We start from the raw sequence: 128,718 nt of genomic DNA, 5'->3' as shown, positions 1-128,718 counted from the left end.
TCTTTGCTGCTCCACCTCCGCTGGCTTTGTTTGTGTGTGTTATTGTCTGTGTGTCTCTTTAATGGATCTGTATGTTTTTAATGAGCGTGTGCTTATACAGCTTTATCCCCTCAGCACAGCTACCTTCACCAGAGATCCACTGCTGTAGCTGCAGACATGTCTGCTTCTAGCAGCCACTGTGGATGTGAAAGTATGCAAAAAGCACCGTTTGTGTCTTTGATGGCTGATTTATAATAGTGAGTCAACCTGCTATTCATCCTTCACATCCCCTAAAGAGATTACAGGCTGACCCACTGACCCACTGGCTGAGAGTGGAAAAACACAGGGGAGGCAGGGGAGGATGTAGATTTGATTAGAGCAAAGGGAGCTGATAGTAAAGGTGGTCAGATGAAAGGTGGAGACTGAACATTCACGCAGGACAGATAGAAGAGGAGGAGGTGGGGGTAGCTCAGCAGAGTGGCTTTGTGCAGTTTCATCAATGATGAGCTCTTCTCAGATCAAAGGCAGACCACCCCTTCCTCCTCCTCCTCCTCCTGCTCCCTAAAGGCTCCTCACCCTCACCCCTCTAAGCTCTGTTCAACCCCACCCCCTCAAATTAAGGCCTAACCAGGGCCCCAGCACTGGCAGTGTAATGAAGGTTTTTGACATTTCTTGCCCTGACAGTGCCACACACACACACACACACACACACACACACACACACACACACACACACACACACACACATACCATCCCAGCTTCTAGCAGCTGCTGTTTCCATAGTAACAATACTGGGGTGCACAGCAGGATGCAGATGTGGGTGGAGACAGCGGCCATTTCGCACACAGCCTCTCCTCCTTCTCTCAACCGCCTCCCCATCCCTCCCCCTGAGAGAGAGCGAGAGCGAGCGACAGGGCCAACCAACCAGCTCCGCCTGCAGCCCGACGCTTTACCCACAAACCGCTGCATCCATTCCTGGGATCTGGGTCATATTCTGAGTGACTCACTTTTTCAGCAGAATCATTCAGCAGCTGGAGGGGAGGACTGTGGGAGAGAAAGAGGTGCGGAGGATGAGGGAGAGGCCATGGTTAAAGCAGGCAGGAGGGAGGCGGGGGGGACATGGTGGAGCAGAGGGTGGGGGGATTAGATGGGGTGGTGTATGTTTGTTTTGCCATGTTGGGTGTTCCTGTGGGATCTGCAAACCTGACCAGGGGGGTGGGGGGAGGATGGATTAGAGGGCTGCTCTGGAGGCTCTATCATTACATTACCATCCAAAATGTGTGTGCGCGCAGTTGTCCTTTTTCTGCACTAGAATGAATGTTTCAACACAACGGCTCTATTCAGGAGACAGGAAAAAGTGTGTGCGCACAAGTGGGAGACACATGGAGCTGCTGTGGTCAGAAACTGGCAGGAGACTAAAAATGAAGCTATGATTACATGAGAAATGAGCAGGGGAAGAAAAGACTACGGTTTCCAGAATGATCCAGGTTGAACTTGGAATATGGGACAAAGAACAATATGGCCTGAGAACCTCTTGGGCTTCAAAATAGGCTTTAAATGTCAAGTAAAATGTTCACAGAATATCACTTTTCAAATGTCAGTTTGTTTTTAACCCTAAGAAGCAACCTGCATGTCTCTGAAGCAATGTCCTCTCAGTTTGAAGCATCAGACTGACTCTGGTAGGAAGTACAGCTCCCAGATCCTGATTCTATCAGCAGTCACATCATCAGTAAACACTAGTTTGTTTGCCAGCGTTGCCTCCGCCGCTTTGGATCATGACTGCTTCTCCAGACTTCCCCCTTCCCATCATTCTTGAAGTTCATCTTGGATTAAAGTGGCCAAGGAACAGCTTTCCTGAACTGCTCCAACTTCTTAGTTGTCCTACCCTTTTGTTACCACTGGTTTGCATCAAGGTGAACCTTCTGTACTGAAGGTGATGACTCTTGATTGTACAGTTTGACAAAGATGTACATCTTCAGTGTTTTCGACTTGGTTAGATGTTGTGAAATTGTTTTTCTCAACTTTTCATGCAACTTAGTAGTCCTCTGTGATCTTTCAGGCCCTTTGGTGTTGCTGAAATAGTCTTCCTTTTTAAAAATGTAGCAAATTGTCTATCTGGCTGCTCCTAAAAGAATTTGAATTTCCAACTCTTTAATAGACTTATTTTGGTCTGTCCCCCTGTTGAAAATGTCTAATTCCCCAGCATTAGTGCAATATTGACATTAAACCCTTCAGATTAAAGTTTAAAGTCTGCATTTGATCATAGTCAGACTGCTTCTTTTAACAAAAACTGTCCAAATATTTATTCACCCTTCACAGATCTTCCTTTTAAAAACAGTCAGCTGGAAACAGCAGGTGATTCAGGTCAGTGAGGACACCGGGCTCGTGTGGAACTCGGCAGGAAATGAAGAAAAGAAAAACATTTAGCCACGTAGAGTTCCAAATCCCAGTTTTATTGGACTTTGGATTTTAGGTGAACCAATGGCACGAGAGAGAAAGAGAGAGATTAATCCACAATATCAAAAAAATACAAAATAATACAAAAGGAAGTTCCAGTTATACAAAGCAAAGATGTGGACTTTAATTCTTTTTTTTTTTTCCTCTAATTTTCCTACTGCCCAAAAACTCAGGAGTAAGGCACAGTCATTACCACATGTTTACCCTTCCACATCCATTTGTCTAAGCCTGCGTCTTGGTTACCATGGAGAAGCTGGTTTCTCCTAGGACAACCGCTTCTTTTATTCACTCGAGATTCTCAACCCTTCATGCAAAAAAAAAAAAAAAAAAAAAAACATCAGAAAGTTGGTGTGATGATTTTCATGGAACTACAGTGATTGGTTTTCCATACTGATCTCCACATCACAGGAATGCTGGATGATGATGGGTGGAGGAGCCCAATAACTTGGGGGCCACGTGCCAAGATCATCTTTGCTGGATTGTAAAAAGCAGCAGATAGAAACTTTTGGCTTGTGCTAAAGAGAAAGCAGGGCTGCTGAAAGGTGGAGAATCAAAGAGGGGGAGGACCCATGGGTGCAATGTGCTACATGACTGCATTACAGAACATTTCCATTAAAAACACAATATCAAATTCTACTTCTTTCCTTCTTTTTTTTTTTTATTATTTTTTAAACATGTCTCTTCCAAACTTTCACAAGTCAGACATGGAGAAAGAAAAAAAAATCCAAGAAAATCAAAACGGGCACATCACTGTAAATGCCATCATGTCATAACATTGCTCAGACTGAAAAGAAGAAGCAGATTCAGGTTATGGAGGGGGGGTGGGGTGGACACGCAGCAGGAAAACTGTCCCTGGATGGTGTGCGAGATGCTCGACGGGACGCTTGTTAGTAGCACCAGGTTCCAGTTTTTGTCGGTTCCAGTATCAAAGGTTTGGTCTGCGTAAAGGCTGAGGTGTGCGTTTGGTCGAGGGAGTCGAAAAGCAGCTTTCAAAGCATTCATAAATCATTTCATTCCAGTTTTTAGGGATACCTACTGTACACTTACCCATGATAATGTCTGTGCCTTGGACATGATAAAAGAAATGAATCCAACTATGTTTCACTGAGGGGTTTTTTTTTTCCCCTCCCTCAGTTAAACATAAGTGCAGTAAACATACAGTATGTGGCCGCACCACTTTTAATCTTTCACTTTTTATCTTTACACTGTTCTTGTGGCAATAGCGTTAGCAATTAACTTCCTACTTCCTGTTTGGCTCAGGAAATCTGACTTCTTGCCAACCAATAACATCACAGCTAGAGAACTACACGGGAAACGGGGTTTGAATATTCTACACTTGAGATGAAAATGGGCGAGACTGAACCCATCAATCAGAACATCTTCAACATCAGCAGATCCACTCCAGTTGTATCACAGTCATCACAGGCAACAAGGCCCGCTCATGAAAAATAAATAAACAGCCAGTCTGCCGGCTGCTTAGAGGCAGAAAACCGGTTTCTACAAGATCCAACCGCACAAAAACAGATCCCGCTTCCTTGATACCTTACAGCCATCTAACAGGAAGCAGCTGGCAAGGTTTGGGTCTGTTTTTAGAGATTAGATCAAGCAGAAAAGAGGCTCTACCAGGTCAGCTCAGACACCATAAATACTGCCACCGTGTGCCGCTCACACAGACAATAGAGACAAGTGGAAAGACGAGGGGGTTAACTCAGAGAGGAGGGGGCTCTTTAAATGTGGCTCTGCTCTGCTCTGGAAGAGAGGCGGCCCAATCGTAGGGCGAGGACGGAGTGAGAGACTGAGGTCGAGCAGCGAACCAGATTGGAGCAGAAAAAAAGTGCGCAGCCCCGTGGTAGCTATGGCAACAGATAAAGGTCGGCACTGCAGAGCAGAGCTGGAAAAGAGAGGAAGGATAAAAGGAAAGGAGTGTCTCCTTCCTTCTTCTAGCCTTCCTGTTCTCTCTGTGCAGTTCATCAACATATAAAGTTATAAGTACAGGATATAATGAGGAACGGGATGGGAGTGGGGGCGATGGGGGGTGGGGTGGGGGTGGTGGACAGGTAGATGTATTGACGGGTAGTGCTACCGTGCCATGCCGCCGCACTCTCCCAGCATCACAGCGGCAGGCGGCTGCATCCCCGTTGGTTTCTCTCCGCTTCCCTCAGTACTCCCACAGCGTGGCGGTCTCCAGGTCATCTGCGTTGGCCTTCAGCACGCCGGCGTGGTCGCCGCGCAGGTACTTCCCGTCGGTGGCATGGCGGATTGCCAGCTTGTTGTAATCGCAGAACTCGAAGAGGAAGTCGACGGGGGTGTCGCTGCTGCTCACCACTGACTGCTCGTTCCCCACCATCCAGTATTTACCTGTGGAGTCTGTGAGAAGGAAAGAAAGGAGACAGGGGGGAGGAAAAAAGATGGAATAAAATGTGTCACAAAGGTCGGAGGGGGGAACAAAAGATACAGCTTAAAACTGCTTTGTTTGAATTAAATAATGTGAGGCAGTGAAATTATCTGATTCAAATCCTTCTTTATGGCACAGACGTCTTGTGAGTAAGTCCATAATGAAAATCTAAACCTCTCAGAGAATAAATGGGTGTCTGCGGGAGGTCCCTCCACGTGCTGCCATTATACCAAATTCAACTTTACAATAAACCACTTCAGAAAGACCCTGTTGTGCCTAAACCAACCTTGCAGGCTGTATGCTCCATCTCTGAACTCCAGAGTAAAGTAGTCATAAGAGGAGCGGTTGGAGTCCAGCGTCCCCGTCACCTTCCTGCAGCCGATGAAGCCGTGCTCCCCGCGCAGCACGATGATCGGGCGGTTGATCAGCTTCATGATGAACTCCTCAGACTCGCCTGGAAAGACAAGAGATGCGTGAGTGTCAGAGCAGTGTGTGCGCTTAAACGGATTTGTGTGTCCGCTCTTTCAGCACTTCTTGTGCAGAGTTCCACCAAAATGCTCATGATTAAGAATGCTGACTCTTCAGTCTCATTAAAAAATAATGCATGTGATGCAGCTCGTGTCAGAAATGTGAAGTGAGAGTGAGAGGCCTTAAAAACAAAAACAAAACAAAACAAAACTCAGCAGATGAACATTATCTGAAAGTAATTTCCTTAAGAAACGGGGGGAAATAAACCCAGCAAAGACCTGACACAGGAGCTGAGAGATGCATCTGGCTCTTCAGTTGATCTGGAAATCAGTGGCAACAAGTCTGATAGAGCAATGAATCCAAATTTGAAATTTTTGGTTCAAGTCAGTATGTTCAGAGGAGGTCAGGAGAGCAGTACAACAGTGAGTATCTACAGGCATCTGTAAAACACGGTGGAGGCTCTGTCATGGTTTGGAGCTGCATTTCAGCCAATGGTGTGGGAGATTGTGCAGTAAAGTACCATCAGATTTTGAGCCAATCAGTCTACCAGTATTTGACTGGAAATGGTTTGATTTTTCAGCATAATGATCTCAAATACACTGCCAATGCAGTAAAAACACAATGGATAGCATTCCATTGTGTGTTTTTTCTATCAGTCATGGATTGGCCTCTCCAGAGCCTGGACTGCAACATTATTGAAGCAGTGTGGGATCATACTGAGAACAGAACAAAAAGCCTTGAATGTCCTTCAGGAAGCCTGGAGAACTGTTCCTGTATACGGTCATCTGCATTTTTGTTTTATTTTTAGCTCATTTGTAAACTGAAGACAAAGTGTATGAATATGGTGAGCTACTTTCTTGAGTGTCACTGTTGTCTAGCAACTTCAAGACAAAGAAATAGTCCAAAAAAATAGATTTTGTGAAAAGTCAGTATAATGTGTTGGGCAAAGTTTCAGTTTCCATGTTGTGCCTGATAATGAACGCATTCATGGCCACAGCAGATATAAAGAGGTTTTTGTTTTAGGTCAGCAGGATGTTTTTCACTTATTGCACAACACTGGTAACAAAAAAAAACAAAAAAAAAAAAACAACTCTTATTTTTAGTGTCTCAGATACTGCATGCTCAGGAGTTTTCTCATGATGTTTCCAATCAGCATGATTAACTAAAGGCATTGAGTAAGAACTTGGAAAAAACACAAACAGCAAAAAAAAAAAAAAACAGCTAAGTTCAGCTCTTACAAAGCAGAACCACTCAACTCTGAAGCCCAGAAACAACTGGAGCCACAATTGAATTACTTCCACTGTACTGAAATTCCACCCGTCACTGTGGAAGTGCTTCTGTCTGCACGGCCGCGTCAACGCATTGCACTGACCTGCAGTGTCGATGGTGGCTGCTAACTGGCCGTTTTTCTTGGCGGCGACATATTTCCCATTAGCGGCCTGAAGCGTCAGCCTCTTCCCACGCCACTCAATGTCAAAGTAGCAATTAGCTGACCTGCAGAGAGAGAGAGTAAAGTAAAGGTGTGAGAGTTAGAGGAGGATAATAAAAGTCACATAGCAGTCATGTATCCAGTAGTGCACTCGCAGGAGTGTCGGGTATAAATTACAGGTTCACAGACAGACACCCAGCTGCTTTATCACAGTTTAAGTAACTGCTGGGTAATTGGATAGGTTGGATCCGGGTAGAGGGATAAGCTTGTAGTCTTTGGTTAAGTGGCATCAAGTAGCTTACTGAATCCTTTCACTTGGCAGAGTATTCTTTAAGTTGGGTTTGATCCTCTGAAGCTCTGAAATATTCTTTGAAATGTATTCAGCAGACCAGTTGGTTTAAAAAAAAAAAAAAAAGTGTGTGTGTGTGTGTGTGTGGGGGGGGGGGGGGGGGGGTCTAATCTGAGAAGTAAACAGAGGGTAATCTCAAGAATGTGACTGAGTAATGTGGTTCCTGAAGACCCCCCCAGCATTGAGGATCTGCTTGGTCACATCTTAAAAAGCAGATCTGTTTCTGAGCTCCCTCAGAGTGCATGCTTCTGACCATCCTGACACTGGATCAGATTACTGCTGCGCTCTGCATCATTCCTGTATACATACATACGTGCTAACACTGGACATCTGCAGCTTCTATCAATCAACCCCTTTCTTGCGGAAGAGATTTTACTCAAGCATGACATGCAGCATCCAGGCTCCCACTTCTTAATCTGTCTGGAGCCTCACAGGGAAATGACTCAAGAGCACAGGGTCAAAGGTCAGGGGTTAATAGCCAGCTCTCTGGTCGGATTGAACCTCTGCACATAAAAGGATATCACTCTACAGGTTGGAGTTGCACACAAATGCACTTAGTCTCCCACAGCATGCTGCAGCCATGATCACACCATCAATCCTTCACCCCTGCCCCCACACACACATGATTCACACCACAGGTCAAATTACAAGAGAGGACTAAACACCAAAAGCTATGACTAACCAGTTTTGAGTTTTCCACAGTCTCCCCCCCATACACACACACAAAGAATGGACAGAGTGGAGCAGGTGTAGCTGTGACCATGTGTGATTCTTACTTAGTGGAGGCTGTGCACTGCAGGCCGCCGTTAGCAGTGAGGGTCCAGTATTTCCCAGCAGCAGTCCGGAACGCACACTTCCTGTTTTCACGGCAAATCTCCATCTGGAATACTTCCTGATCACTTTCTTCATCCTGATTGGCTGATAGGTCCATACCTGTGTGGGGTCAGAATGTTGGGGAGACTGATTGGCTGAGGGATGTGAGAGGGCTGTGAATAACCACAGAATATCACCATTAAAATCCAACACGCCTGCCAATGACCCACACGTACACATCCGCTGGTCAGGATCAGAAGCACTAAATGAACAACATCAGTCAGCTTAGATTAGTCAAGCATTTCACACAGCTGCAGACAAACCTACACCCGCCCACTCACATCTGTCCTGGTCTAGACAGACCCCACTACACTTCAAAGGATTAGCTGTCATGGTGGACGATCACAGCACACAGAGAAGGCCACAAGAGCTGAAACATTTGAAGCAGTTTGTTGGCCACCACTGACCACAGATTCTTTGCAGGAATCTGAGAAGCTACAGGGGCACTAAAGCTAAATACTTGGATCTATACCCCAAGATAAAGTGAAAATGTTAACATGCTTCCTTGTTTAGCATGAAAACATCTGCCATTATCACTCAGTGCTAATGGCATAAGTGTACGTGGCTGGTTGGCTCTGTATGATGTCAGAGAGCAGATACCCCCAATATGGTCATCTCCACCCACCTGCTGTTCAACCTTTCTGTTTGTGAGGGGGCAGCCAATCAGAAGAAGACTTGCTTAAAAAGGGAGAAGAGCTAAAAGCTTGTTCCAGACAGAGGATGGACCGAGTGGCTACGCCCAGGCCCAGTATAAGAAAGTATTATTTTGAACTGTGAAATATACAAAGCTACTTTATAATTATAATTAAAAAAATAATTGAATGATGGCATGATAAGGTCCCTTTAAGGTGCGCCAGAGGAAATGGGCCTAGTCTTTATATCTTCACATAAAATGTTTATTGAATAGGAGCTCAGATTCAGCCTCAGCCAGCAACAACTGTTATTCGAGCCACACTGTTAACAAGTTTTCTATATACAAATAGTTGCTGTTTTGCATTTGTGTAAACATGTGTATCCAAAAAAAAAAAAATTGGAAACTTAGTTGAAGGTTTATGAATATATAATATACATATATACACACACACACACACACACACACACACACACACACACACACAATAGGTTTGACTGATGACTCAGTTTTCAGAGTCAAAAGTGCTACATGGACTAACAATGATGGTTATGGTTGTTATTTGCAGGTCATGCTTCACCTGCTGCACATCTGTAGCAGGTGAAGCCTCGAATCAATGAGTGTGTGTGTGTATGTGTGTGTGTGAACAGAACAGCAGACCTCATTAAAACTCACATCAACCTTAGTCAGGCACTTAAGAGCAACAAAGAGGTAAACACATGACTCAACTATAGAGAAAACCCAGACACACAAATACACTAAGCAGCACAAAGCCTGCTATTGTATATGATGAAATCATACCGTGGTCTGACCTATAGCCAGAGGGCCCAGAGAGAGAAAGAGAAATGAACTGTCTGCTGTGTAAATGTGTGCAGAGCGAGAGGGGGAACCACAAAAAAAAAAAAAAATAGATGTGTTTGAGAAAACAGACCTACCCATCTCATGAATTCCCATCCATGTCCTTTTTCACTGCGACAGTCTCTTCATTTTTCCACATTTCTCATTTTCTACATCCTCACGACTGGCACAACTCATGTTGGTAAATACATTAAAAGGGGAACCTTTACCCTATTAGTGTGACTATTCTGGCAGGGGCTGCAGTCAGAGCCAGTATTACACAAAGGTGTTTAACAGTAACTGCTCAGTCTGCGTCTAGTGCTTACTAAAGTCAACTTGGGATTAAGTTTCTGCAGAAATATGCAGTGATGCACATGCGCGCGCACACACACACACACACGCACACACACACACACACACACACACACACACACACACACACACACACACACAGAGTACTGAGAAGGAAAATATAACCATAATGGGAACCACATGGTAGAGAGGAGGGGGTACAGAGGAGATAAAATGCTAATTTAGAAGGGTTTGAAGGAGGACAAGAGGAGGAAAAATGGTAAGAAGAGAGACCCGTGGCCTGTTCTCCTCCAGGATCATCAGACATGTCACTAAACTCTCCTCTAATCCTCGCTGCTTCCTGCTCAGCCAACGCACCCTACAGTAGCAAAGGAGAGCCTATTTATTACTGAGGCTGTGGCTATGCTTAGAGATGACTTTACAACGCAAATGAACTTTAAAATAGTAAAAAAAAAAAAAAAAAAAAAAAAAAAAAGCCTGATAACCATCATGCAAACCCTCATATTCATATTAAAGTCTTTGACAACTTTGACTTGTAAATGATAGACCGTACAAAGAATTTCTTTTAAGAGTGAGGCATGTCATCTGTGCAGAAAAGGTGCACCAAAACTGGACAATAGAAGATTGGAAAAAGGTTGCCTGGTCTGATGAATGCAACGTTCAGATGGTGGGGTCAGAATCTGGCATAAGCAACATGAAAACCCATCCTGCCTTGTACCAGAGTTTTGGGCTGCTGCTGCAGGTGGTATAATGGTGTAGGGGATATTTTCTGTTTTTAATGTGACCAATGAAATTAGATTAGGGCTTTAAAATAGATGGTACCAAGATGAATGATAAGTGGGAAAAAAAAAAAAACCCCAAAAAAAACTGCATCTAGAAAGAGTTTAGCTGCATCATTCTTATCTGACTGTCATCAAGATGATAAGCAACTTCACCGAAATAGGGAACTATTCAAAAACAAGTCGAGCTGCTCTTTTGGGACTCTGTCCAAACAACTACCTCAATCTAAAATAATGTCACCGCTGACACCAAGACTTAAATAGTTTCAGTGACCGATGCTTTCTCAGAAGTTTCTCGAGTTAGACATTTTTAAACGGAGTCTAAAAATACAGGAGGGCAGTAGCGTTTACTTCTGTTTTTCATTTCTTTTTCTTAGTTTGTGTTTTTCCATTTACTGCTCGACAGTTCATAACTTACTGTAAAAATCAAAAATGTGCTTTTTACAAAAACACTGAAAAATTGTACTGGTGTCAGCCTGGAACAGATCCTGTAGCTTCAGTTGGAAAAACAAACGTAAATTTCGCTATATGAAAATAAACTTTTTGCATGCTGAGCTGATTTGAGTAAAATCCGAATATCTGATTTAAATAAACTTCAGTCAGGCTTACAGATGCTGTCAAAGACAGTTCCACTCATTCAGCTGGTGTGTCTCGAGTTAGCACAAGGACAGAAAAACATTGATATGAAAATACACGACTGACAGACAAAATAGCCACCCTGTGCCCTGTGGAGCCTCAGCCGTGACCCGGAGAGAGGCCGAGGCTGCGTCTCAGTCTGCTGCACAAGTTTGTGAAGCTCACAGGCTTATGGAGGAGGACAGAGAGGGTCTGCAATCATGTACACACACCAGCAAACCACACCAAGAGAAGTGACCACACATGCAGAATCCTCCCAAACCACACACGCACATCTACTTAAAACAACCCCTCTATCTTTCTGTCCACTCCACCCACTGCAGTCAGCCTAATGGCGGCAGGCACAGATTGTTGGCCTCAGTGAGCCAGCACCAGAGGTCTGCTGTGAACACATGCGATTGTATCAAGTGCACTTGTGTGTGTGTGTGTGCCCGCATGCGTTTGTGTGGCTCCTATTGTTCACTGGGCCTGACTGAGGAGGCGAGCAGCTGGGACACAAACAGGGAGCCAGATCATCAGCTTTTGTTCTGATCCAAACACACACACACACACACACACACACACACACACACACACAGTGTAACCAGGTATGAGCATGTACAGCACTCAATACTTAGTTGGGGCTCCTTTTGCCTGGATTACTGCAGCACTGCGGCGTGGCATGGAGTCGATCAGTCTGTGGCACTGCTCAGGTGTTATGAGAGCCCAGGTTGCTCTGATAGTGGCCTTCAGCTCTTCTGAATTTTTGGGTCTGGCGTATCACATCTTCCTCTTCACAATTTTCTATGGGGTTAAGGTCAGGTGAGTTTGCTGGCCAATTAAGAACAGGGATACATGGTCCTTAAACCAGGTACTGGTAGCTTTGGCACTGTGTGCAGGTGCCAGGTCCTGTTGGAAAATGAAATCTGCATCTCCATAAAGTTGGTCAGCAGCAGGAAGCATGAAGTGCTCTAAAACTTCCTGGTAGACGGCTGTGTTGACCTTGGACCTCAGAAAACACAGTGGACCAACACTAGCAGATGACATGGCACCCCAAACCATCACTGATTGTGGAAACTTTACACTGGACCTCAAGCAACGTGGATTCTGTGCCTCTCCTCTCTTCCTCCAGACTCTGGGACCTTGATTTCCAAAGGAAATGCAAAATTGACTTTCAGAGAACATAACTTTGGAGGACTCAGCAGCAGTCCAGTCCTTTTTGTCTTTAGCCCAGGCGAGACGCTTCTGATGCTGCCTCTCTTTCTGTGCGTGGTGGTTCTTGAAGCACTGACTCCAGCTGCAGTCCACTCTTTGTGAATCTCCCCCACATTTCTGAATGGGTTTTGTTTCACAACCCTCTCCGAAATGCAGTCATCACTATTGCTTGTGCACTTTTTTCTACCACATCTCTTCCTTCCCTTCGCCTCTCTATTAATGTGCTTGGACACAGAGCTCTGTGAACAGCCAGCCTCTTTAGCAATGACCTTTTGTGTCTTGCCCTCCTTGTGTCAATGGTCATCTTTTGGAAAACTGTCAAGTCAGCAGTCTTCCCCATGATTGTGTAGCCTACAAAACTAGACTGAGACCATTTAAAGGCCTTTGCAAGTGTTTGGAGTTAATTAGCTGATTGGAGTGTGGCACCAGGTGTCTTCAATATTGAACCTTTTCACAATATTCAAATTTTGAGATACTGAATTTGGGGTTTTCATTAGTTGTCAGTTATAATCATTGAAATTAAAAGAAAAACATTTGAAAAATATCAGTCTGTGTGTAATGAACGAATATACAAGTTTCACTTTTTGAATGGAATTACTTAAATAAATCAACTTTTTCATGAGATTCTAATTTTATGACCAGGGTGGGTGTGTGTGTGTAATATATATATATATATATATATATATATATACACATATATACACACACACACACACACACACACACACACACACACACACACACACACACACATACATACAGAAAAATGAGGTCAGGCACATGAGAGAATATTGTGCCCAAAGTGACTCAAACTCCATTGTGTGTACAGTTGGACTAAACTAGAGGACAGTGATGCAGAGACACACCCAGTGCATGGCAGGATGACACACTGGAGAACAGCTGAACCCTAACCTATAATAAAGCACTGACATTAAGGAGGAGAGGATCCATGTGGGTATGCAGCTGACATGAGGCTGCTCCTCTGGCACACTCCCAGCACACAAGTACGCAGAGGCTCTACAAACACATTAACACACCAGCGTGCCCACTCAGTCACAGCCAGTAAGCATTACTAAGGATCATAACCGCCAAGTCTCCCGTTTTGGCTGGGAAACTCCCTTTATCAACCTTTGAGACAGGTGACAGCGAGTTTTCTTACACAAGTTGGCAACAGTGGCCCAGATAAAGGAGGAGGGTTTAATGTACCTATCTACATTCGCACCCCACATGAATGTTTTCGTTAAATTTGATATTCTAACATTAAACAATTCGGGACAAAAATTATTTATGTAATGTGGGTCTAGGCAAAGCATTAAAGTAATGCAGTTATTTCATAAAGTTCATTTATAGTTCTAAACGTATTTAGGGTGTTTTTTCTTCACTTTTTGTCTCTCTAAAGCTGTTATTCCGCTCTCCTACAGCCTTGATTGCAAATACTGCAATTGACCAATTATGCAAATTAGGTGATGACCCATAAAGAAACTGCTATTTTCGGTGCCAGAAAATTTCCCTTAACACTTAAAAACCCGCCCAGCGCTGCCCTCTTACTGCCCTCTGGTATTCTTTCTGCTTCTGTGGGAACAAAATGTGTGAAAACGCTTCCGTATTTTCTACAATTTTGTCCAGCATCGACAGCAAACCACTTGCCATGTGGGATAAAAAGGTAAGCAAGGAACCATATTATTGGCTTAGCTAGCGGGGTATAACTGGCTAGCATCATGTGCACTCGTGCCGCCTGTAAGATGTTGAATTTAGCCCTGTTGTATTGTTGTGAAGGTATTCTAGATCTATTTTAAATGTAGGATACGTAGTTCTTGTTGATTATTTGTAAATGTAACATGATTACACGGTGACCATGGAGGCTGCTAAGCTGCTAACCTGAGTCACACAGCATCTGAAGTATGCGGCCAGTCTAATTAAAAAAAAATGATTTGAGTCATTGGTACCATTTACATGTGAGTAATGCCATTAAATTCTCTTTTATAGACTACTATGTGCGCTAAACAGGAGCTTTCCGGATAGCCATTTATGTAGTGGTGACAAATTATCTGGCAGGCTTTTAACCAGATTTCTTTTTTTTTAGCCCGGGCTGAAAAAATGCTAATGCTAATTAGCAAGCTAATGCTAACTGCTAAATGCTGCTCGTTAATTGAGTGACGGGACCCTGCTTATGTAACCAGAAAGCACCTCTGAAGCCTAGGCAGTCATCAGTCGTCGTGGATGTGTAGTGTAGTTACATTTCTCGAGGTGCATGGCGGTTATGCATGTAGGACCGATGCAGAACTCTAAATCAGGTCTTATTAGATTGATAGTGTGATCATTTTTGCATATAATCCAGAAGTTACACTTCTATATCGTGCGTTTAACCTCTTAACTGGTTACGTCCCGTCCACCGGACATTTGTAGTTCGTTTTATGTGGCAGACCAGACCCTCCCACCTCATTCGGTCAATCATGTAACAGGCCGCACCAAATCACGAAGGGCAGAGTTCCTGACAGTGCCATCCCTGGTTCATGAATCTGGCTTTAGATTTGAGATACACTTTCTTCTTTCACTTCATTCTTGAGTTTTGTCTATGCATCACACATCATGCAGCAGACTCAAAGGGCTTTACAGTCTATGTATGATACAGCTCTGTAAAACCCGTCAGAAATTGAGATTTATCCATTTTAAAATAAGAAAACTAATCTATTTCTGCATTTGCACAGGTGAAGATTGGTCATATGAAAAGAATCAGATGACATGCATTCAGTTGTGCTGGAGATTTGGGGGGGGGGGGGGGGGGGGGGTAAACATCAGGTGAGTTGTCTGTTTTATATATTAATCAAACTGTCAGTTCTGCAATATGTACAGGATTGAAATGTAATTAACCACTGACCCACTGTGTGCAACTAGAATGAATCAAAAATAAGAAAATGGAGTCCTATAAGAATATGAGATACAGGAAATAAATGTGAGGCATCAAACTATAAATATGAATTACACAAGATATATTAAACAATTACAATAAAATTATTGCTGTCTGTGTATATGAGGGTACAAGGATTCTTAAAGTTATATACATTATTGCAGTCATTTGTGTAAAAATATTAAGTATAAATAGATTATTAATCTGTGATGTGGCCCACTAAATTCAAATGGAAAACACAGATTGAGACAGATTTCTCAGTACTGTAGAAAACTGAAGATACTGCTTGGTTATTGTTCATACATTAACTACTTTGTAGAAATGTTAAGAAATGCATATAAAACCTACATAATCAGCAAAAGCACCACTGAAATTACTTGTAAACCAGATTATAAAGAAATAACTTGCACTATATTGCCAAAAGTATTCCCTCACCTTCCAAATCATTGGTGTTCCCATCACTTCCATGGCCACAGGTGTATAAACCAAGTACTGAGGCATTCAGACTGCTTCTACAAAGATTTGTGAAAGAATGGGTCGCTCTCAGGAGCTCAGTGAATTCCAGCGTGGTACCATGATAGGATGCCACCTGTGCAACAAGTCCAGTTGTGAAATTTCCTTGCTACTATGTATTCCACAGTCAACAGCTAGTGGTGTTATTATTCCACCACTAGTTTTTGGCCCTTTAGTTCCAGTGAAAGGAACTCATAATGTGTTCTTGGGGTGAACATATTAAGGATTTCTGCTCTTTGACATTGTACAGAGGAAAGAGTTGGAAAAAAAACAGCCTGAGCTTTTGGCTCACAAGGTTACCTGTGCATACTCTGGCCTCACAGTTTGAAACTTTATCCATGTTTAATGTGAGCATCCACCATTTTTTAAAAGTAGATAAATGACATATTTAACAGTGTTCAGTGACCATTAAGAGCCGTGAAAAGTATTTCACGTTTGAAGTCCAGGTACAGACACATCAACCCACCATGAGTAGTGGACAGAGTAAGGACCGGGATTGTGTAATAGACCCATTCTCTACATGTCTCCATATCTCCCTCTCAGGTGCTGGACGATCAAAACATTCACCGGCGGTTTCGAGTGAGTAACTATCAGAGCACAACCAAAGTGAACCCCTTTGTCTGCACCATGCCCATGAGGCTCGACGATGGCTGGAACCAGATTCAGTTCAACCTGTCAGAGCTCACCAGGAGGTCCTATGGAACAAATTACACAGAGATGCTGCATGTACATGTTAGTGCACAGATGAGGAACTTGCTGTCTCTGGGTGCTGCTTGGACTGGTGTGACTCTAAGATCTCTATAGTAAGAATTTTAAAATATTCCTTTTTCTCTTTTTACCGTCTGCCCCCCCCAGAGTCATGCTAACTGTCGGATATGGCGGTTGTAGTTCTCAGACAGGTTCTACTCTGAGGATAGATAGATAGATTCAACTTCATTGTCATTGCACATCTCTCAAGTACAGGCAATGAAATGCAGTTTGCATCCATCCGGAAGTGCTTTAGCAAAACTAAGTATAGCTATAATGCGTACACGGTATACAACACTGTTGTGAATGCGCCATGACTACAAGCTGAGCTCCCAGCAGAGTTTAAACTGCCTGTCCAGAACCAGAAGCCCAAGGTGACTATGCCCCTCTACATGCATGAACACTCAAACAGCATTACAGTCACAAGGTTATCGTGGAAGCTTTCAATCTCTAAAAATGTTGTGTAGAAGAATAACACTAACACTTGTCCATTTATTTCTTGCAGCAGTAGAGCTTCAACAGTGGTATAATAAGTATAATCGTTATCCTTGTGGGTTTTTTTTTTTTTTTTAAACAAGATCAAACTTATCTGATTTTGGTTCTGTAATTTTGCATATATTAATAGTTTTATAGTTGATTAAAAACTCATTTAGTTCTTTACTTAAGAAATATACAATAAGTTTCTTTGGTTTTCAGTTTTCTTTAGGTGTATTTATTACCTGTGTTATTTGTTACCTGTTGTAATAAAGTCTTTTGGGAAAAAATATACATGTCACGCTTTCTATTACCATGGCAACTGGGATGTTTATTAATCGGTTTCATTCCCTGACAACACCATAATAATGAGAACTTATTAAGTAAAGTTTTTTTTTTTTCCTTTCATATTTCTATTCAAATTAAACATCTTTACTTCTGGGAGTGGGACGTGTTCCACTCCACCCAGAACTATTATTGGGAATGGAAAATCTGTAAAACAAATGACGTGACACAGCAGCCAGTGATAAGTGTAGCAACCATTTGAGTGGTCACAAACTCATGCGCAGCGTCTGTGGAAGGATGCATAAATTGAATGCTTCCCTTCTTTTTATCCTATTGGCTGTGTTGCAGTCAGAGAAAGCAAATCACCCTTCACCCTGCGGGGATCATTGCACACCAGCCAAGGTCAGAGCTGCACGTCTCATGTCTCATTTCCTGCTAACAGGGGGTGGGAGCGGGGGGTGAAGGCTACAGAATGGGTGTCAAGGTTGTGTCTTGACTCATGGCCAGACACAACATGAAGCCACAGTTTGTCTTCAGCCTTTTACCACACATTACATGGTTGGATTGCAGTCTGATTAACACTCAAATTTAAAATCATGAATTAGGATATGATGGATCTGCAAAATTAATGTAAAGCAACTAAAGATAAATCTGTGCTCCTTGTAGATGATATAGGGAGAAGCAGCCATTACATAAGAGTGAGCTTTGTGACACTACAGAGATGGTTAATCTAGTTACATTTATAGCCCAGTTTGTTTAATCTGCAACAAAGGTTTTAAGCTATCCCTCTTTTCTTTATATTTTGCTTCCAAGGACCAACAGTTCTCCAAGCTTTCTGAAGCCCTTTCAAAGTTTCTCTTTGGACATTGGCTGCTTTTTCATTCACATTCAGTCCAGTCATTGTACCTAAACAGTGGTGATGGAGATCTTGTCAAAATGGATGGAATTATGAACGCAGGAAAGTACCATCAGATTTTGATCCACCATGCAATCCACCAGTATCTGATTGGAAATGGTTTTATTTTTCAGCCTGACAGTGACCCCAGACACACTGCCAATGCAGTAAGAGCATATCTGGATCAATATTTCCATGTATGTTTGCATATGTTTCAATAAATTGTTGCACCCATTTTCCTAGTAAAATATAAAGAAATAAAGGGTGACTCAAGCTTACAGCACTGTGCAAAAGTAACAGTTTTGCAATAAGGGGAGAGGGGAAAAAACCCTCATTTCCCAAAATGATGATTCTCATGTGTTTTCAAAGTTTCTTGGAATTTTGTTTCTTATCATGTGGCTTTAGTTGGGCTTTATGGAAACTACAGAAGCTTTGCTGTCTCGTAAATCAAATTTTCACTAAACAGAGGAGGTCGGCTCAGCTGAATAAGGATTTCACACAAAAATGGCTCAGATCCCAGTTGCCAAAAACCAACGAAACTCCTCCTCAGTCACCTCGCTTTTGCCCCTTAGCAGGAGATGGATCTGTCAGTTACAGAGAGCAGACAGCACTCGGTGGTCACACCAGTCACCAACAGGATGCAGTGGATTCATTTAGCTGACAAACCAGCACTCACTTCACCCACCCTTGCCCTACAGTTTAGAGGAAGAACAGGCCGCTTAAAAGGCCACTGAGCTCCAGGCTAACTGACTGATAATTGCACCTCAGTCCATATGAGGGTCGTTAAACAGCCTCTCAGAGAATTTGTGCCTAGGCCTGAGAAGAGAGGATGTTATGAGCTGGAAACAAGCAGCAGCAGCGGTCAGTTTAACAGCAATTTCAAATGCTGTGAGTTCACATTGGTGGACAGCTGAAACAATGGCACTGATGTGACATGCAGCTAAAATTTGTCAGCTATAAATTTGACTTCTATTGTTGCTACATAAGATTGACTTCAATGATTTTGAACAGGATGATGTCAGGGTTTTGTTTAAAGTGATGACAAACATCAAACTTTATGTGAACTGATGACTGTAATAAAAAGACTACTGTAATAAAATAAAAATCACATAAGGGAGTCAAGAGTCTGCATGTAAAAATGAGTTATTTACAACACTTTACATCCACAATAATCTCATGATGAACTGCATTAAGCTTTGAGTAACAAAGAGCACAGAAAATGTTTAACTCCATTTGTAGGTCAGTTCCTCTTTGGTACGTCTGTTTGGATAAGGTAAATTAATGCCATCGTGTTGCAGCTACGTTCATAATATATTAACCAGCCCCACTGTTGAGGTGGGCAGATGCAGATTCCCACAACATAACCACAACAAATCAGATGTTTTAAAACTTCAAAGAAGCAGTGACCTCCACTGTAACATGTCTGTGCAAACTAACCTGCAGTAGCCAAAACTAAAACACAGAACACAAACTATAATTTTATCTTAAGCAAGGGTTGCATGTTAAAAAAAAAAAAAATTAAAAGGGAAATTTCTCAGCGCAACAATCATGGCTCCAACTAATGAAAGGATGTCTAAACTAGATTTACTGCATTTCAGCGTGTGAACTTGACAAACAGCAATTAAGTGCAAGTCACCAAATCAACAGTTTTGACTGGACAAAAGCAGCTTTCAGACTGACCCGCTTGAGCTGGCTCGAGTCAGAAAACCTAATGAAAGCCAGCAGACTTTAACCATCAACACGGCTTTGGGCCCATCAGGCGAATAGCCGCTTTAGAGAGGGGACTAAAGCATCTGTTTGTCTTAAAAAAAAAAAAAAACATCTGGAGACAGTTTAATTCCACTCAGCATTTAATCTGCATCACAATGATCCCGTTGTTGGCAGGTCAAACGTGGTTTTTCCCCTCTAAAGATTCAGGTCTCCTGCTCATTATGAGCTGTGGCAGTCAGCAGGGAGGAGTTGGGGTTAATCACCCATGAGCAAGGCATCATGGGTACACTTCTGACATGCTTTCCAATATTTAAGCCCAAGGTATCTAAGGACATGAGAACCAGTCTGATGGCAACAGACCCCCACCACCCCTAATTTTACCCCTTAAACTGGACTGTATCATGGTATACTGGGGGTGGCTGTAGCGCAGTAGGTAGAGCAGATCACCTACTGATCGGAAGGTCAGGGGTTTGATTCCTGGCTACTCCAGGCTACATGCCAATGTATCCTTGGGCAAGGTACTTAACTCCAAGTTGCACTCCGAAGCAACCGTCGGAGTATGAATGTGTGTGAATGTTAGATAATTAAAGCACTTAGCTTAGTTAATATGGAAGTGCTTGTATGAATGGGTGTGCATGGGTAAATGTAAAACGTGTTGTATAAGCGCTTTGAGTGCTCTGAGTAGAAAAGCGCTATATAAGAGCTAGTCCATTTACCATATACTAAATAAGATTTGAAACTAGTGACTGAGACCATACACTTATTACTAAAGTGCTCAGTGAGGTACTAAATCATGTCAGAAGTAAGGTCATTTTCCACAGACTTCTATACAATCAGACTTCCTTTTATGCAACCAAAGGAGGGGAGAGTGCAAGCTAGCAAAACATGGGTAAAGACACAATTAAAAAAAAAAAAAAATCTGAATTATATTTTTAGGTGGAAGGAAATTGACTTATAAGCTTATTCTTATTGGGAAAAACCAAATATGAGTAACTCACAGCATCTTCAATCCAGATCCATCAGACTGCGTCTGATACCTGATGAATCACACGAATTGTGAAGACAGCTCAACAAACGAGCTTCCCTGTAAAACTGTGTAGGGATGCAAGTGGCAAAACTGCAGTCTCCTTGATTAAATGCCACTTAGTGTAAAAGCTGCAGGACCACATGCTGAATTGTGTAACCAGGATACGGCACCCTCTATAACCAAGTCTGATTTGGGCAGCCAGTCTTTCAGATCACCTTGCAATTGTTTTCGTTGTGGATTATTAAAGTGCAGTTCATACAGAGGCCATCATCCTATTCCCAGAAACTTTTTTTTTTTTTTTTTTTTTTTTTTTAAATCCAACCTCCACCTTCAAAATGGCCCACCATTTTGTGGCTGGCATGTGAGCTCCACTTGAGTGAAAAAGTAGCAACTGCTGACAGAGTGAAATGAGCATAAATATCCCTATGACAAGTAAACAAAGCAGGGAGACAGAACAAACATGCCCAGTGTGTGACAGAGATGGAGGAGTAGGAAAATAAAGGGATAGGCAGATCGCACTTTGTGAAAAAAGAAGAAGCAGTAAAACCACTAAACCGCACAGCATTTTCAGCAGACACCAAATATAGATTCAGAGAGCATCAGTTATACGCATGTCATTCATTACTGTCAGAGCCACGGACTCAAATGCAAATAGTGATAGAGATTACTGTGTTGGCTCAAAGTGATATTTAGAGAATGATTCACACACTCTGGCTCCAAACTCAAATTTCAGCTGATTTCAACACGTCCCATGGTACAGTTTTTCAGGATTAAAGTTGGGGAAAAGGGAATATTTAGGCACCCATCAATGCTGACAACTGTTCAGCACGAGGCATGCCATTGATGACGACTGCAGACACACACCAGCCAAGCCTGAAGGTTTGGTAGGAGTGGGGGAGGGGTGACAAGGCAGGAGGAGGAGAACTAAAGAACAGAGGTGTAAAAAAGAAAAGGTTAGACAACAATAAAGGAAGACAGATGGGGGGGGAAAAGGAAAGGAAGGGTGAGGGAAAAGGAAGGAAAAAGGCAGAGGGACAAGCTTGTCTCTGCCCAGTTGTAAGGCTGAAAACCAGACACACATGAAGAGCATGAGCTCTCACTCAATCACTAATGGGGGGGGTGGAAGAAAGAAAAATTGAAGTCAGGACTGAGGCCACTTTATCAAAGCTAATAATCACATCAGCAGTGCGGGCTGCTGTGCATCTGTGTGCAAATCTCAGAATTAGACACAAAGGCTCCGATTTCAGCTTTCCCATCCATGTTCTCTGCACAGCTGAGGCTGTGGAGCTTTCTCTGCCAGACAGATGGTGAGGCCTCTAGTGTTGCGTTTTAAAATGGTCATATTTGTCAGAACATGATCTGACCTAAATGAAGTGAAAGGTTTTGTCATAATGACCAGCAAATATGCAACCATGTGAGATATGGCACAAAAACTAGCTGTTACCTGCTAATGTGTGGAGCTATTGTGCTTGGTGCCGGGCCAGCCTTCCAGTTTAAGACTGTTTTACATTTGAATGAAGGCACGCGTGCACATGGTGCTGTATGTGTAGCAGGCTAAGAACTTTGTGCACTTTTTGTTACACAATGTGCTTGTTGGTGGATTGTGAAGTTTAGTGATCATAGACAATAGGCTTTATCACCTTTAACCTGGGGGGGGGGGGTCTGCTGTATTCACACTGATGGTGTGAATTTCATGCAAGTATTTTTCCATGTAAGGAGGGTGATTTGGCCAAAAATAATGTTTTGTGTGTAAACACGCACAGGCCGCTGGTGTGTGACTATAAGTCTAGTTCTGTGTCCATCATTCAGAGTGTGTGTGTGTGTGTGTGTGTGTGTGTGTGGGGGGGGGGGGGGGGGGGAGAGATGCAGTCTCACATTCCATCACGTTAACCCTTCCTCTACCATGCCAGGATCAGACACTCACACAAGCACTCAGAGGGTCTGGACTGGACCACCACCACCACCACACCCACCTTGCCGGGTGGAGACGTTCCTCTCGTTGGCTGCGGTGAGCACAACCTGCGGGTGGCTCTGCTCCAGCACGAACATCTCGTCCTTGCCCACACGCGCGCTCTTGCCGGACTTCATGGTACCGGAGGGCCCGGAGGGCGCGAGGTACCTGCCGCTACAGTCCCTGAAGGCCACCTTGCCGGAGCGGAACTCCAGCGTGTAGCCAGTGCTCTTGTCCGTGGTGGCGACCAGCGCGCCGTCGTTCCTCAGGAAGCGGTTGTCGGACGTCTGAAGGTGGTACCGCTGATCTCGGAATACCAGCGTGATCATGGAGTCCACCCCCCACGGGACATCCCGGTCGATGGCGATCTCATCCACCTTGTCGCTCAGGTGCGCGTACCGCTTGCGCGTCACGCTGAAGATGTTCACCTGCGGGTGCATGGCGATATGCACGCTCCATTTCTCCGCCACAGAAGCGGTTTGGGCGAAGCAGATGATCCGGTCCTCGGTGCCGCCCAGGTAGCGCCCGTGTTGCTCGGACTGCAGGGACCAGCGGCCGTCATCATGAGCCGTGATGATGAACCGGCACTCCGGAGCCGGGGTCTCGCTGTCTCCTGTGACGTTCCCGTCCTTGTCGGCGGCGATGTACCGGCCCAGATGTGATTTGAGGAAGAACACATTCCCGCTGGAGTCGTCACCGCTCTGCTCCAGGGTCCAGATCTGCTTCTTCTTCATGGTCGTGGCGGACGCGTTGATTTTGAAGCCGAAGGTCTCCGCCGTTAAGTATTTGTTCCCGCAGTTGATGAGACCGAACTGGATCTGCAGCATGTCGCTGGTTCCGTTAGTTGCGCCGTTAGTTGTCATTGTCACGCCTGTGCGCTTGAGCTTTCGGACCGGACCGGTTCTGCCTTAAGAGGGATGAGAGAAGAAAAGGGGGGATGCGGTTCTGCAAGTGAGCTCGCGGCTGAAAGGGTGGGATGCTGTGCTGCCTCGCGTGCTTCTCTTTGTTTGGGGAGTCTGTGAGCGCGCGCCGCCGGGTCCTCGGTGCTCTGCCTGTCTCAGCAGCTCGAGACCGCCGTCACAGCTGCAGCCTATATAACCATCAGTGACGTTGCACATCCAGTCACGCCCTCTGCTATACCCAACAATGTGGGAGAAGAGCTTATTTCTCTCCTGGGCTTATCCCATGTTGCTTTTATTCGTTTAGATTCATTCAGACTCGTGCCCTCCGTCAGTATTCCCTAAAAGTCTTGTCTAATTAGTAAAAGTGTGCATGTGGCTACAAGATCCAAACTCAAGATCCCCCCCCAAAAAAACACAACCTATATTTTATGTACCCAGACTCAAATCTAGTTTTCAACCCAAGCATTAAAATAATATCACTTTCTCCCTCTTTCAGATGCACATGAGATCCACTCAGCATTCAAATCATGAGGACTGGGTGCGTGTGTCCACTCACAAAGCTCTATTCATGGAGCGAGCACCATCACCATCAGAGGGCTGGAAACTCTATAAACAAAGGGGCCAAACAGATCACAGTGGCATCTTCTCAGTGTGTGTGTATGAGCAAGCGCACACACACACACACACACACACACACACAAAACTGCACAAAGTGCGAGGGTCATATCAGTAGTAACAGCTGCACACTCTTTTTACCAAAACATGCACATGGAGAAAGGTCAAAGCAGAAGTTGTTCATGGCCCAGTGAAACTACATCAGCTTTTTTTATTGTTTTAAACATAATTGACGTTCAGACGCCCGTGTCTCAGTGGTGCAGTGAGACATGAGAGCCATGGTGGTTTCCAATCTGCGTACATGAAAAACTAAACATTGTTCCTATCTGTATATCTATGCAAAGCAAGATCAGCCACAAGTTGACCAGACTTCCACTTTGCTATATTTTGAACTGACATCGACTATTATTAGAAATCTCTGATCAAGTTGAGCAATATTGAGATGAGATTCTGCAACCAGTGGCAATCCCACATTTCCACAGTCTGGGACCAAACAACGCTCACCCCCACAGAGCGGGTTTATCAGAGACTACCTCCAGAATTTGGGAGTGGAACGGATGAAGTCTGATAGTCTGATACTATACAGTTTAACCAGTTCCATCTACCAACTTTAACAGAAACACACAGATTTTGATTTTTCATTTAAAAATAGCCATAAAAGTGATAACTGTCACATCCGGTGAGCTGTTAATGAGGCTCCAGTCTTTGTTACTCCCCTCTCTCTGGGCTGCTGGGTTTGCAAACGTAAAGTAATCTGACCCCTAACCAGTAATCTAATCACTAGTAATCTCTCCCCGTCTCTCCTGCAGTCTGGATAAATCCAATCTTCAGACAGAACATCTTCAAAGAAATCAAATCTCTGTGTAATTTCAGCTCCTGAATCCCACTCTAATAAAATAAACCAGGCTTGTTTTTATTTCTAACAGCCTTGCTTTTGCAAAGCTTAATATTAAAAGGCGTACGTAAAGATCTGTGAACTATCCATGTCTTTGCAGTGAAGAGTTTAATCTGGAAACCTTCGCGCTTTGGGTGCCGGACCTCCAGATCTGCACTGAAACATCAAACTTTGAGTCACTGCAGTTCACACAGAAATCATTTGCATCTGTGTTTTGCTATGGCAACTGTGGTGAACTGTCGAGTGCTTCCATGGAAGGATCAATCCAGTGGTCATCAGGGGCACCAACTATTTGCATGGTTGGTGAGCTTCTGTGTCATACATGCACATCATAAAGTACTATAGGCACCAAACAAGACTCATTTTTCCCCCACAGCCACTGGATCAAGCAGATTATTTTCAAGCTTCGAATGGAATCTGTCATTAATGAGGGACACCTGAAGGCAGCACGAGCAACAGGAAAGTTTTTACTTCCATATAAAATATTGGACTTCACTGTTTAACCTCTTCTGAGAAGCAAACTTTTTTATATCAAGATGCTTCAGTTTTTACATATAGAATCAAAGAGAGGAAAAACCCTTTACAGATAGCTTTAAAAAAAAAAATGCCATTCTCAAGCTCCTGTAAAACCTCAACATTTGTTTTTACACGCTGTACAAGAGTTAAACTGTTAATTTGTGAATTTCATGGGCCTTTCTGTCACTCTGTGTCATACAGAGTTACCTGCATCCAGGCTTTAAGCTGAGCTAACTGTTCCTGCTTCAAGCATTCATCTTACTGATAGTCCTATCTGTAGAATAACCTCTGTTCCTAAAGCAGAAAGCATCAGCTATTTGGGGGATTGTCTGGCTGCAGCATCATCAAAAAGCTTTTTCTCCAAAGTGCAGAATCCCTCTCATTATCCTTTGCCACCTGCAGTTCAAATTAGCTAAGATAAATAATTGATTTGGGTTTGTTGTGGGATTAACAGACGTGTCAGCGCTCACACATGCTCCTCTCTGAGGTTGTTTAATGGTCAGAGAATTTCATTCCCAGTACCAAAATCAGGATTGGAGCTTTAGTTTGTGGCCATGCCCATTTAGGAAAATCATCTTTTAACTACTCTGTGACATTTGTCATCATGTTGAAAAGATCTATTTGGTGGCAAACGTAAGTGAAGCAGATTAAAACATGGACGTAACTTTGGGGTCTAAAAAGTGAGGCCAGTAATGAAGTGCCTTAAACCTGCATTGTATCTGAAGACCTCCAGATGGTGATAGCTGTGGTTGCAAAAAGACTTCTGGACTTATAGAAGTCTATGAGAAAACGTCTTTCTAACTTGACCTCTGCGAACACTTTCCTGCTGAGTTTATGGGCTCAGTCACTCATTTTGGGTCACGCTGAATAAAAAAATTAAACATATTTTGTAAATCTTGGCCATACTATGCTTCAGAAAGGAGGACTCATTGACCAATAGGTGTACCACTTCACAGTCAGACCCACGCCTCTTTGTCACATCTGATTTTTTTTTTAAACCAAGATGGCGATGGTGAAAAATGATGTCACCGTAGATAGAGTCACCTTTAATACTGTCTCCATAGGCTGCCATGTTAAAATGTCCAACTTTACAGCAGAAATCAACATGTTTACAGCCAGGTACAAAAAATGCTTTTGGTCTCTACAGCTTTCTCAATTCATAACAGCTGCACTGGGAGTAAATCTTCATATTGCTCATCCATTTCAATTATTTTAAGGCTAAATGTCTTTTTTTAAAACTTTCTTTATTGGCATTTTTACCATTGAAGTTCAATGATACAAGGAATCAAAAGACTTTTTGAAATGTGAGATAAAGGAAACAATTTTTGTGGTCTGTGCTGTATATCAGACATTACACAACCATTAATGTCCAGGCTAGGCTGCTCGCTGTCTGCTAGGCTTCACCTCAGGTACACTGAAAAAAACGCACAATAACAAGAAATATTTGTCACTGAATTACACTAAAGAATTTAATTCAGATACATTGCTCTTTTTTTTTTTTTTTTTACTCAAGTCAAACAGCTTTTTACAGTTTTCTTTGTTGAGTTTATGTTAATAATCTATTCAATCTGAAATGTTTGATTCAATGCAAACTATTTAGTGGGTTGGGGAAAATTGATTATTTTCTGTTGTCTCAACAAACAAACAACACTTTTATTAATGTTATTATTAATGAACCACATATATCTGTGCAACATGTCAAATTTGTATAGCTGTGCGCTCCAGCTGAACACAGGTACAGCTTTTGCGGTCTTCAAGACAGTTCCTGTTGTTGTTGTGTGAAACAGAAAGAAGACACGTTTCATTTGAATGAGTCAGGGACTAATATTAGAGTCTATAAACAACATTGAAAATGTGGAAACTTGTTAAAAACAAGTTTCCACAACAACACAAAACAACAGCAAGGCTTCAAAACATGACTTCATAAACTGGTGACATCACCACAGCTATGTCCACCTCTTATATAGAGCTTATAGGAATGACACTGCAGTGCCATAAAGTGTGTGTGTGTCTCTGATTATGTATCTCTTACAGATTCTGTGGCCCCGGTGAGAATGGTAACATTTGTAATGATTTGTTATACTGCCCCTCAAACAAGCACCCATCAGCACTAGCCTCTGTGGAGACCTCACACAGAGGGGGAGAGAGGCAGGGAGAGCGAGGGGGACACCATCTTTGTTCTCAAAGCAGCTTTGAGGATGGTTGCTATAGTGACCAGCCTCAAATCCGTTAGTTGATGAAGGGTAGACGCTCTTCACACACACACACACACACTGACATACTGACACACTTGCTGCATTCAGTACCTGCGGACAACGCAGCAGTACAGCACTGCATCAGAGGACGCAGAGCTGACCAATAAGTTTCTTCCACTGACACACACCTCTGGACTGGAGCCAACCACACCTCCTTTTTTACAGCTGCATTATGACATCAACCAATCAGGAAACATCTTTTGACAGAAGAGCCAATCAAAGGCATGCTTGGGAGACTTTTTTTTTTTTTTTTTACTTAAAATAGAGATTTTTATTTATTTAAAAAGAGGCTCAAGTCCAGTTCAAGTAATGGCAACAATTTCCTCCATCTTTGTTTGTTGGCTGCAGCTGTGGTGAAGCTGTTGCATCTTTTAGTCATGACTCACAAACCTAACTGAAATAGAACAAAGAAAATAATGTGAGGAGCAGAAAAAGGAAGTATATGAACAGGGTGAGTAAGAGAGAGATGGGGAAGGCAGGGGGGGTCTCTCTCCTATGACCTATATTTACACACCCCAAACAGCACAAGCCTCTGTGGTGACCTCAGACTTGCAGAAACCACTGTTTGACGGTGTTTGCGAGCATGCATGTGCAAACAAAAGTGTCAGAAATGTCCTCGTTCTGCAGATTTCATGTTAGGTCAGCCAGGATTGCATCTGATCTAAGCATGCACAAGTGAGCGCATGGCAGCTTTAGCTCTCCGAGGACAGCAGAGCAATGATGAGAAACACGCCGGATAAAAATCTGTGTCACCTCTCCTCCATTAACCTATATTTTACTGTGAACATTGACCAACCAGAGGAATGCAGCCTGATCTGCACCAGGTGATTGAAATGGGTGTTTCTGTGAATGTGGCTGCTGCAGTAAATCATATGACGCTGTGACAGAAGGCTACAGCAAAGGTCCCAGCATTTCAAGCCAAAACATCAAAGGATTTCTTAGTGTCCCTTTATTATTAGGTCCCTAATGTGCTGTAGTCTGGTGAGGAAGACCTAATGACCTGTATTTGTTCTACAACAGGGTCCCTCCATTGATTTTATCGATCACTTTCCTGGTCTTTACTGTCTCATGTCACAAAACCAACAAATGTCTGTTTATCTTTTTGTTTTCCTGCTCTCAAGTGTTTTCCTCATGAAGAACAGCTTACACTGCTACTTATGCTCAGTTTTAAAGGAGATCTATCCTGCTTGTTTCTAGCTCCATAGTTTTGCTCTTGGACTCCGCTGGAGTAGATTTTTCATGATTCACAGTTAAAAATAATCCTCATTTATCTTTTACAAAGCTGTGGTGCAATTGTGTCTGAAACAAGCTCCTCTCCCTTTAAGCCAGTCAACTCCAGGCCTCGAGAGCCCCTGTGCTGCAGGTTTTAGATGTGTCTCTGCTTCAACACACCTGAGTCAAATATAGAAGTCATTAGCAGGACTCTGGAGAACTTGACTGCATACTGAGGAGGTAATTCAGCCATTTGATTCAGGTATGTTGGATCAGGGACACATCTAAAACCTGCAGGACACCGGCCCTTGAGGCCTGGAGTTGAAGAGCCCTGCTTTAAGCCAACTCATGAGCATACAAACTGTCTATTTGAAGTTTCAGGTGGACACGTCTTTGTTTCCACCTGTGCCTTTATTGGGTCTCAGAGGTGCCCCCTGACCATTTGCATTCAGATTTCATTACTGTCTACATCACTTCCACTAGAACGTCTAAGTGCCAGTCTGTCAATACCCATTAAAGCACCAGATCTGTTACACAAAAACCGCAGCAAAGACGAAAACCGTTAAGAGTCGCCTGGCAAGGTCAGCTCTGACATGTAAAAGTTGTAGGATAAGATGCAGAAGTAACACCACGTCCTGCGTTGATGGCACACTTTCCTGTCATTGCTTTGCAGGGACACAACATAATGCAGCATTTACATTTTGTACTTTTTTGTTCGTGTGCTTTATGTTGGCTTTTATTTCAAGCAGCCGGTGGCCAACTAAAAATGTATCCAGATTTTATGCTTCTGGTTTGTTAAATGTTCAGTCATAATTAAAGCCTTTAAAATGTTCTATAAGTTATGCTACATGCGTGTGCATGTGTGTGTGTGTTTGTGTGCGTGCCTGCTGGTGTCTCTTGCAATCGGTAAGGAATGTGTGTGTGTATTTGCTTGTGAGTGTGTGCACACAGCTGCTGCCCTACCGACCTCCTCTCCACCAACAAAGAGCTGGAAGCTGGAGCCACTGGGGAGCAGCACACACTCCCCCATCTTGCCTTCACCTCCATTCTCCACACAGAGGTCAGGTCAAAGTTCAGCATGTGTGTGTGTGTGTGTGTGTGTGTGTGTGTGTGTGTGTGTGTGTGTGTGTGTGTGTGTGTGTGCATGCGTGCATGCGCTCTGGGGGTGCCCTCCAGCCCCTGCACCCTCACATTGTCATGGCTACAGAAAAGCAGTTGAACGGAGATCAGCAGAGCTACTTCACAGGCTCTCCCTGAGTTTAACACATTATGAAGTGTGTGCGTGACTCTGTGAGTGTGACGTGATGCCTGAAGCCAACAGAAAGCTGCAGGGTATGCGTTTGTGTTGTTGGTGTCATGTATATCTGTGTTTATGCTGGCAAGACGTCAGTTATGTGTGCAACTGTTGTCTCATTTTCAGCCATCCCCCCCATGCACAGCAGACACACTGGTCTCCCCAGCAGTCAGGAGAAGCCAGCGCTCTGCCTTTTGTGTGTGTGTTTGAATTGACTGTGGGTTGATTGGTGCCTTCTGCACTGACTACAAGCGAAACCCGATAGGGACCACTAAAAATACCTCTTCCTGCCTCTCAGTGAGAGCCTGTGACATCACGTCCTGTCCTCATGAATGAACACTGTAGCCCCAATAGTTTTCTTTCCTGACTAATTTCCTTCCTTTTATTCCAAATGGATTCTTTCATCTCGGATGCAGTAAACAGCTGCACAATGCTACTTAGACTTCTCTCCATCTTAACACAAGAAATTAAGTTCTTTTCCCCCCTTTAGAAGGTATCATGTCATTATTCTTACAAAGTGTGCCCTGCTAAGGTTTAGTCAACTTATTTAGAGATAATCATTTACTGAAAGACTGACTGTAAACACAACATTAGCCTATTATCAGCTTAAGTAAGCAGTTACCTGATAACAAAGTCTAACTGTGTTTCTGTCTCTGTCCTTATCTAACTTGGAGCTGGTATATTCTGTGTTTCACCACATGATTGCTAGTTGTGTCCTTCAGCGGTTTGGAGTTGGACAGGAGAGTGGCGACAAGGAACCAAAGCAGTAAAGTAGAGGTATGTAAAACCAAAACAATGAGCTGAAAGACATTAAAACACTGAGGATAGCACTGGTGGGAACTGCACAGGTTGGTGAAAAATCTGTTTTTTAACTACTATCTATCTATCTATCTATCTATCTATCTATCTATCTATCTATCTATCTATCTATCTATCTATCTATCTATCTATCTATCTATCTATCTATCTATCTATCTATCTATCTATCCTCTCCTCTGTATACCAGCTGACGGCTAAAGCTTGGCCCAAACTAAGTCATGCAACAGGACAATGATCTCAAACACAGCAGGAAATCTATCTAAAATGAAGGAAACTCGGGTTTCCAGTTTCAGAAAGAGAGCTAACTCTGACTCTGAGTCAGTTACCGGGGTAACAGACTCTGTGAACCTATCCTGCTCACTGGCAGGTTTTACCCAATAAACTCTGAGTGACTCCTCCCCTCCTGCTGCACCTGAACCACCTGTCTGACACTCTCATTAATTTCCTCATTCATAAAGTCGCAGACATTTATGTTTCTACAAGCACTGAAATCCCAGTTAGACGTTATTTTGTTTTTTGTACGTAACATGAAGCTTTTACAGTCGTTCACTCGTCAACAGGCTGTAAGGACGGAGACAGCGATGATGTCACAGATTTATAATGAGCGCAGCTGCAGCTGTCAGACTGTCAGTCAGTTCCTCTGAAACATTTAATGTAGTTACTGTAGCATAAATCAGAATGTCTGAAATTCAGAGAATAAATCTCAACATATTTTCCACTTAAAAATCAATTGGTGATCATAGGCTCTATAACGGATCAGCAAACCGTGTCCGAGTCCACCTGCACAGCAGGAGGATCCAAACAGATCAGGATCACGGGTTCAGACCAGATAAGGCCCAGATCCAGTTCAGGCTCCAGTCATTTCCCAGCTCATCCATCTGTTCATAATGGCTTAATTTTCCCAACACGATCTGCATTCTTTAATTTAAATGTCTCCTCCTCCCAAACCTGCACTGAAAAATTTAAAACTCCTAAAGCTGAAACATCATTATGACATGTTTAACATGTTTGTAAAGTTTTACTGGTAAAACTTTACATTCATCACAGACTTGGAAAGCTGCTCTGAATGTTTTCAGCTAAATATGACTGACCTCTGACCTTTAACAGCAACTCAGTGAAACATCTCTGCTGTGGCTGTCAGAGCACCGTCATCTATCAGTGAAGCTGATCTTAGATCAGATTAGAAATGCTTACACTGGAAATATTAAAGTAGATTTTCTGTAAATCTCATTACTCATTTTTATCCAGTAATGGCAGAAATATTGAAATTCTCCATTAAAAATAAATAAAGTTAGGTTGCTATTCCATCAATAGATTCCATTTTTTACTGAATAATTATTTAAACAAATAAATGCCCATAAACTGAACTGTCATAAACTACAGCAAAAACAGTTTTCATTAAGTAAAAACTGACCTGAGGTCAGCTCCGCCCCTGGGGTCTGCTGCTTTATTCATTAACACAGGTCGGTCAGTAAACTCAGTCTGAGCTGTTTCTCCACATTTTTATCTTCACTTTCTGTCTCCTGCATTTCCGTCAGGCTGCAGCTGAATTAGATTTTATATATTAAATGTAAAATTGGGATTCAGCTTCATCTGATGACAATTCAAGTTGTGTAAATAATGACAGCAGACACTATAAAAGAAATGATATATTTTATAACAAACTTTTATTCTGTCTGTGATGATGACAGAGTGGGTCAGGCTGATTAAAGTGACTCGTCACACTGACACGTGCGATCCTCCATCCATCGGATTGAAATGGAGGCTCCGCTCTTTATTTACCTGTTGCCATGGTGAATCCTGGTATCAGAGCTCCATTGATGATGGCTTTCTTTCCTTAATCACGCATGCGCTAACTCAGGGTGAACATACTCAGAGTTGATCGAACTAACTCCGATCAGTTGTTCTGGAACGGGAAACTTGCCGATCTCAGAGTGTTTAGACTCAGAGTTGAATGTGGCTGCAAAACAAGCCTGAATCATCGCCCCTCCACCACCGTGCTGACTGTTGATATGAGGCGTTTGTGCTGATATGCTGTGTTTGGTTTCCAGCGAACGTGGCGCTGTGCATTATGGCCAACCATCAATGACCATTCATTTTGGTCTCATCTGTTTAAAGGACATTGTTCCAGAAGCCTTGTGGTTTATTTAGATGTGACTCTGTAAAACCTAGCCCTCTGTGGCATGAATTTTATTTATTTGTTTTCAAGAAAAACAGTTTCACCCTACTTTTTGAGAGCTTAGGGATCCCGGTTGATAAATTCATCAGTAAATTTGCCCCCTCCCCAATTCCCCCTCACCAGAAATTGGTTTGTTGCCACAGGCCAATAATGTGCAATAAAGGTACCAAAATTAACGTAACAAATATGAGTTCATTTTCATACAAGCATTTAATCCAACAACCAAATAACTGTGTGTTTGTGTGTGTGTGTGCTCATGCATGCATGCATAAAGTCCTCTTGAAGCTCCCAACACATACACACACACCGACACACACCACTTGTAAACATGTGTACGCACATAATTATTTACACACACACACTTGCTTACCCACACACAAATCACTTATGTATGACCCTTTTAACTGATCCTGACCTCCTGATTGTTCCTCAAACCTGATTCTGGGGTCCAGTCTCAATCACTGTCACTCTCATCGACATCACTGAAGGAATGACCCCAACTGTCCAATCACATTCTTTCCTCCCATAAAAGATGCATTTCCTGTAAGTTGGTACAAGTTCATCTTAGTACCAACTTGCTCCCAGTACGTGAGTCCCTGCTCCAATGCTCCTGATTCAAATGATCAACTGGGTATTAAAAGCTGGCTGATAACAAGTTAATCATTGCAATCAAGTATTTTGGAGCACCTTAAAACCTAACCGTGATGTGAAATACATTTTAAGGGAAGGTGTAATAACCAGAAATGTGGTTTGTTGCTAAGCTGTGCTGTCATGCAATCCAAACTTGTTCATTCTTTTTCTAATTGGCTGTCATGAACTTTGCTAACTGAGGCCTGTAGAGCCTGAGACGTAGCTCGTGGGGTTTTGGCAGTTTCTCTGAGCATCGCACGGTCTCTTCTTGGGGTGAATTTGCTGGGCAGACTGTGGCATTGTGTTAACACACTCCTGAATGCTCCAGACCAGCAAACTGCCAAAACCTCTGCTTTTATAGAGTTTCTCACATTTGCTGATGATCCGTTAATCAAATGTATCAGATTAGCAGCACCTGGCTGCTACTGACCCTCTTAATTCCTATGGAAGCAGTAAGGGTGGACTTTCACGGGACTGTATGCTACATCGACTGCATACATATAAAATGACAATGTATGTTTAAATATAACATATATGTATACAGTATTTATTAATGACTGAATTCACACTCACATGTAGCTATAATTGTATTTTGTTTGCATCAGTTATATTTAGGATCATTTCATTTTGGTGTGTTGTGTTTGGTTCCTGGCCTGTGGTGAGATGTGCTAGATACTGAAGTCCGGTTTTATTTTAGTCTTGATACTGAATCACCTAAAGGTCTGGTGCCTGCATATGCAGCACACGTCTCCCTCTGTCTCATCACTCTAAAGGAGCTCTGTTGCTCCACCAACTGGCCGCAGTAGCATACTACACAAGTTAGATCATCCACACCCACAGCGCCACACAGAAAGCAACATGTGTATCCTCAGAGGACGGCAGGACACACACACACACACACACACACACACACACACACACGTACACATAGACAGTCTATTTGTCTGAAGTGGCAGGTGTTGCTGGTTATTGCTACCACTTTCCTGCTGTATCCCCCCCCCCCCCCCCCAAGGGTTGCCTCCTTCCTCTACATCCCTTTACCCTCCTTCTTTCTTTCTGTCTCTCTCTCTCTCCTTCTCTGTCTCTGACCTGCTCCCTTCGTCTCGCCTCAGCTTTTCATCTCTTTTTTTCTTCACGGGCAATGAGGAGTTTTAAATGCTAATGATATGCCCTCTCTTAACAAAGGGTTGGAGGCCCCCTCACTGAGCCTCTTTGGACACACACACCGAACACACACACTCCAAACACCAGCTGTTCTCTGCTGGCCTCTTATTACACAGACCCCCTGAAAGATTTAGCTGTTCTTGCCTTGGACACACAGCTATGAATACACTAACACACATGAATAAAAGGCCACTTTAAAGCGTCCAAGCTCGTAATATTTTTGCAATTCTATCAAATTTTGGGTGAAATGCAATCAAGCTGACAGATTTTACAGGAAACCTGTTTTTTCTCCACTGTTTTCAGTCTCCTGCTGTGAATAATTGATGAGTGGGAACTGATAAACGAAGACAGTGTGTGTGTGTGTGTGTGGACACACACCATCTGCTGACACACACGTGCACTAGCACACCACACTAGCACACGGTCACTGTACACACAGAGGAAGGGTTCATTAACATCTGGCACAGATGGCCATCTTACAAACACACACTGAGCTGCCACCCTTGAGGACCAGACCTCAGGGTACACTGGTTTCAGCCCACTATGGGGTGGAATATAGTAGGTACGCATCATGACAGACTGTAATACAATGATTTATTCATCCATAGTTTGCTTTCTAAGAATCTTTGAAGCTACAAGGAAATCATTCACATCTCTAAACTAAACTTCATATTTTTGTTATTCAGAAAATGACAGGAAGTTACATGCATGTGACAGATTCCCTGGAATCCCGCTTTTAGAAACACAAAACCCTTGTTTTTATATAATATCTTGCAGCTTTCAGTTCCTGGTACAGCTCAAAAGAAACCAAACCTACATGCAAAGCTGACAAAACAAAACAAGTGCAGCTTCGTTTAAATTGGGGTTATATAATACACAGCCCCGTGCTTCCTACTGGTCCACTCTAACTGTTTCAGTGCTCTCTAAGTTTCCAGCTAGGATCAGTCAAATATCCTCTTGTCTTGATGTAATCCACTACATTAAGAAACTATTGTCATCTGCAAAGAGTTTCTGACATCAATAGGCTTTATTTACTTTTAGGTAAATATGGTGTCAGCTCTGTGTTTTTGATTCTTTTAGGCAGACACAAAAAACCTGATGACTTGTTACAGGATTTATTCGAAGGAAAAACATAAATTTTCAAAATCAAACAAGCAGAATGGGCGAGCTTTGCTGTGGCCGGATGCAGTCACTTCCTGGACTCTCCTCTGGTTGCTCAGACAGAGGCACAGGTACATATTAATCAAACAGAGCATAGACTCACCGACGACCTTTTTAGGCACACCTGTTCAACTGCTTGCTAACGCAAATATCTAATTAGCCAATCACATGGCAGCAACTTGATACTTTCAGGTATGTAGACACGATCAAGATGACCTGCTGAAGTTCAAACTGAGCATCAGAATGAGGAAGAAAGCTGATTTAAGAGACTGAATGTGGCATGGTTGTTGCCGCTAGATGGGCTGGTATGAGTATTTTAGAAAGTGCTGATCTACTGGGATTTTTTTCACATTATCATCTCTACAGGGTTTACAGAGAATGAAGAGAAAACATCTAGTGAGCAGCAGTTCTCTGGTCAAAAATACCTTGTTGATGCAAGAGATGAGAGGAGAATGGCCGGACTGCTTTTAGTTGATAGCAAAGCAACAGAAACTCAAATAACCACTTGTTTAAAACAAGGTATGCAGAAGAGCGTCTCTGAACATGAAACAACATGTCGAACCTTGAAGCAGATGCTACAGCAGCAGAAGACCACAATGGGGGGGTCACTCCTGTCAGCTAAGTACAGGAAACTGAGGGTGGTGGTGCTGTAATGGTGTGTGGGGGGGGGGGTATTTTCTTGGCACACTTTTGACCCCTTAGTACCAACTGAGTATTGTGTAAACTCCACAATCTTGTTGCTGACCATGTCCATTCCTTTCTGACTGCAGGTGTACCCATTTTCTGATGGCTGCTTCAGTAGGATAACACACCGTCACAAAGCTCAGATCATATCAAACTGGCTTCTTAAACATGAGGCACAGTCACCAGATCTCAATCCAGTAGAGCATCTTTGGAATGCTCTCAAACAGGAGATTCCCATCATGGATGTGCAGCTGGTAAATCTCCAGCAGCTGTGTGATGCTGTCATGTGAATATGAACCAAAATCTCTGAGGAATGTTTCCAGCACCTTGTTGAATCTATGATATGTTTGAGGCAGCTCTGAAGGCAAAAGGAGGTCGAACCCTGTAGTAGTAAGGTGTATCTAATAAAGTGTCTGATGAGTGTATATTCCGCAGTTTTATGGATCATCCGACTAAGCATTGTCATATTACAGTATGTCCTATAATGTCAGACCCAAACATATCACACTGTGAAGTGTGGCACTGAATTCATGGCTCTCTTTGATTGTTAAGGGCAACAGAAGCTCCAGCCACAATGACAATTTGCATATTATCTCACTCATACAGAGAGTAGTGCTTTCAAGGGGATGACACTGTGGAGGGAATTTCTATACAAGTTTTGCTTTTAATAATTTATGCAGCCAACAGCACGATTCCCCAATAAACTGCCCCTGTTTGACTTCTGAAATGATACACGTGTGTCTCCCAGGGCTTTCCACTGAATAACTCGGATGGACATTCAGTGGTCTTTAACGTTTGTCAGCTACAACAATTCAACAGTTGGCACATGATCACACAGTGATATATGTTGAAATTAGGTCAGAATAAGGAAGATGAATCAGAGCCAGACCCCCCCCCCCCCCCCCCCCCCCCCCCCCCCCCCCCCCCCCAAACACACACGTACTCAACATGTTCCATTTCCTCTCAGCTATAATGTAGTCTAATGCGCACACAGACAATTGGATCACCCATACAAATTCTTTTACAAGAACAAAATGACAGTGTGACTAACCCAGTTATCTGTGCCTTGAGAAAGAAAATGGGGAGGGGGGGGTTTAAGACAGAAGTGAGACTGCTGCTTACTGTGTCTCACACACTCTCTCTCTCAGGGTGTCTCCTATCCCTTATGTAACAGCTTGGTAGTATCAGGTTATCAGCTTACAATCAGATGAGCCAAGAAAGGCGTAACTACCTCTCTCAACCTCTCTTCTCATCCTCTGTCTTTGTCCACTTTCCCCTACAAGCCTTTTTTAGCATGGAGTGTTCAACCGGGAGAACGATAGGAAAGCTGACAACTGAGTCCCAAAGACTTTGGAGAGGTAAAAGCAAAACAGGTAAAAGGACTGACAGCTGGAGAAAAAGGAATGATCATGTGTGTGTGTGACAGAGGGATAAAGAGTGAGAGCAAGAGAGATTTACAGCAGGTCGGTCACCAGTTTCCTTAAAAGGCAATCCAGTCCAGGCGATTACCTGCAGTCCTCAGCCAATGGCTGTGCAGAGAGTCATCCACCTGCAAGAGCCCAGTCTCCCTATTCTGCTGTCCACTGTTGCCATATCTGGACACAGGGCACACCCGTACACACACACACACACACACACACACACACACATTGGAAATTTTCATATCAGCAGTATATGTGCAGAACAATTACACCAGAGGACATAGCTGTAAGTAAAAGCCTCACAAAGTGTTTTTACAGTTGCTTACACTAGATTTCTGCCCTGCACATCAGCACAGTCACAGCTAATGCTGTGTGTGTGTGTGTGTGTGTTTTTTCATGGTTATGCAACAGTGCTAGGAAAATGCTGCGCCTCTTGACCTACATTTTGGGGGTTTGGTAAAATGCAGTTCCCCACTGCTTAGGGAATCCCATGTGTTTAGCTGTGGCACGCACACAGATGCATTTACATGCATGTAACAGTACACACACTTGTATGGGCACACAAAGGTCTTTTCCTCGTTCCTCCTTAGCTTATCTCCTAACTTCTTCCCCCTTTGTTAGTGCGTCCAACGAAAGACACGCTGAAGAAGTAGAGTGTTTTCCACTTTGACCGCTTGACAGGAAGTGAGTATGTGCCCACACTGAAAAGGGAAACGGGAGTGCAACTAGGCCACAGGTTTGTGCAAATTTCTTGCTTAATGTAACAATGCAGAGGGGGAAGAGAAGGCCTGGAGGATGGGAGGGAGGGAGAGCAGAGAAGGAAAGGAGGGGTGTTTTATTTGGACAGACTGTCAAACAGACACATAGAGAAATAAAGAGAGATGGTGCAGTTAACTGGCATGCCAGAGAAACATGCCAAAGTCTTGGAGATCCCATCTGAGGTCCTGTTTCCCTCTGGCATTTGTGTGTCAGGAAGGAGGGGTGAGGTGGTATCTTAGCTGTGTGGTCAGGGCAGTAAGAGCTCTGGGACGGGAAAAGAAGAGGAGAAGGAGGAGCAGGGGGAGGTGGTGATGGTGATGGGAAAGAAGGATAAGGATCAATAATGTATCCAAGTTTTCTCATGCTGTAAAAGCCTGGGGCTGGCAGTGAGGTAGTGGACACGGGACTGGGCACGGGCTGAGTCAGCTCAGAGTTCATGCGCAGAGAAACAAAGTGGCAGCGAATGGCAGAAGCCTGAATTAGAATCTGTTTATGAATTTCCTGTAGCATAACGCTGCACGGCACATTCCTCAGATGATAAGAGTTACACTGAGTTGATTCATTACGTGCCTACTTCATCTCACCCAGAATTATTCTGAATGCATCACACACACACACACACACACACACACTACACACTCAGGACTTCAGAGGAACAAATATAACTCCTCACTCTCTAGTCCAGTTTACATGTTAGGTTGTGATGAGGTGTCAGCATGTTGGTATATAAATATTTACTTTTACACTCGCAATATTAACGACATTCCCGTATGCTTTCAGCTATGTTTAGTGGTTATGGTAGCATGGCAACACATTAAACTATGAGAGCCAGCACATCAGCTCAAAACGTTACTGTGCCTATGTGCAGCCTCACAGAGAAAAGTCAGCCAAATGGTAAAGTCAACCACAGCTGACAGCAACACATTAGCTGAAAAGAAAGTTTCGTTTGCTGGGAAAAAAAATTCTTTTGCAAGAACAGGTAAATGGTGTCAGGCAGGGCTGACCAGTTATGCAGCCCTGAAATGAAAATTCTCAACTCAGGAATATTTAAATGACTCTAAAACAGGAACTCTCTAATGTTGTTAGTCCAGTTTTGGAAAAAAACACAAACGGGTATGCTGAGGACAGCTAAGCCAGGCACTGGGCTGTTGCCTCAAATTTCCTGTCTTCCCCCCACCACAGATGACTAACATGCACGCCTGCAGAAATGCAGTGATAAAAGATGGTTTATACAGCTTGCTTTTTGCCCAGATATGACTAACCCATTGCCATAACTGCTCGCGGTTGGACTTGAAGTGTGAAGTAGTGATGTCTACCTGCCAAATGTTGACCTTATATGGTGCCCGATAGTGAAAAAAGAGGAAGTCCCTGTCTTTGTGTAGCAAGAAAAAAGTGACAACCTTCTGGTTTCAGTAGATGCTCAGTAGCTGTAGGAGGCACTACAGAGCAGCTTCCGCAGCAACAGCCCACACAGCCAACTTTAGGAAGTGGTGTTAGTGCTGATTTTCATTTCAACATGACCACAAATGTACACAAATATATGTTACAGGTCCACTCTTCATATGCATAGGACTACAAGGTGGTACATCAGGATATAAAAGCTTTTATTATGTTTTCCAGCAACTCAAAGACACATCTCAGTGCTGATCCTGGTGTAAAATCAATAGGTTTGAACCCACCCATCTTTGTACTTAACTGACAAGCTCACAGGCCGCAGATGAAATACACAATCCATCACACACACAAACACACACGCTTGTTCTCTTGACAGAGAAGGAAATTGGAACGGCCTCCTCTGCAGTTTCCAGTTACTGAAACACAACTGAACGAGAAGTGAAATCTCTTGAGCTGTGAATTCCCCTGTAATGACAAGCACGCACACACACATGCACACGCAAACACACGCAAAGAAAGGAGAAAATTACTAAAAGACAAGAGTAACACTGTTGATCAATGACACACTGATACATGATGTGTGCACAAAGAGCAAACACCTAATGAGACAAATGGTGACACCCGAACATACACAAAGACACACTGACACACACACACACACTCGTACACACACGCACACAGTCCTCAGGGGGTAGAGCTGATTTCCTTGAGATGGCATCCCATGTGACTTGCATTCCTCGGATTGTTGTCATGTGACAAACTTAAAGATCTCCTTTTATGGACGTCAGTGTTAACAAGAGGGTGGGGCCTCACTAATGCACACCCAGGTCAACGAATATGCATCCTCACACTGAAACTAATGAAGAATGTGCACAAATGCACTGTAAAAATACCTCACACACTCCCGTCAACTCAAACACAAACAAACCCTGCAGAGACAGACAAAAGCGGAGCAGGAGTTGTGAAATCAGACTGGTAGGATTGTCATCCTCTCTGTCACAGTCACTTTGCAGGTATTACCAGACTCCAACCGCCTGAGGGTTGCAGGCCAACTGCAGCGTTGCGTGACACTTGGATCACAATACTGTACCCATTGTAATTGAAAACAGTTGGACTTTATGTAACAAATGGAAACAGAAATGATGCCCATTTTATTCATATGACATCACTAAGAAGCTTATTGACTAATAGATGAAGTGGTTCTGTGTGTGTGTGTGTGTGTGTGTGTGTGTGTGTGTGTGTGTGTGTGTGTGTGTGTGTGTGTGTGTGTGTGTGTGTGTGTGTGTGTGTGTGTGTGTGTGTGTTTTACAACCTTACTGATCCTTAATTCCTCTAAGTATCAGACAGTAAAAAGAAACTATATGAAATTATGTCTGTGTAGATTCTCAGTTATCCAGGTCATAGTAGTCTCTGGAGCTTGAAAAAGGCGACTGGACTTCTTTTTGTTTCTTGAAGACGTTTCACCTCTCATCCGAAAGGCTTCTTCAGTTCTCAACCAAATGGTGGAGAGACCCAGGTATTTAAACCCCTGTGGGCGTAGTCCCCTGGAGGTGGTTATGACCCTCTATTGATCATGTGCTTGAACACATGTGCCCAGGTGTGAAGAGGGCGTGGGTCATATTTAATCAGTGGTTTCAGTTGAAACCAATTTAGGACTCCGCTCCATTGTTTCCTGTGGCCTATTGAGGTCACTGGAACAAAGGTGTGAATGGGGGTTGAGACGTCTGGGAAGGGAGCTCAGGACAGCACTGTAAGCGGGGGAAAGTTGGTGACGTAATCCACCTCCTCTGTTCAATGATGGTTGTTCACAGTGGACATAGATGGCTTCTTTCACTCCTCTTTCAAACCATCTGTTTTCCCTGTCCAAAATGTGGACATTGGCATCCTCAAAAGAGTGCCCTTTTTCCTTCAGATGCAGATGTACTGCTGAATCTTGTCCTGTCGAGGTGGCTCTTCTATGTTGTGCCATTCGTTTGTGAAGAGGCTGTTTGGTTTCACCAATGTAGAGGTCCGAGCATTCTTCACTGCACTGAACAGCATACACTACATCGCTGATCTTGTGTTTGGCGGGTTTGTCCTTGGGATGAACCAGTTTTTGTCTTAGGGTGTGACTTGGTTTGAAGTATACTGAGATGTCATGCTTGGAGAAAATTCTTCTGAGTTTCTCTGACAAGCCTGACACATATGGGATGACAATGTTGTTCCTCTTGTCCTTCCCATTCTCTGTAGTTTGTGTTTGGCCTTCATTCCTGTGCATCTTAGCTGATTTGATGAAGGCCCAGTTGGGGTAACCGCATGTTTTGAGGGCTTTCTTAATGTGTGTGTGTTCCTTATGCTTCCCTTCTGCCTTAGAGGGAACACTTTCCGCACGGTGTTGTAGGGTCCTGATCACCCCAAGTTTGTGTTCCAGAGGGTGGTGGGAGTCAAAGAGGAGATACTGGTCTGTGTGTGTGGGCTTCCGGTAAACTTCAATGTTGAGGCTTCCATCTTCCTCGATAAGCACCGCACAGTCCAGGAATGGTAACTTGTTATCTCTGGTGTCCTCCCTGGTAAAACGTATGTATTTATCCACTGAGTTAATGTGACGAGTGAAGGCTTCTACTTCTTGGGTTTTGATTTTGACCCAGGTGTCATCTACATATCTGTACCAGTGGCTAGGTGCCTTCCCTTTGAAAGAACCAAGAGCTTTACTTTCCACTTCCTCCATGTAAAGGTTGGCTACAATGGGAGACACTGGGGAGCCCATGGCACATCCATGCTTCTGTCTGTAGAATCCATCATTGTATTTAAAATATGTTGTGGTAAGGCAGAGATCTAAAAGTGCACAAATCTGATCTGGGGTGAAGCTGGTTCTGTTCTGTAAGGAATCGTCTTCCTGTAGTCGTCTTCTGACGGTCTCCACTGCCTCAGTTGTAGGTATGCAAGTGAAAAGTGAAACCACATCAAAGGACACCATGGTTTCATCTGGATCCAGTACAAGATTCTGGACCTTGTTAGTAAAATCTGTAGAGTTTTCAATGTGGTGGGGTGTGATGCCAACAAGCGGTGATAAGATGGTGGCGAGGTGTTTGGAAATGTTGTAGGTGACCGAGTTTATACTGCTGATAATGGGTCGAAGTGGGACTCCTTCTTTGTGGATCTTTGGGAGTCCATAAATGCATGGAGTGGCTTCTCCAGGGTGATCAGGACCCTACAACACCGTGCGGAAAGTGTTCCCTCTAAGGCAGAAGGGAAGCATAAGGAACACACACACATTAATAAGGAACACACACACATTAAGAAAGCCCTCAAAACATGCGGTTACCCCAACTGGGCCTTCATCAAATCAGCTAAGATGCACAGGAATGAAGGCCAAACACAAACTACAGAGAATGGGAAGGACAAGAGGAACAACATTGTCATCCCATATGTGTCAGGCTTGTCAGAGAAACTCAGAAGAATTTTCTCCAAGCATGACATCTCAGTATACTTCAAACCAAGTCACACCCTAAGACAAAAACTGGTTCATCCCAAGGACAAACCCGCCAAACACAAGATCAGCGATGTAGTGTATGCTGTTCAGTGCAGTGAAGAATGCTCGGACCTCTACATTGGTGAAACCAAACAGCCTCTTCACAAACGAATGGCACAACATAGAAGAGCCACCTCGACAGGACAAGATTCAGCAGTACATCTGCATCTGAAGGAAAAAGGGCACTCTTTTGAGGATGCCAATGTCCACATTTTGGACAGGGAAAACAGATGGTTTGAAAGAGGAGTGAAAGAAGCCATCTATGTCCACTGTGAACAACCATCATTGAACAGAGGAGGTGGATTACGTCACCAACTTTCCCCCGCTTACAGTGCTGTCCTGAGCTCCCTTCCCAGACGTCTCAACCCCCATTCACACCTTTGTTCCAGTGACCTCAATAGGCCACAGGAAACAATGGAGCGGAGTCCTAAATTGGTTTCAACTGAAACCACTGATTAAATATGACCCACGCCCTCTTCACACCTGGGCACATGTGTTCAAGCACATGATCAATAGAGGGTCATAACCACCTCCAGGGGACTACGCCCACAGGGGTTTAAATACCTGGGTCTCTCCACCATTTGGTTGAGAACTGAAGAAGCCTTTCGGATGAGAGGTGAAACGTCTTCAAGAAACAAAAAGAAGTCCAGTCGCCTTTTTCAAGCTCCAGAGACTATATGAAATTATGTTCTTTTCCAGCTCATTAATTTAATTATTGGACTCTATTAGAGTAGCTATGCATGAGTCACTATTCAAAATAATCCTCATTTATCCTCACTGGGCCTTGGAGCGGGCCCTCGGTTTATCACCTGTCTGAAGTAAGCCCTTTTACCTCCCTTACCATAACCTTTAAATCCAGCTTTCTTCTGATTGGCTGCCCCTTGTAATACAGAAGGTTTGAGCAGCAGGTGGGTGGGGCTGCTGTGCTCACATCCAGAGCTGTGTGTTATTATACGCTCTCTATAACATCACACAGAGCCGAGTGTAGAAATAACTATAAAACTGAGCATTTAGAGCAGTCTGAAGCTCGAGCATGTTGGCTCACATATGCTGACCTAGGAGGTCATTTTTAAAGAGTCTCATGAAATTTAACTAAAGCTACTTACTAGAGCTCAAGCTTTAAACTTCGTGAAGGCTGCCAAAGCTTGTGTATCTTTACAAATACAGACTGGATTACCACAGCAATGGCAGGAGACTGTACATAACTGTGGCCTCCATCTTACATCCCTCAGCCTGTGTGGAAACCTCTGCGTCCTCCTCCGCTCCCTCTGTATCTCTGTTGGATGTTTCAGTGTGGACAGAAGACACAGTGAGCTCTCCTTTTGTGTCTCACACTGGCACACTGCGTCATGCTTTACTCATATAACAGTTTGTTGCCATGTGTTACTGCTGCCCAGTTCCTTGTGGATTCTGCTCTGCCCTTGTAAAGTGCAGGTAGTACGCTGCACTAAGCTGAACGATCTCTGCCATGAGTGATTAAGAGGATTCCAGTAACACATTTCAAGCACAGACACAGCAGGTGGTAACAATGGAGGACTGGCTCCACACATGTGCCTTGATGTGCTTATCAGGAAGGGATGCTAAGACAGGAGGGAGAGAAGTGGAGGAAAAGAGTAGCAGAAAAGAGGGATGATTAATGGGAATCATTAAGTCGGGAGGAGAGCAGATAATCGCATCATAAATTAAGGGATTAGAAACTGAAAAAGAAAATCTGGAGAAAGGATTGAACAAAAGGTGTGGCAAATTTCTTATGAATCCACCATAAGCTGCACGTTCCTTTGCCGGTCTCCGAGAGCCGGCTCTCCACTTCCTCCTTACCCCACTTCCTGCCTCTGCTGCAGGCCTATGCCCTTATATGGCAGCCACTGGCAGCCAATCGGCGCAGAGCAGGCAGCTCATTCAAACTGCTAGTGTGAAGAGAAGGGTGGGAACTGCAAACAGAAATGAACAGCATTGCCCTGTACAAAACAATAAACCCCACTAGCACATACACACAAACCTCCCCACTGGCTTAGAACAAAACAGAGGTGTCACAATACCACAAAGGAAAGCAGCACACGCACAACTTTACTCAGCAGCAATCCAGGGACACTAGGTGCATGCTGCAGCACTGCACTGAAGTTGTTTTTTTGGTGGCAAATAGAGGGTGGGTTTGGTTACTATGCAGAGGAGAGGAGATAGATTTCCAGAGCTGAAAGGAGGGTGTGGACAGAGATATGACTTGGCACAATGCCACAATTCCTCTGGACATGTTTATGTTAAGGCATTGGTCAGCAGCTGGCTTCTAATGTATGCTTGTTAAATGAAGATGAAGGCACAGAGGGGAAGTATATGACAGAGAAGGAAACAGAGAAAACAAGACTTGGGAAATATAGAAATAAGAGGACAGTGAGGCATGACAGGCTGTATTGTTACGTAAAGAGTGTGCAAACAGAGCTGATTGCCGAGAACTGCAGACCAAAGAGCATGCATGGGCGTGAGTAGGTGGCTGACCTCTCTCACCGTGCTTTCGTGGGGGCAGTAATGAAATAAGGTAGATCAGGAAGCAAGAGCATGGCCGCAGCCCAGTCAGAAGCTCAAAATTACCAATCACCAATGACAAGGCTGGTAGATGGTGAAACGAGCCAATGTGAGAGGAGGAGCCCTCCTAGTAGACAGAGACAGATGGTAAGCCTCCCTGGGCCCACCACCATGCAGGGGGTGACTAAGGAGTGTGTGTGCGTGTGCATGCGTGTGTGTGCATGTGTGTGACTAGAAGAAGAATTAAATACAGAGCCTTTTGAGCTTGTGCAGCAGAGAGATGTGTTATACACACACAAGCACGCATATATATATATATATATATATATATATATATATATATATATATATATATATATATATATATATATATATTTACTGCAAATGAGCTTTTATGTCTAACAGTGTGTGATCCTACATGCATTTGTGCACTTGTGTTTAAAAGAAAATTGCAGCTCTAACACAGTAAATGCTTCAGAATGTCTCTATGTGCTGCATTGGGTTGATTTCTCACATTTCTCCATTCATGGTTGCTGGAGGTTGTCATCAGTCTACCTGAATAAAACCTCACACCCTTAAAAGGCACCTCAGCCTCTAATTTGGACCAATAAGGGCCAAGAACTACAAGAGGAAGTGAGGTGGGTGCACAGGAAGCGGAAGAGAAGAAAAAGAGAGGCCCTGCTGTGTGGAGGAACAGAAGAAAACACTGCATGCTCCTATTACATCAGCTATTACAGAGAGGCTCCATTTGTATACCAAAAAAAAAACTCTGATAAGTGGGTTACATGCTTCAAACTCTTGATCATAATCACATGATTTTCAAAGACCAGCGAGATACTCCAATGCAGCTTCAGATTATTAGCTAAAGACATTTTGCATTAGCCTGCAACTGATCCTAATGAATCACATTGTGCGGGAAGCTTTACCAAGACCAGCATACAGGAAGTGCCAAACCAGTAAATCAACTGAAACGCATTCAAATTCTCACAGCAGTGAACTACCTGCTGTACCACTGTGGATGAACTCGTCTGGGGACTAAAACACCCACACAAGAAAGTACCAGGAATTACAAAAGAGAATTAAGAGTTTCATGCATTATTTATACAAGTCTTTTAGGATAAATGACATAAGATACTGGTCAGGGTGCCAGTGTGGGGCGTGGTCAATACACTGCTTATGTGTCTGAGTGAGTGCCTTTAAGAAGTGGGGGTGGAGTTTAGAATCCATTTGGGCCATAAATGGGAAGCTAATCCAATTGAAGCACGAGCTGGCCAGCTGGTAGGCACAACACACACACAAACACACACACACACACACACACACTCACATACAGCTGGTAAATGGTCTGTGCCTTGGAGTCAGACTGTCACCACGGTAACCCGTGGATCAATGATGCTGCAGAAGACCAATCTATTGGCTGTATCGCAGGGGAGTCGGAGGAGAGGGAGTGAGGCAGGGAAGAACAGTGAACAGGGCTTCCCTCTGAAACTATGACCAGGCACAGATGGCAAACAATCGGTCAGCCAGTCACTTTTCATCAGGCTGCAAAGACAAGGGGGAAACAAAGGGTGTGTGTGTGTGTGTGTGTGTGTGTGTGTGTGTGAGAGGGCGGGGGTGGGGGCAAGGGTGTGGGGACAGAATTGCCCGCTTAGCAAAATGGGCGGATGGATGAAAGAAAGAAAAAGGAAAACAAACACCAGAAGTTTACTTGCGTACACAACACAGCACAACACAACACAACATCCTCCATTAAGTATCAGCAGCCAGTTAGCATAGCTTTAGCATAAAAAACTGAAAACTGGAAAACAGCCAGCTTGTCTTTGTATAAAGACATCACCTTTGGGCCGAGCAGCTGGGAGTTGAGGAAGTATCCTGTATGTGGCCAGGACACAGTGTAGTTTTTTTTTATCAAATACTGAAACTAAAGAGAGCTGTAGAGGTGCTGTTTGTGTTACTTTTCTTTTGGACAGATTGTTGTTTCCCTTAATTCTCATATTCATGCTCACTTGTTGCTGGCTGTAGAGTTCAGACTGGCATCAATCTTCAGACACTGAAAGTGTACAGTGTATTTGGTTAAACTACTTTGCCATTAAGCTAATGGAGAAAATCCCTGGAGAAATCCCTGGATTGCTACATTCACCTTAAATGGGAAGCTAATCTAGCCTCCTCTTTTCCTGCGGACTGTTACACAAACACGGTGCATTTCCAAGATGACATTAGACATTTCTCATCATCTTCTACTTCTCTTTTGCTTCAGCCGAGGTTCCATTTGATCGTTTTATCTCTTGCTCCCATCTCACCATCATTGCTTCCCATCCCTCGTCTGACATCAACATTTGCCTTCGGCCTCTCTCAAAGCTAATTGCAGCTAATGTTGTTTGTATTGAGCTGCAGTCTCAAGGCAGCTGATGTGTAATTGTGTACGTTTGTGCATGATAATAGATTCTTGTCCACCCTCTATGGCCAGCTTTGGCCATCAGCAACAGGGCCTTTCATGGTTCCTCTAATCTTCCTACACAAACAGACCAACTGGAAAAAAAAAAAAAAAAAGAAGCCCTTGATTTCAGCCTCGGGGCCATTTCCACAAAAATGATGTGGATGTGTTGTTTGGTCTGATGATGAAGGTGACAGAAAGAGGAAGAAGAGACACATATGTGTAGACAGAGAGGCGAAGCAGGGTTTAGTGTGAGTGACTTGGCCAATAATGGCCTTATCAGGTTAAAAGCAAAGGGAAACTTGTGGCATCTTTACTCATAAGAGGAACAGGAAGCCACGGTGGGACGGGTGTAGCAACTCAGGGAGCGGCATCGCTCGGTGTTGTGGCTCCTGGCTGACTGGTTGGCTACCTTATTTGAAGAGCTGAACCTGAGCTGGTGGCGTCATGTGAGGGTGGCACAGCAGTTTCAAATGACTGGCCAACAGTGAGAGGTACACAGACACATGTGACCGGTACGCACATATGAGTATGAGATTCCGTGTTTTCATGCAAATAAAATGGGAGCAAAGAGTGCCGTTTGTTTCTCACGACTCACACAGACACACTCAGCCAGATCCCTCTGACGTTCTAAATTACTCAGACACATGAAAGCAATGTCAGCAAAGATAGCAAGAGGTCATGGTTAGCTGTTGTCATCTAAAGAATATATAAACACACGTGCTAATGTGGTCACTGGGTTACTGATTGACTCGTCACATGGCCGTGGTAATACTTGACTTCAGCAGGGCCAAAGTCAAAAAACAGCGAGGAAGATCACCTGTTAGTGTTCTTACATAACAGATGCAGATCTGCCATAACATGAAAACCACCTGCCTGATATCGTGCAAGTCCTTTTTGTGTCATCAAAACAGCTCGGACTTTGGCGTGAAGGTGGACTTGTACTGGGCTGTTGGGAGCAGATTAACTGGGTGCTGTGGGGGATCAGGGGATCAGTGGATCAGGGGGTGGGGGGTTCCACTCTTCCGGCACATCTTCAGTCCATTTTGTAGGAACACGCTGTAAAGAAAAGATGTTTTCACCACAACGTTTTCCAGTAGCCGAACCCTCCCTGAATCTTTGCTTGCTTTTCTCATTAAAATGTCACTTAGCTTGACAAGTGGTCTATTTAGACAACCAGTGATCACAGTAATAGTTATTATACACAACACCTTAAGTGACTGTGTATATAAACTCCTGTCTGGGTGAAAAATCCTCAGAAAAATTCATCAGGTAGCTTTATAGCAGTAAGGATCTTGGCAGCGGGGCCCAGGTTCAGAGCCTGTATTTAGCTGGCATTCTGGGTGTAAGCACAAGCACACACTAACACAACACATACTGTTATGATACACGAGAGGAGGAGGGTTTCCAGGACAGTATTCCAAGCACTTGGCAAGTAGACATTCCCACTGAAGAGTGTTGACAACATACCACTTAACCAGAGACCTCTCACTTACAACCAGTAAGCTGTACACAAACATACATAAATACATGCTCGCCCAAGCTGACTGACAACACAGCATTACAGAAATAACCTGAGCTCCGCTTTGATTCTTTATTCAGGAGTGAATGAAGAAGCAAAGCCGATGCCACGGCCGCTTGTCCTTATTTTCTGTCACTGCAATGCTACTGTTCATATTAATTGTAGCCACAGTTTCAAATATTGAGGAAAATGCTCCAGTTTCACACTGTTTTTTTTAACCCTCTTGGCCCTGCATGATGTCACAGAAAGGAGATATCCCTAATATGGTCATCTGAGGTACACAGCTCTGTCAGTAAGCCCCACCTACCTACTGCCCAAACCTTCTGTTTAGGATGGCAACCAATCAGAAGAAAAAGTTGGCTTAAAAACCTGGGAATGAACTGAGGGGCTGCACCAAGGTCCGGCATAAGATCAGTAAGGATTATGCTGAACTGTAAATGATGTAAAGCTTCTTTGGCAGAGTCCAAAAATTAAAAATTAAAAAAAATATGGAGCTGCAAATGAGCACAATAGATCGCCTTTAAATGCTTTCCCCCCTGAATCAATGTAGGAGCTGGAGCTGTGGGTTGGAACAATGACTCACCTATGCACGTACACGCATTGCATAGACACACACTGTGAATTCAAAATCCCACAGGCACTCCCTGAGGCCGGATTAAACGTTTCCCAGCCAATCCCTGTTTACGCCATTACAGCACCGACGTGGAGAAACAATCCTCTCAGACGGTTTCTGTTCAAAGCTCCATTAAAAGTGTCACCTGGTCCAAGCTTCTTCTTTCTTTTTTCCATTTTATCATTGCAGAAATGCAACTTTAACACAGATAAAACAAACATGAGTGAAAATGTATGCTTTTAAACCAACATAGCTCGACCTGGGATAAACTGCAGCGGGGACGTGACCCTTAATGGTGGGACTTAAGGCCTGCAAAATCAGCAAGCGTAGCCAGCAGACCTTTGATCACTGCAAACGCTCTTCCCTTCGTGAGTAAGCCCTCTACCTGCATCTGTACAAGTCTCTGCACAAACGACCAGCCAGGTCCGGCTCTGATTGTTCGCTTTTAACAACTGTTTTAACCGCTAAATATTAAGTTGAGCCTGGAAGAAGGGCTTGAATTAAAAGGTGCTGATTGACGGATCAGAATCTGCAGGCCTTAATCTGTGCTGTTTCACACTGCAGGAAGCTGTAGCTCATTTAAAGAGGCTCATATGGGTGCATTTAAATGGCCATTTAAAGTCAACATGACAAAGAAAAGAGGGCAGGAACAAAATGAGATACACAAGAGTTGATGCAGCGGAGACAGAGGAAAGGGAAGTGGTTCAAGAGGAAGAGAAGGCTCTGCAGTGTGTCTCGGTGGCCACAGCTACAGCTTTAAATGGCACTACCTAGCCGTTTTTCTAACCTGTACACTCATGTAATGAATGAATGAATGAATGAATGGACAGGTGTGCAGGCTGTCCAATGGAATGAGAAATAGATGAGAGAGGAACAAGAACAGTTTTAAACAATCACACTGTGGTATGACTGAGTGTTAAACCTTAACATGGCGGTGAATCAGGGATGGAAAGTTGACTGCCTGCAGGCCCACGGTCAACCTCACAGCATAAGTCTGTGATGGTGTCAGATCGGGCTCATCATTCAGGGTGTGAGTAAGGCTCAAAATCCCACATCCTTTAAAGTTTACCCTCATGGTAACAGAGGATCAGGAAGTGGAAACAGGAGCAGTGTGTGGCTCTGTATTTTTTTTGAAATGGTGAATAAAATCTGATTTTTTTTTTAAAGGTCAATCATAGGGGATCTACTGACTGATTAGGCTAGAGTTCTGGAAGTGCTGATGGTCAGTTTACACTTCCTGCTTCATAGTGATCAGAATCACACCCAGAAAAGCAACAACATAGATGATGTGAAATCAGCAAGCAGCATAATAATCTCCCCTGAAACCTTTGTCATGCTGCTGAATCTCAAATAGAAAGGAAGAGGTAGCAAGCACACAGTGAGAGGACACCTGACCTGAAAATTAATTTTATAAGCTGGCATCATGGAGAAGGGGTGGCCTACACACAGTGAAGTGGTCATTCATCAGCCTGTAGCCTGTGGCTGGGCAGCTCCACTGCTCTGTGTGCAGCATGTGTTTGACCTGGTGATGCAGCTGCTGACTCCCACTGAGCTTACATCTGCCTTTCAAAGTAGATGGCAACATCAGCATCACTTCCACCCCTCTGTAATGCCCGAAATATCAAATAATGCCAGGTTATTACACAATGAATAACCAGGAAGGGGGACAGCCTTTTGATAAAAAAGCCTGAGGCCTTTGCAGTCTTCAGGGAGGAGTCCTGGGGTGCTTGGCTCTCTAACTGTCACACATGTACATCCCAAAGTGCTCTGAGCAGGTGCAGAGGACACATATTTCACACTCAATACACATTATACATGATTTAACCCGTACATACAGCAGTATATCTGCAGATTAAGCCTCACTAGGCCTCAACAGAATCCCTTCCCTTTTATTTTCTCCAATCCTTTGCTATTAGCGCCTCCCTCACTCCCCCTCTCCCCCTCTCTCGCTCTCTCATCGCGAGCGCTCAGTGCACCACAGCGTGCACGCGACGTGCCCGGTGCATGACGCCGGACCAATCAGAGGGCGTAATTCCGAAAGTTTACCTTTTATGGCTAGAGCCGGGCAGCTGATGGAGTATAAAAAAGAAGCGCCCACAGCTAACGGATTCACTCTGAGCGCCGTCACACGCAGCTTGTGCGGGATATCATTTGCCTGAAACCGGTTCCCTTAAAGCGAAAAGCCCCCCACCCAAAGGTAAGGATACAGAAAAATCCTTATTTATAGATTCTTATTTTAGCCTCCCTGTAAAGTAAACAAGAAGTTAATTTGTTTTTCTATGTAAATATTAGAATTTACGCACTTTAATGCAAACTTACCGCGGGACCACGCGGTTCTTTGTCTTGCCATACATCAGCTGTTATTGATAACTTGATTATTAATTAGCAGTATTGATATTTGGTTTTAATAATAAGTAACGGTTATGGATGGAGATAAGTTCAGTGGCGCTGGTGCGGTTCACAGGTGCCTTTGGATGGAGCCGGCTTAAAAGTAAATGGCGTCCTGCGAGTTAATGACTGCACCTAAACCGGGTTTGTCGCTGCGTAGTTGTTCAACTCTTGCAGGATTTCAGCGTCTCTGCGCCTTTCCTCTCGAGCGAGGTAGTTTGAGGAGGGTTTCGGAGTTGAGGCGGTGTGGATCCCGGCTGCTCCCTTTGTGCGCCCGCTGCGGCGGGGTGTGACCTACTTTAGCATATTAGCCTAGCCACATCATGCTAACACGCCCTTCAAGATTTGCAGCAGTTGCAGGTTTAACTCGCTCTCGTTTAACCCTGGATCCCCCCGCACACAGTGAAATCTTTAAATGCTTTGACACGAAGAAATGAGGAAGCTGACAGACTTGCTGTCGTCCACTCCGAGAAAAGGCGTGGCTTTCAGGAAATGGATCACCGGGCGAGGACTTGACTATCCATGAGTCGGCATGAGTTCATTATGCAACTTCTCTTATAAAGCGTTTCTGTGCTTAGTATTCAGAGCTCGTTCTGTTTTTAGCCTGCAGACACTTTGTTGAAGGTGTACATGCTCTTGTGGTATGGCCTGGGTGCAATGAATGAGTCGGCTGCTGGCGTGACGCAGTGATATTCACGCAAAGCCTTCAAAGGCTCATAAAGGAGCGTGATTAAGCAGCAGCGGTGGGAGGGCGCATCTGTAGTTGTAACAGTAGTAAAAATGAAGGGAGTGGTCTCCCGGTGCCGGCTCTCATCTATATAAAATGGCCTTTTTTTTTTTTTTTTTTTTTTTTTTTTTTGTCGCTGAGCATTGCCGCTCTGGCGGCGCGCCACGCGCCGGTAGCCGCAAAGCTGCTCACACCGAACCATGTCCTTATATGGTAATATCAGCACGCAGAGCCACTTCCTTTTGTCTGGCTTGTGCGGAATGTGGGGCACAAGCGCCACCTAGCGGCTGAGCTAGTTAACTTCCGCTAGTCCACAGGAAGTGTGAAGCAGAACAGCTGCAGACTAAGTGTTTAATCACTTTTTTTTTTTTTCTTTTTTTTTTTTTCTTTTAATCCTTCACCAGTTCAGCCATGGAAGATGAAATCGCCGCACTGGTTGTTGACAACGGATCCGGTATGTGCAAGGCCGGATTCGCCGGAGACGACGCCCCTCGTGCTGTCTTCCCCTCCATCGTCGGTCGCCCCAGGCATCAGGTCAGTGGCTGCACATCCACATTATTCTAAATGCTTAAATTGATTTATTAAAATAAGAAAATTTTGAACTTCCCTACTGATTTTTGGCTGCTTTTAACTAAACACTAATCTCCTTGCTCAGGGTGTGATGGTGGGTATGGGCCAGAAAGACAGCTATGTTGGTGATGAGGCCCAGAGCAAGAGAGGTATCCTGACCCTGAAGTACCCCATTGAGCACGGTATTGTGACCAACTGGGATGACATGGAGAAGATCTGGCATCACACCTTCTACAACGAGCTGAGAGTTGCCCCTGAGGAGCACCCTGTCCTGCTCACAGAGGCCCCCCTGAACCCCAAAGCCAACAGGGAGAAGATGACTCAGGTACACATCCTTTACTTGCACACTCCCAGTTTCGCTAGACTCTAAAGTTTTTAGATGTCACCTTATCTCCTCGATTTCCTTCTGTTCCATTCTCATTTGCTCCTTCCTTCCCCCTCCCTCTCCTCCAGGACCTCTCTCCTATAAGATGATCTATCATCAACAGGTCTCTTGACTGTGTGCCTTATCTGCACTTGTCTATTTTTAGGAGAGCAGTAGAGCTGCACTTAATAGACCTCATTTGCACAAGTGTGAAGGAATGGTTACTTTCTGCACTTTATTTTACTAACTTCAGTCAGCCTCACTCTAATGCATGTAGTGAGTGCAGTGGTCACAAAAGTAAGACTTTTTGCCTTTTTTATTTTAAAAAGTAAAATGGTTTTCCTTTTCTTACAGATCATGTTCGAGACCTTCAACACCCCAGCCATGTACGTTGCCATTCAGGCTGTGCTGTCCCTGTATGCCTCTGGTCGTACCACTGGTATCGTCATGGACTCCGGTGATGGTGTGACCCACACAGTGCCCATCTATGAGGGTTATGCCCTGCCCCACGCCATCCTGCGTCTGGACCTGGCTGGCCGTGACCTCACAGACTACCTCATGAAGATCCTGACAGAGCGTGGCTATTCCTTCACCACCACAGCCGAGAGGGAAATCGTGCGTGACATCAAGGAGAAGCTGTGCTACGTTGCCCTGGACTTCGAGCAGGAGATGGGCACTGCTGCCTCCTCCTCCTCCCTGGAGAAGAGCTACGAGCTGCCCGACGGACAGGTCATCACCATCGGCAATGAGAGGTTCCGTTGCCCCGAGGCCCTCTTCCAGCCTTCCTTCCTTGGTATGTTCCACAACTTAAATCCTTAAATGCACACACATCCCATAGCAGTGTCCTGCAGTTCAGCTTGCTAACAGGTGTCTTGTATCTTAGGTATGGAATCCTGCGGAATCCACGAAACCACTTACAACAGCATCATGAAGTGCGACGTTGACATCCGTAAGGACCTGTACGCCAACACCGTGCTGTCTGGTGGTACCACCATGTACCCTGGCATCGCTGACAGGATGCAGAAGGAGATCACAGCCCTGGCCCCATCCACTATGAAGATCAAGGTAAGCTGACTTGGTATTTAGTGTTCATACAGTTAGTTAAATGCAAACTTGATCAAAAGGTTTTGGTATCATGGTAACATTTTGCCTCCTCTTCCTGCAGATCATTGCCCCACCTGAGCGTAAATACTCTGTCTGGATCGGAGGCTCCATCCTGGCCTCTCTGTCCACCTTCCAGCAGATGTGGATCAGCAAGCAGGAGTACGATGAGTCCGGCCCCTCCATCGTCCACCGCAAATGCTTCTAAACAGACTGTTCCTCCTCCCCTTCCCCAACCAAACACCCAACAACTTCAGCTCTGTGCAAAACAACCACACACCACACATTTCTCATACACAACTCAGGCGCAGAGCCTAGATGACCAACTCATTGGCATGGCTTCAGTTATTTTTGGCGCTTGACTCAGGATTTTAAAAAAAACTGGAACGATGAAGGAGACAGTAATGTTTTTGGCTAGGTTTAAAAAGATACCCCAGGGTTCTGCAGTTTCATCTGGGGCTCGAAAAAAAAAATGTACATTTTTTGTTTTGTTTTTTCTTTTTTTTTTTTTTTATTTAAGTCATTCCAAATGTTTGTTAACTGCATTGCTCAGACACATGATTCCAAATGTTAACTGCATTGTTCAGACACGTATTTGCCTCTGTGAAGGCTGCCCAGTGGTTGGCGCATACTTAAACATGGTTGTAGTATCGCTTGTATGTAAGTTATGTCTGGGTTTTTGTACTTTCAGCCTTAAAAAGAAAATCTTGGTCCTGTTTAATTTTTCTTTTGTTTTTGTTATGCAAAACCCAATCGTGACCTCTTCTTCCCCCATTGGAGGTTTCATCCCCGGGGTGGTGGGGCAAGAGGGTCTCGAAATAATGGGGGTAACATGGGGTGCCAGACCAGTGGGGCCAACCTGTACACTGACTAAACAATCCCAATAAAGTGCACATGTGTTCCAAAGTGATGTCTGACTCTTGTCTGTCTTTCAAGTATTTGAGTATTTCTAGAGGATACACTTACTGCTGAAACTAAAGTGACTTGATCTCAGTAGGCTTAAAATGCTATATATGCAGCAGTAAAAGCTAGATGCTAACTTTAGCCACAGCTCCAGGTAATGCTAGTATACAGTCTTCTAGAGCTTTTGCTTAAAGGTATTTATTTATTTTTTTTTAGTTACATTGTAACTCACCCTCTTCTGCTTTGTCCCTTCTATAAAACTCAAACCAAACATATGAACTACACATGAAGTTATCTAATCTTGGGTATAAATCCAGGCAGTTAAAAATGCATTTGTTCACTCCAAAGACACTTCCCCTCCAAGCTGTGCTCATCAGTTGAGTCTTCATGGGCTGTTACAGCATTGAGCTAAAACTAGAAATCTAATATGTTGGGGTGTTCTAGTTAACTTCCCATTAACTGAGGGTGTGCTTGCAAATCTAGGCTGACCCCAGACCTGCTGTATTAACAGTGATGCACCTGTAAGCAGCTTGCTGGTCTGTGGTAGCATTGATGTGTACATTTTTAAATCACACCGCTGTTGAAGCTCATAAGTTTCCAGACTTACAAATCACTAGATCGCAGAGAAATCAGATTACTACTTAGCTTTTTGTCGGTGAGTGATTCATTAATGTGAGGAAGCATTAAAGCGCCATAAGTGGTATTTGATGTTGTGTATTGGGTTAGAGGGGGTGGGTGGATTGCAGCTTCTCCCATTAAAACAGCTTTGCCAGTAATTCACATCCATATGGCTCACTGTTACTAAGAACTGCTGCAGCCTTGATCCCATTTATTAGTGAACCATCTAAAAATAGTCTTTGTGGGGAGATCATTGAATTATAATGCACAGTACCTACAGACTGTAACAGGATGTAAATACGAACTATAAAATTGTGAGTCTTGTGCTGCTTTTGCACAGATTTGCAGTGCCACAGTACAAATGTATCAGTATGTTTCTCTGCTGCTCGGTGCTTCAGGGGTTTATGCTGACCTGTTTGCTCAGTATTACTTATGTGAGCTGACTGTGTTTAAAATAATGCGAATTTAAAGGCCAGTCAAGGTTCTAATGAGGTCAGTCACACAGGCTAAGGACAGATCTCAGGTCAGTCTCTAAATGTCACGTGAAAGTGTCTTCTCGCTGCCTTGAGGCGTCTCTTAATGAGATCACCCACTCTCCTCGTGGATCATGAGATGTTGTGTATTAGCTATAACAGGATTTGACAGTCAGCTTTCTGTTTTTAGACTTCAGTGTTATGTTCTGAGTGATGGGAGGTTAAATCTCCCCGTGAAAAATAGGAACAAAAAAAAACAGACTGACTTTGCTGCAGTTGCGCAGTGTAGACAGCAGGTGGCGACAGAGGCTGATTTATCTTCTCATCAGCGATAGGGGTGTGACTCTCCTGCATGTGTTTAAAATCCTCATTTTCTCTGAAGAAATTCACTGACTCAAATTTGAGGCTTTTGCAAAGAGCTCCATCCTGACCCGTGTCGTTACGTGTGCAAAGTGTGCCAGTCTTTAGTGACAAACTTAGATTTGGATTTATATTTTTTTGGAGCTGCTGTCATGGGCAGTGAATACAGGCCCGGAAGAGTTGGAGAAACTGAGAGACTCATCAAAGCTTGGATGGCGCAGCCCCACCCTCATGTTCTATGCATCATATCCTGTTTCTCTCTCTCTCTCTCCCTCTGTGTGTGTGTGTGTGTGTGTGTGTGTGTGTGTGTGTGTGTGTGTGTGTGTGTGTTGACTTAGACTAAAATAGGGGACATTTTTCAGAATACACACCAGTTGATTGGGGACGGCTTTCCAATTGGGGACAAAAATCACCGTCCCCAATCTGATTCCATTATAATCGTATTCTACAAGCTCCAACATGCATTTCGCTCTTAAAATCTCCATTGTCCCAAAAAGTGACTTTTTTCAGATTCTTTGTGTAAAAGTGTGTACACCCCCCCACCCCTCACTACCCCCCCCACTCAATTTGTGTATAATCTGACACAGTGCCCCTTGTGGAAGTGTATGGAACTACATAATTCATGTCCCCGATTTGACTATAAATTTTCTGACAAAAATGTGTACCTCCTCCTTTGGTAAAATATAACAAACCTGTAGTTTTAAAAGTTGTCAGTCAAGGAAAATACAATCTAATATATAATAGATTTGAATTTATTTGTAACTTTGAGTGTACAATCGAAAACTAGCGGACTACTTTTATTTCTTAGGAACTGTATCACAAACAATAACATTAGCATTTAGCTAAGTTAGCATTTAGCTAAGTTAGCATTCAGCTAGGGTTAACATACATATAGAACATGTCCCCAATATGACTATAATTTTTCTGTCAAAAATGTGTACCTCCTCTTTTTTTGTTAAATATAACAAATCTGTTGCTTTAAAGGCTGTCAGTCAGGCAAAATGCAATCTAATATATAATAGATGTGTATCAATTAGTAACTTTAGTTTGTGTGTTCAACTGAATGCCAGTAGACTACTTTCATTTATTAGGAATTTCATCACAAGCAACAAAGTTAGCATTTAGCTAAGTTAGCATTTAGCTAGGGTTAACATACAAATTGAGCATAGCGTTCTTTATTATTTGCTGGCTATTAAAATTTACTTTATTAATTTGTTATATATATTGAATATTGTATTTTATAGTAACAGTATTGAAAATTAGGGTTCAATTTCTATATTCCAAGATTTGTTTGAGGGTTTTTTTTTTTTTTTAGGTTATTTAAACAAAAAAATAGAGGGCTTGTATATAAAAAAAAGAGCATACCATTAAAAATTTTATAATTGCCAAATACAAAATAATCAGTGTTAGTGTTGTCTACAAATATGTCCAAAATCCTTCATTTTCAAATGAAAGGTACAAGAAAGTAGTCAGCTTTACCAGCTTCCTAATCACAGGATATGTTAAAAAAAGTAAAAAATACAAAGAGGCATACATACTAGATTTTTTTTAATAGATTGTTTACTATGTAGATTTGTACCAAGTGTGCTATGTGATGCCTGCTACGGCTGCCTGCCGTTTTGTTTGTCTCTCTCTCTCTCTCTCCCTCCCGCAGGGGTGTCTCCTCCTAATCAGGGCTGCAGGATAAAGGGAGGCAATGTAGGAGGCGGCACGGGGAGAGAGGAGTGTGGTGGCGAAGCAGTCTGCGGAGTTGGTGGTTTGAGCAGCTGTAGAGTCGTGTGTCTGTGGGTTGACTGCAGACGTCCTCCGGGGTTCTGGAGGTGTTAGAATGGTTGCTTTGGCGGCCAGGGGCCAGTGTGCTCCACACGTTCAATCCTCGAAAGAGTATTCCAGCGCTTAACAGATGCTTCTCTAACACTCAACTTCACAAAGTGTGAGTTTGGCAAAGCCACCATAACCTACCTAGGCAAGGTGGTCGGGCGGGGACAAGTGCGCCCCCTGGACGGTAAAGTGGTTGCCATTCTCGCATTCCCAGTGCCGAACACTACGCGCGAGTTGCGGAGGTTTTTAGGCATGGCTAGTTACTACAGAGGCTTCTGTAGAAACTTCTCACAGGTGGTTGCTCCGCTCACCCGCCTGTGCAGCCCGAAGCGATCATTCCTGTGGGATGACAGCTGCCAGCACGCCTTTGAGAGCGTTAAAACTCTTTTATCTAACTCACCTGACTTAGCCGCCCCTGATTTCGCCAAGCCCTTTGAACTCGAGGTGGATGCTAGTGACGTGGGTGTCGGTGCTGTGCTGCTGCAGGATGATGAGCATGGGATTAGTCATCCTGTTTGCTACTTTTCGCGGAAGTTTAATAAACACCAAGCCAGGTATTCTACCATCGAGAAGGAAACTCTTGCCCTGCTGTTAGCATTACAACAATTCGAGGTGTATGTTGGTTCCACCCCACAACCTGTCGTAGTGCATACCGACCACAACCCGTTGGTTTTTTTATCCCGCATGTACAACCATAACCAGCGGTTGATGAGGTGGGCCCTCTTGTAAAACACAAGAAAGGGTGTGACAATGTGGTGGCCGATGCCCTCTCCAGAGCCTAGGGACGGTGTTTACCTGCCTATGTGGTGTTTATTTTTATGGGTGGGGGCCTCCCCCGAATAAATAAAGTTTATTTAAGCGAAATAAACTGAAAACCACTACAACTCAAAACAATCTCCAAACGGGAGATGAGAAACCTACAAGGGAAAAACACAAAACAATCTCCAAACGGGAGACGCCACAAACTTGTTAGGGGACCAGAAAAAAAACAGGAACGTGTGGAGCACACTGGCCCCTGGCCGCCAAAGCAACCACCCTAATACCTCCAGAACCCCGGAGTACGTCTGCAGTCAACCCACAGACACACGACTCTACAGCTGCTCAAACCACCAACTCCGCAGACTGCTTCGCCACCACACTCCTCTCTCCTGCCACCTCCTACATTGCCTCCCTTTATCCTGCAGCCCTGATTAGGAGGAGACGCCCCTGCGGGAGGGAGAGAGAGAGAGAGAGAGAGAGAAACTAAACGGCAGGCACCCGTAACATGTCAGAAAACTCATTAAAGACAAAGAAAAATTTTTCCCCTAAGAGTTTCTGAGTAAAAACTCTAATTTGAGTGACATTTAAAAATCCTGAATTCCAAGCTGCCTGGAGCTCAGCAAGTTCAGATCTCAAGGTAAGTTTACAATAATTACATTTTAAATTAACTATTAATTATTAACTATTCCTGCTAATTGCAGGAATAGAATAATCCTGATATCTAACTGGAGAAATTCTCAGCCCAGCCCAGCGCAGGACAGCATCAGCATTGTGCACTGCTAGGTGATCAACTGCTAGCTAGAACCCTGGAGTGTCAAAGTGAAGCTACTGATATACAGGTGGTGATCATAAAATTAAAATATCATGAAAAAGTTGATTTATTTCAGTAGTTCCATTCAAAAAGTAAAATTTGTATGTTATATTCATTCATTTCACAGACGGATATTTTTCAAATGTTTGTTTCTTTTAATTTTGATTATTATAACTGACAATTAATAAAAAAACAAAAAACAAATTCAGTATTCAATATTATGAAAAAGTTCAATATTGAAAACACCTGGTGCCATACTCCAAACAGCTAATTAACTCAAAACACCTGCAAAGGCCTTTAAATGGTCTCTCAGTCTAATTCTGTAAGCTACACAATCATGGGGAAGACTGCTGACTTGACAGTTGTCCAAAAGATGACCTTTGACACTTTGCACAAGGAGGGCAAGACACAAAAGGTCATTGCTAAAGAGGCTGGCTGTTCACAAAGCTCTGTGTACAAGCACATTAATAGAGAAACGAAGGGAAGGAAAAAATGTGGAAGAAAAAAAGTGTATAAGCAACAGTGATAACCTCACCCTGGAGAGGATTGTGGAAAAAACCCATTCAAAAATGAGGGGGAGATTCACAAAGAGTGGACTGCAGCTGGAGTCAGTGCTTCAAGAACCACCACACACAGATGTATGCAGACATGGGTTTCAGCTGTCGCAGTCCTCGTGTCAAGCCACTCTTGAACAAGAGACGGCGTCAGAAGCCTCTCGCCTGGGCTAAAGACAAAAAGGACTGGACTGCTGCTGAGTGCTCCAAAGTTATGTTCTCTGATCAAAGTCAATGTTGCATTTCCTTTGGAAATCAAGGTCCCAGAGTCTGGAGGAAGAGAAGAGAGGCACAGAATCCATGTTGTTTGTGGTCCAGTGTAAAGTTTCCACAGTCAGTGATGGTTTGGGGTGCCATGTCATCTGCTGCTGTTGGTCCACTGTGTTTTCTGAGGTCAAAGGTCAATGCAGCCGTCTACCAGGAAGTTTTAGAGCACTTCGTGCTTCCTGCTGCTGACCAACTTTATGGAGATGCAGATTTCATTTTCCAACAGGACTTGGCACCTGCACACAGTGCCAAAGCTACCAGTACCTGCTTTAAGGACCATGGTATCCCTGCTCTTAATTGGCCAGTAAACTTGCCTAAACTTAACCCCATTCGCTTAACCCCATCTATGGGCAATTGTGAAGAGGAAGATGTGATACGCCAGACCCAACAATTCAGAAGAGCTGAAGGCCACTATCAGAGCAACCTGGGCTCTCATAACACCTGAGCAGTGCCACAGACTGATCGACTCCATGCCAGGCCGCATTGCTGCAGTAATCCAGACAAAAGGAGCCCCAACTAAGTGTTGCATGTTGTACATGCTCATACTTTTCATGTTCATACATTTCAGTTGGCCAACATTTCTAAAAATCCTTTTTTGTATTGGTGTTAATATTCTAATTTTCTGAGATACTGACATGGCACACGTCAAGACCACAAACAGCAGTCATGACCCTTAAAAGCTCAATGTCACAAATGCGCAGTATGCCAACTGTTCAATGACTGATTTTGATAAAAATGATTTCATTAGACTGGCATAGCACCCAGTTATTAAATATGTGGCAAGATTTATGTTAAAAAAAAAAAAAATAGACATCATGTAGAATTAAAGTACATAATGTCCACTCCATATAAACAGTCAATAGAGCAGCACTTCTACATAACATAAGCTAACACATATCTTGCATATTAACAACTTACTGTTTGATGATGTCATGTCTTGAACAATGCTGGTGCTGAAAATCCCTTTAAAGTTCTGTTTCTGCTTCAAATTAATATCATAATCCTTTCTGTGTAGGCGTTTATTTGCAGAAAAACTTCAAGGCTTCATAAAAATTAATCCAAAAAACAGCAACGTCAGAAGTGTGCTGCTGAATCCTCTTCGGTAATCCTAATAGACTGGCTTCAGGCCTGGGAGAAACTTAGCAGGCAACTCCAAGACTGGAGCTTGTGATTGGTTCCATCAAGGAAAAGACAAGCTCCACCATGAATGCATTTTTTTTTTTTAAATGTCCTACTTTCTTTTTTTTCTTTTTTAGCATAATGTGTTTTAATATGCATTATTAATTCATAATATTTAAAGTCAATGAATCTTATACAAATATTTAAAAAAAAATATAGACATCATGCCATCCACCCCCCTCCTCCCATACGTGGTTTGATCCAGAAGATCGGGACACACCACAGCACTACAACACGGACTACAGCTGAACAATGACAGGTAATTGTGTTTGAAATAATTATTGAAGTCATTTTGATTTTGTTCAATTAAATTTAACGAGTTATAAATAATTTTTACCTGATATTCTTTGCTGAATTACCTGTTAATTATATTCACATTTTCACTCAGTGTGGTTTTTGGGAAGTGAGCTTAGCTTAGCTCTTAGCCAAGTCACTAGCAGCATAGCTTCTTCTCCCGTCCCTCCTGCACTTTCCTGCTCTGTGTCAGATGTTTAGTTACTCCACGGCCTCCTTTACAAGAAAAGATACTTGTAATACATGTAGCTTCGAAGGCCAGGCTCAGTAAATTGGAGACTCAGCTCAGCACTCTGAAAAATTCGGTAGCTAGTGAGGCCCCTGTAGTCGGTGAAGACCAAGGTAGCTTAAACACTGTTAGCTTCCCCAGCAGATCCTGAGCAGCTGGGAAAGCAGGCTGGCTGGGTGACTAACCCATTCTCTATCCGTTTTCTACACTTGGCAACACACCCACCGAGGAACAAACTCTTGTTGTTGGTGACTCTGAGAAACGTGAACCTAGCGACACCAGCAGCCATAGTGTACACCCAGGGGTGTTAGCAGGCCACATTCAAGGAAATGTGAAATTTGATTTTAATAGCAATATTGACTCCAAACGATCACAAACACATTATAATCGACAAAAACCCCCGATTATTATTAAAATGATTTAGTCACTTTCCATATTAGCCCTGATTTATTGTGCAACTGTCTTTGCGGCCTTAAAACGTTACGTAAGTGGCTGGCAACAATGCCAGCACTTATGCTTGAGCATTGTGTTAATTACCATTAATTATCAAGCGGGAAATCTACACTGTAACCTGACCTGCACCTCCCGTGAAACATCAAATGACGTCTGTTATGTCCCTACCAATCACGGGGCATGATTAGAAGGGAAATATCCCTACCAGTATTTGCTCCACAGGTGCTCAGCGCCACACAAGACCCTGATTGCACCATCTTGGAAACACTAAGGGGCTTGACACACAGGGAGTGACATCGCGCCCGCTCCATTCATTTCCTATGGAACTTGTGTGATGAGGCGACAATTGCTTGGCACAAGTTCCATAGTAAATGAATGGAGAGCGAGCGACGTCACTCCCCGTGTGTCGAGCCCCTAACAAGAACGTGTCAGCTGTCATTTATGCTTGGTACAAAAACAGTATAGTGTTCACATTATAGTGCATCTTTCTTTTGATGTTTGGAGCTTACAGTATGCTGTCATTTTAGGGTACCTTCACTCACGTAGTCACAGAGCATCCTTTACAGAACCGATCGATGAGACTTTAATCATGTGTACGTCTTTACTGGTTTTTGGTAGGAGTGTGTCTTCATGCTATCCCTTTGTTGAACTGCAGGTTTCTGCTTCAAATGTGGACATGACATTGCTGATGTCTCAGGCGCCACCGACCAGTCACTACTTCCTGCCTCGCACTTGATACCACTGCCCTCCACTGCAAATAAGGTACGTGACATTGCAACTACAAAGACAAACAGTTTATGTACTTACATATACTTTGGTCAGATGCCAACAAAATACATTCTCAGTACAGCGTAGTTATTGTCCTCTTATTCATATTCATAGCAGAAATTCAGACATCTGAACTACAGAAATCATCCATGTGGCAAACGCCTCAGGATACAAAACTAGTACAATTATTACCTCTTCTAGCAGCACAGTTCTTGGCCTGCTTCTGAATGTATGAATTCTTCAGTGTTCAAGTTGAATGCTGTTAATTGTAACTTATGGATCATAGTTGATCATTTTGTTTTGTCCCTTAGTTTATGCTGAGGTCACCGCCTGAACAGTGAATGTATGAGTGCACGTTGTAACCCAGTGGGTTTCTCGTGCCCACGTAGCAATATCCTGACATGATCTGATATTATAGACTTCTGAATATGGATGGCAAAGAGGTTCAGTCACACAAACGTCCCCATTTTGGATCATGGACTTTGTGTGTGTGTGTCGAGTGTCCCCGGTTGTATGGACAGGATTATTCATTTTTGATAAAGCAGTTCAGTCACACAAACGTCCCCATTTTGGATCATGGACTTTGTGTGTGTGTGTGTCGAGTGTCCCGTTGTATGGACAGGATTATTCATTTTTGATAGAGCGGCCCAATCATGTAAACATCCCGATTTTGGATCATGGGCTTTGTGTGTGTGTGTGTGTCGAGTGTCCCGTTGTATGGACTGCTTTATGGCTTAGTGTTTGAGCATGTTTAACTCTAAGGGGCTCGACACACGGGGAGTGAGCGACGTCACTCCCCGTGTGTCGAGCCCCTAACAGGAGCATGTCAGCTGTCATTTATGCTTGGTACAAAAACAGTATAGTGTTCACATTATAGTGCATCTTTCTTTTGATGTTTGGAGCTTACAGTATGCCAGGGGTCTTCAACTCCAGGCCTCGAGAGCTGGTGTCCTGCAGGGTTTAGATGTGTCCCTGATCCAACACACCTGAATCAAATGGCTGAATTACCTCCTCAGTATGCAGTCAAGTTCTCCAGAGTCCTGCTAATGACTTCTATATTTGACTCAGATGTGTTGAAGCAGAGACACATCTAAAACCTGCAGGACACCGGCTCTCGAGGCCTGGAGTTGAAGACCCCTGCAGTATGCTGTCATTTTAGGCTACCTTCACTCACTAGTCACAGAGCATCTTTTACAGAACTGATCGATGAGACTTTAATCATGTGTACGTCTTTACTGGTTTTTGGTAGGAGTGTGTCTTCATGTTATCCCTTTGTTGAACTGCAGGTTTCTGCTTCAAATGTGGACATGACATGGCTGATGTCTCAAACGCCACCGACCAGTCACTACTTTCTGTCTCACACTTGATACCACTGCCCTCCACGGCAAATAAGGTACGTGACATTGCAACTACAAAGACAAACAGTTTATGTACTTATATATACTTCGGTCAGATGCCAACAAAACACATTCTTAGTACAGGGCAGTCATTGTCCTCTTATTCATATTCATAGCAGAGATTCAGACATCTGAACTACAGAAATCATCCATGTGGCAAACGCCTCAGGATACAAAACTAGTACAATTATTACCTGTTCTAGCAGCACAGTCCTTGGCCTGCTTCTGAATGTATGAATTCTTCAGTGTTCAAGTTGAATGCTGTTAATTGTAACTTATGGATCATAGTTGATCATTTTGTTTTGTCCTTTGGTTTATGCTGAGGTCACCACCTGATCAGTGGATGTATGAGTGCATGTTGTAACCCAGTGGGTTTCTCGTGCCCACGTAGCAATATCCTGACATGATCTGATATTATAGACTTTTAAATATGGATGGCAACGAGGTCCAATCACACAAACGTCCCCATTTTGGATCATGGACTTTGTGTGTGTGTGTGTCGAGTGTCCCCGGTTGTATGGACAGGATTATTCATTTTTGATAAAGCAGTTCAGTCACACAGACATCCCCATTTTGGATCATGGACTTTGTGTGTGTGTGTCGAGTGTCCCCGGTTGTATGGACAGGATTATTCATTTTTGATAAAGCAGTTCAGTCACACAGACGTCCCCATTTTGGATCATGGACTTTGTGTGTGTGTGTGTCGAGTGTCCCCGGTTGTATGGACAGGATTATTCATTTTTGATAAAGCAGTTCAGTCACACAGACGTCCCCATTTTGGATCATCGACTTTGTGTGTGTGTGTGTCGAGTGTCCCCGGTTGTATGGACAGGATTATTCATTTTTGATAAAGCAGTTCAGTCACACAGAAGTCCCCATTTTGGATCATCAACTTTGTATGTGTGTGTCGAGTTTCCCCGGTTGTATGGACCGCTTTATGGATTAGTGTTTCAGCATGTTTAACTCTAAGGGGCTCGACACACGGGGAGTGACGTCGCTCCCACTCCATTCATTTCCTATGGAAATTGTGCCAAGCGATTGCCGCCTCATCACACAAGTTCCATAGGAAACTAGAAGCACTCAGAGAGCACAAACCTCCGCCAAGACCATAGGGTCACTGACGCTGCAATACGTGTATCTGAATACTGTGAAATAATCTTTCATCTTTCCCAGACAACAATAACCCCCTATGCCGCAATAGTGTGTTACCTCGACCAGATCGCGGCTCCCAACCGTAGTAGGGAGACCTCTGGTTTCTACTTCGCTTGGCTCGTGGCTGGTAACTATCTTGCTCATCCATGTGGGTCAGCTTCAGCAAGGCGGAGAAATGCAGCAAGTCGAAGGATTTTAGCAACAGAACTTTTATTCCTTTTTCCACCGCCACCGAACACACTTTTTCCCTCGTGCTTGTCTACCGCGCTAGCCCGCATACACACACATACACGGAGCAGAGAAAAGTGGGCGGTGTCTCTCAGCCTACAACATACAACCTGTGCCTTGAAATACATTTCCCATAAGGCTACATTCTTAAAGGGGAAGGCTCTGCCTGTATCCCGCAATAGTGAAGAATCTTTAAAAAAATTCCTGGATCCAGATCGTGATCCGGATCACCGCCAAAATTTAATCACTTCTTCCTCTTGTCATTTCCAACCACTCCACAAAATTTCAGCGAAATCCATTCATAACTTTTGGAGTAATCCTGCTGACAAACAGACAGACAAACAAACCAACGCGACCGAAAACATAACCTCCTTGGTGGAGGTAATGAATGGAGATCGAGCGACGTCACTCCCCATGTGTCGAGCCCCTAACAGGAGCATGTCAGCTGTCATTTATGCTTGGTACAAAAACAGTATAGTGTTCACATTATAGTGCATCTTTCTTTTGATGTTTGGAGCTTACAGTATGCTGTCATTTTAGGCTACCTTCACTCACTAGTCACAGAGCATCCTTTACAGAACCGATCGATGAGACTTTAATCATGTGTGCGTCTTTACTGGTTTTTGGTAGGAGTGTGTCTTCATGTTATCCCTTTGTTGAACTGCAGGTTTCTGCTTCAAATGTGGACATGACATGGCTGATGTCTCAAGCGCCACCGACCAGTCACTACTTCCTGTCTCACACTTGGTACCACTGCAAATAAGGTACGTGACATTGCAACTACAAAGACAAACAGTTTATGTACTTATGTATACTTCGGTCAGATGCCAACAAAACACATTCTCAGTACAGGGCAGTCATTGTCCTCTTATTCATATTCATAGCAGAGATTCAGACATCTGAACTACAGAAATCATCCATGTGGCAAACGCCTCAGGATACAAAACTAGTACAATTATTACCTGTTCTAGCAGCACAGTCCTTGGCCTGCTTCTGAATGTATGAATTCTTCAGTGTTCAAGTTGAATGCTGTTAATTGTAACTTATGGATCATAGTTGATCATTTTGTTTTGTCCTTTGGTTTATGCTGAGGTCACCACCTGATCAGTGGATGTATGAGTGCATGTTGTAACCCAGTGGGTTTCTCGTGCCCACGAAGCAATATCCTGACATGATCTGATATTATAGACTTCTAAATATGGATGACAAAGTGGTCCAATCACACAAACGTCCCCATTTTAGATCATGGACTTTGTGTGTGTGTGTGTCCAGTGTTGAGTGTCCCCAGTTGTATGGACCACTTTATGTATTAGTATTTGTGCTTGGTACAAAAACAGTATAGTGTCTTGCCGTTCACAGACTTTCAGCAACAATTACTTTAATAAGCCTATGTTGGGTGAAGCACAATTTCTCAGCTTTCAGAAAACGTTTGGATGTTTCAGATTGGAGAAACATTCGTGTAATTACCATAATTCAAATTACGCTTGCTCTGACATCTAAGCCGTGATATGATCAGTGTTAACCAGCTGTTCACTGCAATTAAGAGCAGGTAACAGGTTAATTGGCGGTGATCACCTTTGGTTAGAGGGTCAATCTGTTGAACTGATAAAATGAGTTTTTGTGCTGGACTGAATTCTAATACAGCGCCTGTTTTTGTCCATTGTGCACTAATTGGTTGTGTGTGGCTGAGGCTCGGGAAGTAGAGCAGGTCACCTAGGTTGAAGGTTGGTGGTTCAAAATCTGGCTGCTCCGGGCAGCCAGGAAAAGGAATTGCAGCCAGGAATTGAAAGTATAAGTTGCTCTCGCAAGCGTTGGAGTATGAATGTGTGTGAATGTTAGACAATTAAAAAATAAAAGCCCTTAGCTTAGTTACATAGGGAAGTGCTTGTACGAATGGGTGTGAATGGGTAAATGTAAAACGTGTTGTATAAGCGCTTTGAGTGCTCAGAGTAGAAAAGCGCTATATAAGAACTAGTCCATTTACCATTTATATAGTGGGTCACTTGATGCTTTATGTTGTTTTCCTCTTTATCTGCCCTGTGTCCACAAAGCTGCACTAATGCTATGACTGTAAGCACATGCTCAAAGTAAATCTGGCCCTACAGCTGTCATCTCAGGGTGACATACAGTTCATCCACACTTTGGCAATCACCCGCAAAATACTTTCTCTGGATAAATGTTCCTCTTTCTCCCTGAAATAACGTTTCTTTGAGATTACTGTCAATACCATGATATTCCAATACAATAGATCCCATTTTTATTGGCCAATTTTATGGTTACATCTGTAATTCTGTGTTTATTGATAATGGCTTTATCTGCATGTGTTACAGATTTATTATATAAAGCTGCATTTATTTTCTTCTTTACAGAATGAGTAGAAAAGCCCAGACACAAATGGACGTAGGAGAAGTGAATGCGGTTGAGAAACACCTGATGAAGTTCATCAGAACATTCATGGTTCTAGGCAAGAGCGACTGCATGGGTTTTTACAAACGGAAACACTGGCATTAAAGGATCGAACATGGGCGGATGTCAAAAACTATGTCAGAAACAGGATCACTACCCTAAAAAGACAGACAAGCCTCTAAGTAAGGACTTTGCTATCTCTGCTGTCTCCCATGTTCATAGTATTAATGTTCTAAACTAAGTTCAGTTAAGCATCACAATGATTTCTTGATGTTTAAAACAAAGTTTATGTAAGTTATTACATCACACATGTTCAAATTGTTTTGGCTTACAGGCTTCTTTTGTCTTTTTCTCAGTTTATTTTGTAGTTTGTTTTGCCTTTTTGTCAATAAAAGACAAGTGAGGCTGCAACAAAGATCATTCTCCTCAAACCTTATTCTCAGTGTATCTGCATGTATGTCACCTTCTTTTTGGGTGTAACATTTACTTGTCATAGTGCAACGGTTTGCTTTAAAGTAAGGTGCCACCCAGGTCTCCCTACTGATGTAAGATTTTACAAACCTGACAAAGCATGTAAGTAACATAAGGACTTAACAACCTTAAATACAGAATTAAAAACAATCTAATTCAGTCAGTTCAAACAAAGCGACCCAAAAAAGAACCTCCAATCTGTGTTTCCCAGTCAAAGCAGGCTCAAAACGAGAATGTGTGCCCAGCACTTCCAAACAACTTGTGCTAAAATTCCAACAACAAACAGCCAGCCATCCAGATCCACCAGGTTTAGCCAGCTGGTCTGACTTACTACACCAGGGTTAGTTTTAGGGTTTTCCACTTCAGGGAATCCTCGTCCTGGCAGTTTCTCCCGGCTGGGTTCCTGACATGAGGTTAAACTACCTGTGGAATTACTGAGTGAGGAGGATAAGTATGCCACATGTCAGGCTGAAATATGCTGTAAAGGACAGTTCTTTCAACTCCTATACTGGTATTTTTGTATGGCCCATAAGACAAGCAATACAGGGGCTGAACTCGAAGTGCCAAATCCATGGAATCCCACTGGTCTTCACATGGCAGGATGTGGGGGTAAGCTATAAAAAACAAACAAAACAAAACAAAAAAAAAAAAACCCATGCATGTCTTAAAGAAGGGCCATTGGGCTGTCACAATAGATTAAACTGTCATCACGTTTTGTATATATTCGGTTAGTTCAGTTAAAATGATATCAGGTATATTTGTCCCCTGCAGTTCAAATAATTCCTCTTTGGGGAGGTAAGACCAAGCTCAAGGTATTGATTCTCTGAATTGCAAAGCACAAGACCCCAAAGATGAGTTGTGTCAGATTTGTGTATGACCCAAGTCCCCTAAGGTTGCTTAAATATCATATGTCCCCAATCTCAGGGTGAAAAATCAGACTGGACAAAACAAGCTCTAATCAAAAAACTAGTGTGATTTTTGTAATTGTCACATTCATTTACATGGGGTAAAGTTGTCAGTTTCTCTCTAAACCATGTAGAAATAGGTGCATCCCCAAAGGTGGGGTGTTGTGTCAGGTGACCCCTAAGGTGGCCAAAGTACGTATGCGTGTGTGTGTGTGTGTGTGTGTGTGTGTGTGTGTGTGTGTGTGTGTGTGTGTTATACCACAGATCCAGTACGGCCCAAAGTCATGCTGCTTCCATTAATCAGGTTGCCCTAGTTTCATGCTGTATTCTGAGCTGAGCTGAATGCAGGCCTGTTAGAGGGGACCTGCATATGCATAAAGGTGTATGTGTGTGCGTGTGTGCGCGCACGCACACGCGCTGATAGACATTCATTTATGCACGCATCTAGAAAGGCTGCATGCACATACACGTTGAGGATCGAGTGTTTTTGGTATTGAAAATGTATTCCATCTCACTGCAGCTCCCGGCGCAGCGCAGCCCTGTGATTCTGCTGAGACTGCTTCCCTCTGATATCCTTTTACTGCCACGCCAGCACAACACGCACTGTCAGGGAAACAGCGCGTGGAGTTTGTGTGTGTGCGTAGTGTAGTTCCGGTCTTTGTCGGGTTTATTGTGCATGTGTGCGTTGCCTGTACAGGTGTGAGCACTGCAGGTGTTTGTGCATGAGGCACACCAGACCAAAAGTGTGTGTTAATGTTGTGTGCACAATGTGTTCTCTTGAGAAACGACACAGAGGGGGAGCCAATTTGTCAACAACAACAAAAAAGAGGCTTACTCTTTCTTGCTTTTTACTACAGCCGAGCATCCTTTGGAGCAAAAAGCTCCACTGGTCAGAAGCCACTCTGCCTGCAGTTCTAACCTCACTCCAAGAGATGGCGCTGCTGCACAACATGAGTCTTCTTTGGTCTGTGAACTGGGTGAAAGGCAAACAGAAGAAATAGAAGGCTACCAATGCTGACAGAAGGAGGCCAGGAGAGAATAATCAGCTGCGTTCAAATACACTAGATCCTCCATTTGCAGGACTTTGAGTGATTTTAATGCCACAGTGGACGACATGTTCACTGAGGATAATGCACCTCCTCTGCATGGATACCCTCCAAAGGATATTACAGTATCTTGTCTGAGTGACAGCAGATGTAAAGTGATGTTTTGTGTCTGTTTCAGACATCCCTCCGTGTGCAGTACAGAATAAAGATGTATGACTGGTAGTAGCATGTGCAACTCGAGGACTCTGACACATCACCACTGAACATTTACTCAGCAGGATATGTTGCATCACTGTTTCCTTACAGCTGTGGCGAGTCTGTGGATGGGTTATTCTTGTGAAAAAAAACAAAAAAAAAAACAATTTAAGATTTCTCAAAGATCGGACCGCACAAGTCAAGAACAGGAACAGGCACCAAAAATACACAACCCTGCAAACTGCAAGCTTGCTTGAGCACTGTACATGCACAGCTGACAGACCCAACCCCTCCCTCTTCTGTGCCATCCCCCATGTTGGTTTAAAGCAGGGCAGATGGGAATTTCTGTGTTATGACTGCTCCATGCATGTCTTTGTCATGGTGCTATTTTGAGGAGAGAGAAGAAAGAACCTGAAAGTTTCAGAAAGAAAACAGAATCAAGCTACATTCAGGAGCTTTTAGCATTTTCAGTTATGGTAGATTATTTATTTAGCACCTTCATATCTGATTCCAACCTCAAACTGTGCAAGTCTGATGGGGTTGGAGTACATCTGCAGCCTTCCTGGGAACCAGCAAGACTGGAGAAGGTGGGAAACTGTCACCTGTTTTCTTTCTTTCACAAAAATCAAAAGAACACTGGTTGTTTGGTGGGAAATAACCTTATTAGTCATCGGCTGTATGCTGAGCTGATTTAGCTGGGCTTTTAGTGCCAGTTTGAAGCAGCTACTCAGGGTTTGCTCATGTTGTGATGTGCATGCAGACACTACATATACCTACAACTGAGGACGAGCTGAAGCAAATTTGTCCCTCGTTGTATACAGCAGACCATTTGGGGTGACATCATCAGGAATGATCTCTGCGGTCACACAACCAAAAAAAGCTGGCAAGCAAACTTCACAATGTGCACAGACGACGTCCGAACTGCTGTACTCCAGTGTATACAGCACATTTGTGGTGCCGTTACAATAGAGCAAGAACAAAAACATTTCAGGTGGCATATGATAACACATTTAGTATTTTGCTCAAGCTTCCAAGATACACAAGCGCAAGCCAAATGTTTGTGACTAGCAGCGTTCCCACCTTTCATGCTGTGAGTGTAAAACTGAGTTATAATGATCATAACTGAGCGTGCTGTAAGTGACGCAAAAATATTTCTCATCTTTCTGGGAACACTGGAGCAAAAGCCAATAATTATTTCGATTTTTACTGTTTGATTTTTTCTTCTTTCTTCTTTGCACTGAAATTTTTTGGAAACAAAGTATCTGTGCATCAGAGTAAACGTTCCTTGGACTTTGCATCATCTTGGTTATTTCTTTCAGTTGGGGTGTATTGTGTGTGTTGTGTGTATTTCACTATTTCCTAACCCTGCACGCACCACCAAAAACAGCAAAAACCAGAAATCACTTTATTACAAAATCCTGGAACCTGGAAATATTTGTGGTGGCAGGTAGTTCATGTGTGGACCTACGTTTTCTCTCTCATTTGTGCACATATGTCTTCAGGCGTGAAGTAAGTAGCCAGCTGTTTGTCTTCAAGTCATCCCTCATAAAAAAAACCAAAAAAACACAAGGCTGTGTCTGATGATTGGCAGTCACCCCATGAGAGCTCTGGGTCTATATGTGCGCTTCAAGCGGGGGGTTGGTCTGTGTGTGTGTGTATGTGTATGTGGTGATGTCAGTCATGTAAGCCTCAGTGGCATTTTTATTGCGTGTAAGTGTGTGTATGCTGCCTGTGTATGCACAGTTGTTTGGCTCCAGCAGGAAATATGACTCTGCTATTAGGTTTCTTCATAAACATATTTCTGCATGTATTTTGCTGCAGTGCAGTAGCACTAGCTTCAGTAACAATACAGTGCTTGTGTCAAGCATGAGACGTGGAATGATGAATGAGTTAGCCCTCTGGGCATGCACACTGTTTCTGTGTGTGTGCGTGTATGTGTGTGTGTGTGAGAGAGAGAGAGAGAGAGAGAGAGCGAGAGGGGACTTTGGGAGGGGGTTAGTATGTGGATCTCTTTTTTTCTAAAATTCATTGCTGCTTCGCCCACATTTATAGAATACAGTAGAAAATTTGCTTAACTGAGAATATAACCATGCATTAAGGCTTTATTAGCCCATTACCCATGTGTGTTTTTTTTGTTTGTTTTGTTTTTGTGCAGGAGGGCATCCTTACGTATTTATGTAGGCTATGTATTTCTTTTCCACAGAGGTGTGAACCCCTAGCTGAATTAATCAATCCTGTCTCCTCACTCCGTCCCCCGTGGGTTAATGCAGCCACAGGCCTGGAGAAAATCAGATAGTCTGTCCGGCAAATCAAATCATTTACCTGATCCTTCAACTGATAAGACAGAATTAACCCAAGCTTTAGAAAAGATAGTATTTGGACAGCCACACAGCTAGAGGTTGATGTTAGATATGGCGTTCAGGGAAAGATAAGAGGAGAACAACAAGGGGCAGAAAGAAGAAAAACACAAGCAGCCTGAATGAGAGTCAAGGATAACAAATGTTCTCCTTCTATAATATCTGCTGGGTGGAAAAAAAAAAAAACTGTCAGTGGTATAAAAGATGGCAGTGGTATTATATTGACTCAGCAGCGTTTTTAGGTTATAAATCATGGTTTTCTGTACTTTTCCACAGCAGCTCCAAAAGCTTGGAACATACAGTTGGATCATCCTCAAAGAACACAGTTGGTGTATATGCTATAAAAAAACATAATCTACCAAATGGTCCCATCTGTTCCTATCCATGTGAGAAGCCTAACCTTGAAATAAACAGATATGTCTCTGAACCTGGACACATTGTTCTGCACATTAGCTGGTTGTTGTGCCGTAGGTGGAGAGTGCAATAAGGAATTTTGAATTAGTCTTTATTGGGTTATTTTGCTGAACTGGTGGATTTTATTACATTAAAATTCAGTGTGATATTTATGTCAAAAATAAGTCATTTTATTAGTAGCATTTTATTACAGTAAATAAATACACATTATGTTATGGATATGGATCAAACCCGTGCGTAAAACATGCGTAAATGCTGCATTTATGGACAATCATATACTGCGCTCTTGATGATGTACGGGAATCATGACTAAGCTGTTTCTTAAAATTGTTATGAATACAACCGCCATCTATACCCACCTCAAAGTGGGGATAACTCCCACGAAAGCCGCGGTATTTGACGAGAAAAAAAACAACAGCAACGTGAAGGTGAAACCTGCCTCCTGCTCGCAGGTTGGAAAGGGAGCAACAATGGGACCCTAATTAGAGGGCATTGTCTGAATTCCCAGTCGGGGCGATTTGGAGAACAAAGGGCCGACTTGGTCCCCTCGGACAGTCCGGGACAGCACTCTCTGATCTCCGCCTGGTAATTCCCTCCCCGGGTCCCGTCAGGGGTGACAGGCGCAGCGAGCAGACAGGTCAGCGGGGTGAGAGCCGTCGCTGAGCGGGCTAGTCTTTTTGCTCAGCTCGCTGACAGCGTGGTGGTCCGATTGGACAAAAACAAAGAACCCACCGAGCCGTGACTACCGGTAAAGTCGGACACCGGGCAACCCCACAAGCGGGCACAGTACGTCCACGGCCGCTGCTCGGATGAGCCCTCTCTGCTCTCTTCCTTCTCCTTTGGCGACTCGTCTGTTGAAGCGCTTTCCCTTTGCCTCTAACGGAGGGTCGCCTTGAAACCGGCGCACTGCAGGAGGAGGGGCTGGAGGAATAGAAGAAGAAAGAGGAGGAGGCCTGCGGGTGGGGGGGCTCATACATGGGCAGCTTGAAACCGTCTCTAATTTTTTTAATCAACATTTTTGCAACTGTGTAACACGAGGCGGTGCACTTCAAAGAAATCTTATGGATAATAAAAATCCGCCAGAGTCCGACAGCGATGGCTGGAAGGAGGAACAGCGAGGTCACATGGACAGGGGGGGGGTAGCAGCCGCAAATGACACCAAAGTCCCCCCCCCCTCCAAATTTTAACACAATGGCACTAAATGAGATCGCCACTTTTTCTCCCCCTTTTAATGCAAATGTGTTTGTGTGCCCCCTGTTCACACTGTAGAGATTATGTACAAGGAGACACCCCAGCCTTGTTTCACCTAAGGCCTGATTTGCAATGGCATTAAGCATGGCATTAGCTGGGAGATGCTGGCTTCACCAGTGCCACAATGACAAGTTTCAGTTGGTCTGCTGGAGGCCTTTGACCGGTGAAATCGGGCTACAGATCAGAAGGTCGAGCGATGGTAGGCCATAGATAACAGTAATCATAAATATGGCCTATAATGGAGTAATGATGTGGTCTTAAACAAGGTTATTGTTGGTTCTCAAGTGTCCTCTCGTCAGCTGTCAGGTCTAAACTAATCTGTGTTTTGGCTTGTAATGCGTTTCGTGTTTCCGCTCAGTTTTCCTGTAACCATATAGTCTAACCGCAATACCTGGCCTACTATTTCTATTGTCCCCAGGAAAACAACCCGCACCGCGGTCTCCTAAATGAAATCTCAAATTGGCATTCATTGCTATCTCATTTGTTTCCCGCTGCTCTGGAGGGAATAGTGGCGAGTATGATAATTTTGTGGGTTAATTGGGCATCATTCACTGCTTACTGGAAGGAAAAAGTAAACTTGAGGACCCCACTACTTAAAAAAAAAAACCCCGTGCAATCATGTTTTAAACGTTACAACGCCCCCAAATGCCTATGATACTTTCCCGTTATCAATATGCTCTTAATTGTTTTAGCGTCTATTTATAATCAGTGTGGAAACTGGTGGGTGGGGGGCATTGCCCCCCCCCCCCCCCCCCCCCCCCACACACACACACACACAGACTGAAAAAAAAACCCAAAACACACACACACTGCTTGTTTTGATCACTCGGTCTTGATGGGAGAGGGGACCTTGAAACTGCTCAACCTCTCCGCTCCATAATTGGTTTTATAGTGCTGGCGAGCGGCCACAGTGTGTTTTTTTTAATACACTCGGGAACTTTGATTGACATTTGGTGCAGCCAATCAGAGAGGAGCAGTATGAAAAGTCCTGAGTTGGGTGGTGGTGAAGGAGATGGGCGGGGCTTGCAAAACAATGCTGCGTTTCATTGCTGGACGCGTCACGGGCTTTCTCTCTCTCTCTCCCCCCAGTTATTCCCCAGTTTACCTTCGGACAAGCCTGTAATGGACTACTCCAGTTCTCCCAGCAACCTGGACGGATTTTGAGACGCGTTGGCTTTTTTTAAAGCCTCCTTCACGAGATTTTACCCTTTCAAGTAAGCGCTCGGCATGTTTTCCCCATTCTTTGCGTGCCTTGTCTTTTTCTAGATAAAATGGTCACTTCTCAGTATTTTAAAAGCTATTCTGGGACGTGAATGCGATTTGAAAAGGGCGCGGAGGTTATTGCACGCGACGTGTTTTTTTTTTAAAATACGTTGTCGTCGGTGTGAAAAAGCAACTTTCGAGACGTTTCCTCAGAGAAAGTTTTGCGTGTCTTTTAGTGGAACCGTGAAAAAGTTTGAAACGTGGCTGAAATGCCGAGCTCCTGCGCTGCCGTGCCGCATGGATCACAACCGAGGTGGAAAACATTCGGTCTAATTTACCTCCCCAAACTGATCCAGGCTCCTTTAGACGCATTTTTGTGTGTGCGTGTGTGTCTTGTATTTTTCTAAAGCGGGAAAAATGGTTTATTGTGATTTGTAAACGAGACCTTCTTCAGAGCCCGCCCGCTTGGATATCACGAGTCACTGCTGTGATGTGTTTGTTTGAAGGTTAACTGGGCTTTCGCCTTTTAAAAAAACTTAATTTAATAACTAACAATGTTGGACATGTGTTTATTTTATTTTTTTTTGGGGGGGGGGGGGGGGTCTGTGAAATAAATAAAATAAAATAAGGAAATGTTAAATCTACAAAGCTACCATCTTTTTACCTTCTAGTTGCCGTGGATGAAAAGTCGCAGTTGCCTGCGGTTGTTGTCATGAACTTTTGCTCTGTGTCTTTGTGGATTTTAATATAACACAATTTAACTGCGAATGTTTAGTTTAATTAATGAACTGCCCCAAATCCATTTGAAGCGACCTTTTTTCAGGCTGCAGAATCAAGACGCATATTTGCTGGATATCTGTCGGTTTAAGCTGCGCTGTAAAACCCACTATTATGTCTGTATACAAGTTCAAACTTGTAGCAGACCGTCGATAAAGTGGATATCATTGTAAGTTTTTAGACACTGGACTCAAGTGTTTACGGGTTGGCTTCAGATTTCGCTCCTTGGGCAGCACCCATGTCCAATTGCGAAGTAACCCGGAATAAATTCGCATCTGCAAGGCAACAAAACACCGCTAACCCCGCTGATTAATGATGCAGGCTTTTGCAGCCTTATTTATTTTTAACCCGTTTGAAATTTATATTTGATGCGCCTCTAGTATTTATGGTGTATTGGTTTACAGGGCGACTCGGCCCGCAGCCTAGATTACAAGGTTTGCGGATTAGGAAAACAGCCTGGTAATCGGAAACAAAACCAAAAAAAAAAAAGGTGGGATTGGTTTAAAAATCCGACGTTTTTGCGTTTTCATAGCGGGATCGCGGATTGTTTTCACGGCGAGGAAGAGCAGCAGCAGCTGGCCGCTCCTCCTGCTTGTTTCCCTGGGAAGCAGAGCCGCTGCCTCTTCGGTGTGCGGTGGGGGTGGAGTGCCGCTCAAATGTCACATCATAATATTCTAGATAAGTTAAAATCACCTTAAGATCTTCATTTAGGATCCGACAGGAGTTTTTTTATTTTTTATGTGGTCTTATAGGCTATTACCTGCTATTCGGGCTTTAGTTTTGGAAGTGCTTTTCCAAACTGCGTCATTGCACGTATGGGCCGCCTGTTCGCTGGAAAGAGGAGAAATCCTAAAACTACCAGTTCCCAACAGTTTGCTTCGACACTGCAGTCTGCCTTAGATTATATACCAAGCGATTATTTTCTTGTTGTTTTATTTTTATAGGTCAGCAGGATGGCTGAAAAGGAGCCCGAATCGCCTGGAAAACTAAAGACATTATTATAGCCAGAACTGGCTTTTTCGGAATAGGGGGCCTATCCGAACGGACTATTTCCTTTCACAACTTTCTCCGCTGTGGATAATGGATGGCAGAGATTTCGGTCCTCCCCGATCGGTCCACGTACCACCTTCGTTGTTGGCGGGGCTCGCGATGGAGTCTCACTCCATCCGACTCGGAGCAGCGGCTGCAGCCGGGAGGATCCCTCCCTCGCCCGGTCACTTGGTGGGGAGTCAGCCGCCGCCTCTCCACTCCGGAAAATTCTTGCCATCGGCCATTAACATACATCCACACCACAGTAAGTAAGCCATTCTTGACTGCTCGATTCTGTAATATGAGTGCGGGGGAAAAAAACAAAAAAAACCCAGCAAAAAATAAAAATGAAATATTAAAATAAAGCTGCGCAAAACTGCGCACGGTTTGTGGCTGTCCGTGGCAGCCTGCGCGGTCACCACTTGGATGTCGACACGGTCTGATGAGGGAAAGAAACGCTGCTGCAGATTTCATAAGGAGGAGCGGCTGTTATAAGGCTGTGACAAGTTTCAGATGTAACAGATCGTGTTCTGGACTCTCGGCCCCTGTAATGGGCAGCGCATTAGCTGAAATTTACTTGGCAGTTTCCCGCACACGCACATCGCCGTCGGATTGAAGGGACGAACAGGGCTGCGGTGTCGGTGTTGTTGCAGCAGCGTGCAGGTCAGGGTGCAACGGTCTTGGCTTGCATGCGGACTATTACGCTGTCATTGCTGGTGAGGGCCGATGCAGTTAGTGTGTCTTGTGCTTGACACAGCGGGGGTGGTAAAGTTGACCTTAAAGGGATGACAGACCAGTGCTTACCCTGTTGGGAGAAATTACTGGAGTGTTTCTGCGAGCCGTGGTTCTGTATTTAGAGTAAAAAGTCACAGTTGGAGCATTTGGCAAATGGCTGCTGCTTCTTTTTCGTGAATTTGTACCAGTTCTGTTAAACACCCCTTGCGCTGCTACAAATACGTTGGAGGATCTGTGTAATGGAGAGAAACAGGGCAAGCTGCTCTGGTATTACACAACCGTTCTCCTAAAAGTGAACGCCCATGTGTTTGTTTACATCGTGTGTGCGTGTGCAGTATAGCAGTCATATACATACAGTATGTCATTCCCTGTTGAGCCGGTGATTTTCCTTTTACTTTAAGTGCCTGGACAGTAATGTCTATACTTCTTATTGATATCGAGAGCCTTGAAATGACAAAAAAAAGATAACATTGCATGTTTGCATATGGTTTTGTGGTCAGTCACAGAGGAAGTTGGAGTCATCTATGTTCAAACCATATTCTGTGTGTATGTGTGTTGGAAAGGGATGTCTGTGTCTTTCTGGAAAATGGAAAGTCTGACAAATGCTCTCAGTGAGTTACTCTGAAGTCACGTAGCTGCAGACTGAGCTACAGTTACAGCTTCTCTGGTTTCTTTTAAGAGGTTAACCAAAAAAGATGATAATATTCCACTTTAGATGTGTTCCCTCTTCCTTATCTGTTCATTGCGGTACTTTGGAGCTTAGGGGTCTAGTAACGTGAGGGCAGGGCTTTGATGAAGCGTTAATTTGACACTCTGGCTGAGCCCACACATTCAACTCACAGACAAACATGAAAAGATGTCAGAGATGAAATCAACTCACAGCAGGGAGCATTAGGATGATTGATGGGTGTATTGTGGCAAACAAATGTACCAGGGCACAGTTTATTGGACCAATTTTGCGGCTCCTGACAGGGGTGGGCGATAGGGTTTAAATTTATATCACAGTATTTTTTTTTTTATGGAGACAATATTTTATCACAGTCTTAGGAAATTAAAAGGGGTACCCACTATTCACACTATTGGGAATATCAGTGAATATATTTGGCAGATGAATAATAATGACAATAATAAAAAGGATGTGTTTATTGGCTCCAGATAGGAATGATATTGAGCTCTCGGCCTGTCCCTGTGTGTTTTGGGAAGAGTTGTATGCATGTTGGGTGCCTGTGATATGACATCATAACATGCTGCTGTTTTGAGCTGTTGGTAAACTGCATTGCTTAAAGAAATAAAGACTGTGTGGGGATTTGGAGGAAAGAGTGCTGTTTTTGCATGTTTGTGGCTGTTTTATTATTTCCTAAAAAAGTTGCCACATTATTTGAGATTGGACACAACACAAATATACCAGCCAGCCTGGGAAATTCCAAGGACATGTAGCAGTATTTCGAAATCGTGTTGCTTTTACTTCACTGGAGGTACAGCGTAGATGGCCTGTGAGAATGAGGTGGGTGATCCTGGAGGTGGTTTGTCCACTCTGTGGAAGGGTGGTGGTTCGATCCCTAAAGTCCACGTATCAAAGTGTCCTTGGGCTGAACTCTGCATACCTTCTGTATATGTTAAAACCGCATGTTTTTCACTGTCATGGTGGTATTGCAAAATACATGCTTGTTGACAAAACCAGTGTATAACCCACCCCTATCTCTGAAAGGCCATGGTCTATTTTCCTGTAGCATTAACGGGTGTGGGGTTTTTCTGTAAACGTCCCATATCCCATTCTGACTCATTCATTCCGAGTGACGACAGTTTAACTAAAAGTGAGTGTGAAGAAAAATTTTAGTTAACTGAAATAAAAGGGGAAAAGCAGACAATAAAAAATAATTTTCTTTGGTTTTTAGTTTGTGAGTTTGGTCAAATTTGGCAACACAATGAGCCTGTGTTGGTGTCAAGTTTTTTTTGTAGTGTGTTATTGCTCTGCTCTGACCTTCTTGAATAATAGTCTGGTAATGCCACACTATCATAAAGCTAAAGTAAAGCAGTTTGCTCGTGTCAGTTCAGTTTCTATCGAGTCAAACCTTCTCTGGAAACTAACTGAAACTCAGCTGTAAACAAAAAAACTATTTAACAGTAACGACTAAAGCGGGACGGCGTGATGCTCCTCCATCTCCCCTCCTGTGGCTCACAGACGAGCTGAAAACTGCTTGTGTGTTGAAGGGTTTCTGTGGAGCAAGCTTGATGTTTGGCCAGAGAGGGTCGGGAAGGGGTGTGGTGTGGTATGAAGCAGAATTGACCCAACCACTGTTCCAGCCCAGATTGGCAGTTGAAAGGATCCTTTTAAAACGGGATACATTTTATTCTGCCCCCACATTGACCTTCTAACACCCCCGACACTCATCTCCCCTGCGCGCACTCTCACAGCCTCTGCCCACCGAAAACCCACCGCTGTGTGACACAGGTCATTTAGCTTTATGGCACTGCTCAATATCAAATCCTCACACATTACATTTAACCAACCCCGATTGAGATCGCAGTCCCATGCTTGTACTAACGCTATACAACCCTGTTACATAATAATTACCCAGTAAGTGTGAATGTTCATAATGCTCTACTTTAATTGCAATAAACAGCATGAATCCAGCTCTCAAGGACCTGCTGTGCAGTCAGAGGAGCCAGGGTCGCCCTGCTACTGTTTCTGTTTACACATGTTTCAAGGAATTCAAAGCTTCTTTTTTTTTCTGCACAGTTGTTTTTGGCTGAGCTCTTGATAGCAGGGTTGACTGTTTATAGCTGCCAGTGCAGCCTTATTTCCCAGGAGTCTGCCTTATTACATTTTTTTTTCTTTAGTTCAGTTTTAATAGGATTTCCACCTGACTTAATGGAGTAGAGTGTCGTCCCTTATTCTAACAATTCTGTGCTGCCAAATGTGTAAAGCGGCTTAACATTTAGTTTGAAATGCATTGTGAAGCTGCAAATAGTTTGTTGACATTTGTGCTGCTGGTGCAGCAAAAAAGGGCATCTGTGAAGACATCACTTTCTATCAGCAAATCCTCTCCTTTCCACCCTGCAGTACCTCGCTTTTTTTTTTTTTTCCCCTCTATTCACCCAGGTTATATCTAAACACGATCAGGTCTTAGTCACTGTTTAGAGACGTAAAATGGCTGTAAAAGGACCGCAGTCTACTGGAGGTCTGCCGGTGCCTCCATCACATGATTGAGGCCATCTGTCCTCTCCCTCCACATCCCTCACTTTTGTGCCTGAGTGCTGCAGAGGTAGGACCTGCTGAAATGTAACTGCACTGAGGAGATGAGGCCACGGGTGCTTTTTATTTCTGCAAACTGTTAAAGGTTGTAGTGGCATTAGGGGATTTAATAGAAGGGTTTTAAAGGTATTTTTACTTTGGGTTTAAAGTATTATCTTTACCTTTTTTTTTTTTTTTTTTTGAAAGAAAACTGGCAACACTTATTTTAATTACTGTCAAAATTCTCTTCATCTCATAGAAGCATATTTGAGATAAATTTAGCACGCTGGAAAGAATGAACTTATATCACCAGTATAAGTAAAAAGCTTGTTTTAGCTGTCATGTTTTTTTTGTTTGTTTGTTTTTTTTCTTCAGTAGACGGCAAATCCATTTATCCAGCATTCATTCTAGCTTTGTATAAGTTATGCTTTACCAGCCAAGCCTGCCACCTTTGGCCTTGTGGGTAACCTGTGTGACACAGGGCCAGTGGGCTTTTGTTGTGGGCAGTGAGTGACTTTGGTGTGTGTGTGAAGCAGCATTACTGACACGTAGCTGCGGCCCCTATGAAGTACGTGGCAGTAAGGGGTAGAATATGGCATGCTGTGTCACTTAGATTTGCTGCATGCTATTGAAGTGGTGCGATCGAATATCATTACTTTTATTGCAGCGTGCATGCGCTCTACATGGATTCCTCTGCTAATTTTACTTGCCAACATCTCTTCTTCATGACTTTCTGTGCTGTTGCATATGAAATCAACGAGGCTAAACAGAAGTTCACGAATTTGCAGAAGTAGAACTTGCAGAACTTGTAGTAGAAGAAGAAGAAACTCACAAGGGGAAATGGCATACAGTGGAGAAAAAGCAAATGGGAGCATTTAATAATTTATTTATTTTGGGGCCACAGTGGCTTTATTGGCAGTATAGAGAGACCAGAAATTGGGGGGGGGTTAGGGGGAAGACACGCGGGCAAATCAGCGACAAGCCAGGACTCGAACTCGCGCCGCCCGCATTGCAAAGCGGCATATACATGTGGTCGCCTGCTCCACCCCGAGCCACCTGGGTGCCCGGGAGCATTTAATAATTAAATTGACACATTATGAGGATTATAATAGGATAATACACACATATACCATAGTGCAATGAAACACAATTACTGTTTTTTGCCTTATCAGGTGTTCATTTTTCTGTAGTTACATATATGCCATGACTGTGTCCAGAAAGTCTGAACCTTCTGTTTGGCAGTACATGCAGTGATACAGCAGTGTCTCTCCTCTTCATGCTGGAGTTGGCCTGCACAGTAAATATTCATTACTAACTACATGTAAATACACTTTACTTAAAACCAGAGGTCGCTGTCTGTAGCAGGTCTGCAGCGGTAGAGTCAGAACGCTGTTGCCCTGCAGGGTTGGATCTGCTGTCACACCTCAGACACAAACATTTGTCCGAACACTGATTGTAAGTTGGCAGTTTATTCCAGTTGATGGCTGTGATCAAGTGGCTCTCCCGTTTTATTGTCAACGCCTATAACGCTCAGTGTTCACATTCATTCTATTATGTCACCTTCATGTCTTTGTGCATTCATTAAGCTCATTGTGTTTTTGTGGAGCACCTTTGTATGGGAGCAAAAACCCAGCCTGTACAGTCAGTAGCACAGTTATGCAGGGGTGGTTGGGGTGAAATATTGAACTTTCTTTCTTTCTGTCTTTCTTTAAACTGTCGGTTTTGGTGCCAAATCCCCCCCCCCCCCCCCGGCTGTGTTTCTCAGAGATCACATGATCGTCTAACACACTGTGACATCAACTTTATTGGATTTTGATCATTTAACTTCTCAGTTTTCCTCCTGACAAATAAAACAAAGTTGCAGGTTAATTTGCTGTGTTGTGATATTTGTTAGTGAGCGTCACAGATGATTTTTAAACGTGCACTTTCACAGAGCAGTGTGGAACAAATGCTTGTTTAATGAGATGAAACTGTGGCTCGCGGTGGTATTGCTCGTTCGTGAGGCTCGAGGTGTAACCGGCATAACTTTTCACTTTAAACTGTGCGTTTGGTGCACACATTTCAGCGCTCCCATTTGCAGACAGGCCAGTAGCTGGTGACACAAACAGCTCAAGACAAATGGAAAGGGAGAATTAAATGAGTGTGATCTCTGAGGTGGAAAGCAGCATTTTATTTTCAAAGGGTAAGAGCTGAGGTTGCTGCTTGTGTATATGTGAGAAGGCCTGTGAGAGGATTGAAGTCTGTTGTATAAGAATGGGAGCATGTGATTGTGCTTAGTACGGTTTGGGCTGGGGTTTCCCCCGGAGACTCTGCAGAGAGAAGAGCTTTATACTGACCACAACACATTCATACACAGTTAGATAAATGTGCTCGCCCTTCAGTTGTTCTGTCTCTTTCAGTCTCGCACACACTCACAGGGCACACGAGTGGAAGGCTAATAATTCATGCAGCTTGCAGGGGTAGGCCAGGGATGTCTTGCCTGATACCAATTTGTCTTCCACGCTGCTTGGCTAGTGTGTCTGTTTGCACTTAAATTAATGTGGTGAGTGTGTGTTTGTGTGTGTGTGTAAATATATATTCAAGACACAGACACCTAAGTATGTGTGAGAAGATGTGGCTCAGACACGTCCCCTCTCAGATTAATTGAATCCTTCAGGAGAGAAAACGGGCTCCTTAAGAGAAAGCACAAGGCTCTGCTGCCCTGCTACAATAAACCTGTCAGAGGCAGGAAAAACGACACGCACACACACGTATATAACACTCGCATACAGCTGTCAAACATGAGAGTGATAGGCCGGTGTGTGTAGGTGCACGTTTGCGTGTGTATGTGTGTGAACGAGCGTGCTGTGGCATGTTGAAATACCCAAAGCATTAGCTAAGTCGTTCTCTCTGCCAGAACCCTCCCTTTAACACAAACAACAGCCTCCAGCACACAAAGGTCACACACTGCGCTATGTCTGTCTGTTGAGTCTCTACGTGTCCCATTACATAAGCCTGATAATATTCTTCCCAAGGCACTTAGGTAAAAACTCAAAATGTGTAACGACATGAAGGAGGCGCCCAAAGGAAGTTTGACATGAGAAAAGTCAATTACAGCTGTTTGTTAATTGTGTTGGAGCTGTTTTAACCAGGGGAGCCACCCATGCCTGTAGCACATTTGAAGGTTTGCCTTACCAAAAAAAGGCTAAGCTTTTTTTAATTGTCATATTTACTCTTAATAGTGGATATGTACATATAATGAAGTCGTTATATGTACAGGTAATCTCTGTGAGCCAAAAAAAAAAAGGTTTCAGGGTTTCCAGATGCTCAGTTTCAGTTTGTTTTCTACTCTTGGATCTATAGGATGTCAGTGAGAGGTCTGTATGCTCATCACCTACCTGCTGTTTGAATCTTGTTTGCAGGGGATAGCCAGTCACACGCAACTGGCTTAATAGGAGGGGGGCTAAACCGACTTAATCTAGACAGAGGAGTTCTGAATTGAGGATCCTTTTTGAAATGTGAATCATGTCAAACTACTAGAGTGCAAGAATAAAAAAAATATGTAGCTGGAAATCAGCGTTCAAGTTTGCAGCCGTCCGTAGATTGACTTGAGCACACTTGAGTGTTTTTCTTTTTTTTTTTTTTTTTTTTTTTTAAGATCAGGTCATTTCCTGTCACCACATCAGTGGTTTTGCGATTACACCACTCTGTAGTTTGTGCCTGGCTCTGGTCTGCAGCTGTGAATACAGTCTTATGCCATCACATGTTCCTGAACATGTATGTGTGTTTCTGTGCATGATGTGTCACCATGCAGCTGTGCTTGGCATTTCTCCTGCCTGTCTGTGACCTTTTTGACTCACATGTACCCGTTACTGCATCTGCCATCTTCACAGGTGCTTGCTCAAAGTTTTTGAGAGTAACAGGGAGTAAAACATCAACTTCTTTTTTTTTTTTTTTAGTGTTTAATCAGGGTGATTTAATGGCCCGTGTGGCCTTATTCTAACTGTGTTTTGGTTGCGATGGCTCAGTTATGACTTTCTTTCACACCATTGTGACTTCAACGTGCTACTATAGATCGGCTGTGGATCCAAAAGCATGTTTGTGTACCAATATTAGCAATTTTAGGTATGTTTAATAGCTCCGTATTGCTTCTAACTTTTTCTTAACCCATGAGCACTAAAATCTAATCCTTATTATTCATACTTCTGTATAATGTCCCTGTTTACTGCAAGCACAGAATGCAAAAAATAATGTACTATTAATGCATGATTAAACTTTAGTAATGCTGGAAAATATGAACTACAAAATTTACAGCTTACAAAATAAGACTTTGTGCCAGGTGTTTTTTTGGTTTTTTTTTGTGTGTGTTTTTTGTGTAATGTGGTTTTGGCTGAAGTTATTAACTCAAATGTAATTCCATCCTATTATATAAATAATGAAAGAATTGGTTTGTGGTTGATCTGTTTCACACAGAGAAGTGCAACAAACCCCACTATTCATCAGTCTGTTATCTACTGTTGACAAAGTCCACCTGGTGGATTTATTTGCGTCTCCATTCTGATTTGACATTTCAGGTCTTGTATTATGTAATTTTCCCTTCATTTTTCTTCTGTTTTAGAGGTTTTCCTTTAAAAAAAAAACAAAAAAACATGAGTGTGCTCTTTTGTTGTGGGTACCGCCTCCTAACATATGTTCCCAATTACTTTTTTAAGTTGCCCGTAATAGTATTTTAATCAAATATTGTCTCTTTGGGGGTGCCCCTGTACTGGTACTCTCATGCATCCAGTACACGAAAGGTGTAGTACTGCACACCTCCCTGTTTGTTTTAAAGTGTCACTATTTAATTAAAACAAAAAGCCCAGAAATAAATCTTAAAGTGCTAAATCCTGCTAATTCCACTAACACGTTCTTTAGAGGAATCACAACAGCGCGGCTCAGCGCCTTATTTCCCCAAATGTGCCATAGCACAGCAGTCATTTTCAGATGTGAAATATATGCATGATCTAAGCTAAATCCTGAACATTCTCTTTTCTTTTTCTTATGTGTAGTAAATAAACAAATCCAACTTTTCCAGGAGAGTTCCCTCCATGTGTATTTGGAATATCTTCAGATGGAAAGTCAGGCACAGGAAGCAGCTGTGCAAGAATTTATTAAATTCTTCTGCAAATAAATTCTGTTTGTTTTAAAAATTAATTTCTTTTCCCAACTTATTTCTTTTCTATTTTTTTTCTTCAAATCAACCATAAATAGTGCAAAGAAAGAAACCCATCAGCTGTGAACTTGTTGCAGTGTGTTCTGCCAAACCGAGAGCTGACGTGTCAGAACTCGAACTTGCCGTTTTTAATTAAAGTTGAGAAGCGGTTTGTATTCAGCTCAGGCGTGCAAACAACACAAACAAAACCCGTTTCCTGTAAACGTCTCCCAGCAGAGGAGAACCCGACATCTCCATTTTGAAATCATTAGCACACTTTAAACCGCGTGCTTACAGCCTGAATGAATGCGTGGATGTACATGCAAATCCCTCAGATCCCTGCCTCCCTGTGTGTGTGTGTGTGTGTGTGTGTGTGTGTGTGTGTGTGTGTGTGTGTGTGTGTGTGTGTGTGTGTGTGTGTGTGTGTATGACTGCTTCTTTACAGTCAGGGTTAATGGTTACCAGTGTGTCAGTGTGCCAGTTAGCTGTGGGATGTATAGTACAGCAGAGTTTTACAGTTTCAGTGTTTTCCTTGCAGGGAATAAAAACCAGAGATCAATAGAGATCTCCCCCAGCTAACCCTGCTCTGAGTACCACTGATGGATAACAGATGGGTCCACAGAGTGAGTGTATGTGTGTGTGTGTGTCTGTGTAGGTGTTTGTGGTGTGTATGGCACTTTTATACCAGAGATTTTTTTTTCTTTTTTTGCACATGTTCCAGTATTGTTGTTTGGTTTTTTTGTTGTTTTTTTGGGGATTTTGTTGCGTTTCAGTGCTTTTGGATCAATTTGCGATCAACACTCGTTGTTACTTTCACTGATTTTGGATGCGTGCGCCTTTGTGTCGGACTTGCAGTGGCGTCTGACAGAATTGATCTCCTTCCCATCTCTGATATCGAGATATATTTTGTATATGGAGGCTCAAAACGTGTTGGGAGTCAGAGAGCGTGTTTCTTGGCAACTCGTTTCTCCCAATATGGCAAACTAACTGTCTTGTGAACTGAGAGCCAAATGCGGTGTGTGTGTGTTGTGGGGGGCGGGATGGAGTTGTGAAGGGAGAGAGAAAGAAGGGAGGGAAGGAAGGAAGGAAGGAAGGAAAGGGCTAAAAGAGAGAGAGGGAGGGAGCTAATGAAAGAGTAATTCCTGAACATTTAAAGAAACATTTCCCTCTCAGCTACCATTTGGATGTTGTTTCTGGAACAAGGAGTGCAAATGTTTTTCCTCTTGCTACCCCTCCCTCTTTTTCCTGCTTTCGACTGTTCAAGAGGGGGAAAGGGACTTTGGGATTGTATTTTTTTTTCCCCCCCTGCTCACTGGCACAAAGCTAAACTGTGTGTGTACGTGTGTACACTCAGCACACATGGAATAAATGGCCTGTAGGCGGCTGCAGTGCTGAGATTGATCCATACTCCAGTGAGGCTTCTGTGCCTCTTGACGTGTATGTGTATTAGAGAGACCCTGGTGTTTGGCCTGAAGAAATGGAAACTGCTGACATCCTACCAGGACTTCCAACAACCTTGACAGGTGGTGTTGGTTGGAAATGTATTCTGTGTGTGTGTGTCTGTGTGTTCATTGGGGGGGTACATCTATGTTATGCACATCTTACACATCAGGTAATGATTAGAAGGTGGTTTAAAGGTGAGAATAATTTGTTAAAACAACACCGCTGGCACCTAGCGTGACGCACATGGACAATCACTGGTGTGATGCATTGAAAGGTGGAAGTAAATGTCGTTTTTGGCCGTTTTTAGCTTCTAATTAACCTGATTAAGTTACATAGGAAAGTTGAAGTTTGCTAGAAACAAGTCAGGCTTTGTCTCACGCTTTGAACTAATGCCAGATCGTTTCACAGAAACATCGTGGTCACTCTTAAAAAGCAGAAAAATGGTGTTTATGTAAATGTTATGAAATACAGTTTATGATTCGGTTTAATGATCTTTGCTTTCCTTTTTTTATTTAGCAACAGCGGTTGTATATGTAATGTGATTCACAGGAAACATTCCAGCTAACAGTTTTTATACTGTAACACACTTGTATTTAGTTACTTATAATGCAAACTGAGCACGCTTGTGGTTCATACTGAAGCATTTTTATTATAAAGCCGTCACAGAGCGCTGACTGCGACCATTCATCAAATATGAGTTTACAAAACAAGATGCGGTCCTTTTTGTTTTTCCCAGCGGACCAGTTTTGAAATTTGTAAAGGATGAATGGAACATAACAGTCAGAGTGAGGCAATTTTGGCTTCCAGTAATTTTTGAAAACAACATAATGAAGATAAAATGATTATTGTGCTGGTTTCCATTCCTCAGTGATGCTCTTGTTCTGTCTTGTTATAAAGCCAGGACACACCTTTCCATTAAAGCAGTGGCTTTCCCTCCCTTAAAGCCAGAACTCATTCCACCCTAAACCCCCCGGTTTAAGATAAATACGAATTATTTTGAGCTGTGAATCATGTAAAGCTGCTCTGAACCAGTTGAAAAATAAAGCCTGGAGCTTGTTAAGAGTGTAATGTATGCTGTTTCCAAAGTCCATGAATAATTGTGTTTAATACTAATGATATCAATGTTGAGCTCAATAATTGTAATTATGCTTTTCGTCATAATTGAGCAGACCCAAGTAACATTGGTGTCTCAGGTGAAGAACAGAAAAGTACTTGCATTATTTACAGCGTTTTCAGATCACTTCTGTTCATGACTTGGAGAATAAAGGCTGTGCTGTTTAAGCAGGGCTTGTTGGGTTGGCTTTACACAGATGCAACAGCTGCTCCTGTAGCATTTCTTTAAAAAGGTGCTCGTGGAGTGTTAAACTGCAGCTGCCTCTACCACCAGTCACCACAGGGGAAACCAGGACTTAAATCCTGAAAATGATAACTTCAAGGAATAAAAGCATCCACCTTAAATATTATGAATTATACTCACAGATGAAAGCAGAGGGAAAGTGGGGCTTCTGTTGTTTTTGTTGTTTAACATTAATATTGACATTGTTGCATAGATGAGAACGCAAGACTACACGATGGAAAATTGTGCCATTTTCTAGGTAAAACCTCACTGCTCTCCAGAGTTGGTGTGTGTGTGTGTGTGTGTGTGTGTGTGTGTGTGTGTGTGTGTGTGTGTGTGTGTGTGTGTGTGTGTGTGTGTGTGTGTGTGTGTGTGTGTGTGGGTGGGTGGGTGGGTGTGTGTGTGTGTGTGTGTGTGGGTGGGTGGGTGGGTGGGTGGGTGGGTGTAGTATGCATGTGTGAATTTGTAAATGCAGGTTTATGGCAGTCTTTTTGTGCGTGTGTGTGTATTTGTTCGTGTGTGTGTGTGTGCCCAGCTTCTGCAGTGTTTCTGACTCAAAGGGCATTCACTGCAAACCCACACAGAAATGTTTGCACATGTCGGTGATCATACGGCGAAGAAGTGCAGCGCACTACACACAGGGACTCTTGGTACACACGCTTGCAGCACAAACACACACACACAGACACACACACATATTTACTTGGAAACTTTAATAAAAACTGTGTCTAATAAGGCAGAGTGTGGAAGAATCCACCTACACAGTATTATCACAGCAAGAGAAAAAAGGCACAGTGGATTACTTCTGTATGTGTTTGTGTGCGCGCCTTTGATAGATTAGAAAGCTGCATTTGGTATTGATTTAAAATGCTGTGTGTGTGTGTGTGTGTGTGTGTGTGTGTGTGTGTGTGTGTGTGTGTGTGTGTGTGTGTGTGTACTGACGGACTGCAGTTTTAATGTACTGATTTAGATGCAGGGGAAACTCAGCAAGCGCAGCATGTCTCTTGGATTCCCACAGGACTAATACAGAAACACACGCATTCAGTCCCTCCCCCCCCTTGCCCGTATACAGACAGCACCCTTTCCCCTACACACATGGTTGGTTTTATCAGGGTAATGGCCGTGCAGTGTGTTCAGTAATGGGTCAGGGAGGGGGGGATCTGAGGGTCCTCAGCTAAACATGAAACCTTCTTCAGCTCTTCCAGGAGGTTGTGATTGGAAGAGGCAGTAAAGGTTCAAAAGGTTCAAAGTTTGCCAGTGGTCAGATTGCCCATACAATGAGGGTGAAGTCCAATAAAAAAATAAAAATCGATAAGCGTATCTTGGTAAGATATGAAATGATTTATGTGGATTCACGCTGTCAGTGGAACTGGATTTAGTGACGTCGGCGTGCTTTGAGTTGAGTGGTTCCATCACAGGGTTTCAAGCGTATGCCCTCTGACCCCATCTGTGGCCCAAGCACTCTGTATATTACTTACATTGCTGTTTTATTTATAATGCATTCATAAACGCACGGGGAAAGTCTAAATGTAAACTCTTACACACTGTGCAGCAGGCATTTTCCTGATAAACACCGCTCTGACCTGTTGTGTTTGAGTTATGTCAGAGGCCAGTGCAGGAATATGATCAGCTAAAAGTAATCTTCAGCTATTTACTATCATTTAGTCATTTCTCCTTGAGAAGCGAAAATTTTTAAAAAGGTACACGTTATCAGTTTGATTCTCTCCAGCATCAGGATTTGCTGCCTTATCATCGTAAAGTGAAAAGCTTTCAGTTTTGTGATGACGCATAACGACTGTGATGATTATTACCAGAAATGGTGCAAAGCTGCAGCAAATTCAAAACACAAGAAAAACTGAAAATCTGAATATCTCATTTTCTGTATTTGTGAGTTTGAAAACATGTTTCAGCTGTAAACCATCATCAGAATATTTCTAAAAATAATTTACTGCTGTTACCTGTTGGAACACTTTTCTTTTTCTTCTCTGCGTTCTTGAACCTTTTTTTTTTTTTTTTTTTTGTATTTATAGCCTCGTGTAATTAAGTTACTGTTAAATGCTATGGATCCCTATTGTGAAAAGTCCATTTAATAGTTTGAGCTCAAGAGGTATTAAATGGGCTGAATTTGTCTAAAGGAGCTCTCAACATCTAATCCAGATGCAGTGACACATGTGATCACTGACAGGGTGAGCGTGCCAGTTGGAGGCAAATCCATCAGTCACTGAGAAACTCCTCCACTTGCCCCACATGGCTGCATTCCTGTTGTGATGATTGTGGCTTTTAGTTGGTGGTTATATTAACTTTCCTCCTCTCTGAGTGCAGTCTGTCTGTGGTCTCTCTTGTTGAAATGCAGTGCATGGCTGCCCAGTAATAATGTGATTACAGCAGACTGCTTGGGCACAGTAACATCAGCACATATCGATTTAGCTCCCCTCACCCAAAAACACACACAGGAAGATATGACGGCATGTACAGAATAAAAAAAGAAAATCGACCATCTGTGTTGTTTGGCCTCGTGGTTACGAGGGTGACTGACAGTCTTCATTCTTTTTCCTGTAGGCGATGCCTTCCCGGCAGGATCCAGCCCCTTCCTGTCAGGTTATCCAGGCCCCTCCTCTCTGACCTCTGACCCTGCATACAGATCCACAAATCCCAGCAGTCTGCAGATGGCTCAGCTGTGGGCATCGCACGCTCATGATGGTAAATCGCCTACATTAGCATTTCTGTTTCTCTCTTCCATTTCTGTCTCTCCCAGTACATAATTCAAAGGCAGAGTGGCATCATATTTTCATGACATTTCTCACAGTCCTGTCCAATGCCCAGGAGGCCTGTTCCTCTTCTGTTTCTCATTGCTTACTCCGCTGGGATCCTGTTCCATTTCTGTCTCACTGCTGGTAGCTCTGCTCCTGGCTCTGTCCTAAATGCGCCTCGCTTCCTCTGTCCTCGACCAGTCCTCTACTCTCGCCTGTCATCTGTTACTGTAATCTGTCTTCCTCTCTCTTGTTCTTTTTTGAGCCTTCTGTCCAGTGTGCACTTTGTCTCTGTCTGCGTCCCTCTAGTTCTCCTGCCCTACTTTTCATACACCATCTCGCTCCTGATCGAGCTTATGAACACAGTTTTAGACACAGAGGATTGTCTCCTTGGACCTCCCTTTCCTTAATGTCTGTGTCCCTTTTCTTTAGGCCTGCTCATTACGTGATTGAACCCCCCCCCCAATTCCCTTGTGTCCTTTTGCAACTCCTTATCAAATCTCACTAGAGTAGGTCAGATAGGGGAGAAACAAATCCCACAGTGCATTTCGGCAAAGTAAAGGGAGAAGGACAAACGGATTCTATTTAAGATTCGTTTGAAAAGTGATTGCATCGCTGTGTGACACACGGCTTGCTGAGTGCCTTTTAAAACATCGTAAATCAAATTGTGTTGATTAGTTGTTTCTTGTTACTTTTTTATCTTGTAGTTTCTCAGTTCCAGGACTGTTTTTTTTTTGGGGGGGGGGGGGGGGGGGGGGGGCACTGACATGTGATTGTAGCTCATAATCTGACCCTTAGCTTTTTCATGTCTCTGCTTGTTCCCTTAGAGCTGCTAATGGGAAAGCATAGGGAAAAAATGTTTTTACAGTAGACCTTTTTTCCATATGCAGTTACAATAGTGGATGCTTATATTAAACAAGGCCACAGTTTCAAATGATGAGGTTGGTGTGTGTGCAAGTAATCCTTGTGAGTCAAAAGCTCAGTTTTCAGACACAACACTGTATGATGTCAGTGAGAGCGGATATGAGAGCTCTGATATGGTCAGTTTTGGAGGTGCTCAGTGTGAGGTGATGTTGAGCTCACTGGCTGCTGGCTGTATGCAGAACTGTTCCTTTAGGGTTGTGATTACATGCATATATGAAGCTCCTGTGTAGGGATGGTGGACTCTGTCGCTAACAGTGTAATCTACTATGCAGAGATCTAATAACAGAATTCTCCTTCTTTAAAAAAAAAAATCACTGATTGTAAATTTAAAAGGTTTAACTTAAATGATCAATTAAAATGAACATGTTCAGTCACAGAGAGCCAGCCACTGCCAAAAAACACCCTGGTTTGCTTTATATGCAGCCAAAGAAGAATCTATAAAGGGCGGATAAACTTTGACATTTGACTTAAGTTTGACTGGATTTAAGGTTGAAGTCTGTAAAGCTAAAAAAGCTAAACCCCCTGCTGGCTAAAGAAGACTCAACTTGCACTGAAATGAACAGAACCCTTCACGGCCTAAGAGAGATTCCTAATACCTGGTGGCTGCCTTTGATAGCAGCTAAAGTTACTCTAAGCTGGAGACGTTTCTGGGCAGCAGCTAAGAGGCAGGCTTTGGATATGCCTGGGATGCACCGTAGCTGCTGCACCTGAACCCCGAATCAAAGCTGTTAAAGATCAAGGCTAGCTGTTAACTGTGGTTAAAGGGAGCTTTGCAAGAAACCCATCCTGCATGCTGTTACCCTCATTCCATCACACCTCTTATATTTCTGTCTCCCAGTGCCTTCTTCCAATGCTGACACTCCTAACACCCACCTCCTCAGCTTCTCCATTTCTGCCTCTTAGAGTGAAGAGGAGACACATTTATACCTGCTTTCAGTACTTTTGTGCTGGAATAGCAGCAGCATCTTAAATGCTTCTTGGAATGGCTGGAGTGTGGGAACAGGAAATGTCTCACTCTTTTTTTTTTTTTTTTTTCCTCCCCACACTTGTGGCCTAACGTGGTGACACCAGCCAGCTCGATCCTAACACAGAAATCCAAGCACGAGCCTTCGTCTATATTAAGATCCGGTCTCGGAAAGCAGCAGCTGGCTGTCGGGCAGACTCTTGCCCAGCAACCCAGGCTGACCCACGAACAAAATGATTTGTGACATGAGGTCAGCTGTAAATGTATTTAAAAAAAAAAAACAGGTCACAGTTGACAGTGTGGCTAAAGCTCCTGGAGCTGAGGGTATTTGATTATTTGATTCAGCGGACAAAAGGAAAACGGATCAGCAACTTGACTGTTTAAATAAATGGCTGTACAAAGGTTAATGTCACCTTCTGATCTCATTTTCTCTAATAGTCAGCAGAATATCAAGTAATCAGTTTGAAAATGAAGGTAGTTACAGACCTCATCTCAGCTGATTACTGATATGAATGGACACAGTATTAGAAATGCCTCTCATTGTTTAACCATTACATTTAATTATGGAGCATTATACAGTAACTCCATAATTAAAAGTTAAACACCAGGTTAAATAGTTTGAAATGTTCAAATATTAAAGCGAGAGTCGTCAAATACATGACTGGGAGGAAGAAAGAATGATGTAATGATTTGAAATGCCTCCTTTTTATTGCCTCATACAGTGTCATTACTTCAGACTGGCTGACTGTAACTTCTGAGTCCAGGGTGACAGTCCAAAGTCTTTGATTTACAATAAAATTGCAGCAGCTGTGAATGAATTATCAAATAATCAAAGATTAATTATCTGGATCTCAGCTAATGGATTTAAAGCTGCAGTCGCTCTTAACTAATCAGTGGTCAGGATACAGCTGTTGTGCATTCTGACCTCATAGGTTAAGATAAGAATTAGTCCAGCAGCTGACCCCAGCACTTTCTGTCCCAAGGAAACCATAATCTTTATATGACGTTAGGAGGATATCTGGTGCACTTTTACTACATACTAATAAAATGAGCCTTTATATTTATTTAATTAATTTAATGATTTTTTTTTTCTAGTGTTTTTAATGTAATTTCTATAAACTGCATTCTGTCCCCAGGCTACCCCCCTCTCCCAAGCAGCCTGTACTCCAGCCCTTACCTGGGGCACCTGGGACACCTGGAGCCTCCCTCGCTCTCTCAGCACCCTCTCTATGATTCTCATAAAGGTCAGTTGCCGCCGCCGACAACATTCATGAAGATAAGTGGCCGATCTTATTGTACCTATTTTCTCATATCCTGTGATACATCAGCAGCAGTAGGTTTTGTGCTAAGCCTTTTCATTATAGTGTGAAAGCCCATTCAGTTGTGGGCCCAGGCCAAACCTGCAGCCAAGAATACAACACTCAGCTGTCTGCGGGACCAAATTTAGCCCTGATTCCTTTTATCATTTTCACGTTGTAATGTGTGTCTCTTCTTTGATTCAGCTGTTGCAGAGCTACTATAGGCCTGTGTCATTGTTACATTTTCTTGGCAATTTGAGACATAAATATTTTATTTTCACCTTTGCTTGTGTGCTGCAGAATGCCGCTGTACTCTGAATCTTCATCTGTTTCAGCGGTCTGTCTTCATGCAGTGGGGTAGTTTCTGTTTTCAGACTTGTGTGTTATGATGTTTGTTTCTAGAGGGATATTACCTGCCGTCCTCCCTGAGGCAGTCACCTCTCCACCCCCCATCTGCTGCCTCAGCTACCCCGTCCAGCTCCACACCCCCGCAGAGGACATCCCGGGATGGGCTTAGGGACAGGTCTTACCGGGGGGAGAGAGAGAGGGACAGAGAGAGGGAGCGGGTGAGAGAGGAGCAGCGGCCGCAGAGTGTGGTGGACCTGACACAGGAGGGGAGGAGTGAGGAGGACCGCAGGGTGGGCAGAGAGCGAGAGAAGGAAAAGGACCGGGACACAGAAAGAGACAGAGATGGTTGGTCCTTCCATCTGCACCAGCAAAAGTTACACTCCCAGCCTTCCACAGTGGAGCCCAGATCCAGGCTGTCATCTCCACAGTCCTCCTTCCCTCCTGGTGGGGGTGGAGGCACAGGCAGGTTTCATGGACCAGAAACGGACAGGGGGGGTCGGGATGAGGAGAGCAGCTCTCGACCTCACCATAACGCTAACGCTAATTCAAATAACTCAAACTCTCATTCAGACAGACATAGGAGGAATGACTCTGTAGCCACATCAGCTGGAACCCTCCACGTATCCTATGTCCTCCCTCCTGCTCTCCAGGCCTCCACCGGTGGTGTGCCCCACCTTTCCACGGCGAGAGAGTTTGCCAGAGAGCAGCGAGTCACTGCACCTACATATGTGCCTTCTGTGGAGGTTTATGACGAGCAGGCAGGGCCAATTCAGATTGCATCACAGGCCCGTGATAACAAACACAGTGATAAACACAGAGACAGAGAAAGGGAACGGGAGCGTGAAAGGGACAGAGACATGGAGCACGAACGGGACAGAGACAGAGAGAGGGAGAGCTACAGGTTTCATGAGAAAATCCTCATGGAGCATCCACGGCTCTCCCACTCAGGCGATTTAAGCAATCAAAGAGAGGAAGGTTCTGTGATTTGTTCCAATGGTTCCGTTGGTAAACGAATCCAGGATGCATCCCTCTCCTCCAGTCAATCAAGGTTCAGCCCAGAAACCAGGGACATCTCTAAACACTCAAACAGATTGGGCATAGAGCGGTCAGGGGCGGAGCCGAAGTGGAATAACATCAGCCCGCTGACCAACTATGCTACAAGTCACATGGCTGCCCTGGCAGCCCAACACGGACACACACTCTCCGCTTCCCACAGCCAGCCAACACACACGCGAATGTCACAGTCCCCTCATACATCCCATCGACACAACAGCAACACACAATCTACCCACAGCCATTCCCCTCAGACACACTCTTCCCAACACGGACATGGGCGTGCAGGTGAGGAGGGGAGTCAGAGACGCTACCTGGACCCGTCGGCGCTCTACCGACCAGGGGGTTCCAGCAGTGGAGAGCGTGGCGGGGGATCAGGTTCAGATTCCAAAGAGGTTTCAGCCATGCAGAGCCTGATCAAATACAGTGGAAACTTTGCTGCTGAAGGTCCTGGTTCCTCCAGGCACATCGCAGACGGCAGAGGGCCCTTTGGTGGACTGGGTACCATCAGGGTGGAAGTCGAGAGGGATAAAGAGAGAGAGCGGGAGAGAGAGAGAGAGAGGGAAAGGGTAGCAGGTGGTTCAGGGCCCTTAAGGATGCCTCCTCAACTGAAGAGAGAACAGGAGCGACCAGACAGCGCCCGCTCCTTTGGCCGGGAGGGTGAGGGTGAGGTGCGCCACCCTCCGGTTGGGATTGCTGTTGCTGTGGCTCGGCAGAGAGACAGCGGGACCACCAGTAAACAGACGGGTGGAAGCTCAGACACACAGAGACCCCTGCTGCAAATGGCTATTAAAGGTAATGATGTTTTGGGGGGTTTTTTTCTTTTCTTCAGGCAGTGCATCGTTGGTTGTCTTCTGCTGAGCTGCACGGTGAATGATGGATGTACAAATCAAACTAAAACTGTGATCATGAATAAAAGACATTTTGATTCTTTTCCATTTGCGCTGGATGTAGGTTTTAAACTACTTCCAGGAGTCTCGTTCACTGAACTGATAGCACAATATTTTAGAGTTACTGGCAAGTTAAATCAAGTGTACTTAGAACGTTGTTCAAATGTATTTGCTCCTTCTCCTTCTCCTGCTTCCAGCTCTCCACTGTGGCTTCTCTGAATTGTACTGCAGGGAACGTAGATCCCTTCAGTTAAATGAACCAAAAGCAAATGATTCCTCATTTTGGTTTCCATGAATAATAGACGATTCATTTTCTCGCACCTCAGTCATATTTCCTCAGCCCCCTGTTTGACATCGAGGTGTTCATGCACGTAATGTGATTTGAATGGTTTAAAAACAACTTTTTTTTCCCCACAATTTGACTAATTATGTCATAGGGTGTATTTTGTTGAATGGCTCTCTGTACCGCATAGCAATTCGTGCCACAGTGCGCTCCATTTTTGGACGTCAAGGTCATTCAGCTCCAGTGCTCCCGCTCCATCTCCTTGTTTCTGTTTCTTTCTCAGCACCGTGTGTCATTGAGCTCTTTCTGTCTTCCCACAGCTCAGCCTCTCTCTCTCTTTTGCGCTTTTCATTGAGTTGAATATCCCTCTGCTTCCCCACCCTTCCTTCCTTTCAGAGAAGGGTTTTGTAGAGGCACTCCCTCCTTGTCCCACCTCAGGCCCCTCTGCTCTTTCTCCACTCTTTTCTTCAGCCCCCCCCTGCCTCCTCTCTCTCTGCATTAAACATGTCATTACAGAGCGCAGCTAAAAGCTACAAACAAGCCTTGAATTACAATAAGACCATGGGTGCGTTGCTAAGCAATGGATCAGTCTTGAGTGACTGTGTGTATGTATATTAGGAATTGTGTGTATTTATGAGCTACTGTAGATGCACATACAGTGCATCCCTGGTTCTGGGGGGGGGGGGGGGGGGGGGGGGGGGGGGGGGGGGGGGGGGGGGGGTTCATTTCCTTATTTGAGCATAGTGATTTGCAATAGCATCTGTCCCTCATGATAGGAAGAGCTCTAAATAACCAGCAGAAGAATTATACTGGAAATAGATGGATGTCTAATTTGAAGGAAGCAATAAATGCACTAATGATAGGAGAGAACATCCATCAATAGGTTGATAGACTGGAGGAGAAAAGTATGTCAGGAAAGTAAGAAGAGTGTGAGACAGAGGGAAGACCAGCGATGAGGAATGTGGGGGAAGAAGAGGGGGCATGCAGTGTTTATCGCTGATACAGAAAGGATAGCATGTGGGACAGGCTCCTTGTAACCTTGGTAACAGTCTGGAAACCTTTCCTGTGGAGCATGTCAGGGATTGTTAAAGTCTCTTGTCCCTTTTATAGGCCACACACACACACACACACTTGCGATTGAAGGGTTTGGCACACATGTATGAAGCCCTTCTGGTGCTTGGGGACCCTCAGTCAGTGTTGATGAGATGGAAAAGGGTTAATGGGAGAGAGGAGGAGATCCTCATGTTTATTCTGGGTTGCCCGGTTGAGTGCTGCTTCCCCTTCTTTCTTTTTTTTTCCTTCCAGCTCAGTCTTTTGCCGTTGGCTCTCATAGTAAGCAGGTTGGGTTTATGGCTCTGTGTGCAGCAGTAAGGCAGCAGTGACACACTCACGTCTCATGTGGCACTAGACTAATAATTGATACGAGCTGGCAGCTGGAATATTCTGTTTTGAGAATGATGCTCAACATCAATTTTTTTTTTAAGCCTCTCTTCTCATTTTGCCGCCTTTTTTTATATTTTCTCCTCACCTTGTTTTTTCCCCTTTTGTCCTCTGCTGTCACCCATTATTCTCTGTTTAATGCACTTCTTCCAAAGTTGCTTATTTTCATCTCTCTGTTGTAGATAAGAGAGATGTCCACAAGTAGATTGCACTGTGGCAGGAAGCATGATATGGCCTTTACAGCCCATATTATGTTCTTTGATGTGTGGCATATGTGGGCACATTGAGTCATTTTCTCTTTCTTTGCCTTAAACTGCTCTAGATGAAGAATGTGGGGAGGATCGTGCTCGCCACCATGAAGACAGACTGCTGGTTGGCCGGCTGGAACGTGAGCAGGAGAAAGTGCTCAGGTGAGGGTGTAACCCCCCCCAAATTCTTGTTACTAACTCATTAATGAACAACACTAGTATCAGGCCTGCTGCATATCTTTTTGCTCACCTCTTAAAACATCAGTAAATTAAAATTGTAGCCGGTATGTAAAGAATGGAAATTGTGACTGATGTCAGCTGTTTATTTTGGAGCTACATATGAGCATATTTGCAGTGTAGAGTGCCAAGTCATCAGCAAGCTCAGCTAGCAAACTGCATTTGTAAACTGTACGGCTGCAACAGACACAGATGCCTGCTAATTTGTGTTAAGAAACGCACAACTAGAATTTTACTCACCAGAACTGGAGCACACACTTCTTTGATGTGCTGTTAAGCTGTAAGTATTTGGCAGATAATTCCATTAAAAATGCTCCAAAAGGCACAAACGCAGTCAAGAGGTCAAGTTCAGCCACTTGGATTAGCTGATGTGACGCAGAGCAGACAGCTAGTGGCCCCCTGTTTCTGCGTCCACCCGTCTGTCAAAGCAGGCATGTCCTTGATGATGCAAAGTTTTAATCAAACTCCAAATGTAATAAAACAGGTTCACTCCATGTACAGTTATGAAGATGGTTTAAAAAACTCCTTTTTTTTTCCATTTTGTTTTTGGTTCTGCGCTGTAAACATGTTTATTTCTGCTGTAAAGTTAAAGGCGTTTTAACATGGGACTCCATGGGGATTGACTCGCTTTTGGAGCCAGCCTTTAACAGCAGGCATTCGGGGAACTGCAGTTTTTGGTGCTTCCACTCTGTTTTCATTTTTCAGCCCCAGGGATTTTCGCTTTATTAAATGTGTCTTGTTTCCTTCCAGAGAGTCCAAAGAGCTGGCAGAGTTTACTCAGATGCACCCTGCCCCACTATCTAGTGGCTTGACACCCGGTATGATGACGTCCAGCCTCATGACCCCGAACCTTGTGGTCACAGGAGGGGCTGCTCTGGCAGGGGCAGGGCGGTGGCCTCCTGACCCCTCAACTTTGACCTCTCACCCCTGGATGCCCCGGCCTGGTGCTCCCCCAGTCTGGCTCTCTGGCTCACCGTACAGTATGTGAACTCTTGGCAGAAGACACTTTTGATTTTTCCAAAAATCCTTGCATATTGGAGAAGTCAGTTACGTAACTGGTGATTTTCATCATTCTGTGGCTTCTGTGAGGAGTCAGCAGATGTGCTCTTGAGCCCAAATGATGATTCTTTTATTCAAGTAACAGAAAATTAATTAGGACAGATTTTAAAGTGCAAATGCTGGTTTCTTGATTGTGAGGAGTTGCTGCTTTAATTTGAACTGTTTAATGGATTATTTCAAAATAATAATTTGTTGCAGACCCTGATTACTTATTGTTTGCAGTAGAACAACAAAGCCTGTTTTCTTGATTCACGCTTTTCGTGCTGGAGATTAAATACTTTCCTTGAGCACTGAAACAGACAGCCAGATGTGTTGAATCATACCACAACACACCACTAAAGGAATTTGCAGTTTTAACTCTGTATGCTTTTGCATCTTCATCTTACTGTCTGTCATCTGAGCTATCCCATATGGTGCTAAACGCAGATCAACACAGGCACACAGCATGCTTATGAATTTCTAGTTTCACATGCGTGGCTTTTTCTGATTGGTGCTGTCTGTGCGTCGAGTGGTTCGTCCAGCAGCAGCCTCGTTGGGGTCAAGTCCCACAGACATTCCTGGTCTCGGCAGGACATTCCAGACCTGCTTCTTCCAACGCACACTGTCCAGAAATAACAGCACCGAGACACACACACACACATGCTTATGCAAGCTTACACGTAATGTTTGAAAACGTGCGACACTGAGACACATGGTCATGCAGAGCTCCCTAAGGGCCGTCTCTGTCTAGACACTGAGGGCAAAAAAAAACCCCCAAAATTCTCTCTCAAGCAGCTAAATTCAGTGTGCGCTCCCACATGTGACTCCATTATGCTTTCAGTGCGAGTATAAATACTGAATGAAGAAAAACACTGGGTCAATGTCAGATTTCGTTTAGCTTCTGTTGACTTTCTCTTCTTTTCATCCAACATTTTTTTCACAGTTCTGGCTCAGTTTTCACCCTTTTATTCTCCTCCCCTCCTTTTCAGGCCTGGGTCCCTCTTCACTCCACCAGACCCTTCCCCCAGGCTACCCACCCTCTCTGCCAGGCTCGATGCCCCCTCCCTACCAGTTTGCCAGAGACCCACAGTCTGGACAGCTAATCGTCATCCCATCTGAACACCTGCCGCACTATGGTAGGAAAGCTGTTGTCTTTGTGAAAGTATGAGTGAACGTTGGCGTCTGTTTTGCCCCATGCATCAATATAAAAGGACCATGAATGACATTTTATCAAAAACTAATGAGTACCACTTTTATATAGACTGATCTGTCTTCATGGCAGTTTTTATAATTTGCCATCAAAGGGGCCAGATTGGGCCAGTTGTGACCAAAGAACTGTATGTTTCAGAACTATGGCCTATACTATGACCATATGCCACTCAAAACCCTGCATCTATGGTAGTGTAGTGGTGCATTAGTGTACATGACCTTGGTAGCTAGTGCATCTGTAAAGGCACCATTAATACTGAATGATAAATGCAGACTGTGGAGCAACACACGCTGCTGTCCAGATGACACGTTTTCCAATGACGATGCCAAACCACATACTGCATGTACAGCGGCATGGCTCTGTGGGGTCCGGGCGCTAAACTGACCTGCTTGCAGTCCATACCTGTCACTCAGTAAAGATATTTTTGAAAAATATAAAAAATATAATAAAGAAGTCTCATCTTGCAATAGTGCACAATCATTTGGTTTCCTCAGTACCCAAAAGCTACAAAAAGGATGTGGTGCAGCAGTAAACATGCCCAGGTCCCTGTATTTCTGAAACATATTTCTTTTGCTTTCTGTTCATGGCCCTGGCTGCCGTTCTGCAGGCGGTGATGTACTGGAGCGTGGAGCCCCAGTGTGGTCGGGCGTGTACGGTACAAGCAGCACTCTGCAGCATGCAGCCCAGCTGCAGCTCCTTTCTCAGCAGCAAATGCTCCGGCAACACGAGCTACTCATGATCCAGCAGCAGACGGCGCAGGTCCTGGAGCTACAGAGGAATGCACAGCTAGCTGTAAGTGGACTTTGTGTTATTAAGCTCACACATTCAGTGACAAACCACATATTTAAATAAATTTCTATGAATATTACACAAATCATCCAGCTGCATGTAGACATAAAGACATAAAAACACAATAACAAGGTGTTAGCCTGGCTCTCAATATGTTTTTACTTCCCTGCTTTGATTTGATTGTCGCTCCAAAAAAATAAACAGCTGCATCCTGCAGCTGCAAAAGAATAAAGCCAGGGAAGTTTAAACAAAGCACATACCAGTATTCATATCCTGAATCTGTCACATAATACATACTGTGTGTACATCTGTCAGAAATATCTCCTCTCCTGTGTTGTAGGAGCGCCTAAAGGCCAGTGAGCACCGGCCAGATATGGAAGACAAAGCAGACAAGCGGAACACTGACTCAAAACCCAGATCCTCCTCAATATCTTCCCCATCTCCTTCACCAATCCTGCATCCCCGCAAACCTCCTCCTTCCTCTCGTTCACCAACCCCGTCAACATCGTCCCTCACCCCGCTGCCTCGGCTCCCCTCTCCAGTGACAACACTAAAGTCAGAGGATGGTGGGCAGAGAGTGCTGTCTCACCCACCAAAACCCCTGCCTCACCCGCCTTCACCCCGTTCAGCATCTCCGCCCCCGTCCTCGCCACGGCGGCCTAAACAGGAGGTGTCTGAGGAGGGGGAGGTGGGACAGAGGGAGCAGAGAGAGGGGCAGAAGCCAGCCTCTGCACCCTTTCAAGGAATCTACTCTGGTGAGTCTGGCGCAACCTAACAAGTGAAAATTCAGCCATTAGCTCCTCATCATTATGTCAACTACAGTGGGTAGATATGTCTTTGTGTTCAAGGTGGGGGTTAAACAATCAATTAATCAGACTGACCTCCTGATATTGGATGGATCTCCTATTCTAACTTTTGTTTTTGTTTGCTCTTATAACAGATCTCCGTCCAGGTTATCCTTATCAGTCCATCACTGCCCCATTCGGCTCACCTTTCCCTCCTTATCACATCCCAACGTCCACAGGGGAAAATGCAGAAGCTGTCCCACCACGGCGCTCCTGCTCTCCTGCCTCGACTGCCCCTTTGCCTTCAGCCCACCTCCATTCAAGGCTTCTGGACACAGATATCAAGCCTCAAAAGCTAGAGCAGTCAAAGACGGGATCTTTCCTCAAACAGGAACCCGGTGTGGAGCAGCCAAAGGTTGACATAACGCCAGAGCCACTTGGACCTCTTCGGCAAAGCTGTAGTCCTGTCCAAACCACCCAGGGCAGAGAAGAAGACAGGGAACCCCCAAAGCCACAGCCTCAACCGTTACCTCTGCATATCCCTAGTCCTCCCCCACAACAAGCTGGAGGACTGGAAGTCAGGGAGGAAGAGAAAGAAGGAGGTCAAATCAAAATAGAAGTGTCAGCTTACTCATGTCAAGCAGCATATTCTGAGCCTCCTCCACTCACAGAAGCTGAACCTAAATCAGAGGTCATCAAGTATCCAGACCAAACACAGTATCCACAGTGCATCAGCACACATTCAGAGAGACAGGAACTGTCTCAGGCATGTGCATCACTAGAGCAAACCACCAGTGCTTCATGTGAACAAGAACAGCCAGACACTCCAGTCAGCTTGCATGCTCCAAGTCCAAAAGAAATTCTTGAGCCTCCTGTTACTCCACCTCCCGCCCCCAGCTCTCCACTCCCACTTGTCATCAGTTCAGAAGATCCCATGGCAGGGATGCTCACCCTGCTGACCGCTAGTGAGATGGTCCAGCCTCTATCCATCACCCCACCTGCCCCAATACTCATGCCACAGATAGAAAACTGCAGCAGTGCGGGACCCATGGAGATGGTGGCGCTGGAGGGGATGGCCCTGCTCAGCCAAATGGCCCAGCAAGAGTTGGAAAACAGCCACCAGGAGCAAGGTTAAGGAGCTTCTAACATTTATAATAACCTATTATTTAGCTTGATATATTCCTCTAATTATTTATTTATGCATCCAGATCTGACGTTGGATGGTATAGACTGTCTTCTTGAAGCAAGCAGACAAATCCTTCTGGAGGCCATAGAGAAACAGTCCCACATTGATCTGCCCAGAACGCTGGACCCCAACAAGAAGTACAGCTGGCGGCAGAGGAAGGAGGAGCCAGTAAGACCAAGAAACAAGTCACCCACAAAGAAAATTGAGTAAGTTTGAGAATTGTTTCTCACTTTTTGTGTCTCTTCTTTGCAGCTGTACAGTAAACTGTCTTTGGATGTGTTGGACACCATGGAAGTGGAGCTCCGTGTTCGCTTGGCTGAGCTGCAGAAGACGTACAAAGAGAAGCAGAGAGAGCTCAGCAAGCTCCAGAGACGCAGAGACAAGCGGTAAGTGTTTTTAAACACAGCTTGCACACTTACTGTAAGAACCACATGCAATGCAAATTAGTCACAAAGCTGCAAAAAAAAAAAAAAATGCTTCCATGTCTCCACTCCTGGTCAGACACACACTCATGTTTTTAACTTTTTCCTTTTTTAACTCATTTCTCTTGTCAGTGAGCGGCAGCTTCAGGAGGATGAGAGGCGGAGTCTGACCAGACGGGGCCGAGGACGACCGCGAAAGAGAAAACACTTGGCCACACCCACCAAACTAGACAGCAGGCCTGGAAAGTGAGTGAGCCCCCAAATGTAATCTGCTGCTCACTTAAGCCATTTGTTCTCCTTTTACGCGTGTTTGTCTGTATGCATATTGAGCCAGTGTGAATATCTCTGTCTCAGGGTGGGTAGGACGGTGCAATACTCTGAGGACTCTGAAGCAGGGGAAGGACAAAGGAAGAAGTTCCGGGTGTCCAGAGAAGAAGAGGAAACAGAGGCAGGAAGTGGAGGCTTGAAAATTAAAAAGAAGAAAAAGAAGAAGAGCTGGAATGACACAGAGCCATCCACTAGTCATGCGCTGGAGGTAGGCTACCTGGAAGTGCACGTTTGGATCTTGGCAGCATGGTAATGTGACTATTCTCATATAATTAATGAGTCTTTGGTGATGGTCTTAGGTGCTAAAGGCAAAGCGCGGCCTTGTATGCGAGCAGGAGCAGCTGGCGTCAGACCTCGACAGAGCGCTTTCGCTCTCGCAGCTCGGCTCTCTTGGAGCATCTCGCAAACTCACCTCCAGCATGAAATCAGAGAAGTCGAAGGGCAGGTGTGTCGAAAGTCAGCTCAAGGAGAGAGGAATCCATTCCTCGGTCAAAGCAGGAAAACACAAGATGGCTGCGAAGGCTTCCGCCTCAGACGTTGCTCGGAAAGTGAAAGGTCAGAAGAAGAAGGCTTTGTTCTCTCCCATGAGATCAGAGCTCAGCAGCTGCTCCAACAGTGAGTACCTGGAGACAAAAAGTGGCTTTATGTGTTTTATGTGCTCAGATAAGAAGTCCTGAAGATCTTTTCCCCTACTGTCAACACTGACTGCTATGGAGTGGCATACTTTCATTTTTTTATGATTAGTACTTTATTTTAAGAATATTTGAAGTTTAAGTGCAGCACACATTGGCAACATCACTTATGTAATTTTACACTTGTCAGTCACTGCCAGACAGGAAAAGCTACAGCTGTACACACAGGGAGTGAATATGATGAAACTGCAGCTGTTTTGGGGAGTTGGGAGTTAGTTATGGGGATATGGTGGTCTGTCCTAATGTACATGAAGGCTTATTGTGTATATTAAAAAAAAAAAGTTGTGTTATTGGCATACACAAATGTTGTCACTAAAACTAAATACGAGTTACTGACAAGTTGTATGTGTGATTCAAATGCAGAAATCTTTAGCTGACTTTAAATGTGTCCACTTCACTTTCATCTGCTCTGCTGCCAGCGCTGTCGCTTCATTTAGATCGGAGGTTCTGCTCCGATCATGTAGAGGTGATCTCCAGATGCATCAAAACAGCAGCTATTTAACTTGACCTTGATTTTGTGGAAGAGGATGAAATTGTGGTGAATTTTTTTTTTTTTTTTTAGCAGTACTGTAGGCGTCACGTGCACTAAGTAGGATTGACAGAAATATTGATACAAAAATTACTGTGGGGATTAAATGCTCATTTGCAACAGTATTGATACCAACAGTGTGGTCTTCACCTCCTCCTCCTGACGGAGCTTCACACAGTCGGTCCCTCACTAACAGCTGAACACATGAACAGGAGTTTGACTGACACTCCGGCCTTTCGGGAGTCAGTAAAGCTCCTGTTTCAGCAGCATTGAAGAATCGGACGGTTATGATAAATGTTAAACCTTAACAACTGTTTGATCAGCAATGAAAATATGGTGCTGTCGCCAGGAAATAAACAGGACTGTAGCTGGATGCATCTGCACAAACTGATATTGTTCTAATATTTATTTTTTTTAAATGATGCCTCTTAATTTTGTCTCTTTCCCGTGGTATTGAAAATGGTATGGAGTATTGAGTATTTTCCTGGGTATTGGTAGCTAGTTTGAAATTCTAGTATTGTGACAACTTCACGCCTTTTCATGATGTGGCATCTTCAGGCTTAGATACTGTGGACTTTCCCACTGAAGACAAGTACATCCACAAGCGGATGAACTTGAAGGAAAAATTGGCAATTGGGTGCAATTTTTAGATTTAATTAAGTTGTTTGTTTTTGATTGGAGCTTGTAACATTTTTCACTTAGAGCTCTGTTGTTTCACCAAAACCTCCAAAAAACACAATAAGACTGTTTCTGGGTGACCGTGCTTGTCTTTTTTCTGTCTGGCAGTGATTTGCTGACTAAAGGATTTTAGTTTTCTTCACCCCAAATTCTTGCAATTTGCCCTATTTTCTTGGCACATGCTTGTTGGTTAGACATTGTAAAAAGTTTGATTTGTCGGGGACTAACAAGCTCTAGATGTGTTGGGTTTTTGCCGCATTAGTTTAGAAAATAAAACATTAATCTCTGTGAGGCAGTGATATTGAAACCAAGCGGAAACTTGCTTTGTGTCTGACTCTTTGTTTCCGTCCTCATGACCTCATGAATGATTAACTACACTCTCTCCACACCAGACTCGGATTCAGAGGAGCACACTTCTGCTCGAGGGGGCTGGCCTCCTCACTCAGGGACGCGCTCCCGCGGCAGCCTGCCCAGGAAGAGGCGGTCTACTTCATCACCGACATCCCTGCTATCCAGTGAGAAATCTCAGAAGAAGAAACACAAGCACTTATCCCTACTGCTGGAGGAAGCGGGCCTCAGCTCCTCCGACGACTCCTTCGACCAAGGTTACTGACCAAATCTTAGAGCTATTCGCCGCTTGCTGTTGAGTCAGGCAACACTGTGTCTTAGTGCTTGTGTCTTAGTTTGGTCTTCGCTGAGGCAGCTGTTTTTTAAACTGTGCTTTTGCTTGACGATCCCTACCTCTCTTGCTGCTGGCCTCTCTGCAGTTGCCAATATTTTTAAAGAAATGTTTACCAATTTCTACGGTGTTTGTTTTTTAATGCCTGGATTGCAAATTGTTTTGTAGCATTTGTACATTAAACATTTTGTGAATTGTGAGATTTTTTTTTTCCCTCATAAAATTGTATTGCAGTTTGGTATCTATAAGCTTTATTAAAGGTGTTGATTTGATTGCTACAGAATGCAAAGCGCTGTGGTCCTTGTGTCTGCTTCGTCTGTCTGTCCGTCTCTTGTCAGTACGTCCAGCTGCCCAAGTGCAGCCTCACACATCCGTTGAAGTGCTCTGTTCGTCAAATATCCCTGGATAGCTGGAAAATGCTGTTCTGCTTAAGGGTTCCCACTTGGAAAGCTAGAAGATGAATTCAGAGCACACAGAGCTGAGTCTGATTGGACAGATAATTTCTTTGAATGGTCATAAAGTAGACGTGTAATGCTAGTGTTAGTTGTTACTCTTGTTTTTAAGACTAAACGTTTCTTGAGCATGTGGCCTGGTGTTTTGACGTTTTCTGGGGGAAATGAGCCGAGTGATTTGGGATATTTGGACAATAGAGCTCCTCCTGTGTCTACTAAACCTTCAAATAACCCTTTTCCCTTTACGTTGCTGTCTCCGACACCTTGCTCTGTCCTCTCACCTTTGACCCCCCCTCCCCCCCCCCCCTCCCCTTCCTGCCCTACTCATGATGCTTTTAAGTGTCTCTCAGCCTGTTCCATGTGCTTGTGCTGCTGCTACTGCGACATTACAGAAGCTTGGCGAGGACTAGCGCAGCCTTGAGCCTACACTGCCGCGCTACGGCCACTCTGCGCTGTGGCCAAAGCTTTGCTTAAGCTAGACTGTGGTTAAGGCCAGGCTACGTTACGGCTAGGCTCTCGCCGCTGCGCTGCCCCGCCCCGCCCCGCCCTGTCTGAGGCCACACCCCTGTCACCTGCTCTGTAAGTAGGATGTGCCCCTCCCTCAATTTTTATTATTGACTAACATGGACTATGCTGAAATTGAAATGCATACAAAGAACATTAACTTTTTTACTTTTTGTTTTTGTTTTATTGTTCACACAATTTGAAGCACTTTAATGGTAGCTATGGTTACCCCAACCAACCAAATTTAATGTCTACTGACGGCTTGTAAAAGTTTAATGGAAGACATTTGGTGTTGGACGGGAACAGAGGATGTAACCATGGTTAATTAAACCCACATCAGTGTCAAGGGGCTTCACAGGGCTGTCCTCTCAGTGCCTGCTTGTCGTAACGTCTGTCTGCTACTGTTAACACCCAGTGGATTCACAGCACAACATACACACCAGAATTGATTCCTAAAAGTACTAGAATTAAGTCTTTAAATTGAACTGTAAATTTAAATGATCTGGGGTGAAAGCTTCCTGAAGCCTGACCTGCATTGACCCACGGGTACACCTCAGTGCAACGTGGCATCACCTCTGATTCTGGTTAGAACTGAAGCTTTGGACACAAGAATCCAGCAGCGCTTGATTTTCAGCTTAGTGATGAGTTTCTTTTCATGAAAAACACCACTTAGAAATCCCAAAGTTACATCATTTGTTGGAACAAATCTTGTACTGTGCATCCACCCTCAATGTTAACACTAACCCCTATGTTCATGAATCTAACTGCTAACTGCCAGCAACATGCAGCTAACCACCACTATGCTACTCTGAGTGTGTGTGTGTGTGTGTGTGTCGGCTCTTTTGCGTGCTCTTCTGGCTTGCCAGAGGAAGAGGAGTAGTTCTTATTTTATTTCTCTCAAGTTTTGTTGAAGGGTTTTTATTTTTCCAGCTCACTCAGTTGCAGCAGATGTTTCATGTTTTACTGACTTTGTGGGGACCTTAAGCTGTTTCACCACTGACATTAATGGGTACACATTTACTTAATGGGTCCCCATGATGCAAACCAATAAATGTGAGGCTAAAGTCATGTTTTAAGGTTAGGGTTAGGCAAGCTGCAGCTAAGGTTATATGAAGTTATAAATGTAATGTCCTCTGAAGTCAGCTTTGGGGTGTGTGTGTGTGTGTGTGTGGTTCAAATGCATCTCTGTGGTTAAATTTTCCTGCTGACGCTTTACATCGTGAAGGCAGGCTGTGGTGGTTTGGACAGTGGATCTCCTCTCTCTCCACTGTTGTTTCCCTCCAGCCTACATGTTAAGAAGTGTGTGTGTGTGTGTTTGTGTAGACAATCCATTACTCTTAGGCTGCTGTAATAGTGATGTTGTTTCTTTTGTTAATTAGCCCTCTCCATGGTGCACTCTCTCTACAACAGTAGGAAGTGATTTGACCTTTGGTTCAGACCCCTGGTGTGAACACATTTGTCTCTGAGCTGGAAATCTTTTCTCTGATGCAGAAACCTCGGAGGACGAGGAGGAGGAAGAGTCAGAATCGGATGACGGCGGCTGCGAGGAGAGCGGGCTGGGTCTGCTGGCCAGGTTTGCGGCGAGTGCACTCCCTGTCAGCTCGGTTCCTTTGAGCCTCCACCACGACAGCAAACACTGCAGCAGACAAAGCACTCTGGGTAAAGACAGTGCACACAAATGCGCTGTGAAGTGATCTGCCTTCTCTCTCTGTCCACTCTGCTTTTGCTGATTTCACACATTCCCTGATGACCTTTCACACTATTATTGCAATTCCTTTATTTTTTGTGGCTGAGCAGATTCACTGCCTGAGCATTTGTTCAGGATTTTCTTATTGATTGATGGTTTAAATTTTAATTCATTTCTAATTGTCACAGCAAGGGTGTATGTAATGATTCACTCTTGAATTATGTATTAGTTTCAAACTGATCAATAGTCCTATTCTTAGCGTTATTGATTTCAGACAATCTAACGCCTCAGTTTATTACTGATTACATGTTTATGGGAGGAGTCTAGTTTTATGTATGTGTTTGAGAGACATAGGAAGAGTTTTTACATCATATGACCCTCTTTTCACCTCCGTCAGGTTCACCAGAGTGTGAGTGGTCAGACTCTGGCCCAGACGTGAGGCTAAGGAAGTTCCCTTCTCTGCTGCATGGAAAACGGTCCGCCCCCGAGCTCCCTCTTTTGCCTCCAGCAACCCGCCGCACTGACCACACCAGCCCCACCAAGCGAGATGAGGTGCTGCCAGTCAAACGCAAGCCTCTGCCCAAAACGCGCCCCACACCTCGCTCACCACGGAGATTTAGCTTCGACCTTGCCAGCAGTTCTGGGTTTGGAGGCTTTAGCGAGGACGAGGGCTGGAACCGCCGTCGCAGCGAGAGGATTTTCCTCCATGATGCCACCGTTTCAGCCAGCCAAATGTCTGTATCGCCCTCCACTGTTTCCACCAATCAGAGCTCCTCCGCCAGCTCCGCCCCACCACTCACACCGAAGGCCGTCTCCAGACCCAAGCCCACTCAACCCAGCAGAGAGGGGAAAGACGTGGTGAAAGTATGTCAAGAATTGATCGATGTTACCAACTAAGACTGAAAAGCAAAATCACACAACCTTTTTCCCCCCGCTCTTCTCTTTCCAGATCTTTTCTACTACCTTTTCACTTCTCTCCTGCTTCTTCAGACTCTTGCTCCCTCACATCCTTTTATCTCTTTTGAAATATTTGCGAGTGTGTGTTTAGGTGTGTGTGCATGTGCGTGTGTCAGAGAGCCAGCAGGGTTTCCGTTACTTCAGACAGTGCAGCAGTCCCCTGCTGTCTGTGGCGTGTCGCTGACAAGAAAGGACAGCTGCAGGTGGCTTGGCAGCTTCCCACCCCCCCACCCTCTCCCTCCTTGTTTGTTTGTGTGTGTGTATGTGCATTTGTAAAATGTGACATTGGCCAACAGAGCCTTAGTGACAGAATTTATGCATATGCATGTTTTAATTGTGTTGTAAAAACAGAAGAAGAAGCTGAAGGACTCGCCTCTGCCTGTGAGCCCATCCACTCTGTGCAGTCCAATCACGGACAGCCCTGCGCCTCTGAGCCTCAGCCCTGCAACCAAGAGTCAACCAAAAGCTAAGCCCAAAGCCAGAGAGGTCAGTAGGATGATGAATTTACTGCAAAGTCATTATGGATATGAACTTAATTATCCTGACAAAGACAAAGCCAGAACTTTAGAATTATAGGACTTAACTGTGCACACACTTTACTTTGTGGCTTGCTGTGTTGTGTGTACACACAGTATCAATAGGTCTTCAGAAATAAACTATTAGCTTGTGTTGGCGTTAACAGTTTTGTTTTGTTACTGAGGGGAAAAAAGTAAACCTAATTGTGTGATTTCTGCCAAAGTGTTATATTTCTCACCATCTGCCACCAGACAAAACTTGAGTTTGTTTTGGAAAAAGAAGCTGAAGTGTGTGCAGGGCTCTTTGTGCTGGTGGAGTTGCAGAAAAGATTGTGTATTCAACAGCATAAGTGTTGTAATATGTTACTGTTTGTGTTTGAAAAGTTAATTTGTGGTGTGCCAGCCTGGTGATTTGGTGGAGTGCCACAAATTAACAGTAAGTAGAACAACCACTGTGTTGGGATTAAAAAAAAAATAAATAAAAAATCACTCTTGTTCCGCAGTCATTTGCTTGTAAAACAAAATATTATCTTGGTTTTTTTTTTGGAATATGACCAAATCCGTTTGTTTGTGTTACAGCCTTCCAGGGGTGCGGTGAGCAGGCTGATGGAGAGCATGGCAGCAGACGAAGACTTCGAGCACAACCAAGACAGCAGCTTCAGCGAAGACGAACTCCTCCCAGCACGAAGCAACAGCATATCAGAGAGAGCCTCCACTCCTGGTCAGTACCCACAGACATGAACCTCAAATTGTCACACACGCTTAAATGATGACTTGCATATTTATAATTGGTTTGGGTGTGTTGTTATGTTCAGCTCCAGTGCAGTGTGTGCTGGATAAGGACTCTCTGGTGGACGGACTCAGAGTTTTGATCCCGATGGATGACCAGCTACTGTACGCAGGACATGTGAACACTGTACACTCCCCTGACATGTGAGTACACACAAGCAGACATTTAGAGATGGGGGGAAAAAAAAACACAAGAAGCACAATGACTGAGGGGAAGCACACAAAGCTCTGTAATTTTTCAACACAGAAACTAGAAGTTATCTTGCAATACAATCATAGGACAGGACAAAAGACTAGGTCTAGTGCAGGGTTCATGGTCACCTGATCCAGCCCTAACTATAAGCTGTATCATAAAGGAAAGTTTTAAGCCTAATCTTAAAAATATCAAGCTAAAGAATACAAACAAGCTGCTTTGCAAAAAATATGGATTTGTTCCTTTAAACACACAATTGCATTCACACAAACAAGCAGTAATGAAAAATTAAACATGATATTTGGATATAATTTAGGTCAGGGAGCTGATGAGTTTTTATCCACTCCCATTGTCGAATCGGACCTTCAGTTTGAAAACATTTCAGTGATATCTGTATGATAATTTGGATCTCATGGTTATAGTGTTGTCCAGAGACAGATAAATTTTGACCTCTGTGGTATTTCCTGCTACAGTAAGTGCCACCAAAACCACATTTTGCCATAATGACGCATACAAACACAAAGTAGAAACAATAGTAAAAGGCAACACATTCCTTTGCATGCTACACATCAAACACAGTCAAGATAAGGACTGACCTCAGGCTCTGACAAAGAGGCCACTTACGCTTCCAAGAAGGCTGCTGTAGCTCTGGAGACTGTGACAGTGTCATTTAAGAGCAATGATCTCAAGCTGTCCGCTTTTCCCACAGATACAGCGTGGTGGTGGAGGGGGAGAGAGGAAACCGGCCGCACATCTACTGCCTGGAACAGCTACTCCAAGAGGCTGTGAGTATCTCTTGCATATGGACCCTGTATTTCTGGAGATGCATGAGGTGTGAAGAGTTGCAAAAGTGAAAGCGTTGTGTTCGTGTGCAAAGTGAAATATGCTGTGGAGGTTGATGCTTTATCATCTTGTCAAATAAAAGGTCTTTATTCTGTATGTACAGATCATTGATGTGAAGCCTCCATCCGTGCGCTATCTCCCTGAGGGCACCCGCATTGCTGCCTACTGGAGCCAGCAGTACCGCTGTCTTTACCCCGGCACTGTTGTCAACGGTGGGACAACAGCACAAACACCCCCCACTTCAATGATAGGTTTCATAATCAAGTTACATTGTTGCTGGTAGCACAAATGAAAGATCTTAACAGAGCTTCAACTTCACTGTAGAGACTTTACTGTTTTGAAGATGGTAAAAGAAACATAGCTGGGCTGGATTCTGTTCTTTTTGATTATTTTCAATTTTGGGTCACATCGAAACACCCTGCATCAGCTGTTCTAATCTTGTGTCAGGATCTTTATCGCTGACCTGTGTCGTTCCTTCTCTTCCAAACAGGAAATTCAGATATAGACGAGAACGATGATCTCATCACGGTGGAGTTTGATGATGGTGACACAGGCCGCATCCCCCTCTCACACATCAGACTGCTGCCGCCAGACTACAAGATCCATTGTGAGCACGAAATATGCACACAACGCAACACAGTGTGGACGGTTTAGTACTAGAAACACAGGTTATTCTTATAGAAAGGGAAGAGGGAGCCTGCACGCACATTCTGGCTCTCGTTGCACTTTACATTCAGTCATAGATTTTAAATTTCTCCAGTAAAGTGCTCCTATGCAGCTACAACGCTGGTCTTTAAACTGGCAGGTGTAAACGGGGCTTCCAAACAACATGCACATTGCTTCATAAAAGATGAACATATTTAATGAGCACTGAGCCCAAACCCCCTTGTTTCATTACCATATTTTCTCTGTGGGTACTGTTGCTGATTTCTGCACGTTAGACTCTTGTAATAAACATTTTCCTTTCTAAAAACAAGCTGCTTTCCAACATGCTGATGTTTCCAGAAGGGATGGAGGCAGAGTGCATGTTCTTACATAAGTGTCTTAAACATCTTTGCTCGGTTTAGAGGTTATTGCAAACAAACAACACCAGCGTTCCTTTTTTTTTTTTTTCCCCCTGAAACTTCCTGCATTCATTATTAAAGCCTGAAAATCATAAAGTTTGAACACTTCTCCTCTTCTGTCCAGGCGCTGAACCGTCTCCTGCTCTGCTCGTGGCCAGCTGCTCCAGGAGGAGGGTCCGCAAATGCAGCAAAGAGGGCAAAGAGGTGGGAACAAAGCCAGAGGAGACCACTCCGAAGATCAAAGGAAAACCTGGTCGCAAACCAAAACCCAAACCAGGTGAGCTAAATAAACTGCTTCTTCAGGAGAGATGGATGAGGATATATTTGGATATATTTTTGTTGTCCTATTAAATGGAACTTACTAGTATTGTAATGTATTATAGCTTGTATTTTGTCAGTAGTTGGTAGAATTAAGTGACGTTTAATGAAAATGGCAGAGAATCACAAAGGTTTTCTGCATTAGGTAATTTCACTACCATTGAACGGCATCTGCTACATGGCCACATGCATTTTTACATATTCATTAAAACAGTTTTTGTGTATCAGGAATAATAATACTTCTGTGTGGTTTCTTTCTGTATTTATGAGAGAGGCCACTTTTGATGAGTCATGTTTTTAAAATAACAGAACCAGCAAAAATAGCTTGAGGTTCAGAAGCATCAGACATCTCTAGTTTGACCATGTGTGTCATCTCTGATGTCAGTTTAATGAATTTACTCAAACTACTGCTGTGCTGTTCTGTGAAGCTCACAGCCTGTAGCTTTAACTGTAATAAAAAGCATGATGCTTGTCTGATTTGCTGACGCTGCTCGCGTTTTGACTGGGTAAGCAGTTCTCAGATGTAATATTTTCTTTTTAGAAATGTTTGCTTGCTGATCTGTCTCCCCTGCTCAGCATGAGAAGCTGCAGACCACAAAAGTCATGAAGCCGCACAATGGAAATGTCAGCATATACAGAGTAAAGCAGGAAATAAAATTACATCTCTATTGTTTTTTCCTTTTTTCCCCACAGAGACCTCCATGAACTCGGATGGTCGGGAGAAAGCTGATCCTCCACCTCCCTCCACCCAGCCCGCTGAGAGACCCCAGGCTCCAGCCAAGCCTGCCCAGGAAAGAACCTGCTCTGTGCAGAAACCAGCTCAGGAGAAACCCCGCCCTGCATCCCGGCCAACACTGGGAACCCAGACAAAACCAGGCCGCAGGAGCTCGGCTACATCCCCAGCAAGTAGCCCTACGCTTTCCAGTCCAGTACCCAGAAAGAGCAGTCTGGCGCAGCCTCCAGGTTCTAAAGCATCCCGTGCTCTCCCTCCCTCACTCTACCCCTCCACATATGGTAAGGTCCTGACTGTGGATCTGTACAGCGAGCCAAACCTCAGCTCATACAACAGCCAGCGCAGAGAGAGGGAGAATAACAGCACTGTCAGCCCCACTACCAGCAGGCCCATGTCTAGGTCCAGTATAACTGCATCATCTACTGTATCCAAACCTGCTGCATCGTCCACACCCAGACCTACTTCTGGTTCCTCGCCCAAAACCAAATCCTCCTCAGACCATCACAGCAGCTCTAGACCCAGTCTCAGCTCTGGACTGATGTCCAGCCCCACCTCTAGGCTGTCAACAGGCAAAGCCAGCTCTTCTGTGACTGCCAGACCTTCATCGTCATCATCAATAGCATCACCCTCGGCCCCCAGACCTAAAATCAAGATGCCGTCTGACCAGCTGTCATCCAGGCCGAGCTCCATCTCCAGGCCCAAGACCAGCCCCGGGCATTGTGATGTGAGGCGGAAGTCCCTCTCTGCAGAGCCCCTCGTCAAGCTCGACCATGAAGGCGTCACCTCTCCTAAAACCAAGAAGACAAAGGCTCTGATGTTGCTAGAAGGTCGTGGAGTTAGACGAGACCACACCCCCATTAGCACAGCCGCATCTAATCAAAAGCTACTGAAGGCTAAAGTTAGAGCTCCAGGTAGTGAGACTGGTGTGCCAGACAAGGACTTGACCTACAAAGCTTCAATGCCATCTAAAGAGAAGGCAGAAAGTCGTGGAGGGAGAGGACAGGAGGTGGACACAAGAGAGGAGAAAGGTAAAAAGGAGGAGAGAAAGGAGGTGGAGAAGAGGGAGGAGAGAAAGATGAAAGAGGAATCTCAGAGCAGCAGCAGCTCAGAGTCAGAGGAAGAAGGAGAGAAAGGGAAAATGAAGAAGAAGAAGAAATGCACCTCAAGCTGCTCTTCCTCATCTTCATCCTGCTCTGGTTCTTCCTCATCTTCTTCCTCATCATCATCATCTTCATCATCATCTTCATCGACTGATGACTCCTCCTGCAGCTCAGATGAAGAGAGGACTCCTACACCTCCACCAGCCCCAGTCCAGAAGCCTCCAGGACAAGATAAACCTAAAGAAGAAGCAAAAGAAGAAGAGGATGATGAGGAAGAGGAAGAAGAGGAGATAAAGAAGGAGGCTGAGGTAAAAATGGAGGAGGAAGAACTGTCTCCAGCACCAGAATCTCCCTCTCCTTCAACCTCTCCAACTGCTGCTGCTCCTACTCCTGCCAAGCCTGCTAAGCCAGCCACCGGAAAGGGCTCCGGGCAAAGGGGTCGTCCTCCAAAACCAAAGCCCAGTGGTGGTGAGGGGAAAGCGGGGAGGCCAAAGAGGAGAGAGGGGGTCCACCTTCCCACGACAAAGGAGCTGGCTAAACGTCAGAGGCTTCCCAGCGTGGAGAACAGGCCCAAAATTTCTGCTTTCCTTCCTGCACGACAGCTCTGGAAGTGGTTTGGGAAACCCACTCAGGTGAGGAGAAAAATCTTTTACTAATGGCAGAAAAAAAAAATCAACCAAATGCATTCATTCAGATCTCACTCCTTTCACTCTGTGACCACTGTGTCCTTTTCTGGCTCCTCCAGAGACGCGGTATGAAGGGCAAAGCTAAGAAACTCTTCTATAAAGCTATTGTGCGTGGCAGAGAAATGATCCGCATCGGAGACTGTGCGGTGTTCCTGTCTGCCGGCCGCCCCAACCTGCCTTTCATTGGCCGCATCCAGAGTATGTGGGAGTCCTGGGGCAGCAACATGGTGGTCAGGGTCAACTGGTTTTATCATCCAGAGGAGACAAACCCCGGCAAGAAACTCACAGACAAGAAGGTAGCTGTTGATCAAATAAAGGTTTATAAAGAAAGACACAGTTAATGTATTATGCCTAGGTTAAAGAAAAATGTGTTTGAGGAGCTTCAAGCATCATTTCCTAAATGTAAGCTTGCTTCCTCTGCAGAACTGGGATCAGATATGCAGTCAGTCTTTACCAGCAGCTCTGCACTCTTCCATCCAGAGGAAAGACTTCATGGAGGTGAGAAGATCGATTCTCTGAATGTCAGGCTTCATATTCTTGTGCTTCTTATTCCAGTATAGAAAAACTGACATCTAGTTAAATGGATTCACAGACCAGGGAAAAATATAAGTAATACTGTTAGTTGGAAAAGGAAACCTTCATACTTTTCAGGATCTTCAAAAAAAAAATGTTACGTTGCAAACTTGAGGACTTAAATTCTCTCGATATTCCAAGAGTTCGTTTTGGACTGCAAAAGCAGCTGCAGGTTTAGACTAAAAAGCGTGTCTTTCTGTCACAGCGCGCCCTCTACCAGTCGTCCCACAGTGACGAGAACGACGTGCAGACGGTCAGTCACAAGTGCCTGGTGGTGAGTGTGGAGGAGTATGAGCAGATGACCCACACTCGCCGCTATGCCGACAGCGAGGACCTCTACTACCTGGCGGGCACCTACGAACCCACCACGGGTATGATCTTCAACACAGATGGAGTTCCAGTCATCTGCTAAAAAAACAAAGAGAATCAAATTGTGACTCGGCTTACTTTGGACCTCAATAAGGAAGGAGTCAGACCCAACCTGTCAAATCACTGGTTTTCATTCACGGTGGATCTTTTCACAGACTGGATGAACCGAACTGCTCTGATAGACTTTAAAAGGAAAAAAAAGAAGACCGCCATGAACTGCTACTACTACAGAGACGGGAGACACTATAGACAGTATTAAGAGAAACGCGTCTCTTGAAACATTTGCACACACAAACGACACAAAAATGTTCTGTTCTGCTTGTTGTGTTCATGGGAAAGTTTTCAGAACACGCATGAACACTTCGGTCTCCTTTTACAAGTAAATGTGCCCTGTCTGAAGAGACACGTGTACGCTCACACATGCACAAACACGATGTAAATACAGACGCCATGTAACACGCAGTTATATAGAGGACAATATGAGTGTTTTTATTTTCATGTAATAGATTTATGTCCGAGTACTTTTCTCTAAAGAGGTAAAACAGTCGAGAAGCTTTAATGAACTGTGAATGATGATACAGGAAAGAGGCCTGTGTCAGTCTGTCCATTCTCCCAACCCCCTCCCCCCAAAGCCTGCCCCCCCACACACACACACACACGCACACACACTCTCTGGCTGGACGGACAGACGGACGCCGCTGGTGTGACGTTGTGATTATGTTGCCGTGGTGATGTTACAGTCATGTTACAGTTAAATAAATGTATCTACAGAACAGCAGGAGCGACAGACAGAGAGAGAAAGAGATGCACAGAAAGAGAGAGGTAGACTCATCCTACCAGAAAGCACTTAAAAAAAAAAAAAAAAAAAAGAAACACTTAAAAATCTTTCTTTAATTTACCTCCCACAATTCCCCTTGACAATCCTAGCTCGGGCAGACAAACTGCCCGCGTGCTTTTAAAAACTTCCTGCTCCCTCAGAGACTCAGGCTAAAGAGAGAGGAAGGAATCTTGTACTATTAAAAGCACTTCTCATTTTCATCTTTGAGTTCCTTGTTTGAAAGAGAGGAAAGGAAAAAAAAAAAAAATCCACCCTAAAAACACACGAACACTAGGAAACAAAACCAGCTGCTGTGGGATGTGTGCTGCATTTTGTTGTTTGCCCATTTTGTTCCAACTCTTGAAGGAGAGGTGGATCCCAGAGGAGGCGCAGACACGAGATGTTGTGCCTACAGGGCTGTCTGCACGGTGTTTTTTTTGTTTTTTTAAAAAGCATTAAAAAAAAGCATCCTGGGAAATGTAGGCCATCTCTTTTTTTTTTTTTTTTTTTTTTTTTTAACACAAACAAAATGAGTAACCAAGAAAACATAAACTGCAGCACTTAATCACAAAATACATGTGTGAATGCCGTGAATAATACAAGCTGATGTATTAACAGTGCAAAAATCCCAGTGGGTGGATTTTTTTTTCCTCTTTTTTTTTTTTTTTTTTTTTTTTTTTTAGGGTTGTAAACACTGCAGTCGGTCCAAGAAGCATCAAGGTCATGGCTCTGATATTCGCCACGAAGCTGCCAGCACTCGTTAGATCAACATAATTCAGTTTTAACACTCCTCTTCTGCAGTCTGCAGTGTTTGCAACCTCCAAATGTCCTGTGCTTGGATGTATTTTATTTTTCTTTTGCTTCTGCTGTTTTATGGATGTTCATCTTTAAGCTTCTTTAATCACATTTTGCCCTCCAAGCAATCATCTTTAACAAGAGTGCACTTTGAATGAGCTCCACTGCAGAGGAGACTCTGTGACCGGGAGTCTTGTATGTCCTAAAGTATTTACTACCCCACCACCACCAATAAAACTCCCACCGCTCTCACTGACTCCCCTCTGCATGCCACTGTTCCCCTTCAGTAACAAACAGCAATCTTGTAACACATTCTTGTTTTGATTTTTTTTTTTTTGTTTTAATTCTGTGTGCCTCATTTCACCGTTTTTAGGGGGAGACTGTTGAATGTCATGCTCAGGATCATGAGCATTTTGAGAGGCCTTGCTCTCCCAGGCCTTATAATGATAATTGGCCAAATCTCTTTTACTCCCCCACCCCCCCAAGTGTGCCGCACCTTTAGGAGGAATAATCAGTCTGCTGACATTGGGAAAATACCTTCTTTATGATCATAGTTTAAACAACCCACCCATCCGGAGCTCTTAACCCAATTTAGTTACATTATTGTGTATAGAGTTTGTATTAGAGATAACAGTATCTTCTACATACAGTATATGTATACATACAGTATATAGTAGCTGTATACTGTATAAACATGTAGTTTTTTTTTAACATGTTGCCCTCTGCTTTGCTCTGCTTTAATGCAGAGTTTGAAAATTGTCTTGTTGATATTCAATAGGTTTAATATTTTCTACTCTTGTTGAGCTCTTATGTCTAGATTTGTCTGATTTTTATCATAGGCTATATGAATATATATATATATATATGTATGTTTTTAAAGTCACTCTAAGACGTCTGGAGGACAACCCCCCCCACATGTTCATGATGTTAATGTGGCAACTACAAAAGACGTCTGCCAGTACAGTAACAATTGAGTGTGCGTTTATATATAATTCAGACATGATAGCCACCGAGTAAAAGTGTGATAATGCGCTGCTAGTTTGTTGATATTTAAAAGAAAAAATGTTTAACCAGGTACAGAGTGAGTCCATGTGCCACTTTCTGAAATCTTATCTGCTAAAGCCCCACCTGCTCCTGTCGGCTCCTTTCAGACTCAAACCTGACGCATCTCTGCAGATAAGTTTTTAGTGACAGGCAGGCTGAACGTGTCTCGGGTCGTTGGTGTTGGATGTGTGGGAGCATCGTGGATACGCAGGTTGCACAGGTGTTTGCAGAGTGAACAAGCTCCGTATTAAAGTGCCCGTTATGAATGTTTGTTTACCCCTGGAGCTGCTCAAGCACTTTTTTCTATATATGTGTGTGTGTGTGTGTGCGCGCACGTGTGTGTGAAGGACAGGTAAGGAGACTGATAAGACATCATGCTCTTATCTCCTGCTGTCACCAGATACACACACACGCACACACCTACACACCCTTGGTAACCTTTTAGGGTGTGTATTATTGCCTTCCAATCTCTATTGCCCCCCCCCCCCCCCCCCCCCCCCCCCCCCCCCCCCCCCAAAAAAAAGGTTCCATCCAAAGCCCAGCCTTAGGCCTTCATGCAGGGTCCAACACACACTCTTATTCCCCGTTTTGCCTTCTTTTTTTAATTTGGTGTCATACATTTTAAGAGTCTGATGTTCTGTTCTGTTTATCATTGTTTGTTTCTTACTTTGGTTTGTATTAGATTATTTGCTGTGATTGTTTTCCTTGCGTTTTTTTGTTTGTTTGTTTTGCATGTTTCTGTCACCCCCCCACCGCGCCCCACCCCCTTTGCTTCCCCTCTCTGAACAATCGTCCACGCCTCTCAAGCAATACTGCTGACAGGCACTGGGAGCTAGCTGCTAGAGAGAGAGGAATGATAGAGAGAGCAAAAGAGAATGAGAGAGAGAGAGAGAGGTGGACTGGAGGCTGGTTCTTCGTCTGCTGTTCCTTCAGTATCGTTATCGTCCTGTTACAGAAAAGGAAAGAAAAAAAAAGATTATTTTGAGAATAAATAGGAAATCATCTAAGTTTTGTAAATGGTCCTTCACTGTCGAGGGGAGAAAAAGCTATCAGAATATACTTTGTACACATGTCTAATCTTGTAAAAAAATGCAAAAAGAATACATTTTAGAGATAAATCTGAAACCAAATATATTCTGTCACCCTATACTGTACGTGTAAGGAACTGTTTTTCTTTTCTCTTTTTTTACAGACAGCAACCATGTTTATCAGTGTTTCTTTGAAATTGTTTTAGTAACTCAATATTTTATAGGTAATCAATAAACAGATGGAACTGTACTTGTCCTGTCTCTGAGTTTCTGGTTTCAAAACCAATGTTTTTGATTTTGTCTTTTTCCTTTTGTACTGATGCGTTTTTTGATTGCACATGCAGGAAACCACCATTAAAAAAACAAAAAAAAAAAAACCCCAAACACCTGCACTCCACTTGTTGCCATCACTTTATAGCTCACAGTTGGTTGCTATCAGGTTACTTGTTTGCCAAGGTACCACCTTGTTTAAGTTTCCATTGCTTGTCGCTTCAGTTGCCCGCCTTCAAGATGAGATTGATTTTATAGAGTACTTGCCCACTTTGTGTCACCAATGGCTATTTTGCATATCATTACTACAAGTTGCAAAATTTCACTGACGTGCTCTCTGATTGCGGCGTTGCTGTGTGGCACAGACCATCCCAGAAAATTATGCTTGAGTTTAGGTGAGTGAAATTCTAGTATTTTAGCACTAACTAGCTGATATGTGTGTCTATCTATAGTTTTGTAAATGCAGCTTGTTAACCAGCTTAGTTTGGATAAGCTGATAAATTAGCACACCAGCCTTTCATTAGTATTAAGTAACTTCTGGCTCCAAAAAACACATTCTATCATCCAAAACCAGTGGGTGATGTGACAGTGGCTATGCCCGGCTGTTTGGATGATGTGCATACGGGGCTTTCAATGATCAGGTTCTCAGATTGGTCGGTCAAACCCTTGGGGTCTTTATAGTGATCCTTGAGATTTTATCAAGCAGTCTTTGTGGTGTGGTAGGGTGCATTATCCTGCTGGAGGAGGCTGTTGCCGTAAGGTTGGGTACTTGTTCTGTAGCAATTTTTACGTTGGTATGTGTAAAAGTAACACAATAAAAAATAAATGAATGAATAACAATAGGACCCATGGTTTACCCACAGTGTAAAGACACAATGAATGTTATTCAATTTCTGCTCAAATGTAAACTGCTACAGTTCTGATTTCATGTCATCCTCTTTCTGTTTTTGGTCACTTCAGTCATAAATTTGCAGGAAAAGGCCGAGAAGAGTTCTGCTTCATTCACTGTTTTGGTTAATCTGCCATTAAATCCTCACAAAACACCTGAAAAACATCTCAAATAAACAATCTACCATTCTGACAGAGCTGAGTTCAGCTTATCCTCCTGCAGAGCCTTTGCCTTAGCCTGCAACTGTGCCTGCAACTACATCACCAAAACACTAGCAGCCAGTGGGCTTTGACACTGTGTCGAATCTTTTGTGTACTGATAACAATGGAGACTGAAAAGGAAGTGATTCTGTTGTGATTCAGGCTGCTAAAAAAAAAAATAAAAATCCTGGCATTTTCAACATAAATGCATTAAAGTGAGAAGCCATTGTTGGAACCGACTGACATGGTAAAGGTCTACATGTTTACAAGCTGACCAATCAGCTGTTGAGGTCTGCATCGCCTTGACGTGACACTAGGGAGTAGGCTATGATGCAGGTTAAATGTAGAAGTGATGGGAAGACCAGCTAGTTTAGTTTAGTATAGCGTAATAGTTGGAAACAAGTGAACACTTCATATGATTTGTTTAATCCACACAAAAAGCACAAAGATGTGCTTGGCTCTGTACAAGATTATTGGCTAGCTAAGAGCTTGTGCCACCTACATATAACAAGTATTTGTATATGTTTACTCTTATTGACCACTTTAGCAGAGCTGCCTTCATTCTTTGCATCATAGATTCAACAAGGTGCTGGAAACATTCCTCACAGATTTTGGTCCATGTTGACATGACTGCATCACACAGTTGTTGCAGATTTGTCAGATGCACATCTGCTTTATTGGATTGAGATCTGGTGACTGTGGCAACCACTTGAGTGCAGTGAACTCATCGTCACATTTAAGAAGCCAGTTTGAGATGATTTGAGACATGGTCTAGTATCCTGCTGGATGCAGGCATCAGAATATGGGTACACAGTGGTCATAAAGGGATTGACATGGTAAGCAACAATACTCTCGTAGGCTGTGGAGTTTAGAAAATGCTCCATTGGTACTAGGGAGGCAAAAGTGTGCCAAGAAAATATCCTCCCACACCATTACACCACCACCACCACCCTGACCTGTTGATACAAAGCAGGATGGATCCATGCTTTTATGTTTACACCAAATTCTGACCATCTGAATGTTGCAGCAGAAACAAGACTCATCAGACCAGGCACTGTTTTTCCAATATGATGATGTCTGATTTTGGTGAGCCTGTGTGTAGCCTCAGTTTCCCTTTTTTAGTGGACAGAAGTGGTACCCAGTGTGGTCTTCTGCTGCTGTAGCCCATCTTCATCAAGGTTCAATGTGTTGTGCATTCAGAGATGCCCTTCTGCACGCCTTGGTTGTAAAGAGTGATTGAGTTATTGTTGCTTTCCTATCAGCTCAAAGCAGTCTGGCCATTCTCCCCCTGACCTCTGACATCAACATGAGATTTTCACCCAGAGAATGCCGCTCACTGGATATTTTCTCTTTTACAGATCATTCTCTGTATCCTAGAAACGG

General features: G+C 43.8%; 4 protein-coding genes across 6 annotated transcripts; 3 read left to right on the top strand and 1 right to left on the bottom strand.

Annotated features, from left to right (window-relative positions):
• Window positions 1-4,504: 4,504 nt before the first annotated feature.
• On the bottom strand, window positions 4,505-23,905 carry fscn1a (fascin actin-bundling protein 1a). The gene is made up of 5 exons (XM_030735358.1): window positions 22,872-23,905; window positions 7,854-8,010; window positions 6,672-6,793; window positions 5,118-5,285; window positions 4,505-4,803 (listed from the first exon to the last, which is right to left on the bottom strand). Exons 1-5 carry the CDS (start codon window positions 23,710-23,712, stop codon window positions 4,595-4,597), a joined length of 1,497 nt encoding a protein of 498 aa, XP_030591218.1. The 5' UTR covers window positions 23,713-23,905; the 3' UTR covers window positions 4,505-4,594.
• On the top strand, window positions 13,844-17,080 carry LOC115784220 (cilia- and flagella-associated protein 20-like). Of its 2 annotated transcripts, none has more exons than XR_004020280.1 (2): window positions 13,844-14,002; window positions 15,048-15,118. XR_004020280.1 is itself a non-coding variant. In XM_030735359.1 (2 exons), exons 1-2 carry the CDS (start codon window positions 13,925-13,927, stop codon window positions 16,562-16,564), a joined length of 339 nt encoding a protein of 112 aa, XP_030591219.1. In that variant the 5' UTR covers window positions 13,844-13,924; the 3' UTR covers window positions 16,565-17,080. The 2 variants fall into 2 exon arrangements, 1 of the variants encoding a protein (XP_030591219.1); XM_030735359.1 differs by lacking the exon at window positions 15,048-15,118 and adding an exon at window positions 16,304-17,080.
• Window positions 23,906-53,392: 29,487 nt separating the features above from the next.
• Window positions 53,393-57,410, top strand: actb2 (actin, beta 2). The gene is made up of 6 exons (XM_030735059.1): window positions 53,393-53,547; window positions 54,870-54,999; window positions 55,121-55,360; window positions 55,754-56,192; window positions 56,283-56,464; window positions 56,565-57,410. Exons 2-6 carry the CDS (start codon window positions 54,877-54,879, stop codon window positions 56,706-56,708), a joined length of 1,128 nt encoding a protein of 375 aa, XP_030590919.1. The 5' UTR covers window positions 53,393-53,547; window positions 54,870-54,876; the 3' UTR covers window positions 56,709-57,410.
• Window positions 57,411-78,805: 21,395 nt separating this feature from the next.
• On the top strand, window positions 78,806-123,624 carry tnrc18 (trinucleotide repeat containing 18). Of its 2 annotated transcripts, XM_030735083.1 has the most exons (30): window positions 78,806-79,025; window positions 80,736-81,085; window positions 95,299-95,439; window positions 98,514-98,621; window positions 99,078-100,871; window positions 103,012-103,099; window positions 103,925-104,154; window positions 105,202-105,348; window positions 106,030-106,214; window positions 106,552-106,966; window positions 107,152-108,126; window positions 108,205-108,350; window positions 108,435-108,568; window positions 108,737-108,850; window positions 108,959-109,139; window positions 109,231-109,546; window positions 111,223-111,435; window positions 113,957-114,124; window positions 114,550-115,016; window positions 115,461-115,595; window positions 116,204-116,345; window positions 116,440-116,557; window positions 117,316-117,391; window positions 117,553-117,661; window positions 117,940-118,056; window positions 118,638-118,790; window positions 119,525-121,296; window positions 121,410-121,646; window positions 121,774-121,848; window positions 122,129-122,335. In XM_030735083.1, exons 2-30 carry the CDS (start codon window positions 80,872-80,874, stop codon window positions 122,333-122,335), a joined length of 9,177 nt encoding a protein of 3,058 aa, XP_030590943.1. In that variant the 5' UTR covers window positions 78,806-79,025; window positions 80,736-80,871. The 2 variants fall into 2 exon arrangements, with proteins under 2 accessions (XP_030590943.1, XP_030590944.1); XM_030735084.1 differs by lacking the exon at window positions 78,806-79,025 and having other exon boundaries at window positions 80,872-81,085; window positions 122,129-123,624.
• Window positions 123,625-128,718: the final 5,094 nt, after the last annotated feature.

Source organism: Archocentrus centrarchus, chromosome 8, assembly GCF_007364275.1.
Source record: "Archocentrus centrarchus isolate MPI-CPG fArcCen1 chromosome 8, fArcCen1, whole genome shotgun sequence".
Classification (NCBI taxonomy): Eukaryota; Metazoa; Chordata; class Actinopteri; order Cichliformes; family Cichlidae; genus Archocentrus; species Archocentrus centrarchus.
The sequence above is the reverse complement of the archived record's forward strand: the minus strand, read 5'-3'. Positions and strand labels throughout refer to the sequence as shown.

What these genes read in the sequence shown, in the direction of transcription:
- LOC115784220 (XM_030735359.1), top strand. Translation starts at nt 13,925, where the DNA reads ATGTGTGAAAACGCTTCCGTATTTTCTACAATTTTGTCCAGCATCGAC. An exon ending in TTGCCATGTGGGATAAAAAG is followed by an intron (nt 14,003 to 16,303) that starts GTAAGCAAGGAA and finishes TCTCCCTCTCAG; the next exon opens with GTGCTGGACGATCAAAACAT.
- tnrc18 (XM_030735084.1), top strand. Translation starts at nt 80,872, where the DNA reads ATGGATGGCAGAGATTTCGGTCCTCCCCGATCGGTCCACGTACCACCT. An exon ending in GGCATCGCACGCTCATGATG is followed by an intron (nt 95,440 to 98,513) that starts GTAAATCGCCTA and finishes TTCTGTCCCCAG; the next exon opens with GCTACCCCCCTCTCCCAAGC. An exon ending in CCCCGGCACTGTTGTCAACG is followed by an intron (nt 117,662 to 117,939) that starts GTGGGACAACAG and finishes TCTTCCAAACAG; the next exon opens with GAAATTCAGATATAGACGAG.
- actb2 (XM_030735059.1), top strand. Translation starts at nt 54,877, where the DNA reads ATGGAAGATGAAATCGCCGCACTGGTTGTTGACAACGGATCCGGTATG. An exon ending in TCGGTCGCCCCAGGCATCAG is followed by an intron (nt 55,000 to 55,120) that starts GTCAGTGGCTGC and finishes CTCCTTGCTCAG; the next exon opens with GGTGTGATGGTGGGTATGGG. An exon ending in ACAGGGAGAAGATGACTCAG is followed by an intron (nt 55,361 to 55,753) that starts GTACACATCCTT and finishes CTTTTCTTACAG; the next exon opens with ATCATGTTCGAGACCTTCAA.
- fscn1a (XM_030735358.1), bottom strand. Translation starts at nt 23,712, where the DNA reads ATGACAACTAACGGCGCAACTAACGGAACCAGCGACATGCTGCAGATC. An exon ending in GAACGTCTCCACCCGGCAAG is followed by an intron (nt 8,011 to 22,871) that starts GTGGGTGTGGTG and finishes GACCCCACACAG; the next exon opens with GTATGGACCTATCAGCCAAT. An exon ending in TGGAGCATACAGCCTGCAAG is followed by an intron (nt 4,804 to 5,117) that starts GTTGGTTTAGGC and finishes TCCTTCTCACAG; the next exon opens with ACTCCACAGGTAAATACTGG.